The sequence below is a fragment of the Polypterus senegalus genome, chromosome 4 (assembly GCF_016835505.1).
Source record: "Polypterus senegalus isolate Bchr_013 chromosome 4, ASM1683550v1, whole genome shotgun sequence".
NCBI classification, from domain to species: Eukaryota; Metazoa; Chordata; class Cladistia; order Polypteriformes; family Polypteridae; genus Polypterus; species Polypterus senegalus.
In genome coordinates, this window is record NC_053157.1 from 13,220,740 (window position 1) to 13,364,918 (window position 144,179).

At 44.2% G+C, this 144,179-nt stretch overlaps 1 protein-coding gene across 2 annotated transcripts; it reads right to left on the reverse strand.

Moving 5' to 3' along the window:
- Window positions 1–6,881: 6,881 nt before the first annotated feature.
- On the reverse strand, window positions 6,882–103,767 carry tmem154 (transmembrane protein 154). 2 transcript variants are annotated; one of them, XM_039750259.1, is made up of 6 exons: window positions 103,499–103,767; window positions 82,238–82,627; window positions 57,909–57,969; window positions 47,515–47,600; window positions 42,826–42,868; window positions 6,882–7,268 (listed from the first exon to the last, which is right to left on the reverse strand). In XM_039750259.1, exons 1-6 carry the CDS (start codon window positions 103,587–103,589, stop codon window positions 7,253–7,255), a joined length of 687 nt encoding a protein of 228 aa, XP_039606193.1. In that variant the 5' UTR covers window positions 103,590–103,767; the 3' UTR covers window positions 6,882–7,252. The 2 variants fall into 2 exon arrangements, with proteins under 2 accessions (XP_039606193.1, XP_039606194.1); XM_039750260.1 differs by lacking the exon at window positions 42,826–42,868.
- Between the last annotated feature and the right edge of the window lie 40,412 nt (window positions 103,768–144,179).

A 144,179-nucleotide genomic window follows, 5' to 3' on the forward strand; every position in this document is an offset into this window, starting at 1 on the left:
CTAACAGGCAGATAGGCATCCCAGCAGGGGAGAAGTACGGGATCAGACCTGAAAGAAAGGACCAGAAGGGATGGATGGACAGCCCACTGGAAAAGAAAGACGTTGCCGGGGGCTTTTTACTCCCCCACCACATTAGATGGCAGCAGTCCCGGATATCGGTATCTAGTGGGAAGCCAGAAGGGCGTGCTGGGAGATGTAGTCCAGTAGAGCAGCCATACTGGGGTCACTGGGTGCAGCAAGATGGCGCTGCAGGGAGACAAACTCCCTGCTGTAATGGATTTCTGTATGACAGTGGTCCTGGCACCGGAAGTACTCCCGCGTCCTTAATAAAAGGGGCTGCACTCCCTTACCCAGGTGAGATGGAGCTGGGAGGAAGAAAGACAACACTCAGCTGGAGGAGGGCAATGCGGTGGTGAGAGTATCATGGAGAGAGGACTTGTAGAGAGAGACTTGTGCTTGTACTACTTTGTGATATTGTGAGAAGGAATTGGGGTGAATAAGCCATCCTTTATTTGAACCTGGGACTCTGTGTGTGTTCGTGTTGGGGGTTTGGGCCGTTGACACCCTGGTTTCCATCACTTTGTTAAGAAGTCAATAACCTCCTAAAAGTCACAGGGACTACTAAGGAGGTGCTGAATGACCTGGAAATTGTAGATGGAGATGTGCTGCTGAGATTAAATAATGTGTTCCATTTTAGAATAAGCGATCAAGAAAGCTAACAGAATGTCAGGTTATACAGCCAGGCAAACCAAGAGGACATCGGTTAGGAACACGCGCTGATACAGCGCATTGCCGCACCCACCACATGACAAAGCAACTCAGGATCCCAGATTGGGACCCGAGTGTAGCCATGCAACAGGTGACACCTCAGCAACCACACAAGTTTGAAGAAAGCGTTTACAAGGAGTAGGGTGAAGCCTATGAACAGAGCTGGATTAAGACCCCCACGGTCCTCTGGGTGATTGAATGAATAGTTCAGGAGTGCCCAATACGTCGATCGCGATCAACCGGTAGATCGGAAAGGTAGTGCAGGTAGATCACGTTGCATTCCAAAAAATTTTTTTTTTAAACGTTAGTCTATCATATATCCTCCCTGTGGCATTCGCCACTTGATTGACATACAGGGCGGCCAGTCCGAGATCTCTTCTCTTCTCACACACTGGTCATCCCGCACGCACAATCAAACGCGCGAGCTACTGCAAAACTCTGGCTGTGATCTAGTTAGCCTTCCAACTTGTATCGACTAAAGAAAGGATCTCAAAAAAAAATTGTTGTTTATGGGCTGGATGTGGAATTGGAAGAGGATTTTTTTCCTCACAATGTCACAATCGAAGTGCGTTTGTCTGATCTGTCAATCTACCATTGCTATTCCAAAGAAGGAAAATGTGGAAAGGCACTTTCAAACTGTTCATAAAAACTACGAAACTGACTTCCTTCCGAAAAGCGACCTGAGAAAGAGAAAGGAGAGGGAACTAAAATCGCAGTTAATCGGCTGAATTCAAAAGCAAAGGCAGACACACTGAAGCATCGTTCTGGGTGAGTCACTCAAATGGCCGCTAGACTTGGCATTTTTTTTCCGATCTGACCAACATGTTGAATGAGCTTAATTTACAGCTGCATGGAAAAGAGAAAACCAATATGGTCAATATGATTAGCTCAGTTAATGCTTTACAAACGAAAAATGCAACATCTGTCCTCAAAGCTGCAGCGCCTTGATTTGGGGAACATCCAAAACCTCACGTCAGAGCTGGAGACACAATGGAAGGCGTGAGCGCAACTTGACAGCATCCGCTACACAGAGCAGATTGAAAACTGTCTATCAGACTTTATCTAATGGAAAAAAAAAGTAACGATTCGAGTGTTGTCTAATGTAGCGGAGTACGAGTAGCGTTTCTTCTTCACAAATGTACTCAAGTAAAAGTAAAAAGTATGGTGCAGTAAAACTACTCTTAGAAGTACAATTTTTTAAAAAAGTTACTCAACTAAATGTAACTCGTTACTACCCACCTCTGATACTCAGTATATACCATATTTACTCGTGTACCAAAACTGTGAAATGGTCTGCCTGCTACTATAAGAAATGCCCCCTCGGTCTCATCCTTTAAATCCCGGCTGAAGACTCACTACTTCAGTTTAGCACACCCTGACTAGAGCTGCTGATTAACTGTGCAGACTGCATCTCTGTTGTTAGTAAAACATAAGTAACAGGATTGTTCTAATTTGTTACTCACCCTCACCTATTCTGTTTCTGTTCTCGGTACTCAAATGTGGCAATTGGTGCCACGGCCCACCTGACAAGTTGTTTGCCTGCCTATGGTAAAGTCTTCCCTGATGGAGGATCACAGGAATCATGGGAAAAGGTGGTCCTTTCATCGGATTGGCTGGCCGAGCAACGTGGAATGGCCAAATGGGGAGGCAGCTTGATGGATGAGGTCTCCAGGACTCTAAAAATATCCAAATCTTATTCTGTGATATCATCTACTGTTAAATTCTGCTCCGTACTTCTAAAATGTTTATTATTATGCTGTGTTAAGGATTTGTTCTGTTCTGTGTATTGTGTTGTATTGACCCCCTTCTTTTGACACCCACTGCACGCCCAACCTACCTGGAAAGGGGTCTCTCTTTGAACTGCCTTTCCTCGAGGTTTCTTCCATTTCTCCCCTACAAGGGTTTCCTTGTCTTCTCAGAGAGTCAAGGCTGGGGGGCTGTCAAGAGGCAGGGTCTGTTAAAGCCCATTGCGGCACTTCCTGCGTGATTTTGGGCTATACAAAAATAAACTGTATTGTATTGTATTGTATTGTATTGTACTTGCTGAGTGGTCCCCCAGTGCACTGCTTTGCCTGGAGGCCTATAATGCTGTTAAGATGGACTTGCTTGTGGTGGAGTGATATAATGCATACAAGCTGATATCTTTATTTGTAGAATTAGCATTTTATTTGTTATAATGTTTAAAGGGCAAGGAAAATGGACAAACCATTTTTTTTTCTCAACCCCTAAAGCTTTAGGAATGCTGTTTTTTATGACTGAATTGCTGGCCACCTTTACAGAGAGGGTTCGTTGTATTGCTCAGTGAGTTGTATTTCCAGTCTTGGTCGTTTGTTTGAAGGATGCTGACAAGAAAGAAAACGACTTGCAGGGATTGTGTCTGAGCGATTCCATTGGCGAATGGCCCAGGAAGATATGTGTATGTGTGTGCGTGTGTGCATCAGGAGCTACACAGGAACTCAGCTCACCCGTCTGGGTTTCCCACAATCCTTTATACTGCTTAACCCGGAAGTGCTTCATCCCTTATGATTCCCCATCACTTCCGGGTTATATAAAAAGTCCTTTTTTCTTCATCCTGGAAGTATGTCGTTCCTTCCGTCACCGTGACTATGATGTACTTCCGGATTGTAGTGAATTTGGGGGCCCTCCATGATGCACGGATGGCTCCACCTGATGGCCTGGGGGTATTGGCTGGGATGACTTACCGGCCATATCTCACAGGTCTTGGTTCACAAAGCCACATTCTGTTTGCTTGTATGGCACTTGTTATAATGAAACGAGCTATTTAAGCCTGTGCTGTAAAAAGCCTAGAAACTTGAAATCATCAGAAAAAAATGGAAATGTAGAGATGTCAGGTACTGGGCGTCTCTCTCCTAGGAGGATTCGATTTGTCGATGTACACGCATCGCTTGTGCGTTAATGGCGGGAGGAAAAGTAAAAGGGATACCGTTTTGCTGATGTTAGTGGCTAAGTGAGTTTTCTGTTTACTCGGAGCCTTTACCCCGACTCCACCCCTCACTTTCCGGGCCGGACAGACACACACCCACTTCCACGCGTAGACATTTATATTGTCACGCCAAGCGAGTAGGAGGCCGCGGACGGATTCGAACGCACCTGGGAACATATTCGCCGGCAGGGAATGGTGGGGTACTAACTTTCTCCCTCTGCTTTCTCATAGGAAAAAGGACCTTCCTCCGCTATAAGCCGGGTTTTGACCGCAGTGCGGCACTTCCGCCCTTCCTCCGCCATCTTGCCCTGACGTCACCAATCCCATCCTCCCTCACGGTCCTTCCCAGCATTCCTCCACTTCCGGCTCCTCCCCAATAAAATGGCCGCGGACGCCATGGTTCGCCGTCGCGTTATGAACTGTTTTGTTTATGATTTTGACCAATTTAAAATATTGAATTCTGCACAATATACGGGGCTGGCGAACCCCAAACCTTATATATGTCTCCTCTTATATCTTTTACAATATATATCATGTATTTCCTATAACACAGAGCTAAAGGTGTTGCTCTTTCTCCGCTCTGTCTAAGTGCCTGAGGTTACAGGGCTAAAGGAGGGGAGAGGCGAGGAAGTGCAGAGCTGGAGTGGCGTATCTGAGCACAGTGGGGGGTAAGTGTGTGGGATGTGAGGCAATTTAGGTAAGTCTACACAATAAAGAAAATAAAGAGGGACAATAGGGTCACCATCAGAGGTGGGTAGAGTAGCCAAAAATTGTACTCAAGTAAGAGTAGCGTCACGTCAAAATAATATTACTCAAGTAAAAGTATAAAGTAGTCATCCAAAAACTTACTCAAGTAAGAGTAAAAAAGTACTTGGTGAAAAGACCACTCAAGTACTGAGTAACTGTTTGAACATAATAAATGAGTTATTTTTTAGAGATGGCGTAATATGACAGACAAAAATATAAAATAATGTGCAAATTCTGCTATTTCCAAATAATAAAATAAAAATAAATCACAAGAGCCAGTTTCTGTAGCCGAGGATCAGACCGCCAAGGTCCCCGCCTTCGGCCACCACCCAACTCACACTGCACCCAACCTCCTTGGCCCCTCCCATAGGTGGTGAGCCCATGGGGAGGAGGACCCACGTTACCTCTTCGGGCTGTGCCCGGGTGAGCCCCATGGGTGCAGGCCCGGCCACCAGGCGCGCCATCGAGCCCCACCTCCAGGCCTGGCTCCAGAGGGGGGCCCCGGTGACCCGCGTCCGGGCAAGGGAAAACGTCGTCCAAGGTTTTTATTCTTCATCAGAGGTTTATTGAACCGCTCTTTGTCTCTTTGACTCCCTTAAAGATAGGGTGAGAAGCTCAGTCATCCGGGAGGGGCTCAGAGTAGAGCCACTGCTCCTCCATATCGAGAGGAGTCAGATGAGGTGGCTCGGGCATCTGATCAGGATGCCTCCTGGACGCCTCCCTGGTGAGGTGTTCCGGGCACGTCCAACCGGGAGGAGGAAGACCCAGGACACGCTGGAGGGACTATGTCTCCCGGCTGGCCTGGGAACGCCTTGGGATTCTCCCGGAAGAGCTGGAAGAAGTGGCCGGGGAGAGGGACGTCTGGGCCTCTCTGCTTAAGCTGCTGCCCCAGCGACCCGACCTCGGATAAGCGGAAGAGGATGGATGGATGGATAAATCACATCTTTACAAAATAAAAGATGCACAAATAACACAAAGTTCCAAATCTCAGTTTTTCACAACAAAGCTTTTGAAGCCGATACCTACAGTAGGTGACATGTCTGTCTGAACAGTGCAAACTACTTACAGTGACGAGATCTCCTGTACACTGACAGTATAATACTGCATATTCACTTTGTGGTGTAGCGGGTCCGTGGCTTCAAAGAAAAAAAAGGCCAGTTTCAAACCCATAAAGCCGTGTCCCTCTCCGTGGGTACAATTGCACGACCGCGGGGAGTTAACGAGGTAGTTGGAGCGAGTCATTCTCAATTGATTTATTGGCTTCCTGCGGCATGTGATTAAGGCCCACGGAGACGGGAGTGTATATATATACGGGTCAGCACAAAAAAAGAAGGGGGAATCAAAGAAAAGACATGAGGTTAAAAAACATGAAAGGCAGGCTGGGGAACGACGATCTGTGACCGTTCAGCAGTGAACAGAAACCCCGCATGACTCTCGCAGACTGTAAGACGCAGGAAGTTTGTGTCTGGTCACGTGACTGCATGGCTACGTCCGATTGGTGAAACAGTCATGCAGTAGATCCACTGGCAACTCCTCTCTTGCAACAATATAGTTTAATGTATAAATGGAAAAAAGTAACGAGTCGAGTGTTGCCCAATGTAGCGGAGTACGAGTAGCGTTTCTTCTTCAAAAATGTACTCAAGTAAAAGTAAAAAGTATGGTGCAGTAAAACTACTCTAGAAGTACAATTGTTTTACAAAGTTCCTCAAGTCAATGTAACGGAGTAAATGTAACTCGTTACTACCCACCTCTGGTCACCATAGGACCCTAACATGACAAAACATTATTTTAAAATAACAGGGGAGGACGTCGTCAAGGACAGATTTTGCACAAATATTAGAAAGTTCCTCTTCAGGCAAAGAACCACAGACACGAGGAACAAAAGACCAAGTAGTGAGGGGGAAGTTTTAGACCTCGACTTGATTTTATTTTGGACATTCTCGGTGAATAAGGATTGAGAAGCTTGCTGGGCGGAGTGGCCTGTTCTCGTCAAAATGTTTCACTACAAAACCCGGAGTTTGTCATTTAATCTGCTCACATGCACATTACAGAAATTTGAAAGACCATTATATGCACACTCAATAATACTGACATCCACCCTGAAAGGCACAGGGTCACCTGCTGGTGGTCCCTCTATAGAAAAATGTAAGTAATCATAAAATTGGCATCCCGTCCAGTTGATGTTCCTACATGCTGTCCAGTGATGGTGGGATTGGCTGCAGCTCCCCACTCCTAGATCAGTGGGCCCAGAAAGTGCCAGAATGTTTCACTCGGGAGCATAATACTACATTTTTGGCTGCCGCACACTTGGTCACCTCCAGTGGGAACATCTTCAGCTTCTCCAGGCAATTCCTAAATAGGGGTGGATATACTTGGAAGGTGCCCCCCATAAAAAGGCACTATATTAAAAAAAAAAAAAAAGTTTAAAATGATACTGCAGGAAGGCTTTATATTGCATTACAGTTTGCTTTGTAATGTAAATTATGATGGCCCATACTGGCAAAGGCACTATATAAAATGAACATCGACTGGCCGGACCACCATGCTTTTTGGCACATAAGGAAAAGCAACACAAACGTTTCATTCTGAAAATGCTGTAAGAGTCACTGGCAGACAGTAAAGGCGGCTTGTGCTCTCGCTGGTCGGCGTACTGAAGACACGGTGACCTCCTCATGCCCTGCGTGTTACTCAGATGGCTTGCAATGGCAGCAGCTGGAAGAAAAGGCAGCCATATGTCCTGCAAGGGGACCACTGCCAGCTCTCCAGAAGAAAAAGCTAATGCGCTCTGGCACTTCAGGATTCCGCCGCTCTGCAAAAGAAACACAAACAAATCAAAAAGAGACATTAGAGCCGTCAAGCATCCGTCTTCGTTTTCATAAGCGACGCACTGGGCCCTGAATGCAGCCGCTTGTTCAACTCTTACCCACTTTCCAGCGAGAAAGCCCTCCGTAATGCACTCTCATCCTAGTTCTGAGAAAAAGAGCCCACCTTACAAGAAGAGAGGGCAACAGAAATGAAACAAAGAGGAGCACAAAAGCTGATGTTCTCAACCCTTCACTATGACCCTGAACGCTGCTGAGATCTCAGTGGTGGTGTGAGGAGGCAGCAGCAGCTCCATAATTACTTACTGGGCATGAGACACTCATTAAAGAATAACCTGCAGACCACTGATGGGCAGGGGGGCACAACTTAGAGGCAAGTCGCAGCTCAGTTCAGACCCCGATGCAGAACAGATTCATAAAATCCACGGCCACCGCCACAGCAGGCCTATGGTCTTTGAGTTGCCACTTTTCTTGTGTTCAGCCATCTTTTTATGTCCCGAGCAGCAAGAAAATGACCATAATATGACCCCTGCAACTTTTTAAACACCCTTATTGCACTTAATCCCATCCATCCATCCATTATCCAACCTGCTATATCCTAACTACAGGGTCACAGGGGCCTGCTGGAGCCAATCTCAGCCAGCACAGGGCGCAAGGCAGGAAACAAACCCCAGGCAGGGTGCCAGCCCACCACAGGGCACACACACACACACACACACACACTAGGTACGATTTAGGATCGCCAACGCACCTAACCTGCATGTCTTTGGACTGTTCGAGGAAACCCACTCAGACACGGGGAGAACATGCAAACTCCATGCAGACAGGACCCGGGAAGTGAACCCCAGGTTTCCTAACTGCGAGGCAGCAGTGCTACCCACTGCGCCACCGTGCCGCCCGCACTTAATCTCGCCTCTGAATAATTAAGGAAATGATCAGAATGTAAAACCCCACGTTCTTTCCACGCCCCTTTTATCACTTAATCCCTCCCTCTTTAATGTCAATCAAGTAAATGAGAATAATGTAACACTTCTGGTTCCTTCAACATCCCATTTATCAATAGTAATAACTCTTTACGTTTACATAGCGCTTTTTCTCACTACTCAAAGTGCTTTACATAATCAGTGGGCAGCCACGAAAACCACCACTAGTGGGCAGCACTGACATTTTTGTGCCAATACGCGCGCCACACAGGAGCCATTACAGTCGTCGTCAAGTCTTGAGAATGAGCCAAGCGTTGGTCTTCACAGAGTCTGCTGCTTCAGTGTTTTAAGTTCTTTTTGTCAGATGTTTCCGTGGTCTACTGAAGTTAAATTACAAGTATTTCAGAAGATTCAAAGGCTTTTATTGACAATGACATGGCGTTTATGTCAAGATTTGCAGTGTCGGCCCTTCTTTCTTTTTCAAGACCTCTGCAATGCACCCTGGCAGGCTGGCCATCAACTTCTGGGCCCAATCCTGACTGATGGCAGCCCATTCTTGGAGAATCAATGCTTGGAGTTTGTCAGAATTGGTGAGTTTTTGTTTGTCCTCCTGCCTCTTGATGATTGACCACAAGTTCTCAATGGGGAATGTCCTGGCCATGAACCCCAAATTGTGATGTTTTGTTCTCTGAGCCGCTTAGTTGTCACTTTTGTCTTATGGCCCGGTGCTCCATCATGAATTGCTGATCACCAAACTGTTCTGGGATGGTTGGGAGAAGTTGCCCTCAGAGGATGTTTTGGTCCCATTCTTTATTCATGGCTGTGTGAGTGAGCCCTACACTGCCTTGGCTGACATGATGCTTTACTGTTGGCCTGACACAGGACTGATGGTAGCGCCGCTCACCTTTTCTTTGTCCCGGATGCCCCAAAACATTCATAAAGGGGATTCATCTGAGAAAATGACTTGACCCCAGCAGTCCTCAGCAGTCCAATCCCTGTCTCTCAGTCTGTCCCTGATGTTCTTCTTGGCTTCTTTGCTGCCCTTCTTGACACCCACCAGGCCATCCTCCAAAAGTCTTCGCCTCAATCCCACCTGCCTGCTATTCCTGAGCAAGCTCTGCACTGGTGGCAACTAAGACCACAGCCATGAATAAAGAATGGGACCAAAACATCATCCAAAAGCAACTTCTCCCAACCACCCAAGAACAGTTTGGTGACCAACAATGAACAATCCAGCATGATGGAGCACCAGGCCATAAGGGAAAAGTGAGAAATGAATGGATCAGAGAACAAAACATGGGAATTTGGGGTCCATGGCCTGGAAACCCCCCATTGAGAACTTGTGGTCAATCATCAAGAGGCGGGTGGACAAATAAAACCCCCTCAATTCTGACAAACTCCTAGCATTGATTCTGCAAGAATGGGCTGCCATCAGTCAGGATTGGGCCCAGAAGTTGATGGCCAGCCTGCCAGGGCGCATTGCAGAGGTCTTGAAAAAGAAAGAAGGGCCATCACTGCAAATATGGACTTCATGTTATTGTCAATAAAAGCCTTTGAAACTTCTGAAATGCTTGTAATTCTACTTCAGTACACCACAGGAACATCTGACACAAAGATCTAAAAACACTGAAGCAGCAGACTCCGTGAAGACCAACACTTGGGTCATTCTCAAGACTTTGGGCCACAACTATAGCTGGTGAAGTGGTGAGAGAGAGAGTGCCAATTAGTGACAGGGGATGATCAGGGGGCCACAATGACTAGGAAGACGTGGTCAGTTTAGCCAGGACATCAGGATACAACCTGCTCTTTACGAAGGACACCCAGGGATCTTTCATGACTGCACAGAGTCTGGACCGTAGTTTTGCGTCTCAAATAAAGGATGGCACCATTTTTTGGGCACGGTGTCACCGTCACTGCACCGGGGTGTCGATATTCACATTCAGACCACAGAGTAAGCGCCCCCTGCTGGCCTCACCAACACCTCTTCCAGCAGCAACCCAAGCTTTTCCTAGATCAGGGGTCCCCAACTCTAGTGCTGGTGGGCCGCAGTGGCTGCAGGTTTTCATTAGTGACCAGTTTTTGCTGCTAATTAATTTCTTTTTCTTTAGTTTTAATTCACTTGACTCAGACCCCTTAGTTGTCTCTTTTTCCTTAATTAGCAGCCAAACAATAATGAGACACAAAACAAAACGCCACACGACCATCTCACCTGTGCCCATCACACATTATCAGAGGATCAGAGTTGGCCACCCCTGGCATATTCTATAAGGACAGGGGTCTCAAACTCCGGTCCTGGAGGGCCGCAGTGGCTGCAGGTTTTCATTCTAACCCTTCTCTTAATTAGTGTCCTGTTTTTGCTGCTAATTAACTTCTTTTTGAATTCATTTTAATTGACTTGTTCTTGAAGACTCGGCCCCCTCAATTGTTTCTTTTTCCTTAATTAGCAGTCAAACAATAATGAGATAGAAAATGAGCCGAAACAGGACCAGCAAACTGTGACCGCCATTTAATATCTGAAAATAAAGAAAGATGGGGGCCTTAGGAATGTGTTGATCTGCTCAGGTCCACAAAACATTTCAACAGCAAAAAGTAAAAATCAAAAATTTCAGAAATGTCTGCTGCTGCACAATGAGAGCAGCAACAAGCCATGGAATTAAAGAACGGGTTTAGTTAACGGCTTCTCATTAAGCATCTGGTTTGAGTGAAACTTGTTTGGAGTTTGAGGCCCCAATTTAGCTGCTCATCTGTCGACTCGTCTCACATCTCATTTCTGTTTGGCTGCCATTTAATAAGGAAACAAATCAAGTCAGAGGACTGAATCTTTAAAAACAGGGCTATGAAAATGAAGGGGAAAGAAGTTAATTAGCAGTGAAAACTGGTCACCGATTAGGAAACGGGTTAGAATGAAAACCTGCAGCCACTGCGGCCCTCCACCCCTGTTCATCCAATTAACACTTAATCCCCTTGAATGGCAAATTATCATAATGTAAGACCCCAAATTCTTTGTACACCCCTTTCATCTCTTAATCCCTACTCGTTAACGCTGATCATGTAAATCAAACTGACGTAATGCCCCAAGTTTCCTCCAGATCTGTTTTATCACTTAATCCCTCCCTGAATGACAAGTAAATGAGCACAATGCGACACTCCTAGGATCTTTAAATGCTCTTTGCAGCAGAATGGTAAATTAGCATAATGTAGCACCCTAAGATCTTTCCAGGCCCTTTTTAGCACTTAATCCCTCCCACTTTAATTACAATGACGTACATCAGAGTAGCATAACACCTCCTGTTTCTTCACCATTTCTTTTAATACTTAATCTCTCCCTCTTGAATGCTAATTAAGAAAATTAGCATAAAGTAACATCCCAAATTATTTCCCTATCCCTTTAAATCACCTAATCCCTTCCCCTCAAACTCCAATATTTTTCCAATTTAGCACTTAATCCCTCTACAAATAAAAATGAAGTAAATCAGTATAATGCAACACCCCAAGATCTTTAAATACCATGACAGGCTAATCAAAATGTAACTCTGCAAGATATTTCCACACCCGTTGTTATCAATGAAATCCTTCTGGTTTAATGCTAATCCACTTTAATGAAAGGACAACACCTCTTCCAGAGCAATCCATCCTCTTTCATCCACTTGTTATGTCTCTGTCATCAGTAGTAGTAAAATGCATTGCATTTGTCATTCTAACAGATGGCTCATCACAAACATTAACACTGCTTTTGGGAATCTCATACCAAATGGCGTATAACAGAAACACACGCATTGCAAACCTTAACACTGACATCTGCGTTGATCACTTAGATTTCTAACCATCTTAAATGGGTAGCACAGATCGCCATTAATGGAAGGATCAAAGGATAAATTTTATATTTTTTTAGTTGAAATTATTTCTGCTAAAGTTAACTGTTTTCTATACATTAAAATAATATATAGTCTGTCCTGGTGTTTTATACTGGAAGCCATGGGGCACAGGGTACGACCAGAAAATAAAATTCTATAAATTTTTACTATTACTAATTATGTTTGTGGTTAACCATCTGTTAGAATGACAAATGTAATGCATTTTATTACTACAACTGTTTATGATGTGCCACCTTTTGGAATGACAGAGACATAGCAACCAGACAGACACATAGACACTTGTCATTTCATTAAAGTGAATAACTAAGTAAATTAGTGTAAGGTAATTGCCCAAGATATTTAAATACTCTTTTCATCACTTAATCCCTCCCCCTTTAATGCTACTCATGTAAATTAGCATAATGCAACACCCCAAGATCCTTGCACACCCTGTTTATCTCTTAATTCCTCCCCCTTTAATGCTAATCATGCAAATTAGCATATTAGCAATAGAGGGGACTGGGCGGTCTCATTGTCTGGACCCCCTGCAGATTTTATTTTTTTCTCCAGCCGTCTGGAGTTTTTTTTTTGTTTTTTCTGTCCACCCTGGCCATTGGACCTTACTCTTATTCTATGTTAATTAATGTTGACTTATTTTATTTTCTTACGGTGTCTTTTATTTTTCTATTCTTCATTATGTAAAGCACTTTGAGCTACTTTTTGTATGAAAATGTGCTATAGAAATAAATGTTGTTGTTGTTGTTGTTTAATGCAACATCCCAAAATCCTTCCACACCCTGTTTATCTCTTAATCCCACCCCCTTTAATGCTAATCATGTAAATTAGCATAATGCAAAAGCCTACGATCCTTCCACACCCTGTTTATCTCTTAATCCCACCCCTTTAATGCTAATCATGTAAATTAGCATAATGCAACACTTAAAGTTCATTCCACACCCTTTTTATCTCTTAATCCCTCCCTTTAATGTTAATCATGTAAATTAGCATAATGCAAAAGCCTACGATCCTTGCACACCCTGTTTATCTGTTAATCCCTCCCCCTTTAATGCTAATCATGTAAATCAGCATAATGCAACATCCCAAAATCCTTCCACACCCTGTTTATCTCTTAATCCCACCCCTTTAATGCTAATCATGTAAATTAGCATAATGCAACACTTAAAGTTCATTCCACACCCTTTTTATCTCTTAATCCCTCCCTTTAATGCTAATCATGTAAATTAGCATAATGCAACACCCCAAGATCCTTCCACACCCTGTTTTTCACTTAATCCCTCCCCCTTGAATGTTAATCATGTAAATTATAATCAGGTAGCATTTTCAGTGCCTTCAGACATCTTTTTTTAGCACCTAATCTCTTGCTTATTGAATGTTAATTGAGTAAATTAGGAGGAAGTGACACTACAAATTCTTTCCACATTTGTTGTAGCTGTTAATCTCAGCTCCATAAATGCTAAATGGAGAACATTCACACAATGTAACACTTGTAGTTCCTTCAGCCCCCTTTTAACTCTTAATCCCTCATCACCGAAAGCTCGCTAAGGAAATTACCTGGCTGTGCGGAGGACAGAGGGCCCTGCAATGGACTGGCATCCTGCTAGCTAAGGAAATTAACAATTTACTGACTCGGCCCCATGCCAGTGAGGGACCAGGAGATGGGAAATTATTACCAAAGAATGCCAACCAACCAATTATCAGGAATTAAAAGAAATGGGGTGCTGTGCAATGGTTGATCCTCTAGTGTGACCCCCAAAAGTCATGTGAAAAGATCATTTCCCCTCTGGGATTAACAAAGTTTATCAAATCAAAACCAAAATCAAACAAAGCAAGTTTAAATACCAGGATGTCTTCTAGCTATAAACAGAATGGCACACCAACACGGTTTTTATAAAGTCACTCTGGTGACGTCACACGCTGTGCAGTCCTGCCGACATGGTAACCAGGACAGAAAATGACAGCATGAATGCAATGTGATGCCAGCTTTAGGCGAATTGTCAACTGTAAACTAGCTGTGTGGATTGGCATCCCAGGCAGGCCTTTTTCCCACGTAGCGCCCAGTGCTGCCATAATAAGGCCCTTGCGCCACCCTGAATTTTGATGAAGCGGGTTTAAGAATGCTAGGTTAAATGATGTAAACTGGCCCATTAGGAGTGAGAGAGCGCACACACGTACGAGTGTGCCTTGTGATAGACTGGCGCCACCACATATCTGGAAGGTGAAAAAATGAGGTTCAGAAAATTGCTAGATGGAGGGATGGATAGTTGCCAGGGTGTAGTTATGTGACCTCAGCGGCGGGTAATGGAGACACAGAGCCATTTAAAGCTAACTGATGCCCTTTCTTTGGACAATGCCCAAGGAGGCAGGAGAGGACAGCAGATTTAAGAGATAAGCAAGTTTTGGGTCTGGGCAGGAGTCTGGAACTGGGTGCCAGTGATGGATCCTGTGGCATCTCCACTACATAAGAAAATTTAAGGTGCCAACTGGGTCATCACATTTATTGTCCACAGACAGCACAGATCAAAACAGAATGAAGTGCTCTTGGGCATGCTTCCCGTTATGCGGGATATTCAAAGTATAAACACAAAGGAGTTGTTGGGCTGGTTAGCCAAAGTCAGAGTGCCAGCGGAGCTCCATCCGGCGGGTTGCTCAAGCCAGTAATGAAGTCTCCTTCCAGGAAGTCTGGGCTTTTATGGTGGCTGAACCAGAAAGGGTTAGGGTCAGTGGCCCTTACTTGGTGGCTTCTCAGTACTGCGAGCAATAGCACCCCCTCTTATCCTGGTGGGTTATTACATACCTCGACTGAGTAAGGATGGCCTATGTGATCGCATACAGTATGTGACAATCCCCATAAGTGAACGTGGCATAATAAGAGTAGGCAGAGACACACCATGTGGCAGCTGCTGGCATGAGGGACAACGCAGGCCCTTATAATAAAAGTTGTAGTATTTGCGCTCACCATCTGCCTGTGTGCCTTTAACAACTACAGGTGACAGGGTTCTCGCATATGGCATCCCTTTGGCACACAGGTAAAATGGCACCAGACTATGAAATATCAGACAAATGCTGTCACTTCAATCCAGGGATTTTCACACAACCACAAACTCCTGCAGTGCCCCCCTACATGGATGCTGGGATCCCCCAGGATCTGAAGAGGCAGCTGTTTAGTGAGCATGACAATGCGCGACACACACAGAGCCTCGACAAGCACATTTACCCACAGATTGTGCCCAGCAGGGTCTCCGTACAATCTGCTGATTTCTTTCGACAGGCCGTTGCCAGGGTTGGGGCTGCCATTACACTCCCAGAGCGCTGCTGTTTCTCGGTTCGCTGCGGTCTGATGGAGTGAGGCTGACTGACTGAGTGAGTGAGGGTGGGTACGTGCCCAGTGATGGATTGGCACCCTCTACAAGGCCATTCTAGGCTCCTGCCCCCAGAGTGACCTTGAACTGGATTAAACAGGTTGGTGTGTGTTATGCTATGTTACTGCCGTTTTGTCCTTTATCTTGGCTTTGTGATGGCAAGCACAGTGAATGGCGCTATATAATGATTATTCAATTGGCTGGCTAGGTGACTGACTGATTGATCAATTGATTGACTGGAAGACTGACTAACTGATCAATTGATTATTTGGCAAATACACAGACTGAGTGATTGATTGATTAATTGAATGGCCAATTGATGGATTAACTGACATTGTAACTGAGTGATTAATTGATTGATTGAGTGATTGACTGATTGTTTCTTTGATTGATTAACTGATTGATTGATCGATAGACTGACTCTCCTTTCAAATGCCTATCAGAGATCAGATCACACTGACATTACATTTGGAGCTTGGAATCTCAGCCCTGTTGGAGCCCATGGCCATCACCAGGGGGCGCCAGGACGTTTACTGGGCCCTGCTTGGCAGCACTTCCGCCACACCAGGAAATGCTGCTGGAAGAAGGTCGGTGGGCACCTGGAGTCCTTCCGGGCGTCCTATACAAAGGGGCCCAGTCGCCATTACTCAATGACCAGAGTCGAGAAAGACTGCTTGGTGTTGTGTCAATCAATTAATAGATGGCTACTTTCTTCATAAAATATTAAAAAAGTAACAACAATGTAATTCTCACCATGCTAAACAAGTTTCAAAAATTATTTCAATCTTTTAATTTATGTGTGCTCCATGATTTTATTTAGTCACATATAACCACGAAAATAGTGGTTAAAGAAAAATGTATTTATTGCGTTTTAGTGCATTTATAACTGAAGTAAATAAAATCGTTTTATTTAAAAAAAGTGTATATATTTTATTGTTATTACTATTATTAATTATGATTACTATTATAACAATCCTCAAATATTATTCAGTCAGTCAGTCATCTTCCAACCCGCTATATCTTAACACACTAACACGGGGGTCTGCTGGAGCCAATCCCAGCCAGCACAGGGCACAAGGCAGGAACAAATCCCGGGCAGGGTGCCAGCCCACCGCAGGGCACACACACACACCCACATGCCAAGCACACACTAGGGACAATTTAGGATTGCCAATGCACTTCACCTGCATGTCTTTGGACTGTGGGAGGAAACCGGACCACCCAGAGGAGACCCACACAGACACGGAGAGAACATGCAAACTCCACACAGGGAGAACCCGGGAAGCGAATCCGGGTCTCCTTACTGCAAGGCGGCAGCACTACCACTGCGCCACCGTGCTGCCCTTCAAATATTATTATTTTTATTATTAATTATTATTACTATTATTATTAAACTAATCCTCAATATTTTTATTATTAATTATTATTACTATTATTATAATAATCCTCAAATATTTTTATTATTATTTTTAATTATTATGACTAATTCTATTATAATAATCCTCATATATTATTATTAATTATTATTATTACTATTATTATAATAATCCTCAAATATTTTTATCATTATTATTAATTGACTAATTTTATTATAATATCCTCATATATTATTATTATTAATTATTATTACTATTATAATAATCCTCAAATATTTTATTATTATTATTAATTATTATGACAAATTCTATTATAATAATCCTCAAATATTTTTATCATTATTATTAATTATTATGACTAATTGTATTATAATAATCCTCAAATATTATTATTATTAATTGTTATTACTATTATTATTATAATAATCCTCTAACTGGCAAAGCGCAGGAGACACAGATATTTCAAAGTAAAATGAAATGCTGAATGTGGCAACATGACTGCAGCATTCTTTGAAGGCGCTGCTAAAGACCGATTCAGTTCAGCGTCCCTCACACGGGCTTACATTGAAACTCGCATTCTGACTCCACAAATCCCATCCTCAGTTGTTTTTCACCATCAACGACTTGATAATTACACTCTTCGCCTTCACTGCCTGCATGCTATAAAGGTTCTCCATAGTTGGTCTCTTGCACTAACCACTGATGACGTGCACTGATTGGATGGAAATACTGCAGATTTTGCATAAATTAGCAAAGATACAATAAACAGAAATCATGGGTAAATGTTTACAGGGTGAAGATGGATGAGTTTAAATACACAGTACAGAGTAATGGGGAGTGTGGAAGAGAGGTGAAGAAAAGAGTGCAGGCAGAGTTGAGTGGGTGGAGAAGAGTGTCAGGAGTGATTTGTGACAGACGGGTATCAGCAAGAGTGACAGGGAAGGTCTACAGGATGGTAGTGAGACCAGCTACTGTATGTTATAAGGGCTGGAGACGGTGGCACAGGAGACAGAGCTGGAGGTGGCAGAGTTAAAGATGCTAAGATTTGCATTGGACAGGATTAGAAATGAGAACATTAGAGGGTCAGCTCAGGTTGGACAGTTGGGAGACAAAGTCAGAGAGGAGAGATTGTGTTGGTTTGGTCATGTGCAGATGAGAGATGCTGGGTATATTGGGAGAAGGATGTTAAGGATAGAGCTGCCAGGGAAGAGGAGAAGAGGAAGGCCTAAGAGAAGGTTTATGGATGTGGTGAGAGAGGACATGCAGGTGATGGGGGTGACAGAGCAAGATGACAAGAACAGGAAGATATGGAAGAAGATGATCCACTGTGGTGACACCTTACGGGAGCAGCTGAAAGAAGAAGAAGTCATTATACTTCAGTTTCATTCAATTTTTTGATTATATAATCTCCATTGTTACAATTTATGGGGCTGTGGAGTAAAATGATAATTGTGCTGTCACTATCACTGTGCGCTACTTGGCAGGCTGGTGAGCTAAACGGAGAGCTGTCCTACTTCGTATTTGTTGATGCTGCCACCCAAAATAACAATTTTCACAAATCTAAAATATAGATTTGATTTTTCTCACAAGAATACCAATGCAGCTCAGTTTCTACATTTTCTCAGCAACTTCATGCCTCAAACTCGTGTGTTTGTGAGAGAGTCCTGTAGAAAGATTCCACGCAGATTATCTCCTTCTTTTGCTTTATTAATCTCTCTCTATATAAAATCCAACGTCTGTCTGTCCGCTTTTCACACATGAACTACTTAACGGATTTAGATCGTTTTTTTTTTCTATAATTTGCTTGAACATTCCGGTTGATTTTGCAACTTCTCTAATCGTGGTATGAATCATAGTTCACTTGCGATAACGATTGATTTGAGCGAATGCGAGGGAGACGCAGCGGGCCCTCCTCACTTACCTTACATCCGCTTAGCTAGCAAACGAGAGAACTACTTAACGGATTTAGATCAGGTTTTTCTCTAGAATTTGCTTGAACATTCCAGTTGATTTTGCGACTTCTCTCATCACGTTAAGTATCATAGTTTGCTTGTGGCACCGATTTATTTGCGCAAATCCGAGAGACAGGCTGCGGGCCAAGAGGAAGGGGTGGCAGGTCCTCAAGAGTAGGGAGCCGGGTCGGGTCGGGCCGGGCCCTCCTCACTCACGCACCAGCCTCCATTCAAGTCACTCTACCTGTCGCCACGTGTTGGAGCGCACCTCGCCTCCGCTTAGCAAGTGATACCTGTTTGTTCAGCAGACATTATCATCTAGAGATTGTTAAAGAGTAACGTTTGTCATTTTTGAGAGAGAGATCACAGCTACGTGTGTTTTAGAGGGTAGCTGCTCATTGGCAGAGACATCACGGCCACGTGCTCTTCTCCCCACGCGGGGGACGCTCTCCAGTCAGAGCTGAACACGATCAGACACAGTGCCGACGTTTGACATTGAAGCGCACCGACCTTCCACTCGGCCAGAGACTTTTGACAAAGAGATCACAGCTACAAAAATATTGTACATCAAGAGGCCCTCAGATATGAAAGTTATCAATATAAATTCTGCTTAATACAAATTATTACATTAAAAAGAAAATAATTGATTCTTAAAGTTTTTCCTGTTTTACTACTATGCGGGCAGAGCCGCAGGGGACAGCTAGTGATACATAAAAGCAAATAGCAATCCATACAATCAAATGAAACTTAACAAAACCAAACTTCATCCCCAACTCCCAAACCCTCAGATTATCTCTGAGCACCGGGCATGGTGAGCTGACCGATCCACAGACGTCAGGCAATGCCAGCCAGGAGGAAGCGGCTGCTTCTGCACTGTCGTCAGCGTGTAGCTGGTATTCATGTTTGTTTATTAGGTCGCCTGGGTCTCATGAATTTTGGAAATTAATTTGAACAGTCAAAAATAAAAACACAAATCACATGAGCCAAACACATGGCATCGAGATACTATTAACGGGAGTCTAAATGACACATCAGTAGGCCCTGAAGTCCAATGCAGGTGGTGCCGGGTTTTCAACTCATTTTTAACATCGTGAATTTTCCTCAAGCATCGCTCCAGTCTTGTCCCCTTCGACTAGGGTTACCACTTTTTAATACAAAAAAATAAGGGACGCATACTGCAGCGGGGGCCGCATCCCTTGGGGGCATGGCGCAATTTCATTCTCAAATACGGGACGATTCCGTATTTTAAAGGACGGGTGGCAACCCTACCTTAGACTCCACATACGGTGATACGTGGCTCCGAGGAGAGGGATCTGCACTGGCAATCGGAAGGTTGCTGGTTCAAATCTCGTAAATGCCAAAAGGGACTCTGCCCCTTAACCTGCAATTGCTGAGCGCTTTGAGTAGTGAGAAAAGCACTATATAAATGCAAAGAATTATTATTATTCATTCCATCCATCCATTATCCAACTACAGGGTCGCAGGGGTCTGCTGGAGCCAATTCCAGCCAACAGAGGGCACAAGGCAGGAAACAAACCCCGGGCAGGGCGCCAGCCCACCGCAAGGTGTTATTATTAATTATCCATCCATCCATTTTCTAACCCGCTGAATCCAAATACAGGGTCACGGGGGTCTGCTGGAGCCAATCCCAGCCAACACAGGGCACAAGGCAGGAACCAATCCTGGGCAGGGTGCCAACCCACCACAGGACACACACAAACACCAAGCACACACTAGGGCCAATTTAGAATCGCCAATCCACCTAACCTGCATGCCTTTGGACTGTGGGAGGAAACCCACGCAGACACGGGGAGAACATGCAAACTCCACGCAGGGAGGACCCGGGAAGTGAACCCAGGTCTCCTAACTGCGAGGCAGCAGCACTACCACTGTGCCACCGTGCTGCCCATTATTAATTATTATATGTAAAAATCAGGAAAATGAACGCCAGTACCACGTGATGACATGTGGCTTCAGCAGGCGCATTTGCCATTTTGGTTCTCGAATGCCCGCAGTGTTTCAGGGCTTTCATAATGTGAAATTAAAGCTTTTAAAATGAAAATACAGTTTTTTACAGATAGCATGTAAATAAGGTACTGGATGCACATGACATCCTTAAGGTTCACACTTTGTTTTTTGTATTTTTTTTCCACTTCCGATTGTCACTCGCGCGAGCAGAAGGGCTCTGGTGATTGTAATTCTACCCCCACGCCAGGGGTTGGCGCTGTGTCCTAATTCCTTTTTTTCCATTCCTCCTTCTACACTCCAGGGGCCTCATGTATAACGGCGTGCGTAGAACTCGCACTATAACATGGCGTAAGCACAAAAGCCGAAATGTGCTTACGCACAGAAAAATCAGATGCAGGAATCTGTGCGTACTCCAACTTCCACGTTCTTCCGCTACATAAATCCCGATCAGCGTGAAAACTAACGCTCGTGCACGCGCTTTATGTAACGCCCCAACTCCTCCCAGAATTACGCCTCTTTGAATATGCAAATCAATATAAATCGCCCTTAAGCTCAGCCTTCTGTGAAAAGACAATGGGGAAAGCATTGAGCCCTCAAAGAGTTAATATGGAGTTGGCTCACCCTTTAGCCGCTATAACAGCTTCAACTCTTCTGGGAAGGCTTTCCACAAGGACTTAGGAGTGTGTTCATGGAGATCTGTGACCAGGAGGTCAGGCACTGATGTTGGACGAGAAGGCCTGGCTCGCTCGCAGTCTCTAATTCATCCCAAAGGTGTTCTATCAGGTTGAGGTCAGGACTCTGTGCACACCAAGCTTGCTCCTCCATTTCTTCATAGACTTTGTTTTGTGCACTGGTGTGTGCCCAGTCATTTTGTCATCCCCAAACTTTTCCCACAATGTTGGGAGCATGAAATTGTCTAAAATGGCTTCATATGCTGAAGCATTAAGAGTTCCTTTCACTGGCACTAAGGAGGGGAAGCCCAACCCCAGAAAAACAACCCCACACCAGAATCCCCCCTCCATTAAACTTTACACTTGGCGCAATGCTGTCAGGCAAGTCCCGTTCTGCTGGCAACTGCCAAACCCAGACTGGTCCATTGGATTGCGTGATTCGTCACTGCAGAGGACACGTCTGCACTGCTCTAGGGTTACACCACTGCATCTGACGCTTTGCATTGCACTTGGTGACGTCAGGCTTGGCTGCAGCTGCTCGGCCATGGAGACCCACTCCTTGAAGCTCTCTTTCTATGCTGCACTGTTCTTCAGCTTTTGGAGGTCTCTAGCTATTGATTCTGCAGAAAACTGCCGACCTTCTGCCCACCTCAGCATGCGCTGTACCCGCTCTGTGACTTGACGTGGCCCACCACTTCATGGCTGAGTTGCTGTTGTTCCCAGTTGCTTCCACTTTGTTATAATAACACTGACAGTGGACTGTGGAATATTTAGTAGCGAGGAAATTTCACGAATGGACTTATTGCACAGGTGGCATCCTATCACGGTGCCACTCTTGAGTTCTCTGAGCTCCTGAGAGCGACCCATTCTTTCACAGATGCTTGTAGAAGCCGTCGGCATGCCTGGGTGCTCGATGTTATACACCTGTGGCCATGGAAGTGATTGGAACTCCTGAATTCAATAATCTGGAGGGTGGGGGGGTCTCAATACTTTTGGCAATATAGTGTATATAATAACCCACCAAGAAGAGAGTGGGGGAGCTACCGCTCAGTGGCGTAGGAAGGCAGGTGCAGTGGGTGCAGCCCGCACTGGGTGCCAGCTCTGAGGGGGTGACAAAAGATTGCCGGTTTTGTGTTAATGCGCCTTTTTGTTACATAAAATAACAGGTCAAATAATTTACATGGGCGTTAATAATCTCTAATTGCAGCAAATTAGGGTGAACGATGTGGTGCTGTAATGATTTAGTATTATTGTGTGGCACGTGGGAGTGTACCATACACGTTGCGAAGGCATGGGATGTATATCAGATCGGTTTGCAGTCTTAGAGCCCAGCAATCTGATCGAAACCACGGAAACTGAACTTCCCAAGTTTGTACAAAGTCTGGTTGAAAATTACAATGAGCTTTCTGCAGATGGTTGCCTTACAGAAATTCCACGCCCATGAATTCGCCAAAGTTCTAAAAGAAGAGTCTCTTGGTTGGACTTCCTTAAGAGTCTTAGAGTTTGTGATTGAATATGAACTTTTAGACTCTGTTCCCAATCTCACTTTAGCATTAAGATTTTTCGTAACTTTGTGTTTCTGTTGCATCATGTGAGAGGAGTTTTTCGAAACTCAAACTAATTAACAATTATCTCAGATCGACTATGAACCAAGCACGACTCTCTAGCTTAGCCATTTTGTCAATTGAAAAGAGTGTAGCTGAAGGTATCGATTTTGATACCTTTTGATACCTAACGGGCATGGCTGCCTCCTGCATCCTAATGTCACAGGCAAGCATGTTAGGCAGGGCCGGATTTTCCTATAGGCTAACTAGGCTTCAGCCTAGGACCTCAAGATCAAGAGGGGCCTACATTCAGATTGTTAGCAGTTTGAACAAACTTAAAAATGGGAGGTGAAAGGACCTCATAAGTGGAACCGCCTAGGGTCTCTTTTCATCTAAATCCGGCCCTGATGTTAGGGTTTGTGAAATTAGGAGTTCGCTTTGGTCGAGTGGGAACGACAATGCAGCTCACAAACGGCGTGTTTCACGACTCTGGATGATGGCACACTGGCAAGAAAAAGTATGTTATCATAGAAGGCATGAGCTGACTGGGTGGCTGGTTCCTTACCCAGCCAGGAAGCCACGATAAAGAAAGGACATGGATGGACGGGCATCCCAACATGGGTTGGTTAGTCAAGTGATACTTTTCGGGAGGGCCATTATGAGGAAAGGACAGAGGATCTGTGTTCCCCTGGTACGCCAGGTGGCAGTGGCCCTGTGGTTTTGATACCTGCATGGCAGTTGTACTTTTGCTGGGCACTTTTGTTGGGGTTCTTGGGTGCCACTAGGGCAGGGGTGTCAAACTCCGGTCATGGGTGGCTGCAGGTTTTCATTCTCACCCTTTTCCTAATCAGTGACCAGTTTTCACTGCTCATTAACTCCTTTTCCCTTCATTTTCATAGCCCTGTCTTTAAAGATTCAGTCCTTTCTTCATTACAGAAATGAGATGTGAAACGAGCCGACAGATGGCCACCTAAACTGGGGCTTCAAACTCCCACCAATTTCACTCCAACCAGTCTCTTAATGAGAAGCTGATTCTTGCTGTTAATTTTTGATGACGCAATTTCAAAATTTGCAGAACAAAAAGATTCTAAGTATCAAGTTAAAGTACAGTTTGTTGGATTAGAGCCTAGAGAATGAAACTTGTAAACAATTGAGTTTTCATTTAATTGTATAATAATAATAATAAAGTTATGCACTAGGTACTATCACTATGAAAAATGATTTCTTACATTGTACATTAAACTAGCTTATTAATAAAAAGGCATTTTACTTTTTTTTATTCATAAAAAATTGTTTACAAAATAATTAACATTATGCCCGCTTTACTTAACCAATTGAATAAAAAAATTGCTTTCTCAATAAATTTCATTTTATATTTTGGTGGACATGGGGGTGAAAAGTTTAAACTCCGCACCGGGTGCCACCAGACCTTGCGACGCCACTGCTACCGCTACCGCTGTCACATCTCCTTCTTTCCCCAGAAGTCACCTGATTAAGGCACGTAACCCCGCCCCTTCCTGTCCAGCCACCGTAGAACCCCGGGTGTCCCAGAAGGAGGTGTCTTTTCTGGCCACCCGCCTGACGGAGCTCCGCTAGGAACGACACCTCTTTGTTCGTTTGCCTGACATCCCCTCTGAAAGGACAAAGCGCTTACAAGCGTCTCTTTTGTTCTCCTTTATTTGAATTGCTGTCTCTGGACAATTAAAGGAGACGACAACCACGGTTGGGCCCTGGCTGTTTTCAAAGCTGTCATTACAGAATCCGGCTGCAGTGCAAAAAAAAAAAAAAAGGGAAAAATAAGAAAGAAAATAAAGCCTCTCATTCCTGCTCGTTTTCTTCCTGAAAGCACCCAAATGGCCAACAAGCTCGTTTCTTTTTATAAATGAGGTTTATTCAGCATTGCTGGCACAATTCCTTCTAAGCGTCTCAAGATCTTTATTATTTTACATGCTCCTGTGACAATGCCAACACATCCTGCCCATGCGTGTCACTTCATGTCTGCTGTGACAAGACTGTCACCCAGTGCTTTAAATGCAATTAAACTGAAATGGCACTCAATGGTAGGGGATGGAGTGCCAGTAACTAAATTAGCGTCTTGCGAGGTTGTTGTGTCTAAAAGCTCAGCAGAGGTAGGACATCAGTAAATTAACCATCTCCACCAATGTAATCATCGACAAAACGTCTGAACCGGCATGCAAACAGAGGCTTTTTAATCTAACGGGTATGGCTGCCTCCTGCATCCTAATGTCACAGGCAAGCATGTTAGGCAGGGCCGGATTTTCCTATAGGCTAACTAGGCTTCAGCCTAGGACCTCAAGATCAAGAGGGGCCTACATTCAAATTGTTAGCAGTTGGAACAAACTTAAAAACGGGAGGTGAAAGGGCCTCATAAGTGGAACAGCCTAGGGTCTCTTTTCATCCAAATGCGGCCCTGATGTTAGGGTTTGTGAAATTAGGAGTTCGCTTTGGTCGAGTGGGAACGACAATGGAGCTCACAAATGGCGTGTTTCACGACTCTGGATGATGGCACACTGGCAAGAAAAAGTATGTTATCATAGAAGGCATGAGCTGACTGGGTGGCTGGTTCCTTACCCAGCCAGGAAGCCACGATAAAGAAAGGACATGGATGGACGGGCATCCCAACATGGGTTGGTTAGTCAAGTGATACTTTTCGGGAGGGCCATTATGAGGAAAGGACAGAGGATCTGTGTTCCCCTGGTACGCCAGGTGGCAGTGGCCCTCTGGTATGGCTGCCGTTTTGATACCTGCATGGCAGTTGTACTGTACTTTTGCTGGGCACTTTTGTTGGGGTTCTTGGGTGCCACTAGGGCAGGGGTGTTGAACTCCGGACCTGGAGGGCTGCAGTGGCTGCAGGTTTTCATTCTAACCCTTTTCCTAATCAGTGACCCGTTTTCACTGCTCATTAACTCCTTTTCCCTTCATTTTAATAGCCCTGTCTTTAAAGATTCAGTCCTTTCTTCATTACAGAAATGAGATGTGAAACGAGCCAACAGATGACCACCTAACCTGGGGCTTCAAACTCCCACCAATTTCACTCCAACCAGTCTCTTAATGAGAAGCTGATTCTTGCTGTTAATTAACCCCGTTATTTAATTCCATGGCTTGTTGCTGCTCTCATTCTGCCACAGTAGACATTTCCAAAACTGTTGAGTTTTCTGTTTTTTACTAAAAACGGCGTCAAGATGTTTTGGTGACCTGAGAGATCAGCCTTACTGAGACCTTCACCTTTCTTTATTGTCAGATACGGTGTGATGGGCACAGGTGAGCTGGTCATGAGGCGTCTTGTTTTGTGTCTTATTATTGTTTGGCTGCTAATTAAGGAAAAAGAGACAACTAAGGGGTCTGAGTCAAGTGAATTAAAACGAAGGCAAAAGAAGTTAATTAGCAGCAAAAACGAGTGACTAATTGTGGGGATGGTTAGAATGAAAACTTGCAGCCATTGCAGCCCTCAGGGACTGGAGTTGGACACCCCTGATCTAGGAAAAGATTGGATTGCCGCTGGAAGAGGTGTTGTTGAGACCAGCAGGGGGCTCTTACTCTGTGGTCTGAATGTGGATCCCAATGTCCCAGTGCAATGACGGGGACGCTGTATTGTAAAAATGTAAAAAAAGCAGAACGCTCCCTGGAAGATGGCGTCTCATCTCAGTGCTGGCCTTGCTAACGTGCAGTTCAAGACCAGAGCTTACTGCCAAGAGATTTTCAGACGGAAATTGAATCTCCGAAACTGCACGCTCAACCGTATCCTTTTCATTAGTTTTTGTTCGATTTAAACGGGGTTTTGCCTGGTTGGCACCCTAAGCATTTCACTTTGGTCCTGCCTCTTCATTCACCCCACTACACTGGGCAAAACTGGTGATGATTTAGTGCTGTGGCTACTCTCTTAGAAAGTGGGCGCCCGGCTGAGATGACTTAAAAGGCAAAATGCCGAATGATCAGTGAGTTCAAAAAGAGTAACAGCAAAAGGCTTGAAGGAACTATTGCCTGGCGTTTGCCAAAGACCACCTTGACACTCCACTTCACTGTTAGTAAAAGTGTTTTGTGGACTGATGAAACTAATTGTAAGAGCCGCTTGTTAGTTAAATTGATAGAAGGATTTTCTTAGTTATGTTAAATGTTTGCCTAAATATATTAGAACATAAACAATGGGGGCTTCGATTATAACCCCCCCCAATATATAATATGGAGCTCACTCCACAGGTTTTCAGTAGGGTTCAGGTCAGGAGATGGCCATGATAGAACTTTGATTTTGTGGTCAGCTAACCATTGCAGGGTTGATTTGGACGTGTGTTTCAGATCATTATCCTGCTGGGAGATCCAATGACGACCCAGTTTTAGTTTCCTGGTGAATGCAGCCAGATTTTGATTTAAAATCTCCTGATATTTCACACCAGAGGGTGTGTTCCAACTACAGAGGGATCACACTCCTCAGCCTCCCTGGAAAAGTCTATTCAGGGGTTCTGGAGAGGAGGGTCTGTCGGATAGTCGAACCTCGGATTCAGGAGGAACAGTGTGGTTTTCGTCCGGGTCGCGGAACAGTGGACCAGTTCTACACCCTTAGCAGGATCCTGGAGGGTGCATGGGAGTTTGCTCGACCGGTCTACATGTGTTTTGTGAACTTGGAAAAAGGTGTTCGGCCGTATCCCTCGTGGAATCCTGTGGGGGGTGCTCCGGGAGTATGGGGTACCGGACCCCCTGATAAGAGCTGTTCGGTCTCTGTACAACCGGTGTCAGAGCTTGGTCCGCATTGCCGGCAGTAAGTCGAGCCCGTTTCCAGTGAGAGTTGGACTCTGCCAGGGCTGCCCTTTGTCACCGATTCTGTTCATAACTTTTATGGACAGAATTTCTAGCGCAGCCAGGGTGTTGAGGGGTCCGGTTTGGTGGACTCAGGATTGGGTCACTGCTTTTTGCAGATGATGTTGTCCTGTTTGCTTCATCAGGCCGTGATCTTCAGCTCTCTCTGGATCGGTTCGCAGCTGAGTGTGAAGCAGCTGGGATGAGAATCAGCACCTCCAAATCTGAGACCATGGTCCTCAGCCGGAAAAGGGTGGAGTGCCCTCTCAGGGTTGGGGGAGAGATCCTGCCCCAAGTGGAGGAGTTCAAGTATCTCGGGGTCTTGTTCACGAGTGAGGGAAGAATGGAGCGTGAGATCGACAGGCGGATCGGTGCGGCGTCCACAGTGATGTGGGCTCTGCATCGGTCTGTCGTGGTGAAAAAGGAGCTGAGCCGTAAGGCAAAGCTCTCAATTTACCAGTCGATCTACGCTCCTACCCTCACCTATGGTCATGAGCTATGGGTAGTGACCGAAAGAACGAGATTGCGAATACAAGCGGCTGAAATGAGTTTCCTCCGCAGGGTGTCTGGGCTTTCCCTTAAAGATAGGGTGAGAAGCTCAGTCATCCGGTAGGAGCTCAGAGTAGAGCCGCTGCTCCTCCGCATCCAGAGGAATTCAGATGAGGTGGCTCGGGCATCTGATCAGGATGCCTCCTGGTTCTGGGCATGTCCAACCGGGAGGAAACCCCGGGGAAGACCCAGGACACGCTGGAGGGACTATATCTCCCGGCTGGCCTGGGAATGCCTTGGGATTCTCCCGGAAGAGCTGGAAGAAGTGGCCAGGGAGAGGGAAGTCTGGGCATCTCTGCTTAAGCTGCTGCCCCCGCGACCCGACCTCGGATAAGCGGAAGAGGATGGATGGATGGATGATATTTCATGATGCCATTTACCCTAACAATGTTTCCAGGGCCTTTGGAGGAAAAACAGCCCCACAGCATCACAGAACCTCCACCATATTTCACAACTGCGACAAGGTTCTTTTCATTATAGCCATCTTTCTTTTTACACCTGTGGTGGGCGGCTGGGGGACGGCACCCAGCCGGGACGCCTGGAAGGACTGGGAGAGGGACTAGGCCTCCTCCGGACCACGAGAGGGCAGGTATGGGGATTACGGGAACAGAGCATGGAAGCTCAACCCTATAGGGGCCCATACTCACCGCCAGGGGGCACCCAGATACCTGTGAAGACCTAGACGTCAGCACTTCTGCCACACCCGGAGGTGCTGGCGGAAGGAAAACCAGGGACACCCGGAGTGCCTCCGGGTGCTCGTGCGGCACTTCTACCACTCCAGGAAGTGCCGCTGGAAGCTCATCAGGAGGCACCTGGAGCACGTCCGGGTGGACTTAAAAGGGGCCGCCTCTGCTGGAGTCGGGTTGAAGAGGACAAAGCTTGGAGGAGAGGAGTGGAGGCGGCGAAGGAAGGCAAAGAAGTAAAGAGGCCTGGACTGAGGGTGTGTGGTGCAGGGGCACCGGGATGTGTGCGGTTTTGTAAGTAATTGTGGAAAAGTACAATAAACGTGTGTTGGTGTTGAAACCATCGGTGTCTGCCTGTCTGTGTCGAGGCTGGTCTCCACACACCAAACCCGACTTTGAACCCAAGATCAATTTTTGTTTCATCAGACCATAGAACTCGGTTCCAGTAACGTTTTACAAAGTGCGGGTGCTTACGTTTGTGGGTAACTGACAGAAAAGGCTTCTTTCTGGCATACCCTCCAAATAATCTGTTGGCACGGAGATGCCGTCTGAAGGTGGTTTTGGAGACTCGATAACCCCAGGATTTTACTTTTTCTTGCAATTTGCCAACAGTGATCCTTGGAGATATTATTGCCTCTCTTACCATCCTTCTCACTGTAAGTGGCATTAAAATAAACATGGGTCCTCTGCCGGGCAGGTTTGTCACAGTTCCAGTTGATGACCATTTGTTTTTATTATTACCCTAATGGTAGAAATGGGCATTTTTAGGCGAGTAGTAATTTCCTGAGGTTTGAAGGGAAACACACTTCACCCTCAATTTGGATTGAGTGTTCTCTTTTCTTTGCCATGATGATGGCTAGAGAAGGAAATTTGGTTCTGTGTCTCCTCACAGTTGTATCCCAGTTAATCAAGAAGTCATTGGTTTCAGTTGGAAAGTTCCTATACACTCCAATCAAGTTAAGAAGGTCCAATCTAAATGGGAAACATGCTACAGTTCCATTGTTTCATATTCATTTCCAAGGGTGCCAACAATTGTGGCATATGTGTTTTTGTTACAAATATTTATTTCTTGAGGAATGAACTTGTTATACCTGGTGGTGTCGATCGTGGACCATCTTACAGGCAGACCTCAATATGTGCGTTTCAGGAACTGCAGGTCTGACATGGTGGTCAGCAACACAGGAGCGCCACAGGGGACTGGACTTTCTCCGGTCCTGTTCAGCCAACATACATCAGACTTCCAATACAACTCGAAGTCCTGCCACGTGCAAGAGTTTGCAGACAACACTGCTATGGTGGGCTGCATCAGGAGTGGGCAGGAGAAGGAGTACAGGAACCTAATCAAGGACTTTGTTAAATGGTGCGACTCAAACCATCTACACCTGAACACCAGCAAGACCAAGGAGCTGGTGGTGGATTTTAGGAGGACCAGGCCTCTCATGGACCCCGTGATCATCAGAGGTGACTGTGCAGAGGGTACAGACGTATAAATACCTGGGAGTGCAGCTGGATGATAAATTGGACTGCCAATACTGATGCTCTGTAAAAGAAAATACAGAGCCGACTATACTTCCTTGGAAGGCGGCGTCCTTCAACATCTGCAATAAGATAGTGCAGATGTTCTATTAGACGGTTGTGGCGAGTGCCCTCTTCTACGAGGTGGTGTGCATAAAGAAGAGGGACGCCTCACGCCTGGACAAACTGGTGAGGAAGGCAGGCTCTATTGTACGCACAGAGCTGGACAGTTTGACATCCATGGCAGAGTGACGGGCGCTGAGCAGACTCCAGTCAATAATGGAGAATCCACTGAACAGGATCATCTCCAGACAGAGGAGCAGCTTCAGCGACAGACTGCTGTCACCATCCTGCTAACTGACAGACTGAGGAGACCCCACACTATGTGACTCTTCAATTCCACCCCAGGGGAGTAAACGTTAATATTATACAAAGTTATTGTCTGTTACACCTGCATTGTTATCACTCTTTAATTTAATATTGTTCTTTATCAGTATGCTGCTGCTGGAGTATGTGAATTTCCCCTTGGGGATTAATAAAGTATCTATCTATCTATCTATCTATCTATCTATCTATCATATAGTGCCTTTCATATCTATCTATCTATCTATCTATCTATCTTATCTATTATATAGTGCCTTTCATATCTATCTATCTATTATATAGTGCCTTATCTATCTATCTATCTATCTATCTATCTATCTATCTATCTGTCTTTCTGTCTATCTTGTCTACTATACTAATATCTATCTATCTATCATAAAGTGCCTTTTAATATCTATCTATCTATCTATCTATCTATCTATCTATCTATCTATCTATCTATCTATCTATCTTGTTTAAATTAAAAGTCAAATGTTTCTCATTTCTGCGGTGGGCTGGCACCCTGCCCAGGGTTTGTTTCCTGCCTTGCACCCTGTGTTGGCTGGGATTGGCTCCAGCAGACTCCCGTGACCCTGTAGTTGGGATATAGCGGGTTGGATGCTGGACGGATGGATGGATGTTTCTCATTTTGGGTGGCACAGTGGCGCAGTGGATAGCGCTGCTGCCTCGCAGTAAGGAGACCTGGGTTCGCTTCCCGGGTCCTCCCTGCGTGGAGTTTGCGTGTCTGCGTGGGTTTCCTCCGACAGTCCAAAGACATGCAGGTGAGGTGCATTGGCGATCCTAAATTGTGCTTGGTGTTTGAGTGTGTATGTGTGCCCTGCGGTGGGCTGGCGCCCTGCCCGGGGTTTGTTTCCTGCCTTGGGCCCTGTGTTGGCTGGGATTGGCTCCAGCAGACCCCCGTGACCCTGTAGTTGGGATATAGCGGGTTGATAGGTGGATGGTTCTCATTTTTTCAGTGCAAGATGACGGTTCTTCAGCAAACAGGGATTTTTTTTTAACTCTTCTTACTAATTTTTACATGGGGTGCCAATAATAGTGGAGGGTACTGTATGTGTGGTTTTAAAAACCCAGTGTTTTTGTGGGTACGCCATTTTTGCCTTTTTCAGTGCAAGCCAAATTTTAGTAAGGAATCTAATCAAAGTTTAATACTCGAGGCCCCTGGTGTGGAGACAACCATTAACAACAGCACAGCAGAGAATGAAATGAGGAAAAGACAGCAGAAATTGTGTGGAAAGTCGACATATGGAACTAAAATTTGGCTTCGCAGAAGGCAGCCTGCCACCACTCCGAAGTAACATCTGCCAGGGCTCTGCCATTTATGGGATTCAAGATCTATAATAAGAAGGGCATTTTCTCACCATTAAACATCACTGGGAAGCAGAGGACGCTGTGGGAGGCAAACCTTAGAGAAGATTTCTTCACGCGGTTCTACGAAGCGGAGCACAAGTCCACTGTTATGCAACACACCACGAAGTGACAGCTGGGAACAATTTGGCTGGGAAACTTAACACCGAAGAAGAGCGAAGCCGCCGGTGATGTACATGCAAGGGGTTATTATATGCGGCTTGGGTGGCCACGGCCTTGAGGCGACGCACTGACAAGCGTGAGGCTGTTTGCTCCGTCCCCTCCATTGGATCACACGGATGTGAGGCCGGGCAGACATGGCGGACACCTGTGCAGCATACCACTTTAGGGTACCCTGCGAAGTGCCCAGGTGTAGGCAGCAGTGGAGTACGATCCGCTTCAAACACGTCACTGGGGTCTTGCGTATTTAAGAAGCGAACATTTTTCTTTGTTTTATATATATATCTACTTATTATGTCACATGAAATGTTTTTCATCTTTAATTATACATTCTTGCTTTTCATTTTCACAATTATGCTGGGTCAGTCTGTTAGAAAAACACGGAAAGAGCTTTTTCGATTCCAGAGATTTATAAAAAAAAAGGGTCAAAGCCCCAGTTAAAAGCGGCTCAGTTAATTGAACCAACAAGACCACCGACCTGCTCAACCTCGTGATGTTTGAATCACTGCCCTACTTCAGATTCCATCACATGTGCTGCTCACCTTTTCCTGCTAGTGTGCAATGAGAGCTTTCTGGGATAATCCGGAAGAGACCGGGGTGTTTCACCTGATTGCCTCGGCTCTGACCTGAGCCATTCGATTTTTTTTGTTTGCCTCCATTTTTAGGTGTTTCTACCATTTTGTTTAAGAGGCTCAATGACAGATAACTGTGACTGCCGACGCCTCACTCCTCAACAATCTCAATGTATTCTATGCTTGCTTTGAAAGCCAAAACACAGAATAAATGACCAGGGGCCTCATGTATAACGGCGTGCGTAGAACTCGCACTATAACATGGCGTAAGCACAAAAGCCGAAATGTGTTTACGCACAGAAAAATCCAGATGCAGGAATCTGTGCGTACTCCAACTTCCACGTTCTTCCGCTACATAAATCCCGATCAGCGTGAAAACTAACGCTCGTGCACGTGCATTATGTAACGCCCCAAATCCTCCCAGAATTACGCCTCTTTGAATATGAAAATCAATATAAATCGCCCTTAAGCGCAGCCCTCTGTGAAAAGACAATGGGAAAAGCACGGGGAAAATATAAGAATTTCAGCGAATACCAAGTGGAGGCAAAGGAAAAACATACTATTTGTTCAAATAAACCGTGGTATAATCAACAAAAGGAAGTTGATCGAGTGACATAGCGTGTTGGAGAAACTTGAAAGCTCACATTCACAAAATCGCACAGTGCCGGAAATAAAAAAGAAGTCACATATCAAAGTCGCCGTGAAAAGAAGAGTTGTAGCCCACTGTCTGAGTGTCATATGAAAGCTTATTAGGGTACAGAGAAAAAAGGCACACGGTGGGGAAAAAGCACGAAATGTCAACTTCAATCTCGACATTTCCACTTTAATCGTAGTTTATTTTGTCATTTAGTAGAACATTATAAACTTCATCTTAAAATCGTTTAATTAACCAGTTTCTCAAATCACATCGTAATTAAAGTAGCACGTTAAATGCTTTGTTTTGTATTTGATCTTCTACTCATATGTGCTCTGTGTGTGTGAATCACTACTTGCTTCTTAAACTGGCTCTCTTCCTCCAACTGGACACAGAGTCCATTACATTTGTGATATTACAGCTCTCTGAATAACTAAAATACTGAGATGTATACGTGATGTCATTTTCATGATGATAGGAGCTAAAGCACGTTATTAAACATGTGTTTCATGAGCCTCGTGCTCATGACAAGCATTTATCTTTTGTCGAAATTTGTCGCTGCGTTTTTAGCTGTGTTGTTATTTTCTCTTTCTGTTTTATATTCAATATATATTGGCGTAGCCGTCACTGCTTTTCTTTCCCCAAGTAACCGATCGCCACATAATCAGCTCTGTAATAGAAGTTAAGCCATCTGTAAGCTTAGCGCCGATTCTTCAAAACGTTTAAAGAACATTGAAATATCTTCGTAGTACATGTTTAATTATTCTATCCTTCATGACACTCCCAGTGAAGAATATAGATTATTTAAATGAAGTTAAAGTTTTATCTGTATAATTTAACAAACATATTTTGCTGCATTTCACCTTAAAAATGATATCGTCATCATATGTAAATACGCGCTTTATAAAGTGGCTCAGGTTGTGAGATATTATAACTGTAGTGCAAGTTTACAGTGGGGTGATTGTACTTATAAGTCCAAACAGTTCTACAAGGAGCAATTGATTGAGTGCATTTAAAGTTCTTGGGATGAAACTGTTTCTGAACCGCGAGGTCCGTACAGGAAAGGCTTTAAAACGTTTTGCAGTGGCTGAGACAGCGTGTCCTTAAAGCTGTATACCGATAATTCTCTTCCGATCAGCTGCTGCTGTGATTCACACTCAGATACAGTGATATAAATACTCCGAGTGGTGCAGTGAGAGTAATATGGAAAAAGATGATCCGCTGTGGCAACTCCTAACGGGAGGAGCTGAAAGAAGAAGAAGAAGAAGAAGAAGAAGAAGAAGAAGAAGAAGTGAGAGTAACAACGCTAAAGCAGTTATGGTATTTGGAATACTATGGCTGTTCCCTGGACCATTATATTGTTACGAGTTAATTACAATCAGATGCATTACACTAATAAACAATATGCGGTTAGTTTCGGTGTATTAATAAAGCCGCGTCATGAAAATAATGAGTAATCACACAAGAACAGTAGCACTGCTTTGACGCTGGGTGCCGCCAGTTTGCAAAACCGAGCGGAGAACTTGCGTACGACAAGGCATGAGGTACCGTGGAAAAGTGCGTGGCTTTACGCCAAGTGTAGGTTTTATACATCGCGATTTGAACGTGGAAAAGTTCTTACACAACATTTCTGTGCGTACGCACCGTTTATACATGAGGCCCCAGGTGTCCAGGTCAGCTCGGTGAATTTGCTTTTCAAGTAACCGAGCAAGAGATTTGTAAAGCATTTTTATTACCACGCTTCTTTTAACTTCAACTTGTTGTCTGGTTCAAATCTTGTGCAGCATCGAACGCCAAGCCTGGAGGGCCGCAGTGGCTGCAGGTTTTCATTCTAACCCTTTTCCTAATCAGTGATCGGTTTTCACTGCTCATTAACTCCTTTTCCCTTCATTTTCAAAGCCCTGTTTCTAAAGATTCAGCCCTCTGAATTAATTCTTTTCTTCATTAAATGAATTGTGAAACGAGTCGGCAGATGACCAGCTAAACTGGGGCTTCAAACTCCCACCAATTTCACTCCAACCAGTCTCTTAATGAGAGGCCGATTCTTGCTGTTAATTAACCCCATTGTTTTATTCCATGGCTTGTTGCTGCCCTCATTCTGCCACAGCAGACATTTACAAAACGTCTGAACCGGCATGCAAACAGAGGCTTTTTAATCTAACGGGCATGGCTGCCTCCTGCATCCTAATGTCACAGGCAAGCATGTTAGGCAGGGCCGGATTTTCCTATAGGCTAACTAGGCTTCAGCCTAGGACCTCAAGATCAAGAGGGGCCTACATTCAGATTGTTAGCAGTTGGAACAAACTTAAAAACGGGAGGTGAAAGGGCCTCATAAGTGGAACAGCCTAGGGTCTCTTTTCATCCAAATGCGGCCCTGATGTTAGGGTTTGTGAAATTAGGAGTTCGCTTTGGTCGAGTGGGAATGACAATGCAGCTCACAAATGGCGTGTTTCACGACTCTGGATGATGGCACACTGGCAAGAAAAAGTATGTTATCATAGAAGGCATGAGCTGACTGGGTGGCTGGTTCCTTACCCAGCCAGAAAGCCACGATAAAGAAAGGACATGGATGGACGGGCATCCCAACATGGGTTGGTTAGTCAAGTGATACTTTTCGGGGGGCAATTATGAGGAAAGGACAGAGGATCTGTGTTCCCCTGGTACGCCAAGTGGCAGTGGCCCTGTGGTTTTGATACCTGCATGGCAGTTGTACTTTTGCTGGGCACTTTTGTTGGGGTTCTTGGGTGCCTCTAATCCAGGTTTGTCAAACTCCGGTCCTGGGTGGCTGCAGGTTTTCATTCTCACCCTTTTCCTAATCAGTGACCATTTTACACTGCTCATTAACTCCTTTTCCCTTCATTTTAATAGCCCTGTTTTTAAAGATTCAGCCCTCTGAATTAATTCTTTTCTTCATTAAATGACAGCCAAACAGAAATGAGATGTGCGACGAGTCGGCAGATGACCGGCTAAACTGGGGCTTCAAACTCCAACCAAATTCACTCCAACCAAACTCTTAATGAGAGGCCGATTCTCGCTGTTAATTAACCCCGTTATTTTATTCCATGGCTTGTTGCTGCCCTCATTCTGCCACAGCAGACATTTCCAAAAGTGTTGATTTTCTGTTTTTTCTAAGAACGCCCTCAAGATGTTTTGGTGACCTTACTGGGACTTCACTTTTCTTTATTTTCAGATATTGTGTGATGGGCACAGGTGAGCTGGTTATGTGGCGGCTTGTTTTGGGTCTCATTATAGTTTGGCTGCTGATTAAGAAAAAAGAGACAACTAAGGGGTCTGAATGAAGTGAAGTAAAAATAAGGCAAAAGAAGTTAATTAGCAGCAAAAACTGGTCACTAATGAAGAAGATGGTTAGAATGAAAACCTGCAGCCACCCAGGACCGGAGTTTGACACCTGTGCCCTAGGTTCATATAATATTCCCCTGAATAGTGTTTACTGGTTGCTTAAAATATATATATTATATAATATCCATCCTCTAACCCGCTGAATCCAAACACAGGGGTCTGCTGGAGCCAATCCCAGCCAACACAGGGACCAATCCTGGGCAGGGTGCCAACCCACCGCAGGACACACACAAACACACCCACACCAAGCACACACTAGGCCCAATTTAGAATCGCCAACCCACCTAACCTGCATGTCTTTAGATTGTGGGACGAAACCGGAGTACCCAGAGAAACCCACGCAGACATGGGGAGAACATGCAAACTCCACGCAGAGAGGGAGGACCTGGGAAGCGAACCCAGATCTCCTAACTGCGAGGCAGCAGCGCCACCGTGCCTCCATAATATAATATGTATATATATATATATTGTCAGGGATGCCAGGGGCCATGACCTGGCCGGGATGTCATGAGGGACCGGATGTGGGTCTGTGCCCACCCTGGATCACGTGGGGGTTGCCTTCCGGGTTGCTCTGGGGGCCACGGGTACAGGGCATGGAAGCTCCACCCTGTAGGGACCCGTGGTCACCGCCAGGAAGCGCCCCAATGCCTTGGGGACCTGTTGCCTCAGCACTTCCGCCACACCAGGAAGTGCTGGGGGGAAGACTTTGGACGTTACCCGGAGAGCTGCCGGGAGGACAGCCGACACTTCCGCCACGCTGGGGCGTGGCCAAGGGAGGAATGCCGGGAACACCTGGTGCTTATCCGGGTACTGAATAAAAGGGGCCGTCTCCATTCATTCGAGGCTAGAGTCGGGTGGAAGGAGGACAAGGCAGTAGTGATGGGAAGTTTGGATCATTTTACCGACTCGGATCTTTAAGTCTCGTTCAGCAAAATGAACGAATCATTTTTCGAGTCATTTCGTTCAATTCTCTTTCCGGCTCAGACTGCATAGGTTAAGCATATGGGGCTGTCATGTGATGAACGAACGACTCGAAAAACCCGAAAACTCGAAACAGGTGAATCAATTCCAATACAGAAACTATAGGAAGTTGCGCAAATGCGCATGCGCGACTGAACGAATCACTCCCACGAGACAACTCGTTCTTCCCGAGTCACATTAAAGATTCGTTCACAATGAACGAACCGTTCAAGAACGACCCATCACTACAAGGCAGAGAGGAGTGTGGAGGCGGCCCGAAGAAAGGCATTGTGGCCAGGACTGTGACTTTGGGGTTTGTTTTGTTCACTAATTTGGGTCTTAGTGACCATTGAATTATTATAAATATTGTAAATAAACGTGTGGTGGTTTGAAAACAACATGTCCGCCTGTCTGTGTCCGGTCAACTTCCACAATATATATTATATAATATAATATATACATATATATATAATATATTATATTTTAAGCGTGGGCACTTTTCATCAATCAACATTCAAAAAACACTTTTTAAAATCTTAGCAAAAGTGCCATCCTTTTATTTTACGAGTGATGTGTAAGGGACTTATTTTTTACTTTGTAGTACACTTTTTAACTTAATATAAACATGTTTTTTAAAAAAGTATTTTTTTATATAAATATCATTTTAGAGATTTAAGTTGCAGGAACGGTAAAAAGAAAAATAGCCACTAGAGGGCAGCATTCAGCTGCTACTACTGTTCACCTGATGAAGAAGAAGTGAATCCATTGCCATGCATGTGCGATTTGGGGACCCTCTTCTGGGCTCAAGTGAGGACAGCATTGCCACTCTGGGATAAAAGGGGGCGCAGTCACTAATGATATTTTTCTCTCGCCAATTCTCTGAAAAAAAACTCCCAATGAGGGCACCCAAATCTGACCATGAGCCCCTGAGCAGGCTCCACCCCTTTTCCGATTGGGACACCATAAAAAGGGACAGCCCCAGAAAGGTGGCATCTCACTTATGACCAGGACTCGAGATTGAACAAGCTCTCGAACGAGAACCTAGGAATTACGATATTGAGAGAGAAGTCTGCACTGGCTGATTTTCTGGTCTGTGTCAACTCGTTTTACTTTTTTTTTTTGTTACGATTAAATGGGGGATCACCAAGTTGGTACCCCAATGATTTTCCCTGTTCCAATCTGGTCTCCTACCACTGGAGCACACCATCTAAACCAATTCAAACTCCAGTTAGTACAAGGAGGTTCACTCAAAAGAGGCCCCGGATATTCTGTAATAATTCTCGCTAGGAAGAAGCAATCTGAACGAAACAACCAGCCATGAGCTCCTCAGTGTATGGAGCTTCGAACAAGCCGGGATGCCCCTGCGTCGGAGCGATGAGGTAGGCGCCAGATAGCCGTCGTGACATTTAACCTCCATTCACAACTTCTGGGTGCGTAACCACTCGTACCCCTTCACTCAGTCACTCGACTTCTCATCAGGATGGTGGTGTACAGTATTGAGCAGCACGCCTCCATGGTGCAAACCTACTGGGTCACCAATTCGTTTAAGCGATGTCAGAATCAACTGGATGATCGTGAGTTAACGGAAGGTTACATCCAGCAAGATGGAGCAACGTGTCACACACATCGGCAAGGAGCGTGGCAGAAACTGAGTCCTTCTTCAGCAACAGGGGCTTTGGCCACCACGGTCGCTGGATCCGACACCACCAGACTTCTTCCTTTGGAGTCTGCTCAAGGAAAAAATCTATCGGAACAACTGTGGAAGATTTGAAGGAAAACACCCAACGTGAAATTGCTGCTATTCTCCCCGAGATGCTTGCCAATACATTCAGGAACATGGAGTGCCGCGTCGAAATGTGTCTGGCAGAAAACGGAAAGCACTTCCAGCATTGCATGTAACGCAATCGATTAGACAAACGTCAAGGTATAGAGCGTATTTCATTGGTTCAGATTGCTTCATCGTAACGCTGGGCCTCTTTTGAGTGATTCTCCTTGTATTTGTACTTCATTATTGTTATGAACTTAAGAGTTCTGCGGTGGGCTGGCACCCTGCCTGGGGTTTGTCTCCTGCCTTGCGCCCTGTGTTGGCTGGGATTGGCTCCAGCAGACCCCGGATATAGCAGGTTGGATAATGGATGGATGGACTTAAGGGTTCTGACGCACAAAAGTCCCAATAATTACTCAAAGTGCCCGCTAGTATCTTTGTTGAATTCTGTTGTGTTTGGTTTTCCCTTCTTTTTTTTTTTAGCTTTCTGATTTTTTTTTTCCTACCTTCACTATGAGGTCATTTGTTGTATACGTTTGACTTGATTGTATTGAATATTATTTTCTTCAAATAAAATTTAAAAAATGCCCATTAGAGTGGGAACCGTAATACTCTGGCTAGACACCAAAAACGGCAACAAAGAATCCATCCATCCATCCATTTTCTAACCCGCTGAATACGAATACAGGGTCACGGGGGTCTGCTGGAGCCAATCCCAGCCAACACAGGGCACAAGGCAGGAACCAATCCTGGGCAGGGTGCCAACCCACCGCAGGACACACACAAACACACCAAGCACACACTAGGGCCAATTTAGAATCGCCAATCCACCTAACCTGCATGTCTTTGGATTGTGGGAGGAAACCGGAGTGCCCGGAGGAAACCCACGCAGACACGGGGAGAACATGCAAACGCCACGCAGGGAGGACCCCAAAGAATCTCTATAATAAAAAAAAAATCCTGTGGGAGGGAATGACTAGGAGACGATACGTGATCTTCACGTTAAGATCACAGAAAACAAATAAAAGACCCGCGAGACTAAAGAGATTGGCCACGGAGGGTCTCGCGGGGCTATAGGACATGAGATTCTTGCAAGACATGCCCTACTTACAAGCAATATCAGAGCACGGGCAGAAAAAAAAAAATCAGTAATGTAAAGGCACGCAGCACACACAGATACAGGGGTCTCAGTGCAGATAAAGGACAATACGTAATAAATGAAACGTCGATGACTAAAAGATCGCATTAGTGCAAACAATCATCAGGACCAGGTGTCATTGAAAAAATAGCAGGACAAAGCGAGGTCAGAAATTAAAGGCAAAAAGCAGTCTTTTCGCATCATTCAATGGACAAAACGTAGATTTACACAATAATGGAACATACGCAATGAGAACCTGTGGTCCCGCAACAGTTACAGCAACGACAAGCTTCATTTCAAAGAAAACGCAATTCGGTCAGGTGTTTAATCACGGAGAAGCGATCACAACGCGAGCAGCAGAGACACCAAGTGGGAAAAAGGACAGCGGCTGTACAGGCTTTAAAATGATTGAAGGGCCGCACAACAGCAGCTGCCACCCCCTTGACAACATGGGCAGCGTTATACGTTCTGCAAGAAAGAGATTTAACCACACCCGGGGCCAGAAATAAAGGACAAGTATTGTTTTCACAACATCACGCGAGAGAAAGGCAGTGAGCCGTCATTTGAAACAAGTCCACAGACATCTAACCTAGCAGTTGTGGGATTGCTGTTGGCAGACACGCATCATGTGCTCCCAGCTCTTAAAACAACGACATGCGACAAGCAGAACAGGCAGCTCGCAAACAGCAAAAAGACAGCAAATGATCCGACGGCATTCCCCCCTTCACAATATGAGCAGCGTTATACGTCTGGCAAGAAAGAGATGCAACCATGCACAGGGCCGGAAATAATGGACAAGTATTGTTTTTACAAAAGTTTTGCAGTAAAAGTGAAAATAATGCATATGTAACAATTCCCATGAAAATAACAACTTTTTAAATTGCATATCCAGTAAACCAAACACAGGGGTGGGCGAGCAAAGCAAGCAGGGGCAGAGCCCCCTAGTAAAATAAAATGCTCTGTGGCACAAGAAGCACAAGGTAAAAGGTGTAGAAGGTAAGGCCTTCAAAACAAACAATACACAAAACTAAGAGAAGCCAAGAGGCAAAGCGATGGGTCACAGTAGTCCAACAATTCACAATATTTAAAAGAGCAATAAACACAGGAACTCACCACTATGAGCACATTCACAATGAACCGCAAGGGACTGAATGTTATACTCAGCCTTTATAAGCTGGCCCTATAGATGACCCTGCCTCTTGGGGGACCACCCGCAAAACACATGGCACATAGATGTTTAAACATAAAACAAAAAAAAAAACCTAAATAATAAATAACACAATGAGGGACGTTCAAAAAGTTTCCGCATTTTTTTTTTACTCTATTAAGAACTTCAAAAACAAATGACATCGCTTTTCTACATCGTCGCCTTCCTTTGCGATGCAATTTTCCCAGCGTCGTGCCAACGCTTACATTCAGCTCTCCTGCTCCCTCTTCAGCTCTTATTCTTCTGTTTTCCTCTTTCTTCATTTCTCGTGGTCGTGGCTGGATGTCCGGAGGGCGCTCTGCATCCGTCACACTAGTACGGCCATTTTCGAACATTTCATTCCACTCTTAGATGACTCTACAAGGGAGAACTTGATCCCCGTAGTAAGCACATACTGTATGCGGAGATGAATTTGTGCTCCTGGCACGCCACCAGCCCATAAAAGGCGTATGACACAATGCTCTTCCTCTTTGGTGCAATTTCTAAGTTTCGCAGCCATCTTCACCACAGGGTGACAACTCTTACACTAAACTGCAAGGGCAGCCGGCTTGCCAGACAGAACGAGTCACATGACGCTCTCAGACACGCCCAATTACTAACTCCTCCCACCTTCACCGTTTCCAACGAAAATATAGAAGTGTGGAAACTTTTTGAACGTTCCTCGTATCATAAACAATGGACAAAATAGACAGAAAAGAGACATTTGAATCCCAACCCACAGTTATTATGCAACACTGAGTAGTATATAATTAAAAATTAAAATCCATTCTTACTTTGATTGTTCTTCTTTATCTGCAAGTAACACACCTGGCTGAGCTACGGAAATGAAGAAGAATCCCAGATTAGAATTCATCCATTCACTTTATAATGAGGTGGGCGCAGTAAGGAGAACTGGGTTCGCTTCCCGGGTCCTCCCTGCGCGGAGTTTGCAAGGTTTTTTTGAAAGGAGCCCACTAATACCAATTTGTTCTTTTTTAATTAATGATATATCATAGATGCATATTTTATTATACCTACTTAACTTTTATCGACATTTATCTCAAATCGATATTTATTGTTCTAGTATCAGAATGCAGTTTAAGCTAATTTGTTTTGGTTTCATTAGATGTATTTTTCATATTTTCGATTCTTGTTTTCTTTTTTTCACATCTTCGCGCCCCGCTTTTTGTTACTTCGCGCCCCCCTAGGGGGGCCCGTCCCACAGTTTGAGAACCGCTGGTTTAGGCAATGACACCTGAACCAAATGACAGCAGCAGTAAAGCCAGCTCCGTCATGGGACTGACTCTGGACACTCTGGGGGCTGGTATGGAAAACAGAATGATGGCAAAATTAGATGCCATCATGAACAATTCTGCCCATCCTCAAGGAACAACTTCTTTCCTCCATGGTGCAATAAGAAACACCTCTGGGGATCTTTTCTGTCTGAATGCTTCCTCCTGATGTCCCTTCCATCACTTCCAGCCAGAAGACATAAGCAGACAGTACAGACTTCAATACACTACACTTATTTTTAGTGTAGTATTTATTGTATTCCATGTTTCATTCTATTGTCTAATATTGTACGTAGTCGCTGTATTTGTTCTTTATGTTGCACCAATTAGAATCATTAAAGCGTGTCTAATCTAAATTCCTCGATTTCCTAAAAGCTGTTTCTAGATTATTCCGCTCTTCATAAAGCTTTACCCCGGACAAGGCGGAATGCAGCGCTTGGCATGTCTGACTACACTGGTGATCGCTTCACAGCAGTGCGAGGCTCCGCAAGGCGCAGACGCCAAAGTCAGAGACGGCTGTGTGAAGTGAAACTCAGTGAGTAAAGGTAAGTAATACGCGCGTGACCTCTGCTGGCAAAAATGGGTATTACACGTAAGAGACGGGGACGATTGAAACTCAACTCCGTTTCTGGAGGTCCGCAGTGGCATACAATTTTTAATTAGAAATAATTTATATACTAATAAAGCTATATGTTTTTTTGGTTTAGTTTTAGTTAACGTGCTTATTACGATTCTGATCCCTTAATGGTGTATTTTAGTTTTAATCAGCTGCCTTGTGGTTTTAATTATCGCCCGTTTTCTCAACTAGCCATCAGTTGATAATGAGGTGCAAATGACAAAGGAACAACCAGCTCTCCAGCTTATGTGCTTCAATGTGAATTTGTGTACATGCATCGTGAATAATCTTCGTTAATATAATGTCTTGAAATAAATAAGAGAGAAGGGAAGGACCACGTGGTACAAATCTGTCCTGGACCACAAAACATACGGATAATGTTCTCAGAAAATGAACAAAATCTACAGTGTGATAATCATTTGTCTTGGAAGAATGAAGTCATTAGCAATTAAATGCCAAGCTGCTATTATCTGCTAGGCCTGGAGTGGCTTCTAATGATGAAACTGGTTGGAATGAAAACCTGCAGCTGGACTGTGGACCTCCAGGACCAGAGCTGAGTACCCCAGCGCAACATTTTAGTCTCACTGGATTCTCACCCAAAGTTATTTTAGTGTTGTCCATGAAGCCCTTCAATGGGATGAATCAGAAGAATGACCCCGACTGACTCTTTGTGATTATTTTTGTCCTGTCATTGCTGATTTTTTTTTTAAAGTCATTAATGTTGTATTGCCAGAGGAAGAAAGGAAAGCACAATGAAATAACAAAGATAAGACAGGCTTGATACTTCCTTTCAAATGTACTGGCAGAGCATACTGAAATTCCTAAATGTTTATGAAAGAAGAAGAGAACATTGTGTCCAACGCGAGGGTTAAAAAAGAAGAAGAAAAAAAAATACAATTTAATAAAGTGCACCACACATAGAAAATTAAAATTTAAGAAAAAAAAGGTATAGGAGCCTACGTGTGCTCCATAGCTTCACTCAGGCATAGCTCTCATTAGTTTGTATATGTTTTTATATCTACACGTTAGGTGCTACGTTGGTTTGATTTTTGTATATATGTGGAGATTTTTTAAATTTATTGGGTTATTATTGTAATGAGTACACAATACAGTGAAATTCCTACTTGCAGGTCACTGGCCCGGGCACCACAATCAGCGAGTACAACTGCCTTAGCTTGAAACTTCTGTCTTCTTTACAATAAAAATCTCCAAAGCCACAAGACCATCTAAACAGCACAGGGGTTCTCAAAGTCGGTCCTGGGGACCCCCCGTCGCTGCAGGTTTTTGTTCCAACCAGCTGGGCTAATTAAGTGAACTGATATTTCCCAAGTTCTGTGTTTAAGGAACAATATATTAATTAGAAAACTAAGTTTGTTAAAAAAAAAAAAAATTAAAATGTACCAAGCAGTTATATAGGAATAATGTATTTTTTTCTTTTTAACAGTATTTTCATCTTGATGTTCATTCTACTTTTCTAGGTGTTCTAATTGTTTAATTAATCCATTATTTACTAATTGGTGGGTCTGACTCTAAAGTAGCTGCAGCCTTTGATTATTCCGTGTTGTTTGCCTGGGTGTCTGCTCTGCTCGTTTTAAGTTGTCATTATTAAGATACAATGGAGGGGGAAAAACTGCACAGAGAAAGGGCAATATACAGTATAATGAAATCAACAAAAGAGAGTTAAGCATTTAAATCAATAGCAAAAGCAGAAATATTTATAAAAGTCTTAGAAATGTAAAAATCATACTGCTATGCTTTTCTGAATGTCCAATAAAAGAAAAAAAAATACCAGCTAATTAAATGAGCTCAGTGCTATCAGGTGTTGTCACTGATTAGGAGTCTGGTTGGAACAAAAACCTGCAGCCACAGGGGGTCCCCATTACCGAGATTGAGAATACCCTGATCTAAAGTAATAAATCTATCTATCTATCATATAGTGCCTTATCTATCTATGTATCTATCTATTATAAAGTGCCTTTCAAATCTATCTATCTATCTATCTATCTATCTATCTATCTATCTATCTATCTATCATATAGTGCCTTTCATATCTATCTAACTATCTATCTATCATATAGTGCCTTTCATATCTATCTATCTACCTATCTATTGTGGGATGTAGCCAGCCGTTCATCCCGGCCAATCCTCCCATGCCACTAAATGGAGCCCTTCTGGCAGCATGGAGGTGCCCCGAATTCCAGCCGGACATCATGGACATTGGAGTTTTCCTTCACAGCCCTGCTAGATACCATGAGGGCCGCCAAGGGATGCTGCCGGGAGGCTCAGAGACTTTTATTTGCCTTATAACCTGGAAGTACATCCAGGTCACAGGGACAGAGGAAATGACATACTTCCAGGATGAAGAAAAGGAGTTTTCACCTGTCCCAGAAATGTTAAGAATCACATCAACTGAGGGATCAGAAGCACTTCCGGGTCAAGGACTGTAAAAGGATGATGGGAAACCCCAGCAGATTTAGCTGAGTTGGGAGGAAGGGAGACTGAGCTGCTGGGTGGATTGGATGATTATTGTTTATTGTGATTAATTTATGGTTTATGAATATTGTGGAGTGGAGGGTGCTTTGTGCACATTATTATTATAATAAATTCAATATTTGGACTTTTATCTGATGTCTGGCATCTGATCTGAGGGTTCAAGGGAACAACAGCGCCCCCATATCTATCTATCTATCATCACTGGCGGCTGGGTGCCATACCAAGCCAGGACACCTATATAGCGCCTCTGCCAGGAGAGGACAGCTGCTCTGGCTGCTATGGGGGTCAAAGAAACTATTTAATCCTGCCTACTACACTACAAATTAATATATTTCTATCTATCTATCTATCTATCTACTGTATTATATAGTGCCTTTCATATCTATCTATCTATCTATCTATCTATCTATCTATCTATGTCTGTCTGTCTGTCTGTCTATCTACCTATCTATTATATAGTGCCTTATCTATCTGTCTGTCTGTCTGTCTGTCTATCTATCTATCTATCTCTGCTTGTCAATTCTGTCGTTGATGATTAACCCTTTCTTAGCACATTTCTATGATGTCCGAGTGTTTTCCCAAAGTAGAACTCTGTAAGTGGATGCCCGCCATGTAAATGGAGGTTTTTAGGACTCCGGTTTCTGCCTTTTCTGAGTTGCCCACCATTTCCTGCTCTTGTGTGTTCATGTAAATGCACTCCTCGATGGTAATTGTAGGTTTTTGAGATGAGGGATAAAACGAGGAGTGTTAAGAGGAAAAACGCACGGCGACACACACATACAGGAGAATGTGAGCTCTCAACTGAGACAACACCTCAGTATTGGAGTCGAATCGAGGATGATGCATGTGTGAGATGTCGGCTGCTAACCACCACACCGCCCCATTGTGTAGCATACCGTATGTAGATAATTGTCTGGTCTGGACTTTTATTGCTGTACTGATGAAACTGTACAAGCAAATCTGAATCAGCCACTGTGTATTTGTCTTCAGTCCAGATTTCTTTATGGGTATCCTCATGTCTTCGATCACAGGGGTACCCCCTACTGTGCCTCAAGGTGGACGCACCGCCACGCTGTACTTACATTCTTTTTGGGGAGTATTCATCCATTTTTCAAGATCCTCCATCTCTAACTCCAGAACAGAAGGGATGTCATCTTCAAACTTAGGGCTGGAAGAAAAAGGCACAACGAAAGCAATTATTTGCCTGCCATTTATTACTCGCTAAGACAATCTCATTGCTTGTCACATTGGGAGGCAGCCAAGATCGCGGAGAGCCTGAATGCCTTTTTTTTTTTTTTTTCCTCCCTGTTTTAATCTTTTTTTTTATGGACACATTCCCTCTGGTATTGGGAAACGGAGCTTGAGGAAATTTTCCCAGAAGATTGCATTTCTGTGCCTTTCTTGCAATTTGGAAACGAAAACAACCATCCATCAGAATGACTCTGTGAAAAATGGCAGAGCGAGCAGCAAGAGATCTGAGAAGGGAGGACCGCGCGTGTCGCAGTCATGAGGTTGCAGGTTCTCCTTTTTTTGATTTCTATTACCTGTGTGACTCTTAAAAAGTCACTGAACTCCCCAGCGTATGAGCAATTGTGTGGTAAGCTGATCTTTCAAATTGCCTTGGTTAAAGGCGTCAGCTTTGGGAACATCTGGGAATGCGCACATAAATGTTAGGAACGCAACGCAGACCTCTTAGTTGGAGCATATGGCTTCATTTATATTTTACAGACAACAGCAGCACTGTGTGCTCCTCACGTGAAAATGCAGCATGTCAAAGAAACTCTTGTTAAATGTTCTACAGCAGCCGCCATGTTAAACCTGCACAGATTCCACAAGGGCCCTCCGCTCCTCCTGTTCACATGAATCGCCATCCCATGTTCATCCTTACGCTAAATCATCTCACACCTTAACTACTCAACTCGCCCTCATTCTAGTAGTAGTCACTTTCTCAAGCTAAATAACGAAAAAAATGAAATTTTAGTGATTGGCAATAATGGATATAATGAGGTTATTAGAAAATAAACTTGATGCATTAGGATTAAAAGTCAATATGGAGGTAAAGAATTTAAGGGTAACTGTTAACTGTGACCTGAATTTTAAATCACATATTCATCAGATCACTAGGACAGCATTTTTTCACTTAAGAAATATAACAAAAGTTAGACCTCTTATAACATTGAAAGATGCTGAGAAATGAGTTCACGCTTTTGTTTTCAGCCGACTAGATTACTGTAACGCACTCCTCTCAAGACTACCGAAAAAAGACATCAGTCGACAGCAACGAGTGCAGAATGGAGCTGCTAGAATCTGAACTACTGAGCACATCACGCCAGTTTTGATGTCACTACACTGGTTACCGGCGTCATTCAGAACTGACTTTAAAATCCTGCTAATGGTTTACAAAACCTTAAATAATCTGCTCCATCTTATATATCGGAGTGTCTGACATCTTATATTCTAAATCGTAACCTTAGATCTTCAAATGAGGGCCTGCTTAGAATCTAAACTTAAAAGAAGTGGTGAGGCGCGCGGCCTTCTGCTGTTAGGCACCTCAAATCTTGAATAGCTGACCGATAGAAATTCGCCAGGCTGATATGGTGGAGCACTTTAAACAACTTACTTTAACATGACCTTCTCATAACTTCATTTAAATTTAATCCTGATGCTCTGTATATTCAATTAACTATCATCACTATTCATGGCGGCTCCAAAATCCGTACTAACCCCTTGTTGTGATGTAAGATTTTGCATATAACTTGATAAATGTTTTGTATGTCTTTATTTGTAATCTAGGCAAAGCAAAGTCATTTAGTGTTACTTTAGTGAGAGGAAGTCGACAGGATTTGGGGGGATGTGTCTTAAACCAAGGGCAGCATGGTGGCGCAGTGGTAGTGCTGCTGCCTCGCATTTAGGAGACACGGGTTCGCTTCCTGGGTCTTCCCTGCATGGAGTTTGCATGTTCTCCCCGTGTCTGCGTGGGTTTCCTCACACAGTCCAAAGACATGTCAGTTAGGTGGATCGGCGATTCTAAATTGGCCCTAGTGTGTGCTTGGTGTTTGTGTGTGTCCTGCGGTGGGTTGGCACCCTGCCCAGGATTGGTTCCTGCCTTGTGCCCTGTGTTGGCTGGGATTGGCTCCAGCAGACCCCTGTGACCCTGTGTTTGGATTCAGCGGGTTGGAAGATGGATGGATGTCTTAAACCAATTGGATGAGTATTTCTCTGCTAAAGTCTTTCAACCCCCCTGCAAGGAAGCCAAGATGTTTAACATATGGTTTAGGAGATAAGATGTTCTATTTCCCCCCATTGGTCTGAGGTATGGCTGTTTGGAATTGGCTTGTCTCAGAGGCCTTTAAGTACCATGATGTCCTATTGGTTCTAGGGGCTGGAGAGAACATCTATAACATCTATAAATTTTCTTTTGCGGCCTGCGCCACCACCACCTACTCAAAGCATCATGATGCACCAACATTGATGGACTGAAAGCCAGAAGTCTACGTGACCATCATCATCAGGTCCTTCCATGAAAACCCTAAATACAAAGAGGACTGTTTCACTTATGTTAGGTAGATTGCCCAGAGGGGACTGGGCGGTCTCTTGGTCTGGAACCCCTACAGATTTTATTTTTTTCTCCAGCCTTTGGTGTTTTTTTTTTTTTTTCTGTCCACCCTGGCCATCGGACCTTACTCTTATTCTATGTTAATTAATGTTGACTTATGTTTATTTTTTATTGTGTCTTCTATTTTTCTATTCATTTTGTAAAGCACTTTGAGCTACAGTTTGTATGAATATGTGCTATATAAATAAATGTTGATTGATTGATTGATTGATATAAATGTATGTGCTTAACCTCACATTCTCTCTCTCTAACCAACATATGACGAAGAAGCATCTCTCTTGCTAACCTGTGATGATGTAGAAGAAGACCGTCACACCATGAACTGAAGACAACACAATGAAGAGCACAGCTTCAGCCATTTTGAACAGACATGTGGCTGAAAGCTGAGCACCAATGATGCCTTAACTAGAGACATCTTAAGTAACTACAAGTCTGAGCTACACATCACCATTTTATCAGGTTGTATGGCTGCCAATATTCAAATGTACTTTGCATTTTGTTATTATTTATGAATATTATCAGTAATACATTATTTTATGTGGAACTTAACTCCTGCTTGTCTTTTTACTGCATCTAATTGCCTGAGGTTATAGATACAGAAGAGAAGGTGGGGATAAGTTATATGAAATAATATCTTATAAACAGGGGTAAGTCTGTGAGAATAGGCATTCTAAGGCTGCATATTAATAATACAATAAGGGAAAGTAGAACAATATATGTATTACTCTACCAAGATAAAACACCCCTACTCTCTCTTCTGTTCTTTTTTCTGGTTTTCTGCGCCACCACCACCTAATCAAAGCACCATGATGTCCTTACATTGATGGACCGTCATCATCAAGTCCTTCCATGAGAACCCTGAATACCATGAGGCCTGATCATTTATGTGAGGTAGAATGCCTAGAAGGGGCTGGGTGGTCTCGTGGCCTTGGACCCCCTGCAGATTTCATTTTTTCTCCAGCCGTCTGGAGTTTTTTTTTGTTTTTTCTGTCATCCCTGGCTGTCGGACCTCACTTTTATTCTATGTTAATTAGTGTTCTCTAATTTTAATTCTTACTTTGTCTTTTTTTCCTCTTTTCTTCATCACGTAAAGCACTTTGAGCTACACTATTTGTATGAAAATGTGCTATAGAAATAAATGTTGTTGCTGTTCTGGGCGGCACGGTGGCACAGTGGGTAGCGCTGCTGCCTCGCAGTAAGGAGACTTTGGTTCACTTCCCAGGTCCTCCCTGCGTGGAGTTTGCATGTTCTCCCCGTGTCTGCTCCGGTTTCCTCCCACAGTCCAAAGGCATGCAGGTTAGGTGGATTGGCGATTCTAAATTAGCGTGGGTGTGTTTGTGTGTGTCCTGCGGTGGGTTGGCACCCTGCCCAGGATTGGTTCCTGCCTTGTGCCCTGTGTTGGCTGGGATTGGCTCTAGCAGACCCCCGTGATTCAGTGGGTTGGAAAATGGATGGATGCTTCACCTATAAAGACTATCCTCGTGTGAAATCATCATGTCTAACCAGTGATGCTGCTTGCATCCTCGTGTTAAACATCTGCACATTCTTCAATGCCCCGTTTCACTCTATAACACATAGTGGATCCTCATATTAAACTTGTACAGATCCGCAAGGATGCAAGAGGCCTTTGAATCCTCTTGTTTAACCAGTTTGATTCTAAAAAGTCCCCCTGGCCTCTCCTCTCCTGCTTAATTTGTGCTGAATTTGCAACACTCCTGCTAAACCCTAATGATAAACCTGAACCGTCTTTCATCTTCATGGTTAATATGCACATTAAACGTCGCCCTATTCTCGAATGCTCTTCGGCTCATCATACTTCGCTTGTGCAGAATCGTTTACCACCCAAAAGCATCCTCGTGTTAAATCATTGAGTTTAACGCATCTGTGGATACTGTGATGATGTATTTTGCATCTTTAAATCGAATGCTCATGTCAAACTTGTACAGATTCTGAAACTGTCCTTGGATCCTCATGTTTAATGTGCAATAATTCTATAATTCCCACAGGCTCCTTCTGTTTAACCTGTGCTGAATATGTAGCACATTTTGGATCCTAAAACTAAATTCTCATGTCTCACCTGTACCCAATTCTTACTCTCATGTTAAATGCATGTGCAAATTTATATTAGACTTTGTAATTCTCCTTGACCCTTCCTACATAATTTGTGTAACACCTACCCTTCCTGATAAATATTCATGTTTAACCGGTATTTGCATTCTGCGATGCTTCTTGGATTCTCATGTTATATCCTCATATGAAACCTGCACAGATTTTAAAATGCCCCTCAGCTCCTCCTGTTTAACCTCAATTGAATCTGGAACACATACTCGGACCCTCTCATATTCAACTCGCCCTCATTGTGTAATGCCTGTAACCTCCTTATTATTAACCTATACAGAATATGTAACATTCATTGCATCCTCACATTAAATCATTGTGTTTAACCTGTACATGGATTCTGTGATGCCCCCTTGCACTCCTCATATTAAACATCTCCATTTTCTAATACGCCCCTCGGCTCCTCCTGTTTAACTTACTTCTGTATCTGTAACACATAGTGGGTCCTCATAATAAACTTGTACAGATGCAGAAACTGCCTTTGGGTCCTCTTCTTTAACCTGTTCAGTTCTATAAAATCCATTGGCTCCTATTGTTTTAACTCAGCGTTTCTCAACCTTTAAGTTTTTGCGACACGCAAATCGCAATCGCGTGCCCCCTGACATTTTTTTGAAATGTAGATGCTGTCACAGATGCCTGGACAGTCCCCAACGGGGACAATACTTCTCCTCGGCCACGAGAGGGCAGCCGCCCGGGTCTATTTGGGGGCCACAGAGATGGAGCTGGGATGCCCGTGAGAGGACGTGGCCACCACCAGGGGGGCGCCTGGTCAGTTGGGGAGTCCTGGATGGCAGCATTTCCGCCACACCAGGAAGTGCTCCCGGAAACAGTTCCAAGATGACCCGGAGTGCTTCCAGGGCTTTCCTGACACTTCCGCCACACCAGGAAGTGACGCGTCAAGGGAGCACCTGGGGCTCATCCGGTCCTGATAAAAGGGGCCGCCTCCTTCCAGACAGAGAGCCAGAGTTGGGAGGAAGGAGACGAAGCTTGTGAGGAGGAGGAGGAGGTCCAAGAGAAAGAGAAAGAGAGAGAAAGAAAGAGGGAAAGAAGAAGAGAAAGAAGAAGAAGAAAGGAAAGAGTTGATGAGAGAAGGCATTGTGGTGCAGTAAAGAAAAATAAATAAAGGAGCGTGTTTTATACATCCTGGTGTCGGTCTGTCTGTGATGGGGGTACGGTTTCCACAATGCATATTTTATTATACCTGCTTAACTTTTATCGACATTTATCTCACTCTATATTTATTGTTCTAGTATCAGAATGTAGTTTAAGTTCATTATTCAGTATTTTTCATATTTTTGATTCTTATTTTCTTTTTTTCACTTCTTCACGCCCCCAGTTTTGTTACTTCGCGACCCCCCTATGGGGGCCTGCCCCACAGGTTGAGAACCACTGTTTTAACTTATACAATAACACATACAGGTATTAAATCCGAGGTGGCACAGTGGCGCAGTGAGTAGCACTGCTGCCTCGCAGTTAGGAGACCCAGGTTCACTTCCCGGGTCCTCCCTAATGTGGAGTTTGCATGTTCTCCCCGTGTCTGCGTGGGTTTCCTCCCACAGTCCAAAGACATGCAGGTTAGGTGCATTGGTGATTCTAAATTGTCCCTAATGTGTGCCGTGCAGTGGGCTGGTGCCCTGCCTGGGGTTTGTGTCCTGCTTTGCGCCCTGGGATTGGCTCCAGCAGACCCCCGTGACCCTGTAGTTAGGATATAGCAAGTTGGATTCTAATTTTAAACTTGTATTGCTTTTCATCTTCATGGTTAATGTGCATATTAAACTTCATCTGATTCTGTAATGCTCTTTGGCTAATCATACATAGCTTCTGCAGAATCGTTTAACACACAGAGCATCCTAACGTTTCACCACTGAGTTTAACCTGTCTGTGGATTCTGTGATATATTTTGCATCTTCATATGAAATGCTCTTGATGAACTTGTACAGATTCTGCAACTATCTTGGATCCTCATCTTTAACATATAATAGTTCTATAATTCTCTTAGGCTTCTTCGACTTAACCTGTCCTTATTATGAAGAACATTGTGGGTCCTAAAATTAAATTCTTATGTTTCACCAACTGCGGTGGGTTGGCGCCCTGCCCAGGATTAGTTCCTGCCTTGGTGAAGCCCTGTTGGGTTCCATGGGTGCCACCAGGGGAAACTGCAGCGCACCTGGAAGTGATTCCAAGTATTAGTGACGAGCCACTTGGAACACTCCTGGGACCTGAATAAGAGGAGCCGCCTCACCCCATTGGGGTGCCAGAGTCGGGAGGAAGAAGAAGACAAAGCGTGTGTGTGTGGAGGAGTGAAGGTGGCAGAAGAGAAGAAAAGAGCGGAAGAGGACTGTGAGCATCATGGGTGGTTAAGGCAACGTGTCTAAGAGGAAGTAAGAACTGTGAATAAAAGCGTGCCATCTGGTGTCATGTCTGCCTGTGTCCGGGCTGATCTTTCCACAGTATCAATGCCTTTGTTGTGTGCATTGTGTTTTGTGGGTGGTAGAGGTAGGACCACCTGCCCAGAAACTACTCTTAGCCCCATAAAGGCGATGGTTACCCACAGTCCCTAGCGGTTCATCTAGAATGGCTATGGAGTGGCGAGTGTTCTTGTGTTTGACTGTGCCTTTATAATTTTTTTTTGTGATCAATTTTGTTTTTATTGATTCTAGGAACTGCGGTGGGCTGGCACCCTGCCCAGGATTAGTTCCTGCCTTGTGCCCTGTGTTGGCTGGGATTGGCTCCAGCAGACCCCCGGGACCCTGTGTTTGGATTCAGCGGGTTGGACAATGGATGGATGGATGGATGTTTTACCAAAAAGGCTTGGCGGCCCTGGGCAGAGAAAGAATCAGTGGCCCCTTCGCCCACCAATGTCAATATGGTATCTTATGCACGGCAGATGGCCACATCAGTTGCGGACACTGCATAGCCGCCTCGTGCTCGTGACACAAGCGTTTAACTTATAATAAAGTTCATTGTGACGCAATGAAAGCCTCCTGAGCTGCCTTTCTCATTCCTTTCGAATTCGTGTACTCGAGATCTCTTCATTTTGCTTAGAATGGGTATGCGAATGTCTTGTGTCCCCTATCCGACCAGATATTCACTATGACTATTGCGCTAACACTAATACTTTATTAAAACTCGGTGAAGCATTAACTTGTAAGACGACTCGCCCACTTGCACTAGCTTCGCTTCAGCTGACAGCTGTGTCGTTATTTTCACTTTCTGTTTTATATTCAGTATATATTGGCGTGGCGGCCCCTGGGATTTAGCGGCCCTGTGCAGGTGCACAGTTTGCACATGCCTAAGGCCGCCCCTGTTCTTATTGTGATGTTAAATGAACATGCAAATTAATATTGGACTTTGTAATTCTCCTTGACTCTTCCTGCTTAATTTGTGTGGAATGGGTAACACCCACCTTCAAGATGAATATTCATGTTGAACCGTTCTGTGATGCCTCATGGTATATTCTCATATTAAACCTGCACAGATTTTAAAAATGCCCCTCAGCTCCTCCTGTTTAACCCCAATTGAATCTGGAACACATCTTTGAACCCTCACACTGAGTCCCCTCTCACCTTTATGTTTAATGTTCATATTCAACTCGCCCTCAATGTGTAATGTAACCTCCTTATACTTAACCTATACAGAATATGTAACATCCATTGCATCCTCAGGCTAGGTCATCGTGTTTAATCTGTACTTGGAGTCTGTGAAGCCCCCTCGAATTCCTCGTGTTAACCGTCTGCACATTCAGCAATGCCCCTCGGCTCCTCCTGGTTAACTTGTCTGTATCTGTAACACATAAACTTGTACAGAACCAGAAACTGCCTTTGGATCCTCTTGTTTAACCGGTTCTGGTCTATAAAATCATTTGGCTCCTACTGCTTAACCTGTGATAAATTTGTAACACGTATTGGAGCCTTATGTCAAATTCTAATGTTAAACATGTATTGGCTTTCATCTGCATAGTTAATAAACTTGGTTCCTTGGCTCATCATGCTAAGCTTGTACAGAGTCTTCAACACCTACTGTATGTCAGATTGTGTAACTGTCCTTGGATCCTCTTGTTTAACTCGTAAACTGGTCATTTCTGAGTTAGTCATTTTCAAACCCGCTTAGTCTTGTACCGGGATGCCCCCATGGCAGGGTTTATTCAGAGGCGGGTGCTAGAGCCCATTCCAGCTAGCATAGGGTACAAGGTTGGAGCAAACCCTGGACAAGGTGCCAGTCCATTGCAGGACAAACAGACACACACCCCAACCACACCCTACGGCCAATTCGGGATTGCCATTTCACCTCACCTACATGTCTTTGGACAGGAAACCCACACTGACATGAGGAGAACATTCAAACTCCACGCAGGGAGGACCCAGAATGCAAACCTTGGTCTCCTTATTGTGTGGTAGCAGCGTGCCCCCCATGTTTAACTTATAATAATTCTATAATTCCCTTGGACTCCTCCTATTTAACCTGTGCTGATTATGTAGCGCATTTTATCTCCAAAAATTAGTTTCTCCTGTGTCATAGCCGTCCAGGGACATTGCCCCGCCGGGACGCCGGAAGAAGCAAGGGACAGGAAATGGGACAATATATTCCCTGGAGCGCAGGTGGGTGGCCTTCCAGGAATGCATGGGGGTCACGGTCAACCCTCTGCAAAGACAGAGTCAACGCCAGTGCTGACATCCATGGTTGGAACATTGGATGGCAGCACTTCTGCCACACCAGGAAGTGACATCAGACGGAGCACATGGAGCCCATCAAGGTCGTTATAAAAGGGCCCGCCTCCCTCAAGAAGCTGAGCCGGAGTTGGGAGGAAGGAGACGAAACTTGTGAGGAGGGGAGTGGTGGTCATTTAGAAGAAGCGAAAGAGATAGGACTGAGACTGTTGGCATTGTGGTGCTGTGTGCATTTTGGACATTCTGGTGTCTGTCTGTGTCCAGGGGCATGCTTTTCACACCTGTTACATCTGTACCAGTTGTCATTCTTATGTTAAATGCTTGACATGTGTGTAATGTATAAGACCCACCCTCACAATGAACCTTCATGTTTAACCAGTATTTGCATTCCTCATCCTCGTATTAAACCTGCACAGATTTTATAATGCCCCTGAGCTCCTGTAGTTCAAACTCAATTGAATCTCTAACACATATTGCACCCTCCTGCTTAATCCTCTGTCCCCTTCCTGTTAAATGTTCTTATTCAACTCGCCCTCATTCGGAAATGCCTCCAGGCTCCTTATACTTAACGTATACAGAATATGTAACATCCATCGCATCCACGGGTCAAATCAACATCTCTTGCATAATCATGTTTCAATGCTCATGTAGAATCTATACTCCTTCTGTAATGCCCTTGGCTGCTTCTGTTTAACGTGTGCTGATCTGCAACACATAGCGGATCTTCACGTAAAACTTCAACAGATTCAGTAACTGCCTCCTGATCCTCTTGTTTGTCTTGTAACCGCTTCAATAAAGTCCTTTGACTCCTCCTGTGTGGCTAATGCTGAATCTGTTCCACTTATTGGATCCTCATGCTAAACTTGTACCGAAACCCATCTTCTTATTAAATGTGCATAATAAACTTTCCCCAATTCCCTAATGCTTCTTGGCTCATCATACTACGCTTGGGCAGAATCTTTAGCACCTTCATTATATAATTTTTTTGTGCACGCTGTTCTGTTAGTCTGTATTCTATTGTTTTCCCCTTTAATTAACAATTGATCCCAAAAAATAGTTTGCCCAAATTTCTTACCTGTCTGGCTTATCGGCGTCCATGTCATCACCTCGCAGAGGCTCCAATTCTTTCTCATACTCTGAAAATAAAGAAATATTCACCATTAGCTTTCTAGATGGCCTTGAGATTTCATCTGACTTTTTATAATTATATTTGCACTTGACTTTCGTCTGATCCTGACGTTTACCAGGCCACCAGTCAGACATGACTGATGTGCAGCATGAGTGATGCCAACGACAGAACATAACAGTAAAGAAGGCTGCTACCTTGACCATACTGGCAGATATTTCTTTAGATGTGGTGTGATATTTGTGATATTCACAGAGGCATCACTGCCACCTACCCCATGTGATATCTCCCAGGAGCACACTAGTCTGCTTTCTCAGTCATTTTTATAAATCATTGTACAGTGTGGCGGATGGCTGGGGACCCTACCCAGCCGGGACACCTGGAAGGACCGGGAAAGAGACAATACCTCCCATGAGAGGGCAGCTGCCCTGGTTCACCTGGGGGCCACGGGAGCAATGCTTGGAAGCTCAACCCTGTTGAAGCCCATGGCCACCGCCAGGAAAGTGGCTACAGAGCCTTGGATTGCAGCACTTCCACCACAACAGGAAGTGCTGCCAGAACAGGAACTAAGTACGACCGGAGTGCTTCCAGGCGCAAGGGCAGCACTTCCGCCACACCAGGAAGTGCTGCTGGGAAGATCGTCATGGTGCACATGGATCACATTATAAAAGGGGACGCCTCACTCCAGTAGAGAAGCCAGAGTCGGGTGGTAGTGGATGAAGCTTGCCAGAGAGGAGTGGTGGAGACGGAGAGAAGAGGAAAGTATTGTGCAGTATTGTGCTTTGGGACTGTGTGTGTCGTGGACTCGTGGGAACGGGGAAGATGTTCTCCATGAGTGAAGAAAAAGAAAAGCACTTGTGTTTTTAGCAGTGTGCCTCCCGTGTCTGTCTGTGTCAGGCTGAGCGTTGGTATAGCGCCATCTACAGTCACAACAGTGTAATGCTACAGACAAATCACTAGCAAAACTAAAGAAAAAGAACCACAAAAAGACACGGTTCAGCAGCAGGATGAGACTATATAAGGGCTATTATGCATTGCACTCCCGTCACATTCAGTCCGGATTTAAGCATTAATGGCCGCGTTTGATCTAAACTGCCAGAACCCAGAGCTAAAGGAACCCATTCCAACTGTTGAGGAACACATCTCCTTTCAAAACAAAAGAGCAGTACAGGAGAAAGCTGGAGCAGAAGTTGCAGAACAACAGCATGAAGGAAGTGTAGGATGGGATGAAGATTATCAATGGCTGCAGCTCGAAGCGGGGTGCCGCAATCGAGACAGACGTGGAGAGAGCAAACCAAATGGACAACTTCTTTAACAGGTTTGACCACCCAAACCCACTCTCACCTCAGAGTACTGCATCCTCCAACCATCCTTCTGTTGATACCAGCATAGGTGAGACATCCCCACCCACAATTACAGCAGCCCAGATAAGCAGAGAGCTGAGGAGACTTTGTGCCAGCAAAGCAGCGGGTCCAGATGGTGTATCACCACGACTGCTGAAGGCCTGTGTGTTGGAACTGGGGAGTCCTCTACAGCGCATCTTCAACCTGAGCCTGGAACAGGGGAGAGTCCCGAGGCTTTGGAAAACATCTTGTGCCACCCCTGTCCCAAAGGTATCACGTCCTAGTGAGCTGAATGACTTCTGGCCTATCGCTCTGAAGTCACATGTGATGAAGACCATGGGGCGGCTGCTGCTTCACCACCTGAGGCCACAGGTCCGCCATACCCTCGACCCTCTGCAGTTCGCATACCAGGAGAAGGTGGGAGCGGAGGATGCCATCATCTATATGCTACATCAATCCCTCTCCCACTTGGACAGAGGCAGTGGTGCTGTAAGAATTATGTTTCTGGACTTCTCTAGTGCCTTCAACACCATCCAACCTCTGCTCCTTAGGGACAAGCTGACTGAGATTGGAGTAGACTCACACCTGGTGGCATGGATCGTGGACTATCTTACAGACAGACCTCAGTATGTGCGTCTTGGGAACTGCAGGTCTGACATGGTGGTCAGCAGCACAGGAGCGCCACAGGGGACTGGACTTTCTCCGGTCCTGTTCAGCCATACATACATCGGACTTCCAATACAACTCAGAGTCCTGCCACGTGCAAAAGTTCACTGACGACACTGCTATGGTGGGCTGCATCAGGAGTGGGCAGGAGGAGGAGTATAGGAACCTAATCAAGGACTTTGTTAAATGGTGCAACTCAAACCACCTACACCAGCAAAACCAAGGAGCTGGTGGTGGATTTTAGGAGGCCCAGGCCTCTCATGGACCCTGTGATCATCAGAGGTGACTGTGCAGAGGGTACAGACCTTTAAATACCTGGGAGTGCAGCTGGATGATAAATGGACTGGACTGCCAATATTGATGCTCTGTGTAAGAAAGGTCAGAGCAGACTATACTTCCTTAGAAGACTGGCATCCTTCAACATCTGCAATAAGATGCTGCAGATGTTCTACCAGATGGTTGTGGCGATCGCCTTCTTCTACACGGTGGTGTGCTGGGGAGGCAGCATAAAGACGAAAGACGCTTCACGCCTGGACCAACTTGTGAGGAAGGCAGGCTCTATTGTAGGCAGTTTAAAATCTGTGGCAGAGCGACGGGCATTAAGCAAACTCCTGTCAATCATGAAGAATCCACTGCATCCACTGAACAGGATCATCTCCAGACAGAAGAGCAGCTTCAGTGACAGACTTTTGTCACCGTCCTACTCCACTGGCAGACTGAGGAGATCATTCTTCAATTCCACCCGGGGAAGTAAATGCTAACATTACTCAAAGTTATTGTCTGTTTTTACATGTATTTTTATCACTATTTAATTTAATATTGTTTTTTGTATCAGTATACTGCTGCTGGACTTTGTGAATTTCCCCTTGGGATTAATAAAGTATCTATCTATCTATCTATCTATCTATCTATCTATCTATCTATCTATCTATCTATCTATCTATCTATCTATCTATCTATCTATCTATCTATCTATCTATCTTTTATATAGTGCCTTATCTATCTATCTATCTATCTTTTATAGTGCCTTATCTATCTATCTATCTATCTATCTATCTATCTATCTATCTATCTATCTATCTATCTATCTATCTTTTATATAGTGCCTTATCTATCTATCTATCTATCTATCTAAAACAATGTTTAGATTTAACTGTTAATTCGATTTCAGAGGCCGAGCCATCCTAGAAGTCTAAAAGGGATAAGTGCTGTGAGAGTAGAAACGCAAGCGTCCACTGCTTTATTGCCCAGTGTGGAACGGCCTAAAAAACATCGGGGATGATGCGTTTGGTTTTATTATGAAGCCAGTCATGCCTGCTTTAAATCGAGCCCAAAGATAGGTTTGTGGCTGTTTCGGTTCAGCAGCAGGATGAGAGTATATAAGGGCTATTATGCATTGCACTCCCTTCTCATTCAGTCTGGTTTTAAGCATTAATGGCCACGTTTACTCTAAACTGCCAGAACCCAGAGCTAAACAAACCCATTCCAGCTGTTGAGAAACACATCTCCTTTCAAAAACATTTTTAGATTTAACTGTTAATTCGATTTCAGAGGCGGAGTCATCCTAGAAGTGTTTAAGAGATAAGTGCTGTGAGAGTAGAAACGCGAGTGTCCAGAGTCTGGAACGGCCTAGAAAACAGCGGGGATGATGTGTTTGGTTGTATTTTGAAGCCAGTTATGCCTGCTATAAATCGAACACAATGATAGGTTTGTGGCTGTTTCGGTTCAGCAGCAGGATGAGACTATATAAGGGCTATTATGGGAACAAAGATGGAGTCAAAATAATTGTCCTTAAAGTCAAAACGTTAAACAAAAATGAAGGAAGGAACTGACCGCAGGTGAAGGTGTAGAAATATCGCAGTGACGATCAATAGAATGGGATGCACTTGAGCCAAAGCAAAGGGTCTGAATACTTCGGCCTGTGAGATATTTTAGGATTGTATATAAATACATTTGCAGAATGTTCGGATATCCTGTTTTGTGTTCTTAGGTGATACTTAGAATTGAGGCCAAACTGTTCAATGTTGGTTTCATCACACCAGAGAATCTTATTCCTCGTAGTCTGAGAGTTCTTTAGGTGCCTGTTTTCAAATTCCAAATGGGTTTTCATGTGCCACCTGGCCCCTCTGCCATAAACATTAGGTAAGGCGAGTGCTGCAGCGATGGTTACCCCTCTGAAAGTTTTTTTCCCATCTCCATACAGGCTCTCTGGAGCTCAGCCAGTGTGGCCATTGGGTTGGTGACTGCATGGGTTAGGAAAGGCAAACACCGGTCTATAGAAGGTCAATGTCAACTTTATTTAGATAGCACATTTAAAACAACGTAGGAATGCTGTGGCCAAAGTGCTTTACAATAATAGAATTAAAGAAAAACATACAATTAATATGAATAACATAAACAGAAATAAAATAAATGAACATAAATAAAGTAAATAGAAGTAATATTACATAACATCACAATGAGGAAAGCATCAGTATTACTGGAGGTCACGGAATGCCAGTGAATAGAAATGAGTCTTTAGTTTCGTTTTGAATTGTCGACGACTCCTTTATGTGACGAGGTGAAGAGAAGCAGCAGCTGCACAAGCCCTGTCTGTCCCCCTCAGTTTGACACTCGGTATGAGGGACAACAAGAGACAACTGACCAGAAGATCTCAGCACTCTAGACGGCTGGTGTAAAGCACACAATTCAGATAAATAGGCAGGAGCGAGCCCATGTAAAGATTTAAAAACTAGCAACAAGATTTTAAAATCAATTCAAAAACTGACAGGCAGCCAGCGTAAAGAAGCTAACATTGGAGAAACAGAATCAGAGTCTCTTGCCCCAACCAGAAGGCGAGCGGCAGCACTCTGGACCAACTGTAACCTGCGTATCAGAGATTTGCTAATCCCAGAATACAGCGAGTTGCAGTAATCGAGGCGAGAGAAGATAAAAGCAGGAGTCGCTTTCTCAAGATCCCTAGAAGATAAAAAAGACTTGATCTTACCTAATAGACGAAGCTGGAAAAGGCGACTCTTGACTACAGAATTAACTTGTTTCTCACAAGAGAGGTTACTCTCAAAGATAACACCAAGATTGCGGACTTGAGGTTTGCAAAAGACAGAGAAAGAGCCGAGAAGTCCAAGACCAATTTGGGCTTTAGCTGATGGACCCACTATAAGCACCTCCGTTTAATTTTGATTCAGATCAAGAAAATTATAAATCATTGTGATGGACAGCTGGGTCCCATGCCCAGCCGAGACTCCCCTGCTGCATCTGTGCCGGGGGAGCAACCATGGGCAGCTCAATACCTCCCCCAGGACGCTTGGTGGCAGCCTCCCTGGTCGACGGTGATCCCCCAACCTTTCACATGGCTTGATGGGAGATGGAGTCTTCCACAGCCTGGTTTGAAGCTCGGATGGCCGCTAGGGGGAGCTGCATGGAGTCAACAGCCCGGCTGGATGAGTCTTCAGCCCCACCCGGCAGTGCAATTAGGACCAGGTGGTCAAGCACCTGGAACGTGTCCGGGTGGGCTATGAAAGGGGCGAGGAGGACTAAGCTTGAGGAGGAGTGGTGGTAAAGGACAAAGAGAGTGTGTTGTGTTGCAATTGTGCTTTGGGACTGTGTTGGGCTGTGTGGCACGAAGAAGACGTGTCCCACAGCTGAAGATCAGTAAAAGTTTGTTATTATTTTGTACGTGCCTCTGCGTCAGTCTGTGCCGGGTCGGGCGCTATAAAGCGCTGTGGTCTATGGCCGGCTTGTCATCCCGGCCAATACCCCCAGGCCGACTGCAGCATGGAGGTGCCCCGGATACCAGCAGGGAATCATGGACTATGGAATTTTCCCCTACAAACCTGCTGGATACCCCAGGGGCCAACCCGACGCTGCAGGGAGGCCCAGAGAGTCACATGTGCCCTTTAACCCGGAAGTGCGTCATAGGCAGAGCGACAGCGGAAGTGACGTGCTTCCGGGGTGAAGAAGAAGGACTTTTTATCTGACGCGGAAGTAATAAGGAATCACGGACTGAAGGACTGTGGGAACATTTCTGGGTCAGGGGATATAAAAGACTACGAAAGACACCAGAGTGTCAAGCTGAGCTGGGTGGAAGGGTGGCAACGCGTCTGGGAGTGGTGGAAAGTTTATTATTGTGATTATTGGTTTGTTGAACGAGTATTGTGGAGAGGAGGGTGCTTTGTGCACTGTTGTTAATTGATAAAGTCTACGTTTGGACTTTTATCTGGTGTCTGGCGTATTGGACAAGGGTTCAAGGGAGCAACAGCGCCCCTATCTGTCACAGCACTTTATTACACCATCCAGGATCGTAGTTCAGAAAGTCAGTTGTGCAGTTGATTTAATGCAGAGTTGCAGACGGGAATATAAACCTGAGTATCATCAGCATAGCAGTGAAAAGAAATGTTAAATTTCCTAAAAAGAGCTCCAATAGGGTGAAGGTATATCTATACTAATAAAAGGCAAAGTCCTCACTGACTGACTCACTGACTGACTGACTCACTCACTCACTAATTCTCCAACTTCCCGTGTAGGTAGAAGGCTGAAATTTGGCAGGCTCATTCCTTACAGCTTACTTACAGAAGTTAAGCAGGTTTCGTTTTGAAATTCTACGTGTAACAGTCATAACTGGAACCTACTTTCGTACATATATACAGCCATAGCCTGCAGCTCGGTCGCCGTGTGAGGCAGAGTTGCGTCCCTCATTGTCACGCCTCCCACGTAATTGAGTGCCTGCCCATATAAGGCCGTCCGACGGCAGCAATCCAATAGACACGATGCCGCTAAATATTCGCGGGTGAAGGACTGTGTTTATGCAAACGAAGATGAGATGGTCAGGGATAGACTAGTGTTTTGCACAAACTCAGTGAAAGTGCGAGAGAAACTTTTAAGTGCCGGGTCTTAGCTAACATTAAATAAAGCCGTGGACATCGTAAGATCGCACGAGATAGCACAAGCACAGCTGAGAACCTTCGATGCATGTAGTCCGAGCGGCTCACGTGAACTGACTGTGAACGCAGTACACAGAGAACAAGCAAGAGCTCCAAAGAGCGCTGAACAAAAAACGCATTACACAATTGAGAAGGCAGCAAAAGAATATGAAACGAGTGACGCAGACAAGCATATTCATAAGTGCAGCTACTGCGGAAACAAAGCACGGTGTAAACCTTAAGTTTAAATTAGGGTCATAGACGCACTGCTGCTGGCGTTTGTCATGCCTATGACGAATACGATATTCGCGAGATACAAGCTTAATGAGAAGACGCGGGGTATAAACGAGACTTTTGATCACTTTGTAATGGAGTTAAAATTGCTGGTGAAGGACTGTGCTTATGCAAACGAAGATGAGATGGTCAAAGATAGACTAGTGTTTGGCACAAACTCAGCCAAAGTGCGAGTGAAACAGACTTTTAAGTGCCAGGTCTGAGCTAACATTAAATAAAGCCGTGGACATCACAAGATCGCACGAGAGAGCACAAGCACAGCTGAGAACCTTCGATGTATGTACTCCGAGCGGCTCACGTGAACTGACTTTCCAGGACTGGGAAAGGTAAACCCGTGCATGCAGTGTGTGATGTCTCAGATAAAGAGGAAGACGAGCCGTTTATTGATGCAGTAAGAAAGGAACAACCCTCTGAATCTGAACAAGCCTTTGTAGACATATCAATAGGAAAGTAAGGTGTAAACCTTAAGTTTAAATTAAGTTCATAGACACGCTGCCGCTAAATATCCACAGGCAAATCCACAACTTAATACCGGGAATGCCTGTTAAACATCTTAGATTCACGAGTACCGATTTGGGGAGTGAACACTTCAATGAATGAAACCCAACGGTTGACAAACACGGAATGTAACTTGAACACAACGCGTCCTCCAAATAGGAACCTGATTGAAAGAAATAATGATAATCAAATCCTTGATGACAGCAACACTCATAACAGACACAAAACAATTACATTGACAATCATGTTACGTTATTTTTAAAATGTTTCCTTTTCATAACTTCTTTAACACACTACTTCTCTGCTGCAAAGCGCGGGTATTTTACTAGTAGAGAATAAGACAGGACCCAAAATGGATCCCTGAGGAACACCATATTTAAGAGGAGCAGTAGATGAAAAAGAGGAATTTGAAGTCACTGAAAAGTGTCTACCAGTTAGATATGACCTGAACCAGTTAAGAGCAGCCCCTTTAAGCCACAACAGCAATATCTCATGGTCAATAGTGTCAAAGGCAGCGGACAGGTCAAGGAGGACAAGGACTGCAGTGCCACCTGAGTTAGTAATAAGAGAGATGTCAGTGAATACTTTAAGGAGGGCAGTCTCAACTACATAATAACGCTTAAAGCCGGATTGGTAGATCTCAGATAAATTATTGGAGTTAAGGTGATCAACCAATTGATTATAAATAATTCTTTGTAATATTTTAGCCAGAAATGGCAATTGGGAAATTGGGAGAAAATTGGCTATAACTCCAGGACCAAGACACACCGCAGCATGTTTAAAAAATGAGGGCACAGCCCCTGCACTTATAGAATCGTTGATAATGGATAGTAAAGATGGGCCCAAAACATCAAAGGCTTCCACTAAGAGGCGTGGTGGTACAATAGCAAGAGGACTGGGAGCTGCTTTAAGGGTGTCAATAGTTCTTTTTAGCTGTGAAAGTGAGACAGGATCAAAAGATTTGAATACAATACCATGATTAACAGTAGGAAGTTCATAGTCAGTTGGAACAATACCACAGCGAACTTTATCAATTTTACTGACAAAGAATGAAAGAAATTGCTCACATGAAAGAACGGTGCCATTTAATCCCATCACAGAATAGGGTGAATGGCCGCATTAATTGAATTAAATAAGACCCTAGGATTCTTAGAATCAGTCCCACAGTAGAGACAAAACCAAGCGATGACGTTGATAGAATCGCCTGCAGAGCTCAGAGACACATTGTTGTCAAGGCACAGATCTGGAGAAGACTACAGAAAGAAATCACTTCAGTTTAATATTTTTGTCCGGTGCTTCCTGAGTCACCGATATGAGAACACCCTAAGCTGCAAGATACTCTTCGACTTGTCTCGATGTTATGGAAGACATTGAGATTTTTGGAGTCCCCAAGTTTTTGATGACCAATAGATTACAATGCACTTGAGCTAAAGTAAAAGGGTCTGAAGACTTGTATCAGTGCCTCTCTCAAGTGAGATTTCAGTTTTTATTACTTTGTCATCCTGGACTATTGAGGGTTGCATGAATTTGTATGATTTTAACACAGGGCTGGGACATAACAGAATGTGTAAAAACACATTTTCTACATCCACTCTAGATAGTTGTTTTTTTTTATAGCGCCTTTTCGCTTGGTTTGCCTTGAAAATGCAGGCAGTTTGATGTTGTGGTTAAGGCACTGGAGTTAAAGCACCAAATTGTTGATTTGATTTATGGCAGACATTCACTGTGTGGCTGTCGCTTAACCTGTCGGAGCTCCAACTGTAAAAATTATTTGTAAATATACCCTGAACTTAGATAAAGGGGTTAACCGATGATAAAAATGAGTAAGCTGTTCAGAGGAGCAGCATTGTGACTCTAAGTGATTCTTGTAGTTTGCATGAGCTGCAGGCTCACAGCCAAAAGCAGTGCTTATTAAAAGAGAAAGGAAGCCCTCTCTTCTTCTCTTCACTTCCTTCCTTCCCTTTTATTTATCTTATCAAGGCTGGCATCAAACTGATCAAAATGCAAACATTGTGGCTTCTAGAGAACCACCCACTTGGCCACACCCTCTTCCACACTTCTGGCCACACCCCGTTGGTGCAGTCCAATGCAGTGCAAACGCTTCAAGTGTGACTTACCTTTGGCTCCTCCTCTTCTATCTGACAGATTTGAATTATCAGCCAATCACACGAGGCCCGGGGACGCAGCCATTAAATAGGATTGCTTGCCAAGGCTGTACACCAGGGGGTGCACCCATTCGGTCCTGGGGGGTGGCTTTAATGGTTCCAAGACAATTTCCTAACTAGAAATGTTGCTAAATAAGCACTTATTACGCAAGCCACATTTTAGATAAGCTAACACTTTGCTTCTTCTATTCTTAAAGAACTGCATTCTCAGTTTTGAACTGCTTCATTTTATTTGCCAGCTGTCAATTAACAAGGAGCTGTAAATAAATAAAGAAAGCAGAGGCTAGCCATCTTAATAAGCTTCACATACAGTATGCCTGTGTGTGTTCATCATGAAGTGTCTGCTTAAATAAATTGTTTGGAAAAGAATGGAGGACTGAGAATCACTGATGATGCTGCAATTATCTGTCTGCTCCTCAAGGCTGGACAAAGATGGCTGCATGGCAAGGGTTCTGTTTTTTGATTTCTCCAGTGCCTTCAATACTATCCAGCCATCCTTGTTAAGGGGTCAACTCAGAGATATGTACAGTGCATCCGGAAAGTATTCACAGCACATCATCTACATTTTGTTATGTTACAGCCTTATTCCAAAATGGATTCAATTCATTTTTTTTCCTCAGAATTCTACACACAACACCCCATAATGACAATGTGAAAAAAGTTTTACTTGAGGTTTTTACAAATTTATTAAAAATAAAAAAACTGAGAAATTACATGTACATAAGTATTCACAGCCTTTGCTCAATACTTTGTCGATGCACCTTTGGCAGCAATTCCAGCCTCAAGTCTTTTTGAATATGATGCCACAAGCTTGGCACACCTATCCTTGGCCAGTTTCGCCCATTCCTCTTTGCAGCACCTCTCAAGCTCCATCAGGTTGGATGGGAAGCGTCGGTGCACAGCCATTTTAAGATCTCTCCAGAGATATTCAATCAGATTCAAGTCTGGGCTCTGGCTGGGCCACTCAAGGACATTCACAGAGTTGACCTGAAGCCACTCCTTTGATATCTTGGCTGTGTGCTTAGGGTCGTTGTTCTGCTGAAAGATGAACTGTCCCCCCAATCTGAGGTCAAGAGCGTTATGGAACAGGTTTTCATCCAGGATGTCTCTGTACATTACTGCAGTCATCTTTCCCTTTATCCTGACTAGTCTCCCAGTTCCTGATGCTGCCACCACCATGCTTCACTGTAGGGATGGTATTGGCCTGGTGATGAGCGGTGCCTGGTTTCCTCCAAACGTGACGCCTGGCATTCACACTAAAGAGTTCAATCTTTGTCTCATCAGATCAGAGAATTTTGTTTCTCATGGTCTTAGAGTCCTTCAGGTGCCTTTTGACAAACTCCAGATGGGCTGCCATGTGCCTTTTACTAAGCAGTGGCTTCCGTCTGGCCACTCTACCATACAGGCCTGATTGGTGGATTGCTGCAGAGATGGTTATCCTTCTGGAAGGTTCTCCTCTCTCCACAGAGGACCTCTGGAGCTCTGACAGAGTGACCATCGGGTTCTTGGTCACCTCCTTGACTAAGGCCCTTCTCCCCCGATCGCTCGGTTTAGATGGCCGGCCAGCTCCAGGAAGAGTCCTGGTGGTTTCAAACTTCTTCCACTTACGGATGATGGAGGCCACTGTGCTCACTGGGACCTTCAAAGCAGCAGAAATATTTCTGTAACCTTCCCCAGATTTGTGCCTCGAGACAATCCTGTCTCTGAGGTCTACAGACAATTCCTTTGATTTCATGCTTGGTTTGTGCTCTGACATGAACTGTCAGCTGTGGGACCTTCTATAGACAGGTGTGTGCCTTTCCAAATCAGGTCACATCAACTGAATTTACCACAGGTGGACTCCAATGAAGCTGCAGAAACATCTCAAGGATGATCAGGGGAAACAGGATGGACCTGAGCTCAATTCTGAGCTTCATGGCAAAGGTTGTGAATACTTATGTACTTGTGATTTCTCAGTTTTTTTTATTTTTAATAAATTTGCAAAAACCTCAAGTAAACTTTTTTCACGTTGTCATTATGGGGTGTTGTGTGTAGAATTCTGAGGAAAAAAATGAATTTAATCCATTTTGGAATTAGGGTGTAACATAACAAAATGTGGAAAAAGTGATGTGCTGTGAATACTTTCCAGATGCACTGTATATGGATGAGCCTGTGGTGTCCTGAATGACGGACTGTCTGTTAGGCAGAACGCAGTTTGTGAGACTCAAGGTGATAGTCTCTAATATGGATGTGAGTGCCATATTTCATCCAGGGTTCAAATCTTCATTTTATGTCTTCTTTTGTTTGTTTAAACATTATGTGTGTTTATTTACAATTTTCTTTCCATTCGATTGTGTCTATGTATTGTGATGGGCGGCCACGTAATCTACCTGGCCGGGATGCCAGCAGAGTGGAAGGAATCACGGGGGAAAGCATTGATGAGGCAATACTCATAATATTTTAGGAAGTCGCTGCACATTGGAGAGATTCAGAAGGACTGGAAAATGGCAAATATCATCCCATTATATAAAAAGGGTGACAGGGCAGATTCAAGCAACTATAGGCCAGTAAGCCTAACATGCATCACAGGAAAATTAATGGAAGGAATTATTAAGGATAAGATTGAGCAACGCATGGCAAGGACAGGAGTTATTAGGAACAGTCAGCATGGGGTCAGAAGAGGGAGGTTGTGTTTTACTAACATGTTGGAATTCTATGAGGAGGCAACAAAAGGATACGATCAAAGTGGAGCAGATGATGTTATATATACAGTGGTGTGAAAAACTATTTGCCCCCTTCCTGATTTCTTATTCTTTTGCATGTTTGTCACACAAAATGTTTCCGATCATCAAACACATTTAACCATTAGTCAAATATAACACAAGTAAACACAAAATGCAGTTTTTAAATGATGTTTTTTTTTGTTTAGGGAGAAAAAAAAATCCAAACCTACATGGCCCTGTGTGAAAAAGTAATTGCCCCCTGAACCTTATAACTGGTTGGGCCACCCTTAGCAGCAATAACTGCAATCAAGCGTTTGCGATAACTTGCAATGAGTCTTTTACAGCGCTCTGGAGGAATTTTGGCCCACTCATCTTTGCAGAATTGTTGTAATTCAGCTTTATTTGAGGGTTTTCTAGCATGAACCGCCTTTTTAAGGTCATGCCATAGCATCTCAATTGGATTCAGGTCAGGACTTTGACTAGGCCACTCCAAAGTCTTCATTTTGTTTTTCTTCAGCCATTCAGAGGTGGATTTGCTGGTGTGTTTTGGGTCATTGTCCTGTTGCAGCACCCAAGATCGCTTCAGCTTGAGTTGACGAACAGATGGCGGACATTCTCCTTCAGGATTTTTGGTAGACAGTAGAATTCATGGTTCCATCTATCACAGCAAGCCTTCCAGGTCCTGAAGCAGCAAAACAACCCCAGACCATCACACTACCACCACCATATTTTACTGTTGGTATGATGTTCTTTTTCTGAAATGCTGTGTTCCTTTTACACCTGATGTAACGGGGCATTTGCCTTCCAAAAGTTCAACTTTTGTCTCATCAGTCCACAAGGTATTTTCCCAAAAGTCTTGGCAATCATTGAGATGTTTCTTAGCAAAATTGAGACGAGCCCTAATGTTCTTTTGCTTAACAGTGGTTTGCGTCTTGGAAATCTGCCATGCAGGCCGTTTTTGCCCAGTCTCTTTCTTATGGTGGAGTCGTGAACACTGACCTTAATTGAGGCAAGTGAGGCCTGCAGTTCTTTAAACGTTGTCCTGGGGTCTTTTGTGACCTCTCGGATGAGTCGTCTCTGCGCTCTTGGGGTAATTTTAGTCGGCCGGCCACTCCTGGGAAGGTTCACCACTGTTCCATGTTTTTGCCATTTGTGGATAATGGCTCTCACTGTGGTTCGCTGGAGTCCCAAAGCTTTAGAAATGGCTTTATAACCTTTACCAGACTGATAGATCTCAATTACTTCTGTTCTCATTTGTTCCTGAATTTCTTTGGATCTTGGCATGATGTCGAGCTTTTGAGGTGCTTTTGGTCTACTTCTCTGTGTCAGGCAGCTCCTATTGAAGTGATTTCTTGATTGAAACAGGTGTGGCAGTAATCAGGCCTGGGGGTGGCTACGGAAATTGAACTCAGGTGTGATACACCACAGTTAGGTGATTTTTAACAAGGGGCAATTACTTTTCACACAGGGCCATGTTGGTTTGGATTTTATTTCTCCCTAAATAATAAAAACCATCATTTAAAAACTGCATTTTGTGTTTACTTGTGTTATATTTGACTAATGGTTAAATGTGTTTGATGATCAGAAACATTTTGTGTGACAAACATGCAAAAGAATAAGAAATCAGGAAGGGGGCAAATAGTTTTTCACACCACTGTATATAGGACGATACCATGTATAGGACGCAGTGGATTTTTGACCCTAAAAACGATGGAAAAACCTGTGTACCTGTTTATAGGGCGCGTCCAGATTTTGAGTTACTAATTAAAAGCCAGCACCGGTGATTATATCCATGCGTTTGTGTTAGGCTGGAGTCTCTCTGAACAACAACAAAGAGTGAGAAACATACTAGATGGCGAAAACGACGTATCGGTGACATGAAAATTCAAAATAAAACAATTTCCAAACGTTACAATAGGGCATACAGGTGGATGTATTGTAAAATGAGCTTTCAAACGGCGTGTCATTCTCCAAAATCGATACAGTATTACCGACGCTAAATACTTTAATTTCAAATGGTGTGAAATGCCAGTACGGGGGCGACGTCTAATCACGCGTAGACTGAGGCATACCCCGGTAGCTACAATTGCAGCACTGCTAACTGATTGTCGCTTGAAAACAAACCTTGAAATTCAAATTGGATTCAAACCACTCCTCTCTATCCCCGTCACACAGCCATCGAAGGCGAAGGAGAGGCACTGACACACGCGCACACGTTCATAAAGTCCAATGGACGCTCCCATCGCGCCGAGAGCATCAGGCATTGAATAACACTGAGAAAACCTTGAACAGCAGAGAAAACTAACAGCGCAAGAGTTCGCGCTACAGCCTTACGAACCGCTCACTAAAAAGACTTTTTTTTAAATGAGTTTTAAGCACAGGGAAAAAAAATGAACATTTGAAAAATCCGTAATGTAATAAACCACCAAGAAAAGTAACATTGCCACAATGCACGCTACGAACCGATCGCTGGAAACAGAACTGAAAACAAAAACAAGCCTTTTCTACCTTATGCGTCCAGTCCTCCCTCTCTCGCTCTCTCTTGCGCGCGCCTGTGTCTGTGTGTGTGTGTGCCTCTCTCGCACACATCTGTGTGTGTGTGTGTGCCTCTCTCGCACACATCTGTGTGTGTGTGTGCCTCTCTCGCGCGCCTCTCTGTGTGTGTCTCTCTCTCTCTCTCTCTTGCTCCCTCGCTCGCTGCACAGGAAATGCACAGGGAGAAACTGAACATTGTGACAGATAGGGGGCGCTATCGCTCCCTTGAACCCTGTCCAAGACTCCAGACACCGGATAAAAGTCCAAATGTTGACTTTATTCATTCGCCACAGTGCACAAAGCACCCTCTCCTCCATTATACTAATACAAATCAATAATCACCAATACAAATACAATCCTCTCCCAGACGCGTCGCCCTCCTACCACCCAGCTCAGCTTGCTGTCTGGGAGCTCCCACAGTCCTTTTATATACCCTGACCTGACCCGGAAGTGTTCCCAATCCCCAGTCCATGTGATTCTTTATCACTTCCGAGTCAGGTACAAGTCCTTCATCTCACCCCGGAAGCATGTCGCTCTTCCTATGACGTACTTCCGGGTTATAGGGCACGAATGATTCTTCGGTCCTCCCTGCAGCTCCCTCTTGCGGCCCTGTGGTATCCAGCAGGGTCGTGTATAAAACTACATAGTCCATGACTCCCTGCTGGTCTTCGGGGCACCTCCATACTGCAGGGAGGGCTCCATCTGGCGGCCTAGGGGTATTGGCCGGGATGACCAACCGAAAGAGAAACTGTATCCATGTATAAGACGCACCTGGGTTTTTAGGCCTACTTCTTAAGTAAAAAAATGTGTCCTATACGCGGGTTTTTACGGTATGTGGACTTTCAGAAAGCATTTGATAAGGTGCCACATGAGAGGTTGGGCATCAAGTTAAAAGAAGTGGGAGTTCAGGGTGATGTTTTTAAATGGGTGCAGGATTGGCTCAGACACAGGAAGCAGAGGGTGATGGTGTGAGGAACCTCATCAGAACTGGCCGATGTTAAGAGTGCTGTCAGTGTGGGGGTGCTGTTATTTTTAATAAATATAAATGATTTAGATAGGAATAGAAGTAACAAGCTGGTTAAGTTTGCAGATGATACCAAGATAGGTGGATTAGCAGATAATTTGTAATCCATGGTATCATTACAGAAGGACTTGAACAGCATACAGGCTTGGACAGATTTGTGGCAGATGAAATTTAATGTCAGTAAATGTAAAGTATTACACATAGGAAGTAAAAATGTGAGGTTTGAATGCACAATGGGCGGTCGGAAAGTCAAGAGTTCACCTTATGAGGAGTTAGGAGTCGTAGTGGACTCTAAGCTATCGACTTCCAGACAGTGTTCAGAAGCCATGAAGAAGGTTAACAGACTGTCAGGTTATATAGCGCCTTAACGTGTGGAGTACAAGTCACAGGAGGTTCTGCTCAGGCTTTATAACACACTGGTGAGGCCTCATCTGGAGTACAGGGTGCAGTTTGGGTCTCCATAAAGACATAGCAGCACAAGAAAAGGTCCAGAGAAGAGCAACTCGGCTGATTCAGGGCTACAGGGGATGAGTTTAGAGGAAAGATTAAAAGAGCTGAGCCTTTACAGTTTAAGGAAAAGGAGATAAAGAGGAGACCTGAGTGAAGTGTTTAAAATAAAGAAGGGAATTAGTCCAGTGGATCAGGATGGTGACTTTAAAATAAGTTCATCAGTTGGAAACTTGTTAAGGGTAAATTTCGCACAAACATTAGGAAGTTTTTCTTTCCACAAAGAACGATAGACACAAAACTCGACTTGATGTTTTTTTGGAAGAAATAAGTGGAGAGGACTGGCGAGCTTTGTGGGGCTGAATGGCCTGATCTCGTCCTGAGTGTTTCAATGTTCTAATATAGGGAGGTCCAAATCTAATTATGCAACTTTTAATGCAATGCAGGAAAACAATACAAAATAATTGTTTGAAATATCCTGTAATAAATGAAAATGGACTTACATTGAATTAATTCACTGATTTTCCATGTAATGTCCCACTTGTCCTCCATTCAGTTGGATGCAGGCTCAGAGTAATAAACTTAATAAGTTATTGCGTAATGAAAATTGCATAATTAGATCTGGACCACCCTGTATATACCTCCCTTGGGACACTAGAGGGCCGCCCTCCTAGGCGGCTGTGGCACTATGGATTCCCGCAGGGCATGTCAGAAACTGGAGTTTGGTGAAGCCCTGTTGGGTTCCATGGGTGCCACCAGGGGGAACTGCAGCGCACCTGGAAGTGATTCCAAGTAATAGTGACGAGCCACTTGGAACACTCCTGGGACCTGAATAAGAGGAGCCGCCTCACCCCATTGGGGTGCCAGAGTCGGGAGGAAGAAGAAGACAAAGCGTGTGTGTGTGGAGGAGTGAAGGTGGCAGAAGCGAAGAAAAGAGTGGAAGAGGACTGTGAGCATCATGGGTGGTTAAGGCACCGTGTCTAAGAGGAAGTAAGAACTGTGAATAAAAGCGTGCCATCTGGTGTCATGTCTGCCTGTGTCCGGGCTGATCTTTCCACAGTATCAATGCCTTTGTTGTGTGCATTGTGTTTTGTGGGTGGTAGAGGTAGGACCACCTGCCCAGAAACTACTCTTAGCCCCATAAAGGCGATGGTTACCCACAGTCCCTAGCGGTTCATCTAGAATGGCTATGGAGTGGTGAGTGTTCTTGTGTTTGACTGTGCCTTTATAATATTTTTTTTGTGATCAATTTTGTTTTTATTGATTCTAGGAACTGCGGTGGGCTGGCACCCTGCCCAGGGATTTGTTTCCTGCCTTGTGCCCTGTGTTGACTGGGATTGGCTCTAGCAGACCCCCGTGACTCTGTAGTTAGGATATAGTGGGTTGGAAAATGACTGACTGACTGACTGATTCTGGGAATTTAGCATATACCCCAAATGTCATGCAGGACCCTCCCACAAGGCCACCCTCCATCCCCAAAACCGACAGAGTCTAGCAGAGTTAAAATCACCAGAATGCGTAGATGAAGAGGAGGAGGAGATGATTAGGTAACAAAAGCCTCAGGCACACCGCTAAATGAACCTCAGTGTGCAGTCACTGTGATGTCAATTTACATCAAAGAGTGTTGAATCTCAGGGAGACAAAGCTGTGGCGGGCAGCTGGAACCCTCAGAGTGTGGAAGGACAGCGGGAGAGAGGGGGTTTTCAGGACAGTTTCTCTCCCGGGCCAACAGAGGGCAGCTCCCCTTGGTTTCCAGCAGGGCCACGGGACATGAGCATGGAAACTCAACCCTGCACCAGGGTGCGCATGGACCTTTCCAGGGCCTTATTTGGCCGCACGTTGGCCTAGTTTTTGGGGGAGGCATTATTAGCCAAAAGGCTCAGTACACTCAGTAGAATTCGTGTGTAAAATATCACTCATGAATGAAACAAGTAGAATTCTTTTATCCACAAATGCTTCACAAATCATTTTCAGACTGTCCTTCTGTGATGGCATCAGACACAGCAGTTGAAAGTCATGAGGCAATAACTAAAATAAACAGAAACATCACACAGATAATAATTACTAGGAACATAGACAACTAGGGTGGCACAGTGGGTAGCGCTGCTGCCTCACAGTAAGGAGACCTGGGTTCGCTTCCCGGGTCCTCCCTGCGTGGAGGTTGCATGTTCTCCCCGTGTCTGCCTGGGTTTCCTCCCACAGTCCAAAGACATGCAGGTTGGGTGCATTGGCGATTCTAAATTGTCCCGTGTGTGTGGACTGGCGCCCTGCCCGCGGTTTGTTTCCTATCTTGTGCCCTGTGTTAGGATATAGCAGGTTGGATAATAGATGGATAAATAAGTAATTTATAATTTTGTTTCGTTATCAATCCGAATGCGTTTTTGCTCTGCACAGAAAACATCCCCACCTATCACTTGTACACTACACTGCTTCTGGTTTTCGCAGCGTAATTATTTTAAACTAGCGGCTGTTGTAGGTAAAGTGCTTTATAAATAAAGTTGACTTGACTTGACTTGACTAATTATTAGAACTCGGCTTATCAGTGCGTCTGTACTTTATTTTGTATAGTTGATGCTTATACTGTAAATACTTATATGTGAAACATTATTGCTATTTCTCTATATACAGTATGAATAAATCTATGCAAAATTTATCTTAGTTTATCTCTATACGACATTTTAGTTCGCGTCCCGGGTCCTCCCTGCGTGGAGTTGGCATGTTCTCCCCGTGTCTGGTGTGGTTTTTCTCCCACAGTCCAAAGACGTGCAGGTTAGGCGCATTGGCGATCCTAAATTGTCCCTAGTGTGTGCCCTGTGGTGGGCTGGCATCCTGCCCATGTTTTGCTCCTGCCTTGCGCCCTGTGTTGGCTGGGATTGGCTCCAGCAGACCCTGTGACCCTGTAGTTAGGTTATAGCAGGTTGAACGATGACTGACTGACTATAGGTTAACATATTCAGATATGATGGAGGGCGGCAAATTGAAGCACCAATCCGCTCTGAGAGGCACGAACTCGAGCTAAGCCACTGCTACGGCCACACCTCTCTGGGCACATGTAGTCCTTCCGGGTGCCCTGTAGAAAAGGTGCCAGTCCCCACCATTTGTTGGCCAGAGTCGGGAGGAAGAGGGCAAAGCCTGAAGTGGAGTAGAGGCGAATGGACTGGCAGTAAGGAAGGGACTGTTGTGTCGTGTCGTGGTGATTGTGCACTTTTATTCTGTAAATAAGCGTGTGCTGGGTGCAAAACGTGTCTCCTGCCTGTCTGTGCCCGGTTTGGCTTCACAAAGCATGCTCCATTAACTTGCGACCGAGGCAGTTCCAGAAAGAATTAGATTAAAAAAGGAAGATTATCGATCATCAAAAGAAAAAGAAGCTCAGAAGATTTCCATCGAGAGGCAAGAAGTAATTTAATGCCAAGACAGAGCAGTCGGCACTGGTGAGAGGAGCCCTGGAGAAGCCCAACAGAAATAGACGTTTAGGAATAGGAATGACGTGTGCGGACAGAATGGAGGGGAGATACTGGCTTATCTGTAACCAGAAAGAGAGAACTGGAGGGCAAGGCCAGAACAAATAGCAGAAGGTGCCAGGCAAACCAAGAGGACATAAAGTGAAATATGGAGAAAGCGTTTACAGGGAGTAGGATGAAGTCTATGAATTATTTTGAGTTTGGTGAACTGGTAGTTAGTGTTTGTGGAAGAAAATCTCACATTCTTAAATATGTTTTTTAGAACAGATGCTCCTGTAATACGTCAGTCGACATATTTTTTGTGAGTTTTAGGAATCGAGAAAAGCGGCGTAGGGGTGTATGGGAGGCCGCAGGCAGCGTGGGGAAGGGTTTGGAAGAGGAGGAATAGGAATCGAGAAATGCCGTGTGGGCTACGTGTGGGGGGGACCGGGTTTGAAGAGGAAGCAGGATGAACCAGAAGAGGAATACATACAGTACTGTGCAAAAGTTTTAGGCAGGTGTGAAAAAATGCTGTAAACAAAGAATGCTTTCAAAAATGGAGGTGTTAATCATTTATTTTCATCAATCGACAAAATGCAGTGAATGAACAAAAGAGAAATCGAAATCAAATCCATATTTGGTGTGACCACCCTTTGCCTTCAAAACAGCATCAATTCTTCCTGGTACACTTGCACACAGTTTTTGAAGGAACTCGGCTGGTAGGTTGTTCCAAACATCTTGGAGAACTAACCACAGATCTTCTGTAGATGTAGGCCTCCTCACATCCTTCTGTCTCTTCATGTGATCCCAGACAAACTCGATGATGGTGAGATCAGGGCTCTGTGGGGGCCATACCATCACTTCCAGGACGTCTTGTTCTTCTTTGCGCTGAAGATAGTTCTTAATGACTTTGGCTGTATGTTTGGGGTCGTTGTCCTGCTGCAGAATAAATTTGGGGCCAACCTGATGGTATTGCATGATGGATAAGAATCTGCCTGTATTTCTCAGCATTGAGAACACCATCAATCCTGATCAAATCTCCAACTCCATTTGCAGAAATGCAGCCCCAAACGTTCAAGGAACCTCCACCCTGCTTCACTGCTGCCTGCCGACAATAATGAGTACCGCTCTCTAGCCCTTCGATGAACAAACTGCCTTCTAGCTATAGCCAAATATTTCAAACTAGCCAACCCGCGGCATACCATACGCCGCATAATCAGGCCGGTTTTTAAATGATTTTTAAGCACAGGGAGAAAATTAACATTTGAAAAAACAGTAATGTAATAAATAAGCAAGAAAAGCAACATTGTAACAATGCAGGGAACGAACCAGACGGAGGGATGGGGGTGTACGGCACTGAGGCGCGGAGGGTGGAACGGGAGGAGAGGAGAAGGACATCCACTCTGCTCCCTCCGTCATGCTAGTCTGCTGATTTCTCGTTCAGACTGCACTGCCCGCTTATGTGCCCACCTTCAACTCGTGACTCGAGTCGTTGTCGTCTTTGCACAGTCCTGATGCACCTGTGAGTCATGTCTTCCGTGTTCCTGCAGGAGCATCTAAGAAGACGCATGTTTGTCGCGGATGCGAAGTGCTGTATGCAGCGTGTTAAACAGTTTGCTATGGTGCACGCGATCGTGCGTCGTAACCGAAAACTCGGTTTTTAAAGACTGCTTACTTCATTGTGTTTCAACCTCAGTTGTAAAGGAATGTTTTAATGATCCCATGGGTTACCCTCGCAAACCGTTTTACACGCTGCATATGGCGATTCACCTCCGCGAGAAACACGCCTCTATGAACAGTCAACGTGGCTCGGAGGTACATGAGGCCTCTACGACAGAGGAATATAAATGACGCTGGTTTTTCTGTGTCTTCACGTCCGAGTTGATGGGGGTGGCTCTGCGAGTTGTCGTCGTATCCAATGGTCTTGTAGTTGGTGGGCGTGGATCCTTCCTGCATGCGCCATAGGTGTCTTACTTGATGAATCCACACCCCTTCCAGCGTGCTTTCCATGGGTGTCTTGCCTTAGTGAATTATATATACTAGCCAACCCGCGGCGTACCATACGCCGCATAATCAGGCCGGTTTTTTAATAATTTTTAAGCACAGGGAGAAAATTTAACATTTGTAAACTCGGTAATGTAATAAATCAGCAAGAAAAGCAACGTTGTAACAATGCACGGAACGAACCAACACACAATCGTCCGTGCGGCGTAGCGAGGTGGGAGGGCAGTGTGTACAAAGTGCAGGAGCATCTAAGAAGACGCATGTTTGTCGCGGATGCGAAGTGCTGTATGTAGCGTGTACAACACTTTGCTATGCTGCACGCGTCGCGTCGTAACCGAAAACTCGTTTTTTAAAGACTGCTCACTTCATTGTGTTTCAACCTCAGTTGTAAAGGAATGTTTTAATGATCCCATGGGTTACCCCTCGCAAACAGTTTTACACGCCGCATATGGCGATTCACCTCCGCGAGAAACACGCCTCTATGAACAGTCAACGTGTGGGAGGGGGGTGTGTACAAAGGGTAGGGACGAAAACAGTGGGAGCGTATGAGTCGCACTTAGTGGCAATTCCACGGTTTGCAGCCCGAATGGGGTCCAACGGCTTACCCACACCTAGACACACGCTCAATCTCATGCATAATTATTTATTGAATGCTAAACACTTCTGGATAGACACGGTTGTCTAAAACGGGTTGGTGTGAGAATACAACAGTAAGTGAATGAAAAGATGGAACTCTGGAGAGAGCAAAATACAACACAATAGTGAACCCGCGGCATAACAAACACTGCATAATTATTTATTGATGGTTGAACACTTCTGGAAAGACACAGGGACACCCCTCGCAAACTGTTTTACACGCCGCATACAGCGATTCACATCCGCGACATGATTTTTCCTAGATGGTCCTGTCGCGTCCACCCTCGCACTCGAATCATACACACTGCCTGCTCATGTGCCCGGTCACAAGCCACGTCCAGCCTCATTCTCGAAGTATACACACCGCCTGGTCATGTGTCCGCTCGCAAGAGAAACTCACGGAGAGCCGCCCACCAGCTGCCTGTGTGTGTGCCTCTGTCTGTCTCTGGCGCGGCTTTCTCTTGCGCTGCCTCTGTGTGAACGGGTCAGGCACAGAGAAGGTCAGCTGCCGACAGAGCGTCTCGACTGTTGCAGGGCTTGCATTGGTGAAGCAGGTGAGACGGTAATGAAACAGAGGCACGGGGCTTATTGGTTTTTAAAGGCTGATTCCTTCATTGTGCTTTAACCTCAGTTTTAAAAGATTGTTTTAAGGATCCCATGGGATACCCCTCGCAAACCGTTTCACACGCTGCATATCGCGATTCACCTCCGCGAGAAACATGCCTCTATGAACAGTCAAGGTGGCTCGGTGGTACATGACATTAACCTGACCTGCACTGCATGTGGCCTCTACGACAGACGAACATAAATGACGCTGTTTTTTTTGTGTCGTCGTGTCCGAGTTGGTGGCCGTGGCCCTGCGAGTTGTCGTCGTATCCAATGGTCTTGGAGTTGGTGGGCGTGGCTCCTCCCTGCGTGCGCCATAGGTGTCTTACTTGTGGGCGACTTAGTGAATCCGCTTTCCATGGGTGTCTTGCCTTAGTGAATTATATATATAGATAAAGATTTTGACTCATCAGTCCAGAGCACCTGCTGCCATTTTTCTGCACCCCAGTTCCTATGTTTTCGTGCATACTTGAGTCGCTTGGCCTTGTTGCCATGTCGGAGGTATGGCTTTTTGGCTGCAACTCTTCCATGAAGACCACTTCTGGCCAGACTTCTTCGGACAGTAGAGGGGTGTACCCGGGTCCCACTGGTTTCTGCCAGTTGTGAGCTGATGGCACTGCTGGAAATCTTCTGATTTCAAAGGGTAATAAGCTTGATGTGTCTTTCATCTGCTGCACTAAGTTTCCTTGGCCGACCACTGTGTCTATGATCCTCAACGTTGCCCGTTTCTTTCTGCTTCTTGAACAGCACATCTTGAAACCCCAGTCTGCTTTGAAATCTTTGTCTGGGAGAGACCTTGCTGATGCAGTATAACTATCTTGTGTCTCATTGCTGTGCTCAATTTTGCCATGTCATGAAACATGAAGCAGCATTTTTTCACACCTGCCTAAAGTTTTTGCACAGTACTGTATGAGAGATGATGGAGCCAATGAATGCATTAACAGGTTAAACCCCACATCCCAGTTCCATCACGAGATCACACACACACACACATCTTACCTTTAGTCTTCGCTCTGCCTTTACAACATGAAACGAGCAATCCCAGCGCAAGTCCCAACAGAATGAGGATGACGCCAGGAAGGGCGTACAGCAGAATGTTTGACCAGGGGTGCTGAGTATTCAAAGATTGAGTGTCATTGGTCCTGCTTTCATTCGCGGCATTGGAATTTTCTGTAATGTTTCCGATTACCCGGCGAAAGGTGCCGTGAAATGACTGGACGTTCTCTGAAAGATTTCGTGATATGTCGCTTGAATGAATCAGAGGCCTTCTTGAAGTTAACAAACGTCCCGTGGTGGTGGATATCCCTGTGGTGGTGATGGAAACCAACCTGTGCTTAGTAGCAGTAGTAGTAGTAGCATTGGGATTGAGCTCAGTGTAGTCAGAATGCACTATAAATAAAGAAAAAAAAAATACAATAGTAATTGTTAGAACAGTGAAATCAACCTTTTTCGAGTTGCGGCGCACTAAGTCCAAAAGTTTTCTTTCGTGGCGCACCTGAGGGACTGCCCATAAATAAAGTCGTGACGACACAATCTATGGACAGTCGCCAATAAAAACAGTTAATTTTACAAGTTTGAAAGACATTTTATTAATAAAGGAATCAAAGGATAAATCTTAAATTTAATCAATGTGAACGTTGAGATTGTTTTTCAGCACATATGAGATGGATGCGAGGAACAATTTTCGAAAGACCGACGCGCATTTCCTTGTCGATCATTTGAAGTCTCTCGCGTTTCTTAGACTTCATTTCCGTAAGTGTTCCGTTATCTGTTTTTCCAACAAAAATATATTTTTTTAAACATTATCTTTTTAATCAACCAAAAGTTCAAAAACACAATCTATATATATAATTCACTAAGGCAAGACACCCCTGGAAAGCGAATTCACTAAGTCGCCGACAAGTAAGACACCTATGGCGCACGCTGGAAGGAGCCACGCCCACCAACTCCAAGACCATTGGATACGACGACAACTCGCAGAGCCACGCCCACCAACTCGGACGCGACGACACAGAAAAACCAGCGTCATTTATATTCGTCTGTCGTGGAGGCAACATGCACCTCCGAGCCACCTTGACTGTTCATAGAGGCATGTTTCTCGTGGAGGTGAGTCGCCATATGCAGCGTGTGAAACGGTTTGCGAGGGGTATCCCATGGAATCCTTAAAACAATCCTTTCCAACTGAGGTTAAAACACAATGAAGTAAGCAGTCTTTAAAAACCGACTTTTCGGTTACGATGCACGACTTCGTGCACCATAGCAAACTGTTTTACACGCTATATACAGCAATTCGCATCCGCGACAAACATGCGTCTTCTTCACTCACGGACAATTATATGTTGCTCTCTCCAGAGTTCCATCTTTTCATTCGCTTACTGTAGTATCCTCAAACCCTGCCTTTTAGACAACTGTGTCTTTCCAGAAGTGTTCAACCATCAATAAATAATTATGCGGCGTTTGTTATGCCGCTGGTTCACTATTGTGTTGTATTTTGCTCTCTCCAGAGTTCCATCTTTTCATTCGCTTACTGTTGTATTCTCACACCAACCCGTTTTAGACAACCGTGTCTTTCCAGAAGTGTTTAGCATTCAATAAATAATTATGCATGAGCTTGAGCGTGTGTCTAGGCGTGGGTAAGCCGTTGAACCCCATTCGGCTGCAAACCGTGGAATTCCCACTAAGTGCGACTCATACGCTGCCACTGGTTTCGTCCCTACCCTTTGTACACAAACCTCGCTACCACCGTGGTCAGGTGTCTTGGTGGATTATACATAGAAAAGCAGCCAAAACCACACAGAGCAATGAAACGTCTACGTGAGTCACAGGTGCTTCTGGACTGTGTAAAGACGACAACGATTTAAGTGACGAGTTGGAGGTGGGCACATGAGCGGGCAGTGCAGTCTGAACGAGAAATCAGCAGACTAGCATGACGGAGGGAACTGAATGGACGTCCTTCTCTTCTCCTCCCTTTCCACACTCCGCAACTGAGTGCCGTGCACCTCCATCCCTCCGTCTGGCAGGAGAAGGCGCGATGGCGGTCCGCCAGTTTTCAGTCACGGACGATTGTGTGTTGGTTCGTTCCCTGCATTTGTTACAATGTCGCTTTTCTTGCTGATTTATTACATTACCTATTTTTCAAATGTTCATTTTCTCCCTGTGCTTAAAAAATTAAAAAACCGGCCTGATTATGCGGCGTATGGTACGCTGCGGGTTGGCTACTTTGAAATATTTTACAAAAGTTTTCACGGCGCCCCTAGAAAATTCACACCGGTTGCCCGACAATGTAGAGAGACAGCAATACTTGATAGACACGGCTAACATTTCAGGGTGCAAATCCCAGCGGGCACGAGAACACCTAAGTTACCGGAGAAGAACGCTACGTGTGTTTGTTATTTCCTTAAGTAGTTATAATATATTCAGTAGCTAAGAGTTTCTAATATACTGAATCAGTCACGAAGTGTGCGTTGATGACCAGAGGTGGCTTCATTGGCGTTTCACTTGTGATAGCGGTCTCCCCCACAATCGCCGAACTGCTGCGTCCTGGGTGTCAGTAACACGTTAGCTTATAGGGGATGTAACAGAAGCTGCCAATATCTTTGCAGCTATTTAAAGCTAATATTCTATCAGAGCTACATAAGCAAATATTTGTATTAATTTAATAGTAACTAACTAGAAATGGCTTTTACTGAGCCATTTTACACTAAGAAATGTTCCTTGATCGCTCAGCATGTTAAAAGGGCACAATGTCACTGCATATCACAAAATGAAGTCATTAATCAAACCAAGTATTTCTTGTCCTATCAGCTTGTTTCTTTTTGTTTGATTTTATTTTTTTTATCACTTTAGGTCTAATCCACTTTTGGATATCTTTTATGAAATGATGTTCCAAAGCATGCCGCCATGGAAGAGTAATGCAAATATCCTTTAGTTCTTGTTGAATTCTCTTTTTTTATTAATGGTCTGAAATATTAAACAGAGAGCATAAAAGGTGACCATTCAAGCTCCGTGATTCTTCCTCCTCTCACAGTAACACAACGAATACTGGGATCAACATAAATTTCAATGATATACTGTGGTCCACGGTCGGCTTTGTATCCTGGCCAATACCCCAGGCCGCCAGAGGGGGCATGGAAGGTCTCAGAATTCCAGCAGAGCCTCATGGACATTGCAGTTTTTATGGACAGCCCTGCTGGATACCATGGGGGCCACCAGGAGCCGCTATAAGGAGGCTTGGGGAGTCTCAAAGACACATGATATCCGATATGGTGTTCCACAAGGCTCTATCCTGGGTCCGCTGCTGTTCTCAATCTACATGCTCCCATTAGGTCAGATTATCTCAGGTTACAACGTGAGTTACCACAGCTATGCTGATGACACACAGCTGTACTTATCTATAGCACCTGATGACTCCGACTCTCTCGATTCACTAACACAATGTCTTACTGGTATTTCTGAATGGATGAATAGTAATTTTCTCAAACTAAATAAAGAGAAAACTGAAATTTTAGTAATTGGCAATAATGGATTCAGTGAGGTTATCAGAAATAAACTTGATGCACTAGGATTAAAAGTTAAGACGGAAGTAAAAAATTTAGGGGTAACCGTTGACTGTAATCTGAATTTTAAATCGCATATTCATCAGACCACTAGGACGGCATTTTTTCACTTAAGAAACATAAGTAAAGTTAGACCTCTTATATCATTGAAAGATGCTGAGAAATTAATTCACGCGTTTGTTTTCAGTCGACTAGATTACTGTAACGCACTCCTCTCAGGACTACCCAAAAAAGACATAAATCATTTGCAACGAGTGCAGAATGCAGCTGCTAGAATCCTAACTGGGAAAAGAAAATCCGAACACATTTCTCCAGTTTTGATGTCACTACACTGGTTACCTGTGTCATTCAGGATTGACTTTAAAATACTGCTTATGGTTTATAAAGCCTTAAATAATCTCACTCCATCTTATATATCAGAATGTCCGACACCTTATATTCCAAATCGTAACCTCAGATCCTCAAATGAGTGTCTCCTTAGAATTCCAAGAACAAAACTTAAAAGAAGTGGTGAGGCGGGCCTTCTGCTGTTATGCACCTAAAATCTGGAATAGCCTGCCAATAGGAATTGACCAGGCTGATACAGTAGAGCACTTTAAAACACTGCTGAAAACACATGACTTTAACATGGCCTTTTTATAACTTCACTTTAACTTAATCCTATATAAACTTATGTTTATTTTTTATTGTGTCTTCTATTTTTCTATTCATTTTGTAAAGCACTTTGAGCTACATCTTTTTGTATGAATATGTGCTATATAAATAAATGTTGATTAATTGATTGATTGATTATTTGCCCTATGCCCCGGAAGAACTTCCAAGTCATATGAATTGAAGGAATGATGTACTTCCGGGGTGAGAAAAAGGACTTTTATCTGACCTGGAAGTGATAAGGAATTATGGACTAAAGGATGAGAACACTTCCGGGTCGGGGACTATAAAAGGACCACGGGAACTCCCAGACAATAAGCTGAGCTGGGTGGTAGGAGGGCAACGCGTCTGGGAGTCGGAGGATTGGTTATTGTTATTATTATTGTATAGAGTGTAGAGTGGAGGGTGCTTGGTGCACATAATTATAATAATCAAAATAATTATTGTAGCACTTTTACCTGGTGTTTGGCGTGGTACCTGAGGGTTCAAGGGAGCGATACTGCCCCCTACTGCTACAATACATAACCATGCATCGCTCAATATACAAATAAAAAAATAACGTACCTGAAATATTAAACAGAGAATATAAAAAGTGACAATTCAAGCTCTGTGATTCATCCTATTAACAAAAGAAAACCACGTGGAAAGGCCGTTGAACGCTCACATTAACACATAACCCAGTGGTTCTCAACCTGCGAGGCGGGCCACCCTAGGGGGGGCGCGAAGTAACAAAAAGGGGGGCGCAAACATGTGAAAAAAAGAAAACAAGAATCAATAATATGAAAAAAACATCTGTTGAAACCAAAACAAATTAACTTAAACTACATTCTGATATTAGAACAATAAATATAGAGTTAGATAAATGTCGATAAAAGTTAAGTAGGTACAGTATAATAAAATATGCATCTACATTTCAAAAAAATGTTAGGGGGGGCGCGATTAAAACTGTTATGAAAATTCAGGTCGCAAATACTGACGTAACCGAAATTAATAGAAAAGCATTCAAAACAACAACTGTATACAACAAAAATCATATTACAATTACTGTGTTCATCTAAAACTACATTACCTTTCTTGTTGCATGTCAGAATTGTTCGACCAATTTTTAATACAACTAATCTTGTCCTATTGCATAGCCCATAGAGATGATTGTAATTGAAAATCCCGGTAGATCAACAGTTTCTGAAATCCTCATGCCAGCCCGTCTGGCACCAACAATCAGGCCACATTTAAAGTCATTTCAATCTCCTTTCTTCCCCGTTCTAATGCTCAGCTTGAACTTCAGCAGGTCGTCTTGACAACGTCTACAGGCCAAAATGCATTGAGTTGCTTGCAAGTGATTGGCTGATTATATATTTATGTTAATAGGCAGCACGGTGGCACAGTGGTAGCGCTGCTGCCTCACTTTAAGGAGACCTGGGTTCGCTTCCCGGGTTCTCCCCGTGTCTGCGTGGGTTTCCTCCGGGTGCTCAGGTTTCCTCCCACAGTCCAAAGACATGCAGGTTAGGGGCATTGGCGATTCTAAATTGTCCCTAGTGTGTGTGTGTGTGTGCCCTGTGGTGGGCTGGCACCCTGCCTGGGGTTTGTTTCCTGCCTTGCGCCCTGTGTTGGCTGGGATTGGCTTCAGCAGACCCCCGTAACCCTGTAGTTAGGATATAGCGGATTGGATAATGGATAGATGGATATATATGACAGAGTTTACTGTCAAATAGAGAGGGCCAGTGGAGGATGTTTGCCAACCACATGTGTTACCTGGTAGGTAACCTCCAATACAATCAGATCGAGACCCTTTATTTTAAACCCCTGAAATGAAGGGATTGTGTTAAAAAAATACTTTAGTTGCCTCACATCTTTATGCAATCGTTTTGTTCAGCCCACTGAATTAAAGGTGAAAGTCTGCACTTCAACTGCATCGGAGTTGTTTCATTTAAAATTCATTGTGCTAATGTACAGAACCGAAATTAGAAAAAAGTTGTCTCTGTCCAAATATTTATGGACCTAACTGTATATATATATATATATATAGTGATGGAGAGCCAGGGCTATTACCCAGCCAGGATTCCAGTGACCATATCTAGGACATTATCTTCCCCAAGACACTAAGGGGCTACAGCACCCCAGGTTCCTGCAGGGCATTACAGGAGTTGTAGTATTGAGTTGGGCTCTATGGGTGCCGCCAGGGGGCGCTGCATGTAATGCTGAGTCCTTTGTGGCACCACTTCTGCCACACCCAGAAGTGCAGCAGGAAGAAGGTCAAGAAACACTTGGAGCACTTCCAGACACACTATAAAAGGAACCACCTCACAACCAGTCAGAGAGCCAGAGTCGGGAGGCAGACGACAAAGCCTGTGAGGAGAAGTGAAGGCGACAGAGAAAGAAGAAAGGACTGAGCAAAAGAAAAAAGGCTTCCCCACTTAAAGAAAAGTGAGCTATTGTGTCTGTGTCAGAACTGAAGGAGCTGTACGCCCCCTGGTGGTCCACAATATATATATCTACTCTCTCGCTCTCTCTCTCTCTCTCTCTCTATACATATATATATATATATATATATATATAAATCTACTCTCTATATATAAAATTCTAAGCCTAAAAGTGCAACGATTTTCTCTGACATTTTTATGTTACGTTTTTTGTCACACTTTAAATCGTTGCTTATTTTAAAACCTACATATATATGTTTGGTATCATTCTTTTCAGAATTTATCGAACTTTAAAGTGATGTTGTTAGATATTCAGATTCTTAATTAATTTTTAAATTATAAACTCAAAAATATCAAGAACTCACGTCCCGCGAGACGAGACTTTGTGCCAAGAAACTTAAGCATGCCCGGGGCCAGAAATAAAAGACAAAGAGTAGGACAGCTACTGTACAGACTTTTAAATGTTTGAAGCACGGCGCGAGATGCAGATCACGTGGCATGGCAGCAGCAGCTGATCAAGCAAAGATGAGGAAAAAAAAGTATTTGTTGTTTGTGTTCAGTCCCCCTCTTCACAACGTGAGTGGCAGAGACACAAAGTGGCTGGGGCACGGCGCAGGCAAGGGAGGTTGGTAAGCGGAGCAAGCGGGAGGAACCCCCTAGTATATCTATCTATCTACAGAGCATCCAGAAAGTATTCACAGCGCATCACTTTTCCACATTTTGTTATGTTACAGCCTTATTCCAAAATGGATTAAATTCATTTTTTTCTTCAGAATTCTACACACAACACCCCATAATAACAACGTGAAAAAAGTTTACTTGAGGTTTTTGCAAATTTATTAAAAATAAAAAAATTGAGAAAGCACATGTACATAAGTATTCACAGCCTTTGCCATGAAGCTCCAAATTGAGCTCAGGTGCATCCTGTGTCCCCTGATCATCCTTGAGATGTTTAATTGGAGTCCACCTGTGGTCAATTCAGTTGACTGGACATGATTTGGAAAGGCACACACCTGTCTATAGAAGGTCCCACAGTTGACAGTTCATGTCAGAGCACAAACCAAGCATGAAGTCAAAGGAATTGTCTGTAGACCTCCGAGACAGGATTGTCTCAAGGCACAAATCTGGGGAAGGGAACAGAAAAATGTCTGCTGCTTTGAAGGTCCCAATGAGCACAGTGGCCTCCATCATCCGTAAGTGGAAGAAGTTGGAAACCACCAGGACTCTTCCTAGAGCTGGCCGGCCATTTAAAACTGAGCGATTGGGGGAGAAGGGCCTTAGTCAGGGAGGTGACCAAGAACCTTATGGTCACTCTTTCAGAGCTCCAGAGGTCCTCTGTGGAGAGAGGAGAACCTTCTAGAAGGACAACCATCTCTGCAGCAATCCACCAATCAGGCCTGTATGGGAGAGTGGTCAGACGGAAGCCACTGCTTAGTAAAAGGCACATGGCAGCCCACTTGGAGTTTGCCAAAAGGCACCTAAAGGACTCTCAGAAATCCCATGTACTTAAGTATTCACAACCTTTGCTCAATACTTTGTCGATGCACCTTTGGCAGCAATTACAGCCTCAAGTCTTTTTGAATATGATGCCACAAGCTTGGCACACCTATCCTTGGCCAGTTTCGTCCATTCCTCTTTACAGCACCTCTCAAGCTCCATCAGGTTGAATGGGAAGCGTCGGTGCACAGCCATTTTAAGATCTCTCCAGAGATGTTCAATCGGATTCAAGTCTGGGCTCTGGCCTGGCCACTCAAGGACATTCACAGAGTTGTCCTGAAGCCACTCCTTTGATATCTTGGCTGTGTGCTTAGGGTCGTTGTCCTGTTGAAAGATGAACCATCGCCCCAGTCTGAGGTCAAGAGCGCTCTGGAGCAGGTTTTCATCCAGGATGTCTCTGTACATTGCTGCAGTCATCTTTCCCTTTATCCTGACTAGTCTCCCAGTTCCTGCCACTGAAAAACATCCCCACAGCATGATGCTGCCACCACCATGCTTCACTGTAGGGATGGTATTGGCCTGGTGATGAGCGGTGCCTGGTTTCCTCCAAACGTGACGCCTGGCATTCACACTAAAGAGTTCAATCTTTGTCTCATCAGATCAGAGAATTTTGTTTCTCATGGTCTGAGAGTCCTTCAGGTGCCTTTTGGCAAACTCCAGGCGGGCTGCCATGTGCCTTTTACTACGGAGTGGCTTCCGTCTGGCCACTCTACCATACAGGCCTGATTGATGGATTGCTGCAGAGATGGTTGTCCTTCTGGAAGGTTCTCCTCTCTCCACAGATGACCTCTGGAGCTATGACAGAGTGACCATTGGGTTCTTGGTCACCTCCCTGACTAAGGCCCTTCTCCCCCGATCGCTCAGTTTAGATGGCCGGTCAGCTCTAGGAAGAGTCCTGGTGGTTTCCAACTTCTTCCACTTACGGATGATGGAGGCCACTGTGCTCATTGGGACCTTCAAAGCAGCAGACATTTTTCTGTTCCCTTCCCCAGATTTGTGCCTTGAGACAATCCTGTCTCTGAGGTCTACAGACAATTCCTTTGACTTCATGCTTGGTTTGTGCTGTGACATGAACTGACAACTGTAGGACCTTCTATAGACAGGTGTGTGCCTTTCCAAATCATGTCACATCAACTGAATTGACCACAGGTGGACTTTAATGAAGCTGCAGAAACATCTCAAGGATGATCAGGGGAAACAGGATGCACCTGAGCTCAATTTGGAGCTTCATGGCAAAGGCTGTGAATACTTATGTACATGTGCTTTCTCAATTTTTTTATTTTTAATAAATTTGCAAAAATCTCAAGTAAACTTTTTTCACGTTGTCATTATGGGGTGTTGTGTGTAGAATTCTGAGGAAAAAAATTAATTCAATCCATTTTAGAATAAGGCTGTAACATAACAAAATGTGGAAAAGTGATGCGCTGTGAATACTTTCCAGATGCACTGTAGATATATATATATATATACTAGGGGGTTCCCCCCGCTTGCTCCGCTTACCAACCTCCCTTGCCTGTGCCGTGCCCCAGCCACTTTGTGTCTCTGCCACTCACGTTGTGAAGGTCTATACGTCCTCCGGGCAACGAGGGGGCAACCACCCTGGATGTTGAGGGGACCACGGGGAAGGAGCCAGGAGGCTCAAGCCCAATGGAGCCCGTGGCCACCGCCAGGAGGCACCCCGAGTGTTGTGGAGCCTGGAAGATCGACACTTCCGCCATACCTGGGAGGGTGGAGGGAGGACCTTCCAGGGACGCCCAGAGTGCTTCCGGGTGCAAGGGCAGCACTTTCACCACACCAGGAAGTGCTGCCGGAAGACTGTCATCAGGCACCTGGAGCACATCCAGGTGGGAATAAAAGGGGCCACTTCACTCCAATCGGGGGCTAAAGTCTGGAGCAGGAGGAGGACGAAGCTCCCGTGAGGAGAGGAAAGGCAGCCCACGGACAGTGAAAGGCCCAAGGAAGGGTGTTTGGTGCGGGAACGCTGTGTGTTGCGGGGAATAAATGTGTGTGGCAGTGACATCCGGTGTCTGTCTGTCCGTGCTCGGGCTGACTATCATTATATATATATATATATATATATATAGAGTGCAGACCTTCATTGTTAGCTCAGTTCCGTTTTGAACTCCACATTGTAATGACGTGTTTTCTTAATTTTTTTCACTATACAAGGTGGCCATCCTCCAAACTTTTGTGCCTCCAGCCTGTTCCTTATTACACCTGTTACTCGGTTTGGCTGGATGGCTGGAAGCTTTATAAACGGTTTAATCCCCTTGGCCTGATCTGAGCCTCACCATAATTTGATCACAGAGGTCTACAGAGAGTTCCTTTGATTGTATGGCTTGGCTTTTGTTCTCACATGCAGTGTGAATTGTAGGACCCTCTATGCACAGATGCACGTGGGCCTTCCTAAACGATGTCCAATCAACTCATTTTATCAGAGGTGGACTCCAGTCAAGTTCTGGAACCATCTCAAGGAGAATTCAAGCAAACAGGATGGACCACAGCACAATCTGAAGTGCCACAGCAAAGACTCTGAATGCTTCCAGGGGAGAGAGATTTCAGGTTTTGATTTTTAATGGGGTGGCACGGTGGCGCACTGGGTAGCGCTGCTTCCTTGCAATTAGGAGACCTGGGTTCGCTTCCTGCGTGGAGTTTGCACGGTCTCCCTGTGTCTGCATGAGTTTCCTCCCACAGTCCAAAGACATGCAGGTTAGGTGTATTGGCGATCCTAAATTGTCCCTGTGGTGGACTGGAGCCCTGCCAAGGGTTTGTTTCCTGCCTTGTGCCCTGTGTTGGCTGGGATTGTCTCCAGCGGACCCCTGTGACTCTGTAGTTAGGATTAGATGATGGATGGATGGGTGATTTTTAATGAATTTGCAAACCTTTCTGAAAACAGGTGGTCTCTTTGTCATGATGGGTTATCAAGTGTAGATGGATGGGCAAAACTGTTTAAAATGAAATGTACAACACAAAAAAGTGTGCAGAAAGTGGAGGACTCAGGACACTTTCTGAATGCACTGTAGCTGATCCTCATCTGGCGTAGCCATAGGCGGAACAAGCAGGGCATTCACAGCAGCGATGATGGGAGTGGATGTCCCCAGGTGACGAGGAAGTTAGTGGTGTTATCATTCCCATAACTCTATCATGCTTAATTATGATTCTGGATCTGTCATGTATGGTAGATGTATTCATTGATGGTGCTCAGCTTTTAATTGGATTTCATTTAATTTCACATGAAGGGGGCTATTCTGTTTTTTTGCACCTATCAAATTCTAGTTATGCACAGCTAATACTGTTTCTGTTGAGTATGAGTTGCAACATCACCACTTGTTAAAGACTCATAATCTCTCTCTCTCTATATATATATACAGTATATATATATATATAAAATCCAAAATTTGTCTCTTTGTATGTCTGTCTTCTTTTCACGAGAAAACTGCTTAACGGATTTAGATTGTTTTTTGCTATAATTTACTTGAGCATTCCGGTTGATTTTGCGGCTTCTCTCATCGCGCTAAGTATCATAGTTCGTTTGTGGTACCGATTTATTTCCGTGAATCCGAGAGAGAGGCTGCAGGCCGAGGAGAGGGGAGCGGGGCCTCCTCACTCACACACCAGTCTCGGGGCGTTCCTTAGCTCCACTTAGTGAACAAGAGAACTACTAAATGGACGTAGATTGGGTTTTTTTCTAGAATTTGCTTGAATGTTCTGGTTGATTGTGTGACTTCCCTTACTGCGCTAAGAGTCATAGTTCGCTTGCAGGAGCCATATATTCGTGCTAATCTGAGAGAGAGGCAGCAGGCAGAGGGGAGGGGGAAGCGTGACGTCAGCAGGCAGGGCCCTCCTCACTGTCCTGTTTCACTACTACGCGGGTGGAGCCGCGGGGAACGGCGAATAATAAATAATTAGAACATTACAATAATCAAGATGAGGACAGGCCATTCAGCCCAGTTCTATCCACTTAATTCTTACAAAATAACATCAAGTTGAGTTCTGAATGTCCCTAAAGTCTTACCCCAGCCCCATCTGTTAACTACCGAACAGTCAGTTGGGTCACTAATAAACTTGCCCTAGGGCGCAAATTAACCTCATACCAGCACTGGGTCTACCACACTACTTGGTCGCTTTTTCCAAGTGTCTATCATTCCTTGTGTGAAGAAAAACTTCCTAATGTTTGTGTGTGTGGAGGACTGCCGGCTTCTCATGCCGGTCCTCACCCCCAGGCCGCCAGGAGGAGCTATCCTGACAGCAGGATCGTGCCCCGAGGTCCAGCAGGGCCTTATGGACTTTGTAGTATTTATACGCAGCCCTGCTGGATACCTTGGGGACCACCAGGAGTCGCTGTGGGGGGGCATATAGGCTCTTTAATGCCTTATGACCTGGGAGTACGTCACGGTCACGTGACGGGAAGGAACGACGTGCTCCCGGGTTGAAATGAAGAACTGATTGCCCTGACCTGGAAGGAATAAGGAACTGTGGACTGTTGGGACAGGAACACCTCTGGGTCAGGGGATATAAAAGGACGATGTCTCAGTCCAGACACTGAGCTGAGCTGGGAGGTAGAGGTGCAAAGTGTCTGGGCGAGGAGTAGAGATTATTGTGATTTAGTGATTTATGAGTAGTGTGGAAGGTGCTTGGTGCACTGTGAAAAATAATAAAGAGTCTTGGACTAATTCCACCCGGGGCAATAAATGCTAACATTAATTTTATTTATTTATTTTTTTTTTTCATTTTTATTGCTATTTAATTTAATATTGTTTCTTTGTATCAGTATACTGCTGCTGGATTTTGTGAATTTCCCCTTGGGATTAATAAAGTATCTATCTATCTATCTATCTATCTATCTATCTATCTATCTATCTATCTATCTATCTATCTATCTATCTATCTATCCGGTGTCTGGAGTTGTACCTGAGGGTTCAAGGGAGCACTAGCACCCCCTACTGCCACAGTGTGAAATTTACTCTTCACAAGTTTCCAACTGTGTCCCTGTGTTCTTGTTGAACTCTTTTCAAAGTCACTGTCTCAATCCACTGGACTAATTCCCTTTATAATTTTAAACACTTCAGTCAGGTCTCCTCTTAATCTTCTTTTGCTTAAACTAAAAAGGCTCAACTCTTTTTATTTTTCCTCATAATTCAACCCCTAGTCGCTCTTCTCTGGACCTTCTCTAGTGCTGTTATGTCCTTTTTGTAGCCTGGAGACCAAAACTGCACCCAGGACTCCAGATGAGGCCTCACCAGTGTGTTATAAAGCTTGAGCAGAACCTCCTGTGACTTGTACTCCACACATCAAGGCGCTATATAACCTGTTAGCCTTCTTCATGGCTTGTCTGGCAGTTTATAGCTTAGAGTCCACTATGACTCCTAACTCCTCCTCATAAGGTGGACTCTCCTTTTTCAGACCCCCCTTTGTGTATTCAAACATCTGATTTTATCTTCCTATGTCTAATAATTAACATTTATTGACATTACATTTTCTTCTGCTTAAACTGTGAAGGCTCAGCTCTTTTAATCTTTCTTCATAACTCATCCCCTGTAGCCGTGGAATCCGCCGAGTTGCTCTTCTCTGAACTTTCTTCTGTGCTGTTATGTCCTTTTTGTAGCCTGGAGACCAAAACTGCACCCAGTACTCCAGATGAGACCTCACCAGTTTGTTATAAAGACTGAGCAGAACCTCCTGTGACTTGTACTCCACACATCAAGGCGCTATATAACCTGACATTCTGTTTTCCTTCCTAATAGCTTCTGAACACTGTCGGGAAGTAGATAGCTTAGAGTCCACTACGTCTCCTAAATCCTTCTCATGAGGTGGACTCTCGATTTTCATTGCGTATTCAAACCTCACATTTTTACTTCCTACATATAATATTTTACATTTACTGATATTAAACTTTATCTGCCACAAAGCAGAGTTGGCACACACTCTGGTACTACACCAGACTTGGACAATATTACAGAGGAAGGACGAGAACATGGCAATTAACAAATGAAATGAGGTGGAACATTATTACCCTTACAAGTGTAGGCCTTTCATTTAATAATAATAATAATAATAATAATACTGTTGTGATGTGGGATTTTGCATATAACTTGATAAATGTTTTGTATGTCTTTATTTATAATTTAGGCAAACCAAGTGGTGAGAGGTACAGTAAACCCTCGCTATATCGCGCTTTGACTTTCGTGGCTTCACTCTATTGCGGATTTTAAATGTAAGCACATCTAAATATATATCACCGATTTTTCGCTGGTTCGCTGATTTCTGCAGACAATGGGTCTTTTAATTTATAGTACTTGCTTCTTCAGTTTGTTTGCCCAGTTGATTTCATACAAGGGACGCTATTGGCGGATGGCTTAGAAGCTACCCAATCAGAGCATGTATTACATATTAACTAAAACTCCTCAATGCTATAAGATATGCGTCCGTGCGGCGCTCGATTGTTTGCTTGTCTCTGCCTCTCTCTCACCCTCTCTGACGTTCTCTGCGCCTGACATAGGAGATGTGAGCAGAGGGGCTGTTTGCACAGAAGATACTGACGCTCCTCTAAAAAATTCCGCGGCAAACTTAAAAGCACACGTATTGATTTTTTAATTGTTTGCTTTTCTTTGCGAGCCGCGCTCTCTCTCTCTCTGAAATTCTCTGCTCCTGAAGAGAAGATATATTTGCATTCCTTTAATTGTGAGAAAGAACTGTCATCTCTGTCTTGTCATGGAGCACAGTTTAAACTTTCGACTAAAGGGTGTTATTTCATGTCTAGAGGGCTCTAATAATGTTAACAGTGTGGGAGAGTTTCTAAGGGCTTAAAATATATAAAAATAACTACACAAACATATGGTTTCTACTTCGCGGATTTTCATCTATCGCGGGGGGGTTCTGGAACACAAACCCCCGTGATCGAGGAGGGATTACTGTATTCATGTTTGCTTATTTCTTTGATAAAGTCTTTGTATTATCCCCCACACAAAGCCAGGTTAGCTTAACATATGGTCTTGGGGGGCTGAGGTGTTAAATGTACTATTTCTCTCATTGGTCTGAGGTATGGCTGTTTGGAATTGGCTTGTCTCAGAGGTCTTTAAGTACCATGATGTCCTGTTGGTTCTAGGAATTGGAGAGAACATCTATAAATGTACGTGCTCAACCACATTCTCTCTCTCTAACCAACATATGATGAAGAAGCATCTCTCTTGCTAACCTGTGATGATGAAGACAACACAATGAAGAGCACAGCTCAGCAGCCATATTGAACAGACATGTGGCTGAAAGCTGAGCACCACTGATGCCTTAACTAGAGACATTTTAAGTAACTACTGTGTGCCACCTGAGCTACACATCACCATTTTATCAGGTTGTATGGCTGCCAATATTCAAATGTACTTTGCATTTTGTTATTATTTATGAATATTATTTTATGTGTAACTTAACTCCTGCTTGTCTTTTTGCTACATCTAATTGCCTGAGGTTATAGATATAGAAGGGAAGGTGGGGAGAAGTTATATAAAATAATATCTTATAAACAGTGGTAAGTCTGTGAGAATAGGCATTCTAAGGCTGCATATTAATAATACAATAGGGGAAAGTAGAGCAATATATGTATTACTCTACCAAGATAAAACAAACACATTTTATTTATATAGCGCCTTTCCCATGCTCAAGGTGTTTCACAGAGTCTTAAAAAAGACAGCAGGGTATATGTAACATTGGATACAAATGTTTTCCTGAATAGAACAATGAAACAGATAACAAAGCATTAAATAGAATAAATGACAATATACCTGAGTAAAATACTAAATTCAATACTAAAAGAAAAACCTAACAAATAACCTAATTTGTGATATAACAGACACATAAATTATCCTGAGCACCTGGACAGAGAGATAAACTGAAATAAAGGACAGAATCTCTTATATATATTTCTCTTCTGGTTCGTCCTGCTTCCATTTCAAAACTGGTCCCGCCCACACGCAGCTGACACGGCATTTCTCATTTCCTATTCGTCGTCTTCCGTGTCATGCACTATACTGGCCTGCTGAGCGCAATACATCCAACAAATACTCGAGGTGCTGCCACAATGGTAAAGTAGCCTGTGTCTTTACAACAGCTTCCTACAGAGCAAACTTTAGAAGCTAAAAATTATCGTGAACACATTCGAGAATACAACTCTTCTCTAGCGTTTGCTTCCACGGGTGCATAGATAACTCAACCTCCTGGCCACGGACCATACTGTTTTAAAATACACGGACAAATTTATCACCAAATCTCTCCACTATATGCTAACACTTCTACCTCTCCAGGATATGGACAGTTGTATGTTTTTGACACAGCGCAAGCTACTAAAGTACGCTTACAAAATAAAGCAAATTCTGCAGGCAGCGAAAATGTACTTCTCCAGCTAGATCCCATGCTCAGAACCATCGACCCCTTTGCTAAATCATACAAACACATGCATGAAATCACTCAGTCCAATCCAACAGCATCTGTACAAATGGTTTTCAAGGAAAACCCTGGGCAGGATTTACAACGCTACAATGCCCCGACATGTCACACCGATGTTGCAGCGACTTTCATCAGAGAAGATGGCGAAACGTCTGCCGAAAAGGACATTTGCATCTGTGCCATAGGCAACTCCTGTAAACAGATTTCCACGCTCAATATGAATTGCGATCCTATGGTTTACCCACTTTTATTCCCTTATGGAGACATTGGCTGGCACAAAGATTTGCAACATGTTCCCGATAAAAGAACCGCCAAGCGAATAAGGCTTACTCGATGACAATTTTACACGTACAGATTAGCAATGAGGAATACTTTTAGTATTTTGCACTCCAGTGGCCAACTATTCCTACAGTATGTTGTAGACGCGTATGTTAAGATAGAGGGCGCGCGTCTCAACTATCTCAGATTACATCAACAAGATCTGCACGTTGATCTGTCAGACGCACTACAAGCAAACGCTGTAAATAACAAATTTCGTGTGGGCAAAATGATCATATTATCGTCCACATTTCCAGGAAGTCCAAGATACATGCAACAAAACTAGCAGGATGCCATGGCCATAGAACGTAAATTCGAAAAGCCTGATTTATTTATCACTTTCACATGTAACCCTGCACGCTGCGTCTTTCAAGAAGTATTTCTTTCTTCTTGATTTCTGAATTCCTTTCTCACCGTTTTCCGTTCCTATTCTTACACCACCGAATGGTACGATGGGCATAGGCTAGTGTTAAGTTAAATTAAAAGCCTTCCTAAATAGATGAGTTTTAAGTTGTTTTTTAAAAGAATGAATGGAATCAGTCAGCTGATCTAATTAATTTCGGGATATCATTTCAAAGTCTGGGTGCTATGGAGCTGAAGGCCCTGCTGTCACCCACAGAGTGTAGATTAGTGTGGGCCACAACGAGATTACCAGAATCAGAGGACCTTAGTGGGCAGACAGGCACATAGTGATGGAGAAGGTCACTGATGTAGTCCGGTGCAAGGTCACTTAAAGCTTTGTAGGTTATTAGTAGAATTTTATATTCAATCCTGTAGGTCACAGGGATCCAGTGAAGGTGAAGCAGGATGGGTATGATGTGCTCACTGCTGCTGGTCTGTGTTAGGACTCTTGCAGCTGAGTTTTAAATAAGATGGAGCTGTGATATAAGATTAGAAGGGGCACCTGCCAGCAGCGAGTTACAATAATCGATGCGGGATGTGATAAAAGCAGGGACAAGTTTCTCAGCATTAGAACAGGAGAGGAAGGAGCGAACACGGGATATGCTACGGAGGTGAAAGTAAGAAAGTTTCTTAATGTGGTTTATGTGGGTGGAATAAGAAAGGGAGGAGTCAAAAATGACACCAAGATTCCTTGCATCAGAAGTTGGTCTGATGAGATCATCGTCAAGAGTGACTGAAGAGGAGCTCATTTTCTTTAGTAGCGTTCAGTTTTGTTGCAATTTAATTTTAAAGAATTCTGCTCCATCCAGGTTTTAATTTCTCTCAGGCAGGTGGTGAGCTGAGAAAGCTCTGAAGAGGTTGCACTTTTAACATTAAAATAGAGTTGAGTGTCATCTGCATAAAAATGATAACCCGGTCCATCGCTCAGAATGATATGGCCAAGGGGGAGCATATAAATACAAAAGAGAAGAGGGCCGTGGACAGAACCCTGTGGAGCTCCTTGTGTGACTGGTGCTGAGCTGGATCTGCTGTTGCCAAGACTAACAAACTCTTGCCTATCAGTCAGATAAGACTTGAACCATTGGAGCAGGGGTCCTCAATCACGGTCCTGGAGGGCCGCAGTGGCTGCAGCTTTTTATTCCAACTAGTTTCCTAATTAGAAAGCAGTCCATGCTGATAATGAAACTTGCTATTGAACTATTTGGCTTGTTAATGTTTGCATTTTTCCAAGAGCAATTTTAATTGCACTGTAGAGTTTCCTTCTGTGAGAACATTATCCATGTGTTTTGTGGACTAGAATAGATTTAAACTTAACGTTCCTTCCAATTCCCCTCACATTCATTTCTAAACATTTTTATCACAGATACTTCATGGTAAGCATGTGAGCTGGAGAGCTGCTGGTTTATTGGTTATCTGCTTCTCATTATTAACTACTGTCTGAGTAAGAAAACAGGCAACAATTAAAACTTAAATGCATCTGCTAAAATCTAAAATAGGCAGAGTTCTGAATGTTAAGAGAATTAAAATAAAGCCCAAAAAACGTATTGCTTTAGTAGTAAATAAGAGTTCTAATTAAGAAAAATTGGTTGAAGTGAAAACCTGCGGTCATAGCAGACCTCCAGGACTGTAATGGAGGACCTCTGATCTACAAAGGAACTACAATTTGTCTTTGATGAATAAAGGCACTAACAAGGCATAGAGCTAACACCAACTATCATTATCAGCAAGGACGCAGTGGCTGGAATGAAAACCCATAGCCACTGCGGCCCTCCAGGATTGTGATTGAGGACCCCTGGCTTAAAGAAATAGCAAAAATAAAAATAAAGGGGTCAGTGAGTCCAGTGGTGTCCTACATAATCCAAAGGCAACTGGAAACTGGAAGAAACTCTGATAGGACGAGGTCTGGGAGAGCCAAAGCCCCCAGCCAATCAGAAGACAAGTTTCAGAGGGTCACCAGCTGGCATAATAACAGGCACCTCACAGCACAACAACTTCAAACACAGCCTAACGGTGCAGGTCGACAAAAGCCGAGTGTCAGTCTGTACTGTGAAGAGGAGACTTTGTGCTGCAGGTTCGACAGGATGAGTCACAGGAAGAAAGACATTCCTTAATAGGACAAAATGAAATAATAATTCTTTGGCGCTTTATATTTATATGGTGCTTTTCTCACTACTTAAAGCGCTTAGCAATGGCAGGTTAAGGGCAATGCTCAAGGGCCCACAGAAAAAAGGACAAAATAGAAAGCCATTCCTTAAAGGACAAAATAGGACAAAAATAAAAAAGGACAAAATAGAAAGCCATTCCTTAAAGGACAGAATAGGACAAAAATAAAAAGGACAAAATAGAAAGCCATTCCTTAAAGGACAAAATAGGACAAAAATAAAAAGGACAAAATAGAAAGCCATTCCTTAAAGGACAAAATAGGACAAAAATAAAAAAGGACAAAATAGAAAGCCATTCCTTTAAAGGACAGAATAGGACAAAAATAAAAAAGGACAAAATAGAAAGCCATTTCTTAAAGGACAAAATAGGACAAAAATAAAAAAGGACAAAATAGAAAGCCATTTCTTAAAACAAAATAACAAAATATAAAAACAGGACAAAATAGAAAGCCATTCCTTAAAGGACAAAATAGGACAAAAATAAAAAAGGACAAAATAGAAAGCCATTCCTTAAAGGACAGAATAGGGCCTTAAAATAAAAAAGGACAAAATAGAAAGCCATTCCTTAAAGGACAGAATAGGGCCTTAAAATACCAGCTTCTAAAGTTTACCACACCACCACAGCATTTTGCAGCCTCACATGAACACCTTCAGGTCTGCGTCTAGTAGGTCTGGGGTTCATCCTACAGCAAGGCAATGACCCCAAACACAGGCTGTGTCAGAACTACGTTAAAAGAAAAGAACAGGAAGGCGCTCTTCAAAACATGGACTGGACAGCGCAGTCTCCAGACTTAAACCCCATTGGGTTAGTTTGGGATGAACTGGACGGAAGGGTGAAAGCAAAGCAAGTGCAACACATTTAGGGGAACTTCTGTAACAGTGTTGACCGATATTTGACTTCCTTTATACAAAGAAAGTCGTGTGTGTTTGGCTGTTATATCAGTTAAAGGTGGCTGCTTTGATGAATCAAATATTTGAATATAATTTATATATTATATATAAATGTAATACTTAATGATTCCTTTTTTATTTGCTGTTGTTTATTTGTTCTGTGCCTGGATTTCAAGAAACATTAATGCATGAATCTGCATGCATTTCCATAAAAGCTGAAAAAACGGAGGTGTTCTAAATCCTGTCCGCCTAAAGCACCGCCGCCCTTCTGCTATAAGAATCACCATTTTGCAGTTAAATAAGTTAAAACTCACATCCACCATTCTGTATTCGCCTTGCTTCTGATTTAGGACCCTGGTTGGGATTAAGCAGGTTAATAAATGACATGACTGTTTACTGCAATAAACTGGTATCCCATCCAGTGTGCCCAGAGCTGCCAGGATCAGCCTTACCCCTCCAACCACACCCCATCCAAATCTCTCTGGGTAGCAGCAGGAGGCTCAGCCTGCAAGTGCGGCTGCCATGTCCACCAACACTGAAATCTCAAGACACACACACACAGAGCGGCCCTTCAGTTTCCAAGCACGTCCTGCCAACAGGCAGAGCCCCCCATCTGTCTATAATTAAACAAACGGTGGCCACTTTGGATTGAGACACCTAATCAGCTATGCCACATGTGTGAGTACAAAGCCCTCCTCTGTGTCACAGCCCCGCCATGCCCACAACCTTAACGGACCTTTCTCAGTAGCCAAAACAGGAGCCGCATGCAGAAGGTGAAAGCGGCCGCCTGCCTCGCCTTTTCTCCTTCCCCTTCCTGGTTCACTCTCCCCATCGTGAGGTTCTCCTCAGGATTTCTATAAATAGAGAAGGAATGCACTTCCTTTTGCACAGCAGAGTGATCGGCGCGAGCTCGAGGGTAACACTTACCCGTTCCAACAATGATGCTCACGAGCAACGCTGCCAGCAGGACCATTTCCCTCTCGTGGCGTCTCCCTGTACTCCGGTCAAGTGCGGGCATAATACCATTGTGCTCTGGTTTCCTCACTCAGTTACTCACCGACATCAGAGTCAACATTTCCTGTTTCCTGACTCTGTTTTTCTTACCTAATTTTAAGAGCAATCTATGAGATGAATTTAGGAAGTGATGTAAACGGCCCGGGAGCTTGTGACAGCACGCCTGGCTGCGCCCCTGCGAGCTACAAAAGAAAAAAAGAAAAAAAAAAAAGACAGAGAGACATCTCTCGTAGCCTGGAGGGCCATCCGACTCGCAAACAAGTAAGAGTTAATCAGATGGAGCTGGAAGTCAGGATGTGGTGGGATTGTGCTGAGCTCAGTGGAAGTCACTGAGAGCAGAGGAAAGGCATTCAGGGGCCTGCTGGCTACAAAGACACCAGGAGCCCACTCAGCTTCAAGGATGCCAGCCTCATAGAGGGGCATGCATTCCAAGACAAAGATGAGGAGTCTTGGCCTGTTACGTGACTTGCTCAGGGAGGGCCATGCAGTCAGCTAGAGGTGGGGATTAAACCGACTTGTGTAGCGCATTTGACAGTAGTGGCCAAGCACTAACAGTCCAAGACCCTCTGTAAGGATTCTGCTGATCGCAGATTAGACGCCATCATCTGAAAACGGTGTTTTTGCAAAAGTATTCAACCCCCTTGAACGCCGTCATATTTTTTCTGCATGACAAAAGGTTTGTCCACATATTTATTTTTAATGATCTACATCAGGGGTGTCAAACTCCAGTCCGCCAGTCCTGGAGGGCCGCAGTGGCTGCAGGTTTTCATTCTAACCCTTTTCGTAATCAGAGATCAGTTTTCACTGCTCATTAACTGTATGTCAGGAGTGTTTTGGAGGTGAAAAGAGTGTCAGGCAGAGTGATGATTATAAGGCTGGAAATTGGAGGTGTGATGATGAATGTTTTTAGTGCATATGCACCGCAAGTTGGGTGTGCAATGGGTGAGAAAGAAGATTTTTGGAGTGAGTTGGATGAAGTGATGAGCAGTGTACCCAAGGGACAGAAAGTGGTGATTGGAGCGGATTTCAATGGACATGTTGGTGAAGGGAACAGTGGAGACAAGGAGGTGATGGGTAGGTATGGTGTCAAGGAGAGGAATGAAGAAGGTCAGAGGATAGTGGATTTTGCCAAAAGGATGGACATGGCTGTGGTGAATACGTATTTTAAAAACAGGGAGGAACATAGGGTTACGTACAAGAGTGGAGGAAGATGCACAAAGGTAGATTACATCCTAGGCAGAAGAGTCGATCTGAAGGAGATTGAAGACCACAAAGTGGTGGCAGAGGAAAGTGTAGTTAAGCAGCATAGGCTGGTGGTCTGTAGGATGACGCTGGAGATCAAGAAGAGAAAGAGAGTGAGGGCAGAGCCAAGGATCAAATGATGGAAGTTGAAAAAGGAAGACTGCAAGGTTAAGTTTAGGGAAGAGGTGAGACAGGCACTGGGTGGCAGTAAAGAGTTACAGCTGGGAAACTACAGCAGATATGGTAAGGGTGACAGCAAGATGGGTGCTTGGCGTGACATCTGGACAGATGAAGAAGGCAAAGGAAACCTGGTGGTGGAATGGGGAAGTACAGGAGAGTATACAGAGGAAGAGGATGGCAAAGAAGAAGTGGGATAGTCAGAGAAATGCAGAAAGTAGACAAGAGTACAAGGAGACAAGGCACAAGGTGAAGAGAGAGGTGGTGAAGGCTAATGAAAAGGTGTATGATGAGTTGTATGACAGGTTGGACACTAAGGAAGGAGAAAAGGACCGGAGGGCTACAGAAAGCGACAGAGCTGGGAAAAGATGTGCAGCAGGTTAGGGCGATAAAGGATAAAGATGGAAACGTACTCACAAGCGAGGAGAGTGTGTTGAGCAGATGGAAAGAGTACTTTGAGAGGCTGATGAATGAAGAGAACGAGAGAGAGAAGAGGTTGGATGATGTGGAGATAGTGAATCAGGAAGTGCAATGGATTAGCAAGGAGGAAGTAAGGACAGCTATGAAGAGGATGAAGAATGAAAAGGCCATTGGTCCAGATGATATACCTGTGGAAGTAAGGAGGTGTTTAGAAAAAGATGGCAGTGGAGTTTTAACCTGATTGTTTAATGGAATCTTGGAAAGTGAGAGGATGCCTGAGGAGTGGAGAAGAAGTGTATTGGTGCTGATATTTAAGGATAAGGGGGATGTGCAGGACTGCAGTAACTACAGGGGGATAAAATTGATGAGCCGCAGCATGAAGTTATGGGAAAGAGTAGTGGAAGCTCAGGTAAGAAGGGAGGTGATGATTAGTGAGCAGCAGATGGTTTCATGCCAAGAAAGAGCACCACAGATGCAATGTTTGCTCTGAGGATGTTGATGAAGAAGTTTAGAGAAGGCCAGAAGGAGTTGCATTGCGTCTTTGTGGACCTGGAGAAAGCATATGACAGGGTGACTGAGAGGAGCTGTGGTATAGTATGAGGAAGTCGGGAGTGGCAGAGAAGTACGTAAGAGTTGTACAGGATATGTATGAGTGAAGAGTGACAGTGGTGAGGTCTGCGGTAGGAGTGACGGAGGTGGGATTACATCAGGGATCGGCTCTGAGCCCTTTCTTATTTGCAATGGTGATGGACAGGTTGACAGACGAGATCAGACAGGAGTCCCCGTGGACTGTGATGTTTACTGATGACATTGTGATCTGTAGTGAGAGTAGGGAGCAGGTTGAGGAGACCCTGGAGAGGTGGAGATATGAGAGGAGAGGAATGAAGGTCAGTAGGAACAAGACAGAATACATGTGTGTAAATGAGAGGGAGGTCAGTGGAATGGTGAGGATGAGGGGAGTAGAGTTGGTGAAGGTGGATGAGTTTAAATACTTGGGATCAACAGTACAGAGTAATGGGGAGTGTAGAATAGAAGTGAACAAGAGAGTGCAGGCTGGGTGGAGAAGAGTGTCAGGAGTGATCTGTGACAGACGGGTATCAGCAAGAATGAATGGAAAGGTCTACAGGACGATAGTGAGACCAGCTATGTTATATGGGTTGTAGACGGTGGCACTGACCAGAAAGCAGGAGACAGAGCTGGAGGAGGCAGAGTTAAAGATGCTAAGATGTGCATTGGGTGTGACGAGGATGGACAGGATTAGAAATGAGGACATTAGAAGATCAGCTCAAGTTGGACGGTTGGGAGACAAAGTCAGAGAGGTGAGATTGCGTTGGTTTGGACAAGTGCAGAGGAGAGATGCTGGGTATATTGGGAAAAAGATGCTAAGGATAGAGCTGCCAGGCAAGAGGAGAAGAGGAAGGCCTAAGAGGAGGTTTATAGATGTGGTGAGAGAGGACATACAGGTGATGGATGTGACAGAACAAGATGATGAGGGCAGGAAGATATGGAAGAAGGTGATACGCTGTGGGAACCCCTAACGGGAGCAGCCGAAAGAAGAAGAAGACAAAGATTAACTCCTTTTCCCTTCATTTTCATAGCCCTGTTTTTAAAGATTCAGTCCTCTGAATTGATTTGTTTCTTCATTAAATGACAGCCAAACAGAAATGAGATGTGAAATGAGCCAAGAGATGACCAGCTAAACTGAGATTTTAAACTCCAGCCAGTTTCACTCCAACCAATCTCTTAATGAGAGGCTGATTCTTGCTGTTAATTAACCCCGTTATTTAATTCCATGACTTGTTGCTGCTCTCATTCTGCCACAGCAGACAGTTCCAAAACTGTTGAGATTTCTGTTTTTACTAAGAACACCACCAAGATGTGTTGGTGACCTGAGAGATCAGCCTCACTGAGACCATCACCTTTCTTTATTGTCAGGTATTGTTTGATGGGTACAGGTGAGCTGGTCATATGGCGGCTTGTTTCGAGTCTCATTATTGTTTGGCTGCTAATTAAGGAAAAAGAAACACAAAGACATGCAGGTTAGGTGCATTTGGCGATCCTAAATTGTCCCTAGTATGTGCTGGGTGTGTGTGCGTGTGCCCTGCGGTGGGCTGGCGCCCTGCCCGGGGTTTGTTCCTGCCTTGCACCCTGTGTTAGCTAGGATTGGCTCCAGCAGACCCCGGTGACCCTGTGTTAGGATATATCGTGTTGGATAATGGATAGATGGAAGAGTTAATAAGCAGTTGAAACCCAATAACTAATAAAGTGGCCGGTGAGTGTACTATTCTGTTATAATGCTAGCTATCACACATACCTGGTAATGTGAAACAACAGCAAAAGAACATTAACAACGGTGTGTTTCATCAAACAAATGCACTCCATTAACTCTCTTCATTTGTCATCTGCACATTTTCCATTCTGAGCATATTTTAATACCAATACAGGGGGGACTACGTCCAGCGTTAGGTAACATCACATAACATCCTCAAGCCTGTTTAATCCTGTGCTGTGCCATGGGGATGCTGAAGCCTATCTGAGCAGCATCAAGCACAAGGAAGAAACCAACCCTGGATGGGCCACAAGGGTTGTCCACGTATAAACCAGTGTGGGGTCAACCTAGAATTGGGAGTACGCCTAACACACACGCTTTTGAGGCAGGCGCAAAACCCATGCAGGCACAGTAGAGAATGTGCAAACTCCATGGTGCCAATTACCAGGAATGAAAGTGAAGTCAAGGTGCTCAATCTGTGAAGCAGCCTAGAGTAAGGCTTATATTTTCATTTTTCTTTGACATTATTCTTAAATTGCAAGCAAAGCGACAAGTGAAATCAAAACATCTTCTCAGCACCATGCAGGACTGAGTCACCCCTTCCAGGGGCTCATCGTGCAGGTGCTGTAATTGGCCAGCTGCCATTTCTGCGATACCAGCTGTGCCAAACTAAAGAGCTCAGGGTGAATCACGTGAGAGAACCAGCAGTGAGGTCACCCAGAGGTCTTCAAATGTAGCTGGAGGGAGGCTGAAAGGGCTGACAAGTTCAGTAGTCACCAAAAATGCACCAGCTGTCGTAGACATGTGTGCCCATCTGTCTGCGTGCATGAAACAACTTGGCTCCCAGTGGGCCGATTTAGTTTAAGTTTGGCATGCTTAAGGCCTGTTTAGATTTAAGGCATCCACATCACTGGGGACCTACTTGATGTAAATTTTGTCATCTGTCCTGGAGCGTACCTTCGTGTTGGTGACCACGTGCCTCCTGAATTTTCAAAGTCAAACCAGTGGTACCCAAGGATTCTCTGAAGAGACTCAATACTGAAGGAGTTCAGTCTTCATCTCAGGTCGCTGGATGGCGTCCATGTCTGTCAACTATATAGCAAGACAGGAAGCCCCAGGAATCTAAAGACTTGGACCTTCGCCCTTTTGCAGATATCAGGAGCGCCACACACCCCTTTCCAGTGACTTCTTGACTAATTACTGAGTTACGTCTATTTTTGTACAAATGACTATCAACAGGGATGGATTAGGGGCGACACCCCGGCCGGGGCGCCATAAAGGACCAGAAGAGGGCGTGTGCCCGCTTTGGATCACGTGGGGGCCGCCACCCTGGTTGCTTTGGGGGCCATGGGCACAGATCTTTGAAGCTCCACCCTGTAGGGGCCCGTGGTCGCTGCCAGGGGGTGTCCCCATGCCTTTGGAGCCCTGGACCTCAGCACTTCCGCCACACCAGGAAATGCTGGGGGGAAGAAGAGCAGGGACACCCAGAGTGCTTCCGGGGATGCAGCCCGGCACTTCCGCCACACAAGAGCGTGTCGGCGGGTGATTGCCGGAACCCACCTGGAGCACATCCGGGTGATGATAAAAGGGAGAGGACTGACCTGGAGGAGAGAGAAGGAGGCAGTCTGAAGAGAAAGGCATTGTTTGGCCAGGACTTTGGGGGTTTGAGGTGCACTTTTGAACTGTATATATTTGTAAATAAACATGTTTGTGGGTGAAATGAACGTGTCCGCCTGTCTGTGTCTGGGCCAGTCTCCACAATAGATAGATAGATAGATCAGGCCCGGAGCTAGGAAATTCTGGGCCCCAGGCAGCTGACAGAGTTCAGGCCCCTTTCGTGTTTCAAATATGTGCGTATATTTTAAAACGCCACTTATTTTCAAAAAAGGGCGGGCCCCTGACAAGTGTCATGGTTGTCCCCCCCCAGGTGCGGGCCTGGATAGATAGATAGATAGATAGATAGATAGATAGATAGATAGATAGATAGATAGATAGATACTTTATTAATCTCAAGGGGAAATTCACAAATTATTATGAACAGTTCATTGGCTGCTCTAGTCATGGTTTGCTACATTAAAGTTATGAGAGGGGCATCTCTTAAATAAGCAGACAGATCATTCCAGAGCTTCAGGGCCCTGTAACTAAAACCTCACTCATCTCCCACTGTGATTTTATTTATCCTTGGAATCGTTAGAATGGGGCAGTGGTAGCGCTGCTGCCTCGCAGTTAGGAGACCCGGGTTCGCTTCCCGGGTCCTCCCTGCGTGGAGTTTGCATGTTCTCCCTGTGTCTGCGTGGGTTTCCTCCGGGCGCTCCGGTTTCCTCCCACAATCCAAAGACATGCAGGTTAGGTGGATTGGCGATTCTGAATTGGGCTTGGTGTGTGGGTGTGTTTGTGTGTGTCCTGCGGTGGGTTGGCACCCTGCCCAGGATTGGTTCCTGCATTGTGCCCTGTGTTGGCTGGGATTGGCTCCAGCAGACCCCCGTGACCCTGTATTCGGATTCAGCGGGTTAGAAAATGGATGGATGGATGGATCTTTAGAATGTGTGAGTTATGATATCTTATTGTGCTCTCTGATTTGTAAGTAATGATAGATTCAGACAGGTAAGCAGGGCCTTACCCAGTTAAGGCTTTATATGTATTTGGAAATCAGCCCTAAACTTAACTGGAAGCCAGTGTAAGGACTTGAGGACAGGGGTAATCTGTTTGTAATTTCTAGTTCTTTTAATGAATCTTGCAGTAGCATTTTGAATGAACTAAAAGCTGCATAAAAAACAATGAGGGTTTGTAAGACAAAGGGGTCTGTGGCACATGCATTTAAAATAAACAGATAATGCATTTGTGTTTTCAGGTGGGGTGCAGGCAGCATGGTAGAGTGGCTCCAGAAGCAGATGTGGGAGTGTGCAATCCTGCATCCTCATATATACGTGTGGGATTGACACATTCCCTTATAAATGCTGGAGCCATGACTGCCACATCTGCATCTCCCAGGGGTTTTAAAAGAGATCTGAGGATGAAACGAGAGACAAACACAACCATAAGTGAGCACAGTATCAGGTGACTGAGAGCCAACTTGACAGAGAGAGAGAGAGAGAGAGACAGAGAGGAGTGGTCACTAGCTGCCCGGAAAACCGTCATTACCCACTGGTACGATGGTGGTAGAGTCCTCCTAAAGACATTCATAGGATGCCAGGAGAAATTAAGGGAAGACAGACACCAATGGAGGCAGCCAAGATGGAGTTGGAAATGAGGGCCGCAGCTGCTGGTGTCTCCGCCTGCAGCAACAGACTCTACCTGTGGACCTCCACAGCGACACTCCATTGAGGAGGTTGTCGCTTTATATTACATGTCAGTGATAACACCTGGTTACACTATAGTATAGGACAGTGCAGTACAGAAACTGCACTTGTTAAAGTAGTAAATGACTTGCGGGTCAATGCAGACAGAGGCCGTTTATCTGTTCTCATCCTCTTAGATCTGAGTGCCGCATTTGATACCATTGATCACAATATTCTTAGAAATCGCCTTAGTCAGTGGGTGGGCCTCTCTGGCAGTGTCTTAAATTGGTTTGAATCCTACCTGGCAGGTAGAAAATTCTTTGTTAGTTGTGGTAATCACAACTCAAAGACACATTATATTCTATATGGTGTTCCACAAGTCTCTATCATGGGTCAGCTGCTCTTTTCGATTTACATGCTTCAGTTAGGTCAGATTATCTCGGGGCACAGCGTGAGGATACACAGCTACGCTGAAGACATGCAACTGCGTTTATCAATAGCACCTGATGACCCCGACTCTGTTGTTTCACTAACACAATGTCTTACTTGTGTTTCTGAATAGATGAGTAGTAACTTTCTTAAGCTAAATAAAGAGAAAACTGAAATTTTAGTGATTGGCAATAATGGATACAATGAGGTTATTAGAAATAAACTTGATGAATTAGGATTAAAAGTCAAGACGGAGGTAAAGAATTTAGAGGTAATTATTGACTAGGACCTTAATTTTAAATCACATATTAATCCGATCACTAGGACAGGATTTTTTCACTTAAGAAATATAGCAAAAGTTAGACCTCTTATATCATTGCAAGATGCTGGGAAATGAGTTCATGAATTTGTTTTCAGTCGACTAGATTACTGTAACGCACTCCTCTCAGGACTACCCGAAATCGATTGCAACGAGTGCAGAATGCAGCTGCTAGAATCCTAACTAGGAAAAGAAGATCTGAGCACATCTCTCCAGTTTTGATGTCATTACACTGGTTACCTGTGTCATTTAGAATTGACTTTAAAATTCTGCTTATGGTTTACAAAGCCCTTAATAATCTCGCTCCATCTTATATTTCAGAATGTCTGACACCTTACACTCCAAATCGTAACCTTAGATCTTCAAATGAGTGTCTACTTAGAATTCCAAGAGCTAAACTTAAAAGAAGTGGTGAGGCGGGTGGCCTTCTGCTGTTATGCGCCTCAAATCTGAAATAGCCTGCCAATAGGAAATCGCCAGGCTGATACGGTGGAGCACTTTAGAAAACTGCTGAAAACACATGGCTTTCTCATAGCTTCATCTTAGTTAAATCCTGATGCTCTGTATATTCAATTAATTATCATTACTATTCATGGTGGCTCCATAATCCGTACTAACCCCTACTCTCTCTTCTGTTTCTTTTTCCGGTTTTCTGTGGTGGCAACCTGCGCCACCACCACCTGATCAAAGTACCATGATGTCCCTACATTGATGGATTAAAAGGCCAGAAGTCCACATGAACATCATCATCAAGTCCTTCCATGAGAACCCTTAATACCATGAGGCCTGATTGAGGTCATTTATGTGAGGTAGAATGCCTAGAGGGGGCTGGGTGGTCTCGTGGCCTCAGACCCCCTGCAGATTTTATTTTTTCTCCAGCCGTCTGGAGTTTTTGTTGTTTTTTTCTATCCTCCTTGGCCATCGGACCTTACTTTTATTCTATGTTAAGTAGTGTTCTCTGATTTTAATTCTTATTTTGTCTTTTTTCTCTTTCTTCATCATGTAAAGCACTTTGAGCTAAACTACTTGTATGAAAATGTGCTATAGAAATAAAGGTTGTTGTTGTTGTTGTAGTTAGGGATGGGGAGGAGTCAAGCAAACCAGGTGACAAAAACCTGCAATCCAATTGGCCGTCCAGCGGAGCTATTGAATTGCAGAGTTGCAGAGGTCTGCAACTGGACCTGTCTTGTCGGCTGAGCAATCCATTGGGAGAACTGGGGGAGACTGGGCACCATGAAAAAGACTTAAAGGAGAGTAAGGACCCAATGACTGTGAGTTTTTATTTCAGCTTTACCTTTGGATTAGTGATTAGAATTTCAACTCAGGGACTTTCACTTTGAAAATCTTAGAAAATCTTTTACACTGGATTTTGGACAGTATGTTTGATTTCTAATAAAAGTACTTCAACACCCCTTGCCGACAGTGTGTGTGTGTGTCTGTCTGTCTGTCTTCATTTGCCAGGCTCATCCTTGGGTTTATTTATCAGAGGTTCCTGGTTCAAGAGGCTCCTGGAAGCAATCAGGGAGTGTCGAGCCAACCCGGATCGTCAGTGTTTCAGAAGGGGAAGGTCATGTTTTACTAATATAATGAGGAAGAAACACAGGCAGACGATCAGGGGCGTGCATACAATATCATTTATCTTGATTTTCAGAACACACGTGATAAGTTTGGTCACCAAACTAGAAGAAGTGGGAGTTCAGGGCAGGGTGAAGTGTATAGATGGGTGATGAATTGGCTAAGACGCAGGAAAGAAAGGGTTATGGTGCGAGGGACCTTATCAGAATTGGGCGATGTTCAATGGGATGTCCAGCAGGGGTCAGTGCTAGGGCTGGTGCTCTTTTTAGAACACATAAATAATCTGAAGAGAAATACAGTGGCATGCAAACGTATTCAGTCCCCTTGAAAGTCATCGTAAGTTTCTGCATGACAAAAGATTTGCAGACATATTTTTCCTTTCTGTGTTTTTAATGTGAACTCTTATGCTGTAACAATGCATTTTCAAAGTTCAAATAAACATCCATCCATCCATCCATTTTCCAACCCGTTGAATCCGAACACAGGGTCACGGGGTCTGCTGGAGCCAATCCCAGCCAACACAGGGCGCAAGGCAGGAACCAATCCCGGGCAGGGCGCCAACCCACTGCAGGACACACACACCCACACACACATACCAAGCACACACTAGGGAAAAGTTTAGAATCGCCAATCCACCAATCCTGCATGTCTTTGGACTGTGTGAGGAAACCCACGCAGACACAGGGAGAACATGCAAACTCCATGCAGGGAGGACCCGGGAAGCAAAAGTTCAAATTAACAATTTTCTGTAGATATTTAACTAAAGAAGAACAAAGTTAGTGTTTGCACAAGTATTCAAGCATTCATACTTTGTCGAGACCCCTTTTACTGCAATGACAGTCTTCATTCTTTTGTGGTATGTCAGTTTGTACCAGAACATTGCACATTGTTCACAATTGATCCTTCCCCATTCTTCATGGCATATCAAGATCGAGACCCTCTAGGTTGTGGTGTGATGGCGTCTCTGAACAGCAGTTGTCAAACAGTGCCACAGATTCTTGATCAGGGCTTTCACTGGACCCCTCCAAATCATTCACCTTACTGTTTCTGAGCCATTCCAGTATTGCTTTGGCCTTGTGCTGAGGGTCCTTGTCATCTTTAAATACTGGAACAAGTTCTCCTGCAGTACTGTGGGGTCTTTGTGTCCATCCGTTGTCCCTTCAACTCTAACGAGATTCCTAATCATATCACATGAAACACAGCCTGATGTTGTCACTACCTCATTTCACCATAGGTCTGGTGTTTCTTGAGTCATTGGGCAGAGTTAGTTTTACGCCACACAAACCTCTTTCAAGTCTGGCCAAGACGTTCTGCTTTGGTCTCATCTTTAATTATTCAAGGTAGCAGGAACTGTTAAGGTCTTCCAGGGATGGAAGAACATTAGAACAATCTAGACAAGAACAGGCCATTCAGCCCAACAAAGCTCGCCAGTCCTATCCACTTGTATCCTCCAAGAAAACATCAAATCGAGTTTTGAAAGTCCCTAACGTCTTACTGTCTACCACACTACTTGGTCGCTTATTCCAAGTGTCTATCGTTCTTTGTGTAAAGAAAAACTTCCTAATGTTTGTGCGAAATTTACCCTTAACAAGTTTCCAACTGTGTCCCCGTGTTCTTGATGAGCTCATTTTAAAATACAAGTCTCGATCCACTGGACTAATTCCCTTCATAATGTTAAGCACTTCACTCAGGTCTCCTCTTAATCTTCTTTTTCTTAAACTGGAAAGGCTCAGCTCTTTTAATCTTTCCTCATAATTCAACCCCTGTAGACCTGGAATCAGCCGAGTCGCTCTTCTCTGGACCTTTTCTAGTGCTGCTATGTCCTTTTTGTAGCCTGGAGACCAAAACTGCACACAGGACTCCAGATGAGGCCTCACCAGTGCATTATAAAGGTTGAGCAGAACCTCCTTGGACTTGTACTCCACACATCAAGGCGCTATATAACCTGACATTCTGTTAGCCTTCTTAATGGCTTCTGAACACTGTTGGGAAGTTGATAGCTTGGAGTCCACTATGACTCCTAAATCCTTCTCATAAGGTGTACTCTCGATTTTCCGACCGCCCATTGTGTATTCAAACCTAATATTTTTACTTCCTATGTATAATACTTTACATTTACTGACATTAAATTTCATCTGCCACAAATCTGCCAAAGTCTGTATGCTATCCAAGTCCTTCTGTAATGATATAACGGATTCCAAATTATCTGCTAATCCACCTATCTTGGTATCATCTGCAAACTTAACCAGCTTGTTACTTATATTCCTGTCCAAATCATTTCTATCTATTAAAAATAGCAGCGGCCCTAGCACTGACCCCTGTGGAACACCACTCTTAACATCGGCCAGTTCTGATGAGGTTCCTCGCACCGTCACCCTCTGCTTCCTGTGTTTCAGCCAATTCTGCACCCATCTAAAAACATCACCCTATCTGACCACCTGACCAAATAACCTTCTCTCATATCTTAACTGGGTCTTTCTCATGCTTTGTATCAAAATCCATATGTGCTTTTATGTAGACCTTCTTAAGGAATGGCTTCTTTCTTGCTCCCCTCATGTAGAGGCCTGTTTTGTGGAGAGCTCTTGAAATTGTGGACCTCTGCACCTTCACTTGAGTTTCAGCCAAAGAGCACGGCAGACTTCTGAGAGTGACGGTTGGATTTTTAGTGGTCCGTCTCTCCCCAGTCGATATCCTGCTCTGAGGTTTAGTTTTTAAGATGCTCAGTTTCGTGTTCAGAATCAGCACCGTCAGTACTTAGAAAGACGTGGCTTTCTCCAGGAAGCAATCCAATCACTTGGTTATTTATCTGGTCAACGTCAATAGGTTGTATATGCGGTGGTGTGCGTGTTCGGGCGGCGGTTGTATAGTGCATGGCTTGCTTCTGGCCTCTGATCCCGGCTTGGAGATCTACATTACTAAATGAAGGTTATATATGCGGTGGTGTGCTCGTTCGCGTTCGGGCGGCAGTTGTATTATGACCTGAAGTTTAGTTTACAGGTTGTGTTGTTTGGGCGCCACTTACTGACTCTGGGAAGCCGCTGGGTTTGACTCTGGGGCGCTGAGGCGCTGTGCGCATACGCTTTTGGTGCTTCTGGCCTCTGGCATCCGTGCATATATACAGCCTTCGTTTAGTAATATAGTTTATTCAAATGAAAGCTGTTATAAGAAATACTAATGTATTGGATTAAGCAATCGCCCCAGTTTGACTAGTGTCACACACGTGCAAATAGGGGGCAGCTGAAAGGCTTAAAGACTAATGGTAACACATCTGCCCAGGGGGTGGCGGGGGGCACTAACTCTCTTTCTAACTCTCCTGCAGACCTTTCCCGGGAAATCCCACAAGGAACCGCTGCCTCAACTCGGGACATATCACTTCTGGTCCCGGCCCTGAGGATGACATCACTTCCTATAAAGCCTCACTCCCTTCCTCTCAAGATCAGTTTTGTTTTGGACTCAGTCTTGTAAGCTACTCTTGCTTACAATTCTTTAAATTTTGCAGCCAGGAACAGATTATACAGGTGGCTGCCCCAAACCTTTACCATGTCTGAAGTCTCGTGCTTTCACACTAGAGGGGGCGCTGCACACAAAATCACAATACAATACAGTTTATTTTTGTATAGCCCAAAATCACACAGGAAGTGCCGCAATGGGCTTTAACAGACCCTGCCTCTTGACAGCCCCCCAGCCTTGACTCTCTGAGAAGACAAGGCAACCCTTGTAGGGGAGAAATGGAAGAAACCTTGGGAAAGGCAGTTCAAAGAGAGACCCCTTTCCAGGTAGGATGGGCGTGCAGTGGGTGTCAAAAAGGAGGGGGTCAATACAATACAATACACAGAACAGAACAAATCCTTAATACAGCACAATAATAAAAATTTTAGAAGTACGGAGCAGAATTTAACAGTAGATGATATCACAGAATAAGATTTGGATATTTTTACAGTCCTGGAGACCTCATCCATCAAGCTGCCTCCCCATTTTGCCATGCCACGGCTGAAACGTTGCTCAGATGAAAGGACCCCTCTTTGCCATGATTCCTGTGATCCTCCATCAGGGATGACTTTACCACAGGCAGGCAAACAACTTGTCAGGTGGGCCGTGGCACCAATTGCCACATTTGAGTACCGAGAAAAGAAACAGAATAGGTGAGGGTTAGTATTCAATTCTAACTATCATGTTACTTATGTTTTAGTGCTAATGACTAACAACAGAGATGCAGTCTGTACAGTTAATCAGCAGCTCTAGTCAGGGTGTGCTAAACTGAAGTAGTGAGTCTTCAGTCGAGATTTAAAGACTGGGACCGAGGGGGCATCTCTTATAGAAGCAGGAAGATCACTCCACAGTTTAGGGGCCCTGTAACTAAAAGCTCGACCTCCACCTGTTATTTCATTAATCCTTGGAATCCTAAGCAGACCGGCATCTTGAGATCTTAATGTGCACTCAGGTTTGTAAGTCATGATAAGTTCAGACAAGTAAGCCGGACCTCAGCCATTTAATGCTTTATATGTTAAAAGGAGGATTTTGAAATCTGCCCTAAATTTAACTGGGAGCCAGTGTAAGGATTTTAGAACTGGAGTGATGTGTTCGTATTTTCTTGTTCTTGTAATAATTCTTGCAGCGGCATTTTGGATTAACTGGAGGCTGTATAGAGAACAGTTTGAACAGCCAGTGAACACCGCATTGCAGTAGTCAATCCTACTAGAAATAAATGCATGAATTAATTTCTCACAATCCTGTTTATTTAGAAAGCGCCTTAATTTCATAACATTTTTAAGATGGAAGAAACATGTTTTGGACAACTTTGTAATATGTGCTTTAAATGACATGCTAGAGTCAAAGATAACTCCTAGATTGCGGGCTGATTCAGCAAAATTAATTGGGATTCCAACTGAGTTAAATGATGACAAAATATTGCTGTGATCAGCGTCATTCCCTCCAACAATTAACATCTCTGTTTTATCTGTATTTAAAGACAAGTAGTTCTCATTCATCCACTCCTTTAATTCACTAACACAACTAATTAAAGACTCTTCAATTCCACCCAGGGGAGTAAATGCTAACATTAATTTTATTTTAATTTTTTTCTTTTTTTTTTTCATTTTTATTACTATTTAATTTAATATTGTTTCTTTGTATCAGTATACTGCTGCTGGATTATGTGAATTTCCCCTCGGGATTAATAAAGTATCTATCTATCTATCTATCTATCTATCTATCTATCTATTTATCTACTGTATCTATCTATCTATCTGTCTATCTATAATATAGTACCTTTCTATCTAACTATCTATCTATCTATCTATCTACAACATCAGAGAAACTTCATTTGATTTAAATGAAAGGTATAACTGGGCGTCATCTGCATACGAGTGAAAATTAACATTATGTTTCCTAATGAGAGATCCCAGTGGAAGCATGTAAAGTGAAAACAGTAAAGGTCCCAGTACTGAGCGCTGCGGGACACCATATTGAACTTCTGTGTATAATGATGGAGTCCTGTCAGCACGTATTGGAATCGATTTGATAAATAAGAACTGAACCAAGCGAGCACGGGACCTGTAAGCCCAACATCATTTTCTAGCCTGTGCAGTAAAATCGAATGGTCAATGGTGTCAAATGCTGCACTTAAGTCTAACAACATAATTACAGTGGAGTTTCCTTCATCAGAGGATATCAGAATGTCGTTTACAATCCGCGTTAGTGCCGTTTCTGTACTATGACCAGTCGAAAGCCAGACTGGAATTTCTCAAATAAATTGTAACGCGTAAGGTGTGACTGAAGCTGACTGGCGCCTACTTTTTCTAGTATTTTAGAGAGAAATGGTAAATTTGAAATAGGCCTATAATTATTTAGTATGTGTGGGTCTGGGTCTCACCAGTGTTACATTAACTCTTATAGTGTCAAAGTAACCAAAAAGTGTAAATATATGTTAAAAGTGAACCCCTATACACATTTAAAGTGTTAATTTGACACGAGTGGTTTTGCTGAGCAACACAACGCAGCCCACGACTGTCTGAACAGAAGTGAAGATCTGCAAACTGAAGGTGGTCTGGACTTTCTTGTTTAATGTGTCAGCCTCTCAGAGCACTTGATCATAATAGGAGTGTGTGTGTGTGTGTGTGTGTGTGTGTGTGTGTGTGTGTGTGTGCCAGCAGCCTGTAGTCACTGAGACTCCCCGTGTTTGTCTTCTTCTGTACAGGGATAACAGTTGACCATTTCAAACATGTGGGGACCCCAGATTCTCTCAGGGTGGTCTATAAATACAGCAGCTAATTGGTCCCCTCAGGTTTCTAAAATGTGTCCTGAAACGCAGTCCTATCCGGCTGCTCTCTAGATGCTGACTCATTTAAAAATCCACAGAAACAAAGAGGGACTCAATGACGGGGTACTGTAGGGGGAAGAGTTTTGTTATCTTGGAGAGAAAATGCGGACGTGATAAGATTAGGTTTCGGTTTGTGATGCGTGAACATCTGTATGCCACCTGATGAGCGCACACAGGTGCTCGTGACACAGAATGACGCGCTTCCCCTGCCGTGTCACGCGTTGGCAGATCCATCTGTGTTTGCTCACCGTGGACGGCTTTTGAAAGCTTGTTAGAAACAAAGAAGAGGCAGGTCTCAACAGGAGGGGAAATGAAGGAAAAGAGTTTGGATCAACGTCTGGCCACAATAAGAGCACTTAATGAGAGGCAAAGTCCTCTCGGCTGGGTTTTATCTTCTTGAAAGTCTGGGAGCAGACAGAAGAATTCCCCTGATCAGACACAGTACTTTAAACTGGCAGTGGAGTCCCACCTCCGAGTCGTGGGATGCTCCTACATCTCAGTTAGGTTAACAACTTCAAACCATTCATAATGCGTTTTCACACCTACTTCATTTGGAGTAGCGTCTCCAAACTCTGGTGCGATTTCCCTGACAGTCTGATTCATTGCGGTAGATGTGAACACGTCAGTGGCACCAAAACTACAGTACTAAGACCCTTTGGAAAAAGTGGTCTTGGAGCAGTCTAATGCAAACTCTCGAGTGGTTTGCATGAGGCCTGAATGTAATCCGACACAGGATCCGAGATGAAATATGTGGATTACGTGTGACATTCTGTGTGCTGTGGTAGTCACACTGAGCACCCACTGTCGGGAATTGAGGAATCTCACTCATAGCACAATGAATTGAGGAGTAGCATGGAGCATTCTTCTTCTTCTTCTTTTGGCTGCTCCCATTAGGGGTTGCCACAGCAGATCATCTTCTTCCATATCTTTCTGTCCTCGTCATCTTGCTCTGTCACACCCATCACCTGCATGTCCTCTCTCACGACGTCCATAAACCTTCGCTTAGGCCTTCCTCTTTTCCTCTTCCCTGCTCCATCCTTAACATCCTTCTCCCAATATACCCAGCATCTCTCTTCTGCACATGTCCAAATCAGCACAATCTCGCCTCTCTGACTTTGTCTCCCAAACGTCCAGCCTGAGCTGACCCTCTAATGTCCTCATTTCTAATTCTGTGCATCCTCGTCACATCCAATGCAAATCTTAGCATCTTTATCTCTGCCACCTCCAGCTCTGTCTCCTGTGCCACCGTCTCCAACCCATATGGTCTCACTACCATCTTGTAGACCTTCCCTTTCACTCTTGCTCATACTTGTCTGTCACAAATCACTCCTGACACTCTTCTCCAGCCACTCCACCCTGCCTGCACTCTCTTTTTCACCTCTCTCCCACAATCCCCGTTACTCTGTAGGAGTAGCATGGAGATTAAAAACAATAAAATGGTGAAAACCAAGTACAAATATGACACAATTTACATAAAACGTCCTGCACAATCACTTGCTCAATCAGAGCAGCGCCTGACTCAGTCTCAGAGCCTCTCACGTGCTCGATGGAATGGCAGTTGACCAAGTTTTTGTAATGTTTGCGTAGATTTACATGTAATCGGGTCGATCAGAACACAAAGAAGTGGTAAGAAACAAACAGTAGTGCGTAGTGAGCAGCGACCACTGAGCAAGAGTCCTAATCTTCCACCATGAATACACCATGTTGGCAGGTGGGGCGTCCTCTCAATGCGCTCACTCTAACACTGACATCTTAGTCAATATTAATCAGGCATTCCAAAATGAACATTAATACTAAATACAGTATGTCCAATAGTTAAGACAGTAGACATGTGAGTTGAGAACAGGCCATTGACAAATAAAGAGAGGAAGTCAGAAAAAGGTTTGGGGTAGCCACCTCGTATACTTGAAGATTAGGTGAAAAAATAAAGCAAAAAGTCATCAGTATCACTTTACACAGAGTTGAGTCCAAACCAGAACTGATGTATGGCTAAGAAAATGGCATTTTTAAAGCCAGGTGGTGGAAGTGATGTCATCGGACCCAGGTGGAGTTTCCCTTCGAGGGTCTGCAGAAGAAAGAGAGAAAGGGTTAGTGCACACTGCCACCCCCTGGTCTGGCATGGGATTACCTCTTCTGAGCCATTTAGTTGCCTCCAATGCGCATGTGTGCAGAGGCGGCCTTAGGAGGACGCGGGGCCTTGGGCGAGTCTCATGTGCGGGGCTGAGAGCCATGAGTGTAGGCTATATACCGTACCACCACGCTCAGGGGCTTGTCCGCCTCTAATGCCGTACGTCTTATTATTTGTTAAAAAACATGGTGCCTTATGTAGGTACCATTGGCCGTTTGATTACATTACGTATTGTAATTGTTCTTGACTCTTTTCACCCAAAAGCAAGAAACATGATTTCTCACTCTATATTTCGACAAGAAAGAAGAGTCGAGATAAGGCCATTTGGAGACACCTGCATGGTATTAGCGTCGCCTTCTTTGCTGACCCAGTGTAAATCCGAAACTGAAGGGCGTAATTATTATGGTATTATGAAACCAAAAATGTCATGCTAAGAGCTTTCTTGGTTATTGGTATAATTGCCGGGAAAGGCTTCTAAAGTAACAAGTCCTCGTTTATGAGTGGTTTCTGAAGAAATCCACCACGTACCGTATTTCAGTCTATAACGGATTTGAATGTCTTGCAGAGGCCCCGCATATTTGTATGATGAGCTGATGGTGACAAAAGAATCTCCTATCGTGGGGCCCCCCTCAGGCGCGGGGCGCTGGGCCGATTGCCCTAGTCGCCACCCCAAAAGGCCGCCCCTGATGTGTGTGACACCATTCAGCCTAACAAAGCTCGCCAGTCCTTCTTCTTTCGGCTGCTCCTTGCCGTGCTCCCTAGCCACTTGATTCTTCTGAAATAGCTAAGTTCTAAAGGTCCATCAAGTCCTACTGTCTACCCAGTGCCAGCACCACCATTAGGGTGATTTAGGCCTTCACCTAGGATGCAGATCATAAAGTGGGGAAACCCCAGCCCCACAGGTTAACCACCGAACAGTCAGTTGGCACACTAATAAACTTGGCCTAGGGTGCAAAATAACCTCACACCAGCACTGGGTCTACCACACTACTTGGTCACTTATTCCATTGATGGGACACTTGGTTCTCTGTGTGAAGAAGAACTTCCTTATGTTTGTATGAATTCTACCCTTAACAAGTTTCCAACATGTGACCCCATGTTCTCGTTGAACTCATTTTAAAGTCACCATCTCAATCCACTGCACTATTTCCCTTCATAATGTTAAACACTTCAGTCAGGTCTCCTCTTAATCTTCTTTTGCTTAAACTGTAAAGGCTCAGCTCTTTTAATCTTTCCTCATAATTCAACCCCCTGTAGCTCTGGATTTAGCCTAGTCGCTCTTCTCTGGACCTTTTCTTGTGCTGTTATGTCCTTTTTGTAGCCTGGAGACCAAAACTGCACCCTGTACTCCAGATGAGGCCTCACCAGTGTGTTATAAAGCTTGAGTAGAACCTCCTGTGACTTGTACTCCACACATCAGGGCGCTATATAACCTGACTGTCTGTTAACCTTCTTAATGGCCTCTGAGCACTAACTGGACATTGATAGTGTCGAGTCCACTGTGACTCCTAAATCCTTCTCATGAGGTGTACTCTCGATTTTCAGACCTCGCATTGTGTATCCAAACCTCACATTTTGACTTCCTATGTGTAATAATTCACATTTACTGACATTACATTTTCTTTTGTTTAAACTGTAAAGGCTCAGCTCTTTTAATCTGTCCTCATAACTCATCCCTGTCGCCCTGAATCAGCCTAGTCGCTCTTCTCTGGACCTTTTCTAGTGCTGTTATGTCCTTTTTGTAGCCTGGAGACCAAAACTGCACCCAGGACTCCAGATGAGGCCTCACCAGTGTGTTATAAAGCTTGAGCAGAACCTCCTGTGACTTGTACTCCACACATCAAGGCGCTATATAACCTGACATTCTGTTAGCCTTCGAAAGTATTCTTGAACACTGTCTGGCAGTAGATGGTGACAACTCCACTCCACTCGACTCCGAACTCCTTCTCATGAGGTGGACTTTTGATTTTCAGTTCTCCCATTGTGTATTCAAACAAAAAATGTTTACTTATGCGTAACTCTTTACATTTACTGATATTAAACTTTATCTGCCACAAATCTGCCCAAGCCTGTCTGCTGTCCATGTCTCTCTGTGATGATTCAGCAGACTCTTGATTATCTGCCAATCCACTTATCTTGGTATCATCTGCAATCTGAACCAACTTGTTACTTATATTCCTATGTAAATCATTAATATATATTAAAAGTGGCAGCACCCCAAGCACTAACCTCTGCTAGTCACCACTCAACATCGGCCAGTTCTGATGAGGTTCCCAGCACCATCACCCTCTACTTCCTGAGTATGAGCCAATTCTGCACACCACACCCTGCACACCCACGCCTTTTAGTTTGATGCCCAACCTCTCATGTGACACCTTATGCTTTCTGGAATTCAAATAATATCATATGCTCTGCTTTGGTCATATCCTCCTATGATGTTACACTGTAAAAATGTGTAAATTTAGAGTAAATTACTGACTTCTATTTACATTACTTTCACAGTATTTTACTGCATAATACTACAAAAGCACAATACAATAAAGTGACTTCGCAGTAAACTGTATGGGCTACAAAATGAATGTGGCTAGGCATTACCACTTTAAAGAAAAAAAAACGTCCTAAGAATAGGGTAAAGTCGACTTTTGCAAAATAAAAGTTAAAGCACTTACCTATTTAAGCCGTTAAAGTGCAGGGTGCGCTTTCGCGGTCATTTTTACTTTGGCTTCGGCAGGCTCACGCAGCGGGATGCCGGTGACAGTTCGGGTGCACCTCCAGGTCAGGCCTGCTGGAGGACGCTGCGCGTACCCCGTTATAAAGGCAAGCGTCTCTTTAGCCCTACCGTTGACAAAGAAAACGGTGCGGAGCGTTTAGTTTGTGCTTGCCTTAACGGGGTACCTCAAGAAAAACTAATTTACTTTTGTGATGCCTATCGGGCCTTCCGAGGGGAGCGCGTCGGGATGCGCTCAAGTCCGCGCTCGTACTCGCTCGCTCGCGCGCACACGAGGCCGCCAGCCCAGAGTAATAATACCTGCCTTGTAAGGATTGTGAAGAGTACCTGCGCAGAAGGCACCTGCGTCAGTCGCGACTGGTGAAAGGGTGCAACGTGTCGCAGGATTGGCTGAAGATTTGTTCCCCGACTATAAGAGGGGTCTGCATTTTGACTCGGTAGTGTGGTGGTACAGTTCATTCCTTGGTATTCTTGTGCCTTATTTTGTATATATGGTGTTGTAATTTTGTAAATTTTGGGTTTGTGGTGTGCTTTTTGTTTTTCTTGTATATACACTTTTTTTTGCCTTGTAAATATTTTTTGTGGATTCTTTGGTCTTTTTTTTTTCTTTAGGAAGACTACAATTTTGTGTATATACATTTTTCTATTTGTCATTTTTGGGACTGACCTCTTCATTGTAAATATAATTCACTATTTTTTAATTGGGTCATTAGTATTATTTTTTTTGTGCACCTGTAAGTAAATCCAACTTTTGTTATGGAAATACCACCTTTTTTGTGTCCATGTCTCCATGTCTGCCTTCTCTCAAGTCTGATCCTTCTGTTTCCTTTTCAGGTGTCCTTTTGGTGGTGGCGCATCTACTCAAAGCACCGTGATGTTCCAACAATGATGGATGGATTAAAAGCCAGAAGTCTGTATGACCATCAACATCAAGTGACTCCGTGAGAACCCTAACTACAAAGAGGACTATTTCATTTATGTTTGGTAGAATGCCCAGAGGGGACTGGGTGGTCTTGTGGCCTGGAACCCCTGCAGATTTTATTTTTTTCTCCAGCTGTCTGGAGTTTTTTGTTTGTTTTTTCTGTCCACCCTGGCTATCGGACCTTACTCTTTTTCTATGTTAACTAATGTTATCTTAGTTTAATTTCTTATTTTGTCTTTTATTTTTCTTTTCTTCATTATGTAAAGCACTTTGAGCTACTTTTTGTATGAAAATGTGCTATAGAAATAAATGTTGTTGTTGTTGATCCTGGTTGGTCCTGAACTACAAGACGCCCACTGTGTAGCCAATCATGCCACTACCCGGGGTGTCACAATGTGATATAGTAGTACACTGCTGTTGAATCACAGTATTTTCTTGATGTTTTTATGTTAACTGTAATAATACTGTAATTTGCAAGGATCTGCCTGTCTCCCAGGGTGGAGAGTCTGGCGTGTGGGACAGTAAGGAGATTACTGCGAGAGAGCGACAAGGAGTGTACATGAAGTTAGGAGCTGAGTGAGGTAGAGGGGGGCAAAGGTTATGTAGGGCTTTGACGATGAGAAGCAGAATCTTGAATTTAATCCTTGAAGGAACCGGTGACCAGTGAAGCTGGGAGAGAACAGGGGAGATGTGAGCAGAAGGCTTTGTGTGGCTGTGGACTTCTGAATGTACTGTAGCATCTGTGGAGATTCTGCAGGGAGGCAGATGAAGATGGAATTACAGTAATCAATATGAGACATGATGACACAATGAACAAGAGCTTGAGCATCATTAAAGGACAGAAATGGACAGAGGTGGGCAATGTTACAGAGATGACAGAATGAAATTTTGGACAGAGACCTAATGTGGGTGCAGTTGGAGCGCTGCTGCCTCGCAGTGTTATTGATTAGATCCTGGCAGGTTTTAAAAATAATTTGTACAGATCCTCTAAGCACAAATTAGATTTTTTTCCAATTTCAAATAGTATATAACATCAGTTACCCACTGACTTGGGCAGCACGGTGGGGCAGTGGTAGCACTGCTGCCTCGCAGTTAGGAAGGCCTGGGTCCTCCCTGTGTGGAGTTTGCATGTTCTCCCCGTGTCTGTGTGGGTTTCCTCCCACAGTCCAAAGACGTGCAGGTTAGGCGCACTGGCAATTGAAGAGGTGAGTTCCAAAACCTGCTAAGTACATTTTTTGGCGAATTTTAGGTGAAGCATGTTTGTGACTCATCAAAGGGTCAGCTATGTGCTTGGTATTGAAGTGGGCTTCAAAACCTGCTAAGTGCCAAAATATAGTGCTATAAATTTTGATGTGAGTTCCCAAACCCTGTTAAATACATAACCAGCTTAGTTCCAAAAGCTGCTAAGTACACCAGCCAATCATCTCAATATGCCACACTCAGAGTTTTAGGAAGAGACTGGCAGGTGCTTAACTACAAGTCTGCAACTGCAAAAGTCTGCAAAAAAAAGCTCCCATTTCACTTGACAAAAGTTCGAGTGGCAGAAATAACAAGAAGCAACATAAACATAAAGACCACGTATTCGGGCCACTTCCACTGAATTGTTGTGTTAATCCAGCAAAAGCAAAGAATGTCGAAAATGTTGCTTAGCAAAATGGGAGTCAATATGGACAGTCCGCAATCAGAAAAAGTTAGAGTTCTACCTCCCAGTCATTGGAACAGCCAACAAAAACACTAAACCAATGGCAGACAGTGATACCAAAATATATGATGAAGATGATGTAGAATATTGACATTCTAGGGATTGCTTATAACTTGTTTAATTTACTACTTAAACAATGCTTAACAGGAATTCATGACTTTTAGCATTACTTTTTAGCTAAATAGTTTAGAGACTAAAAGCTCTGTATTTCTTTTGTTATATAATAAAAATATTTCAAGATCCAGAGCACTTTTGATGAAAGTTTCTACTTATAGGTTTGTGGAATAGCATTGATTTAGCGTCAAAACCTGCTAAGTACGTTTTTTTCCTATTTTTTACAAAAATGTAAAATATTCAGATTTCTGAGATGTCCAGCAATTGACTTTCAATAATGTAACAACCAACATTCTGCAAAAAGAATTTTAAAGATATCATTTCAAATACTTAAAAATTATTTCTCTCCTTTTCACAAAATGTTGTCTCCTGTACTTAGCTGGTTTTGCAACTCAGCTCTTCAATTTGAAATTGTGCTTTGTGTGTGCCCTGTGGTGGTCTGGCGCCATGCCTGGGGTTTGTTTCCTGCCTTGCGCCCTGTGTTGGCTGGGATTGGCTCCAGCAGACCCCCATGACCCTGTATTAGGACATAGCGGGTTGGAAAATGACTGACTCACTGACCCACTGACTTAAAGAGGTGAGTTAGGATTCTTCCAATTGAACAAGATAAGGCTACTCAGTGGCGTAGCTCGAGTTCGTGCCGCTTGGGGCGGTGGGCGGGGCTTCAATTTGCCACCCTCCAACATATCTGAATATGTTAAACTATTTAAATAGAAAATTAAAATGACGTATAGAGAAAAATTAAGATACATTATGCATAGATTTATTCATATATAAACAGCAATAATTCTTATATACATTTATAAGCATCAACTAGACAAGAATATAGTATAGACGCACTGATAAGCTGTGTTCTAATTATTAGTTTAATATAATTACGCTGCGAAAACCAGAAGCAAAGTAATAGGTGGGGCTGTTTTCTGCGCAGAGCAAGAACGCATTCGGATTAATAACGAAACAAAGTTATAAATTGTAAATTAGTTGTTTATCTTCCTAGAAATTATTATCGGTGTAACGTTTATGTTTATTTTTGTCATTGCTTCATACATTTCAACTGCTGTGTCTGATGCAGAAGGACAGTCTGAACATTATTTTTGAAGCATTTGTGGTTAAAAATCAGAGAATTTGACTTTTTTCATACATGAGTGATATTTTTCCGAACCCTGCTGTTTACACACAAATTGTACTGAGCCTTGTGGCCAATAATGCCGCCCCCAAAAATGTGCCGCCCGGGGCGGACCGCCCCCTCTGACAGCTACGCCACTGAGTCTACTAGAATAAGCATTTAAATTGAGGAAGCAGATTATCTCCACCTTTTTCTTTTATTCTATTTATTTTTATTAATCTCTCTATTTACTTATCTTTACTAGTTTAAAGTTTTACTCTGCTGGCCTAGCTCTCTTTCTTATGGATGGGGGTCGATTTGTTTTAAACCTACGTAGTTTTGTTAAACTTGACTTGCTTGTATGGAATGTTATTTGATTTTAATAAAAATCAATTGTGGTCTATGGCCGGCTTGTCATCACGGCCGCAAGATGGAGCTCTCCCTGCAGCATGGAGGTGCCCCAGATACCAGCAGGGAATCATGGACTTTGGAGTTTTCCTCTACAAACCTGCTGGATACCCCAGGGGCCAACAGAGGACACTGCAGGGAGGCATAGAGAGTCAAATGTGCCCCATAACCCAGAAGTGCGTCATAGGTAGAGCGACAGCAGAAGTGACGTACTTCCGGGATGAAGAAAAGGACTTTTTATCTGACCTGGAAGTGATAAGGATCACATGGACTGGGGATTGGAGCACTTCCGTGTCAGGGAGCTGAGCTGAGTGGAAGGGTGGCGATGCGTCTGGGAGTTGGTGGATTGGTTTACAGTAATCCCTCCTCAATCGTGGGGGTTGCGTTCCAGACCCCCCCGTGATAGGTGAAAATCTGTGAAGTAGAAACCATATGTTTGTATGGCTATTTTTATATATTTTAAGCCCTTATAAACTCTCCCACACTGTTAACATTATTAGAGCCCTCTAGACATGAAAGAACACCCTTTAGTCAAAAGTTTAAACTGTGCTCCATGACAAGACAGAGATGACAGTTCTTTCTCACAATTAAAAGAATGCAAACATATCTTCTCTTCAAAGGAGCACCGTCAGGAGCAGAGAATGTCAGAGAGAGAGCGAGAGAGAAAAGCAAACAATCAAAAAAACAATACGTGCTTTTGGGTTTTTAAGTATGCCGAAGCACCGCGATAAAGCAGCATTTTGTAGAGGACCGTCCGTATCCTCTAGGCAAACAGCCTCTGTGCAAACAGCACCTCCGTCAGGCAGAGAGAGTGAGAGAGACAGAGAGAAGCAAACAATCAAGCACCGCACGGGAAGCATATCGTATATCATTGAGGAGTTTTATTTAATATGTAATACATGCTCTGATTGGGTAGCTTCTAAGCCATCCACCAATAGCGTCCCTTGTATGAAATCAACTGGGCAAACAAACTGAGGAAGCATGTACCATAAATTAAAAGACCCATTGTCTGCAGAAATCCACGAACCAGCGAAAAATCTGTGATATATATTTAGATATGCTTACATTTAAAATCCGCGATGGAGTGAAGCCGCGAAAGTCGAAGCACGATATAGCGAGGGATTACTGTATTGTATTTGTAATTATTGATTGGTTTATGAGTATTGGGGAGGAGAGGGTGCTTTGTGCACTGTTATTAATAATAACGTCAAATTATTGGACTTTTACCTGGTGTCTGACGAGTGGTCTGAGGGTTCAAGGGGTCAAGAGAGGCCCGATAAAATGCAAAATAAATAAATAAAAGAATGTTTTGACTGGTGCCCTGTGTCATCATGCATGTCTGTGGACCACTCTCTGGGTTTATCTTAGGTGTTGTCAGAAACTCCACACAGAGCCATAGCAAGGTTTGGGTCAGCCACCCATACAGTATATTTGGTATCCTGGCTGCAAAGTCGCAAAAATGTTATACAGCAGTGATGTGCACAAAACCGAGTCCAAAACAGACCTGAGGGAATAAGGACAAGGTGGGTTGGCACCCTGCCTGGGATTGGTTCCTGCCTAGTGCCCTGTGTTGGCTGGGATTGGCTCCAGCAGACCCCCGTGACCCTGTGTTCAGATTCAGCGGGTTGGAAAATGGATGGATGGATGGAGGCTTTTAAAGGGGAAGACAGGAAGTGAAGTCAGAGGGGTTGGGCTCATAAGGGTCTTCAGCCATAGGATCGAGCCCGGACTTGACATCAAAGTCGACAAGGTCTTCCTTCATAGGCTCGGACCTGGAAGTGACGTCAACAGGGCCAGGTGGAATCTCCCTTGGATGGTCTGCAGGAAAGCGAGAAAAAGAATTAGCGCACGCTGCCACTTCCTGGTATGACTTATTGCGCTCACTCAAGCCCTTTAGCTGCCTCCCATGTGCAAGTGTGTGACAGTGTGTAACACTACTCAGAGTAAAGAGGGGGGCGCTGACGCTAACATTGTCCTCTCTTGTTCCCTTCGTAACACAGATTGCTCCCCTTCTGGTCCCCGAGGTATAAATCCTGCTGCTGCCTGAAGGAGGCTGTCGGCCTTGCACCAAACTCAACACAGGACAGAGTTCCTCGCTAACTGCCTTGCTGTTAATTAGCCTGACGGCAATCTTGTCTAGAAGTTTTTTCTGTTGTGTGCTTAACGTCCCTTAATTTTAGTTGAGTTACTACAAAGAATTTTGCTTGGAATTAAATGGTAATGACCGGGTTGATGCCCCAATATTTTCTAGTGGCAACTTGCAGTTCCTTTATTTGACTACACCTCTACAGTATAGGACTGCTTCCTTCCTTCCTTAGACCTCAGTGCAGCATTTGACACTCGGGTCAGACATGACATTCTACTGTCCAGAATGGAGACCATGCTGGGAATCTCTGGCACTGCCCTCCAGTGGTTCAAGTCCTATCTGACTGATAGGCAAGAGTTTGTTAGTCTTGGCAACAGCAGATCCAGCTCATCTCCAGTCACACAAGGAGTTCCTCAGGGCTCTGTCCTCGGCCCTCTTCTCTTCTGTATTTATATGCTTCCCCTTGGTCATATTATTCGTAGCTTTGGACTGGGCCATCATTTTTATGCAGACGATACTCAACTCTACTTCAATGTTAAAAGTGGAACTTTATCAGAGCTTTCTCAGCTCACAACCTGCCTTAGTGAAATTAAAATCTGGATGGAGCAGAACTCTTTAAAATTAAACTGCAACAAAACTGAACTGCTGCAAATTGGGACTAAAATGTAACTTAATAAAATGAGCTCCTTCCCAGTCAATCTTGGCGATGATCTCATCAGACCTGCCTCTGCTGCAAAGAATCTTGGTGTCATTTTTGATTCCTCTCTCTCTTACTCCGCCCACATAAATCACATTAAGAAACTTTCTTACTTTCACCTCCGTAACATATCCCGTGTACGCTCCTTCCTCTCCTTTTCTAACGATGAGACACTTGTCCCTGCTTTTATCACATCCCACATCGATTATTGTAACTCGCTGCTGGCAGGCGCCCCTTCTAATCTTATATCACAGCTCCAGCTTATTCAAAACTCTGGTGCAAGAGTCCTGACTGGAACCTGCAGCAGTGAGCACATCACACCCATCCTGCTCCATCTTCACTGGCTCCCTGTGTCTTACAGAATCGAATATCAAATCCTACTAATAACCTACAAAGCCTTAAATAACCTCGCGCCAAACTACATCAGTGACCTTCTCCATCACTATGTGCCTGTCCGTCCACTAAGGTCCTCTGATTCTGGTAATCTTGTTGTGCCCCACACTAATCTACACTCCATGGGTGACAGCAGGGCCTTCAGCTGTATAGCGAGTGCCCAGACTCTGAAATGACCGACCGAAATGAATCAGGTCAGCTGACTCCATGAATTCTTTTAAAAAACAACTCAGAACTCATCTGTTCAGGAAGGCTTTTAGCTCGACTTGACGTCATTCTCTCAGTTTACCTCTCTGTCAAGATGCTCATGTAACCTGTGTGTGCGTGTGTGTGTGTGTGTGTGTGTGTGTGTGTGTGTGTGTGTGTGTGTGTGTGTGTGTGTGTGCGCTAGACCATCAATTCTGTTGTCTGTTAGGCTTTCTCTGAATTTACTGTCTTAATCTTCTTTATTTATTTATTTGGTTTGTACAATGCTATATACTGTATACCCTGCCATTCTTTCTTATATTCTGTAAGTGCCTTGAGCATGGAAAAGGCGCTATATAAATAAAATGTATTATTATTATTATTATTCCTTGTGTCTATAGTGTCATTCCGTCCTGGGAACCACATGGTATCAGGTTGACCGTTTTTTGAGATGTTTTACTGATATTGAAACCTGGATGAAGGAACACCACCTCTGGTTAAACTTGGCAAAGACAGACTTTTTTTGTTGTCCCAGCTCATCCATCTTTCCAACACCCCATCTATGTTTAGTTCACCTCAGCTCATTATCGCTAACACCCACCAAGTCTGCATGAAACCTTTGGGTGGTCATCGATGACCAGCTGTCCTTCCCTGACAGTGTTGAAATGGTCTCTCAGATTCACTCTATACAAGATCAGACCGTATCTGAATGAGTGAGTATGCAGCACAACTTCTGGTCTTGTCACGTCTAGACTGCTGGCAGGAGTACCGGCATGTGTCATCAAGAGGATTCAAACTGCAGGGGCATGTTGTGTTCAACCAGGTGAGGCGGGCACATGCCACTCTGTTTTTTCAGATCACTACATGTAATCTCTGTGTATAGCAGCACATATTAAGTTCAAATCATTGATACAGAGTAGTGAAGCTGTCAGCACCAACGTATATATGGAGACACTCGTGAGGTCCTCTGCTCCTTCTTGACCACTCAGGTCTGCTGATGAATAACATCTGGTGATGTCACATCTGTATGGCATCCAATCACGGTCCAGACTTTTTTCAAGTGTAGCTCCTAGCTGGTGGGACAAGATGGCCACTGTCAGAAGTGGCTGGGGTGGCGACCCGGCCGGGACACCCAGGAGGACCGGAGGAGGGCTTGCGCCTTCCCCAATCCATCTGGGGGCGACCGCCCAGGTTCCTTTGGGGGCAGAGCTTTGAAGCTCCACCCTGTAGGGGCCCGTGGTCACCGCCAGGGGGCGCCCCCATGCCTTTAGAGCCCTGGACCTCAGCACTTCCGCCACACCAGGAAGTGCTGGGGTGAAGAGGAGCAGGGACACCCGGAGTGCTTCTGGGGATGCAGCCGGCACTTCCGCCACATGGGGGTGTGCCCGTGGAAGATTGCCGGAACCCACCTGGAGCACATCCGGGTGATGATAAAAGGGGCCGCCTCCCTTCGTTCAGGGCGAGAGTCGGGAGCGGAGTGAACTGAGCTTGCTGGAGGAGGCAAGGAGGCGGCCTGAAGAGGAGAAGTAAAGCATTGTGTGGACAGGACTTTGGGGACTTTGGGGGTTTGTGGTGCACTTTGTGACTTATATATTGTAAATAAACGTGTTTCTGGGTGACATGAACATGTCTGCCTGTCTGTGTCCGGGTCAGCCGCCACACCACCTCCACTTGAACTTCTGAGTCCCTCAATGTGTCTAGTAAGCGTCTGAAGGCTCTCTTGTTTGGTAAATTTCAGTCAAACTACTGTTAGGTTTTGGAACCCAGAAAGTGTAACAAGCTTGCGTTTTGTTCTGAGCTCTTCCCTTGTGATGATCAATTTTGTACCCATGTCTTTGTAACACTTGTTCCCAAACAGTCCCCCAAACTGATGTTAACTTGATTATGTTGATGTTCTTTTGTAAGTTGCTTTGGATAAAAGTGTCTACTAAGCAAAAAAAAGTGTAAATGTAAGCGCAGCCAAAATAGGCTCCATCTCCCTGCAACCACCAACTGCACTGAGCAGGCACTTTACAGTGCAGATTTGGATTTCTGAGGGCAGCATGGTAGTGTAATATTTAGTACTAGCCAACGCCCGCCGTTGCATACGGCGGTGCAAGAAATGGAACGGAAAACGGTGAGAAAGGAATTCAGAAATCAAGAAGAAAGAAATACTTCTTGAAAGACGCAGTTGTGAATAGGTGTGTTACTGGAGATGACAGATAATGAGTCGAAAGATCTAACCCTAGAAAAAGACACGTACAACTGACCGTGGCCACAGACTGGTTGTTGTAGATTAGCGCAAATCTTTGCAAACGTAATGCAAGGCGGGATGTTGGGGTCGTTTTTAAAGTAAATGACAATGGTGGCATGGAGAATCTCAGAAAGAGCTTGAAATTCAGCTTCACCACCATAAACTCCAGATGTTGCCATGTATTGACAGTACTCATGACTTGTTGTGATAACTCGACTTGCGTTGGAAAGAACAACAGGAAGAATGTCTCCAAATCTGTCCCAATGTGATGCAACGAAATCTACTGCCCTATGTCGTAGTGAGAGTGCATTGCCTTTGTCAACCGTTTGTGTCAAGAAATAACCCACTGATAGGAACAGGCAGTTGCCGGATCCCGGAATAGAGATGATGTTGTACAGAGAAGATACAGTCGTTCATTTTATAACAAAGGCTTAGAAAACAATCGTCGCAGTATAACGAAAATAGCAAGGAGCGAAACAAATGCCAATGGTCGAGAGAGTACTTTGCTATAGCAGACTACGGAAAAGACTCCCAGGCGCACACATGGCCGAAGTGAAAGGTCACGCGGTCAGGTTTAGATATAGGGTGGTGACGTGACACCAATGGGGACATGAGAGAGGAGTGGGGAACACGGTAGTCTAAAGGAGGAATAGGAATCGAGAAAAGCGGTGTGGAGGTGTATGGGAGGCCGCAGGCAGCGTGGGGAAGGGTTTGGAAGAGGAGGAATAGGAATCGAGAAAAGCCGTGTGGGTTGCGTGTGGGGGGGACCAGTTTTGAAGAGGAAGCAGGATGAACCAATAGGAATCAAGAAATGCCGTGTGGGGGGGACCGACTTTGAAGAGGAAGCAGGAAGAACCAGAAGAGAAATGTTTATAAGAGATGGCTAACTCTGTGGGGACTTTGCCTGGCTTCCCTGAATCAACGTACATTTTTTCTTTGGCTATTCCACTTTTCCTTTCTTAACTCAAACACATGAAAGTTAGGGTCGATTGAGTGGGGGCTTAAAAATAGGTCTGTGCATGAGTGTGTCCTGTGATAAACTGGCACCCCATCCAGTGTTATTGTTGGCCTATTACTGTGATGCTGAATGGCATGAGTGGCTTAGAAAATGGATGGATGGTGTAAAAAGCGCTATATCCACGCCTGACCCGACACAGACTGACACAGAGGCACGTGTAAAATCAACCAATAAACTTTTACTCTTCTTCACCTGTGGGGCACATCTTCCCATGTCCCCCAGGCAGTACACAGTCTTGTCATACAAGCACAACAAAGTCACAACTCTCTTCACCACCACTCCTCCAGGCAAGCATTGTCCTCCTCCCCCCGACTCAGGCTCCCGGAGTGGTGGCTGCTGGCTCCTTTTATCAGGCACTTCCAGGTGTGGCTGAAAACACTGCCCACAAGGGCTCAAGAGTCCCAGCTGCAGCACCCCCTGGTGGCGCCTATGGGACCCAACAGGGCTGCACCAAACTCCAATTCCCATGGAGCCCTGCGGGAAACCGAGGCACCGCTCCAACCCAGGGGGGTTGCCATCTAGCATCCAGGGAGATGTAGTGAAAAGTCCATGGTTGCTCCTCGTGAACATACACTAAAAGGGTGTCCCAGCTGGGCATGGGCCCCAACCGTCCACCACAATGGATAGAAGAATGATTAAAGGATAGCAAAGGAATAAAAAAATGGTAGTCTGGCAGTAGGGCAACAGAAAGCAAAACCCTTAGCGACTGAGCCCTAATGATTATTCTTTTTTATTATAGAATATGTTACAAAAGGGGCTAAGGTTATGATTACATCTGGAGACTTTACAGCTACAGTTTATAACACCACAACCTCACACACTGTTAGTTCAATGTAGGATTATGGGGGCTGTAAATTGATTGTAAGTGAAAAATGGACGTGTGAGTTTGGTTCTTGCACTTTGTAAATTTGGTGTTTCGGTTTGGTGATTAAAGTCTTTTTATACTGGTGTGGACCTGGTAGGATAAATGATAAATACACAGAACTAGAGTGACCTCTACTGGACAAGGGAAAAACAGCTCTCAGCTGATGATGCAAGAAACACAATAAACAGCAAGACAGATGTGAAAGACACTGTACTAGATAGCAACAGAAACCAAGACATAGAAAAGTTACAATATTTAATATTTAGATAGACAGATGTGGGTGGCACTGTATACGTGATAGACAGAAAAGACTATATAATAAATAGAAAAGGGCAGTATATAATAGACAAAAACGCACCATATAACATAGAGAGATACAAGAATGAGAAAAGACACTATATTAGATTGATTTAAAAGGCACTGATAAATAGAGAGAAGAGGCAGTAAATACAAAAAAGGTACTACTGTATACTATATAAGACAAAAGACGCTATAAAACAGAGATATATGCAGAAATTAGAAAATGCACTATATTAGATAGTTGTGGAAGACACGATAGATAGATAGATAGATAGATAGATAGATAGATAGATAGATAGATAGATAGATAGATAGATAGATAGATAGATAGGAAATGCACTATATGATAGATAGATAGATAGGAAAGGCACTATATAATGATAGATAGATAGATAGATGTATGTACCAAAGACGAAATGTATCGGCTTTGTGCTTAGATCTAGTGCCTACGATACGATACAGCGGCAGTGCACGTATAACAACAAACGCGAGCGGTTTCTGTGAGGCAGAGTTACGAAGACTAAATAGTGTCGGCGTTGTGCTTTCATCTACTGACCAAAAGCTCAAACAGTGAAGAAGTAGAAGTTGACTTCCTCGAAATGGAATTATGGTAGCATTAAATGAACTAAATACTGATTCGAGTAATAGGTTTTATTTATTCAGATGACGAAATTTCACACCACACTAAATTTGAGAATCCACGTATTATTGTATTTAAACAGTTTAATTGTTTTTTGCTCACAACAGGCTTGTCATAAAGGGTTTTGCATAGATAAATTAAATTTCAGGGACTGCAATGCGTACCACCTGAAACCGCTGAGATAGATAGATAGATAGATAGATAGATAGATAGATAGATAGATAGATAGATAGATAGAGTGAAAGGCACTATATAATAGATAGATAGATAGATAGATAGATAGATAGATAGATAGATAGATAGATAGATACTTTATTAATCCCCAAGAGGAAATTCACATACTCCAGCAGCAGCATACCGATAAAAACAATATTAAATTAAAGAGTAATAAAAGCACAGTGCAAGTTAAAAAAAAATGTAAGGTGGAGTGTGCACGGCAGGTATAACAGTCTGAGGTGATCCTGAGGTGGTTCGTTGTGTGGTGGGTGCGTCAACGCGCTGTATCACTGCATGCTCACAACCTCCTCCTCATACAGCCTGCCTACCTCACCAGTTTGTCCAGGCGTGAAGTCCTTCTTCTTTATGCTGTCTCCCCAGCACACCACCGCGTAGAAGAAGGTGCTCGCCACAACCGTCTGATAGAACATCTGCAGCATCTTATTGCAAATTTTGAAGGACGCCAGCCTTCTAACGAAGTATATTCAGCTCTGTCCTCTCTTGCACAGAGCATCAGTATTGGCAGTCCAGTCTAATTTATCATCCAGCTGCACTCCCAGGTATTTAAAGGTCTGTACCCTCTGCACAGTCACCTCTGATGATCACGGGGGTCCATGAGGGGCCTGGGCCTCCTAAAATCCACCACCAGCTCCTTGGTTTTGCTGGTGTTCAGGTGTAGGTGGTTTGAGTCTCACCATTTAACAAAGTCCTTGATTAGGTTCCTTTACTCCTCCTTCCTTTACTGTATTGGAAGTCTAATGTATGTTGGCTGAACAGGACCGGAAAGTACAGTCCCCTGCAGCGCTCCTGTGCTGCTGACCACAATGTCAGACCTGCAGTTCCCAAGATGCACATACTGAGATCTGTCTGTAAGATAGTCCACGATCCATGCCACCAGGTGTGAATCTACTCCCATCTCAGTCAGCTTGTCCCTAAGGAGCAGAGGTTGGATGGTGTTGAAGGCGCTAGAAAAGTCCAGAAACATAATTCTTACAGCACCACTGCCTCTGTCCAAGTGGGAGAGGGATCGGTGTAGCATATAGATGATGGCATTCTCCGCTCCCACTTTCTCCTGGTACGTGAACTGCAGAGGGTAGAGGGTGTGGCAGACCTGTGGCCTTAGGTGGTGAACAGCAGCCGCTCCATGGTCTTCATCAGATGTGACATCAGAGTGAGAGGCTGGAAGTCATTCAACTCACTAGGATGTGATACCTTTGGGACTGGAGTGATGCGAGATGTTTTCCAAAGCCTCGGGACTCTCCCCTGTTCCAGGCTCAGGTTGAAGATGCGCTGTAGAGGACTCCCCAGCTCCAACACACAGGCCTTCAGCAGTCGTGGCGATACTCCATCTGGACCTGCTGCTTTGCTGGCACAAAGTCTCCTCAGCTCTCTGCTTATCTGGGTTGCTGTAATTGTGGGTGGGGATGTCTCTCCAATGCTGTTATCAGCAGAAGGATGGGTGGAGGGTGCAGTACTCCGAGGTGAGAGTGGGTTAGGGTGGTCAAACCTGTTAAAGAAGTTGTTTATCTGGTTTGCTCTCTCCCCGTCTCTCTCGATGGTGGCACCCCGCTTTGAGCTGCAGCCAGTGATGATCTTCATCCCATCCCACACTTGCTTCATGCTCTTATTCTGCAACTTCTGCTCCAGCTTTCTCCTGTACTGCTCTTTCGCTGTCCTGAGCTGGACTCGGAGTTCCCTCTGCACGCTCTTGAGCTCATGCTGATCACCGCCTTTAAAAGCCCTTTTCTTCTGGTTTAAAAGGCCCTTGACGTCACTTGTAATCCATGGCTTGTTGTTAGCATAGCAGCGTACTGTTCTTGTTGGAACTACAATGTCCATACAGAAGTTGATGTAATCAGTTGTGCAGTCAACAGCCTCTTCAATGTTCTCACTATGTGACCCCTGCAGGATATCCAGGTCCGTAGTTCCAAAGCAGTCTCTCAGAGCCTGCTCTGCCTCAGGGGACCACTTCCTGAATGAGCGTGTGGTTGTACTGTAGGTAGCGCCTTCACTCTTGGTTTGTAGTGAGGCTGAAGTAGAACCAGGTTATGATCTGCTTTCCCAAGGGCATGCAGCGGGGTGGCGCTGTATGCATCTTTAACGTTTGTGTACAGTAGGTCGATAGTCCTATTTCCCCAGGTTTTACAGTCCACATACTGGGAGAAGGCAGGTAATGTTTTGTCCAGCGTCACATGGTTAAAGTTTCCAGAGATTAGCACAAGCGCCTCAGGGTGCTGCGTTTGTAACTTAGCAACAGTGGCGTGGATGATGCCACCCGCTATCTCCACATCCACGCGAGGAGGGATGTAAACAATAACAACAATGACGTGTCCAAACTCTCTGGGCAAATAATAGGGACGCAAACGTACGGCCAACAGTTTGATATCCCTGCAGCAAGTGGAGATTTTGACGTTTACATGTCCAGAGTCGCACCACCTTGTGTTCGCATAGAGAGCGAATCCTTCTCGTTTCTGCTTCCCGCAGGTATTTGCGTCTCTGTCCGCTCTAACTGTGCTAAACCCGGGTAGCTCCATGTTAGCATCTGGGATGGTAGTTGTTAGCCACGTTTCACAAAAACACAACAAGCTGCATTCTCTGTAGGTCCTGACATTTTATATGACTACTAGCTGATTACCCAGTGGCTTCGCTCACTGAGTGCAAGGGAGAAAAATAAAATGTAGTATATAAATTATTAAACAGTAAAATATTAACATGTAAAAAGTAAAGATACATTGAGCAGTACTGGAGTGCTTTCGGCTAAAGTACATTCTAAAGGTGCAATAACACAACAGGTAAGTAGCACTAACAGCAGCTTAAATGTATTTGGATCATCTCTCGGTAGTAGATCCCTTGTGAAAGGCGCTACACGACCGCTGTGGTATAGAAATTACATTTTCTGTGAGATCCTGCAAATTTCTGCCTGACAACGTTGCACTACGTGCCTGTGTTTTAAGAGAAAAATTATTCTGAGAAATGTGGACGCTGCCCTTCTGTGCTCCAAAACTTAACATGAAGAGGTCGGTACATCTTCTTAGATGTAAACCCTCCATCTTATTAAAAGAATTAATCACAAAAGCAACCTTGAATGTTGTGGGGTTTTAGTGACCTGACCTCACCTTAAGGGACAGTAAGTAGTCGTGAAGCGCAGTTTACAAAGAGAGTTCTGCTTCGATGGTGCCGATTACACTCATTCGCAAAGATTTCCACTCTCCCTGGGCACTCGAAGTGTCACAAACAGTGCGAGAAGAGAGGACGCCGCCTGAAACTGCGAAGCTCTCGACTCGGCCTCCCATCGTCCACTTTGTTCTCACGACCCCTCGCCGCTGAAGGCGGTCTCGTCTTCACATTGTTTACAGCTCAGCACAGTTAAAAAGTAGAAAGACGCAAAGCTGTTTTCCTCATCTCTTCTACTATCAAGTACTGCCAATTAAAAAAAAGTTATAATGTGGCAGTTTCCGCGACAGTCATGGATGACTATATAAAACTTCTCTGTCAGAACGCGCCTGGTGGCGAACGGCTCAGCACTGGAGTCCAGAGAGGAGGGCTGGGAGAGGGCGACGCGGGGCTCACTTCTATGGGATAGATCGGCGTGTTTGTGTTTACTTCTTTACAATATCAGTAAAGTAAATCTCACACAAATAATAACAATTCATAAAGACGATATAAAAATGGCATCCACAAACGAAGTGATTAGTTCCTGTATTATGTTCTGTGGTCATACGTAATTTCCATTTTGCGTGGTCATACGTAATTTCCATTTCAAACGCGAAAAGAATTTTATATAGATAGATATGACTGATAGATAGTAATGGAAGGCACTATCCTTTAAATAAAGAAACAAGCCACTATATCATGTATAACAAGACTCTGTACAACACAAATAGACACAATAATCAGAAAAGATCCTATATTACATTGATGTGGAAGATACTATATGATTGATAGAGAGGAAAAGGACACAATATAATAGATAGATAAGAAATTAGAAATGATCCTATATTAGATCAATGTGGAAGGCACATAGAGAGGAAAGACACTATATAATAAAAGAGAAAAAGTACTATAAAATAGATAAAAAGACTCTCTATAGCACAGATAGACATTAATTAGAAAGGAGATATATATATATAGTGGTCACCATATCTGACCCAGACAGATTCATAAGTCCAGCACAACACAGGCTTTAATTCCACTATGGGAAACTCTTTTCTCCATTCCCCAGCTGCACAGCCAACACAGCACAATACTAAAACAAACTTTTTTTTCTTGTTGTCTCTCTTTGTCCTTCTCCTTCCACCTCCACTCCTCCTCTAGCAAGTTTCATCCCTATTCCTCCCCACTCTGGCTCCTTGAGTGAAGTGAGGTGGTTCCTATTATGAAGCACCTTGGGGGCACTTCAGGTGGCCCATCAGCATTACCCAGGAGTACTCCCAGGTGTGGTAGAAACCCAATTTAGTAAGGCACTGATGGTCCTCCAGCACCCTCTGGTGGCACCCACGGAACCCAACAGGGCTGTGCTGAACTCCAGTTCCACAGTAGCCCCATGGGAATCCGAGGCCCTCCATCTAGCACTTCAGAGGAGGTAGTGCCCTCTGAATGTCTGCTCCGCCAGTCATTCTATGCTGGCCAAGGGCCCCATATAATATGAGATGCTTCTAATGAGATGACAGATGGTGTTGTGGGGTGTTGTGGGGATCCCTCCCAGATCTGGACCAGGGCATCACTGAGCTCCTGGACAGTCTGAGGTGCAACCTGGTGGCATTGGATGGACCAAAACATAATGTCCCAGAGGTGTTCTATTGGATTTAGGTCAGGAAAGTGTGGTGGCCAGTCAATGGTATCAATTCCTTCATCCTCCAGGAACTGCCTGCATACTCTCACCACATGAGGCCAGGAATTGTCGTGCACCAGGAGCCACTGTACCAGCATAGGGTCTGACAATGGGTCCAAGGATTTCATCCTGATACCTAATGGCAGCCAAGGTGCCTTTGTCAAGCCTGTAGCGGTCTGTGTGACCCTCCATGGATATGCCTCCCCAGACAATCATTAACTCACCACCAAACTGCTCATGCTGAATGATGTTACAGGCAGCATAATGTTCTCCATGGCTTCTCCAGACCCTTTCACTTCTGTCATGTGCTCAGGGTGAACCTGCTCTCATCTGTAAAAAGCACAGGGCACCAGTGGTGCATCTGCCAATTCTGGTATTCTATGGCGAATGCCAATCGAGCTGCATGCTGCTGGGCAGTGAGCTCAGGGCCCATTAGAGGACATGGGGCCCTTGGGTCACCCTCATGAAGTCTTTCTGGTTGTTTAGTCAGAGACATTCACACCAGTGGCCTGCTGGAGGTCATTTTGTAGGGCTCTGGCAGTGCTCATCCTGTTCCTTCTTGCCCAAAGGAGCAGATACTGGTCCTGCTGATGGGTTATGGACCTTCTATGGCCCTCTCCAGCTCTCCTAGAGTAACTGCTTGTCTCCTAGAATCTCCTCCATGCCCTTGGGACTGTGCAGGGAGACACAGCAAACCTTCTGGCAATGACACGTATTGATGTGCTATCCTGGAGAAGTTGGACTACCTGTGCAACCTCTGTAGGGTCCAGGTATCGCCTCATGCTACCAGTAGTGACACTGACTGTAGCCAAATGCAAAACTAGTGAAGAAACAGTCAGAAAAGATGAGGAGGGAAAATGTCAGTGGCCTCCACCTGTTAAACCATTCCTGTTTTGGGGTCATCTCATTGTTGCCCCTCTAGTGCATCTGTTGTTAATTTCATTAACACCACAGCAGCTGAAACTGATTAACAACCCCTCTGCTACTTAACTGACCAGATTAATATCCCATAAGTTTCATTGACTTGATGCTATACTCTGATTAAAAAGTGTTCCTTTAATTCTTTTGAGTAGTATATATATATATATATATATATATATATATATATATATATATATATATATATATATATATATATATATATACACTTATATATATATATAAATATATATACACTTCATGTTATTGTAAATGTGTATACAGTCCAACTATTAAGTTTAAAACTGAAATGATGGATCAGATTTTTAATGTCACCAAAAAAAATGACAGACTGACAAATCAGAGGTTGTTCTAGATGTGTGTGAGCATCCCATTGAGTTTGGATTTTAATGTGAATAGCCCCATGCAAATGAAAACAGGTATCAGCGAGCGGGGTCGCCCTAGACACGCTTAAAACAGCTGAGGAGGAAATGTTTAAAGATATTATTACAGTGGATTTAGAAAGTATTCAGATCACTTTACCTTCTGCACACTTTTTGTGCTGCAGATTTCATTTTAAAGTTTCCATTATTGCCCATCATTCTACACTTAAATTACCCTTTATGACAAAGTGAGAACTGTTTTCAGAAAGGTTTGCTGCTTTATTAAAAATCAAAATCTGAATCATATCTACCGATCTATTTATCATATACTTTGTTTCATAACTACTACTTTGTATGAAGGTCTTCAAAACGTTTCTGCCCTTCATTTCTTAAAAATATTAAATTCATTCCATCTAAATTTAGTGGCCCAGTTTACCAGTTAATTAATGTCAGAGGTCTTCAAGCTTCTCAATCCTTTAAAAAAGCTTCAGGTGTCACGTGAAGCTAGATCTGCCCCACTTTTTTATCCTCGTTATCCGTATATCTGCAGCCATTCGTATTTTCAAAGTGGCTTTTTGCACAGTGCTGTCGGTGCGCATGTCGGTCCAAACGCTTTGCACTCCTCTACCTAGTCCGCCCGTTTCTGGGCACGCGGGGTTGGGGAGTTTCACCTCTTTCCACACTTTGTAACTT

Bases quoted from the DNA above. Each gene is read 5' to 3' on its own strand.
- tmem154 (XM_039750259.1), bottom strand. From the start codon at position 103,589: ATGCCCGCACTTGACCGGAGTACAGGGAGACGCCACGAGAGGGAAATG. The intron at 57,970-82,237 runs GTAAGATGTGTG...CTTTATTTTCAG, and splicing joins AGGCAGAGCGAAGACTAAAG to AGTATGAGAAAGAATTGGAG. The intron at 42,869-47,514 runs GTAAGTACAGCG...TCATTTCCGTAG, and splicing joins GAATACTCCCCAAAAAGAAT to CTCAGCCAGGTGTGTTACTT.